The sequence below is a fragment of the Homarus americanus genome, unplaced genomic scaffold (assembly GCF_018991925.1).
Source record: "Homarus americanus isolate GMGI-L3 unplaced genomic scaffold, GMGI_Hamer_2.0 scaffold5635, whole genome shotgun sequence".
Classification (NCBI taxonomy): domain Eukaryota; kingdom Metazoa; phylum Arthropoda; class Malacostraca; order Decapoda; family Nephropidae; genus Homarus; species Homarus americanus.
In genome coordinates this window covers 407501-545000 of record NW_024735011.1, presented here as the reverse complement: position 1 = coordinate 545000, position 137500 = coordinate 407501, and the positions used below count along the sequence as shown (strand labels likewise).

Sequence of the window (137500 nt, the reverse complement as noted above, 5' to 3'; positions counted from 1 at the left end):
TGTGGCACCTGCGAGGGAGCCTTAAAGATGATGCCGCAGGAGCAATAGATGTTCTTAAAGTTGATGTGGCATCGCCGTAAAGATCTCGAAGACAGAGAGAGCGAGAGTATAAAGAAAATTATATCGTTTCTTTTCCTTTTTTTTTGTCGCAGTGAATTGTTAATTATTCTGTCATTTAGCCTTTAAAATAAATATCGTAAAAACAATAAATATTTTAATAAGTTTTGGGGGTAATTTAATGATATGACAATGAGAAAATATCAAAATGGCAACCCGGAAATATTACTGAGATGGCAAGGGGAGAAAATATGGCACCACTGTAAGATGAGGAAAGATGTTAATAATTATTTTATTTATTTAAGTTGCCATAGTTTAGTAGGACGATAACGATAACACAAGGCATTTAAAATTTTATATGGCAACTCTTCAAATGGCAGTAGGAGGAAATGGCAACTATTAAAAATGACACACCGGGAGAAATGGCAACCCTGTCATATATGGCAACTGGTGAAAATTAGCTAAAAGTTGATGTTAGTAATTTTTAAATTAGAATAAAATTTAAATAATTGAAATAAAATCGTAAAATAAATCGTAATTGTTTGGACTAAATTGGTATACCTATTAATAAAAAGCCAGGTGTAAGACAGACAGACAGACAGGCATACATGTTTTCTTCCACAGATTTTTAAAGATGTTTGTATTAAGTAGAAATATTATAAGTGTTTGTAAGTAACTTGTTCTACCTGCTCTCTCACACAGACCTACGTGGGCACGGGGCTGATATCAGTGAACCCTTACAGACGTCTTGCCCTGTACACACCTGAAGTAATTAACGCCTATAGATCTACCTGTGTCTTCCACCTGCCCCCACACATGTGAGTATTGCCCTTATGAGTGTGAATATTAAACTCTATCTGGTCTTTAATTCATGTGAGTATTGCCCTATTCTTGTTTGCACATATGTGAGTTTGGTGTCTATTGCCCTGGCCCTCCTACCCCTGGCACTCCTACCCCTGGCCCTCCTACCCCTGGCCCTCCTACCCGTGGCCCTCCTACCCCTGGCCCTCCTACCCCTGGCCCTCCTACCCCTGGCCCTCCCCTGCCCTCCCCTGGCCCTCCTGGCCCTCCCTACCCGTGGCCCTCCCCTGCCCCTGGCCCTCCCTACCCGTACCCTACCCGTGGCCCTCCTACCCGTGGCCCTCCCCGTGGCCCTCCACCCCTGGCCCTCCTACCCCTGGCCCCTCCTACCCCTCTCCCCACCCCTGGCCCTCCTACCCTGGCCCTCCCCCCTGGCCCTCCTACACCCCTGGCCCTCCTACCCCTGGCCCTCCTACCCTCCCCCCTGGCCCTCCTCCTACCTGGCCCTCAGGCCCTCCTGGCCCTCTACCCCTGCCCCTGGCCCTCCTACCCCTGGCCCCTGCCCCTGGCCCTCCCCTACCCCTGGCCTACCCCTGGCCCTCCTACCCTGGCCCTCTACCCCTGGCCCTCTACCCTGGCCCTCCTACCCCTGGCCTCCTACCCCTGGCCTCCCTACCCCTGGCCCCACCCCTGCCCTCCTGGCCCTCCCCTGGCCCCCCCTGGCCCTCCACCCCTGGCCCTCCTCCCCTGGCCCTCCCTACCCTGGCTGGCCCTCCTACCCCTGGCCCTCCTACCCTGGCCCTCCCTACCCCTGGCCCCCTACCCCTGGCCCTCCTACCCCTGGCCCTCCTACCCCTGGCCCTCCCCACCCTCTGGCCCTCCTACCCCTGGCCCCTCCTACCCCTGGCCCTCTACCCCCTCCTACCCTGGCCCTCCTACCCCTGGCCCTCCCTACCCCTGCCTCCTCCCACCCCTGGCCCTCCTACCCTGGCCCCTCCTACCCCTGGCCTCCTACCCCTGGCCCTCCTCCTACCCCTGGCCCTCCCTCCCCCCTACCCCCTCCTACTCTCCTGGCCCTCCCTGCCCCTGGCCTCCCTCCTGGCCTCCCTACCCCTGGCCCTCCTACCCCTGGCCCTCCCTACCCCTGGCCTGGCCCTCCCTGGCCCCCCCCCCTGGCCCTCCTACCCGTTAATATTCCTAAGGTAGTCATAATTATTAACTCTTAAGGTAGAGTTTCCGCCTTCCTGGTTCCCTTAAGAGGGTTGTATATATAGGGTCGCTATTTTCGCCCCCTCTCCCTCCCCCTCCCTCCTCCTTCCTTTACCGCTCCACCTCCCCTCCTCCCCCCTCCTCCCTTCTCCCCAGTCCGTCAGAGAGAAATATTTAATGTACGAACCTTCCAGAAACCATCTTTGTGCCGTAAACTAAATGATATAGTTAAGGTGTACGTTCTCTCACCACTGGCTAAGGGGACCAATATTTAACTTGCTAACCTTATCAAAAAACAGGAAGGTGGGTGGGTGGGTGGGTGAGGTGGGTGGGTAAGGTGGGCCTCTCAGAGTTTTCTACCTAATTAGTTTACCGAGGTGGGCGAGGTGGTGTGAATCAGTACAGGTAAACGTAATTGTGTGTCTCCCCTCTCCACTACTCACCTGCCTGACCACACCTCTGCATAATCTACCTTGATATTAATTTAACATTTTTAGATTTATTTAATATTTACTTTAAAGAATTTTTGTTACTTGATTAAACTCAGGTATTTTAGGACTACCAGGTGTTGCATCAGGTATTTCAGGACTGCCAGGTGTTGCATAGTCCTGGAAGTTTTTTTGGGAGGTTGTTGTTGTGTTGCCTGCCATCGGAAACACATTGTATATATATATTTTTTTCCTGTTTTGTTGAGTTGTCTGAGGACCAGAAGCTGTTTTCCTAGACGACGCATTAGTAACCTAACCTAACCTAACCTAACCTAACCTAACCTAACCTAACCTAACCTAACCTAACCAAACCAAACCTACATACTATCCTTCCCTTATTTAAACATTTCCATACTATTTCCTTAATTAATCCCAAGTTTTAAAATTATGGCCACCTAATTTCTCTCTCTCTCTCTCTCTCACCTGCACTAATTACCAATACCTGTGAAAAATACATACCATAAATTAACACAACAGGTAGATAATATAATTAGACTCTACAGGTGTATTTCTATGAATCAATTAACCTACAAAATACTACGAATTGTATAAAAAAAATAACCCATTCAAGATACAGTCACTCAAAAAAAAACTATCTATACAGAATTAAGTCGAAAAAATATGACACAATGGACGAAGGATTTTGACAACCCTACCGAGACAACAGGAGTCATAGTGTTCATTCTGAGATTCATCGATCACCACAAGTCCAGATAGTTGTTGATAGTTATTGGAGTGGTTGTTTTCTTGCGTTCATAGGTACAGGTGTTGTTGTTTTTGCGTATATTTACACTAATTGGAATGGACACATGTCAGTTGTGATAATAGGGCGTATATAACTGTCCTATGATGAATGTTTGTGGTCTAATGTGTAAATAATGCGTATATATATATGAAGCGTTTAAATGCGTATATTTCAGGTGTAGGGGAGACTGAACGTTGAGACATCTTGACGTATATATACCGTATGATGTATATGCGTACAAAATGCGTATATACATGAAACCAATAAAGCGTATGTATAATTTCAGGCAAGAGAGACACCAACAGTGACAAATTGGCGTATAAGTATATATACAAAAAATGCGTATAATCTGTATATTCTTATATTTTATTATTGTTTCAGTTACGCAGTGGCGGACGCAGCTCACAGAGGCGTATGGGAGCGTAACATGGATCAGGTAGTGGTGGTGACGGGAGAGAGTGGCGCAGGCAAGACTGAGGCGGCCAAGTTGGTGTTGCAGTATGTCGGCTACAGCTGTCATAATAACAGGCTACTGCAGTCTAACCCCATCCTCGAGGGTTGGTACTCTGGTGGGCTCTGGTAGGGGTAGTGGGGAATGGTAGGGGTAGTGGCGGGGTTGGGTAGTTGTTTAAAGAAGCCAGCCTGATGCGGTGGCCCACTTACACGTATTGAGCGAAGGGCTTCACATGGTCGTGCTATGTCTAATGTCTTATAAGTGTGTGTGTGTGTGTGTGTGTGTGTGTGTGTGTGTCGCTTGGTAAGTTTTCTGGGATCCAAAAAAAAATTCAACTCGAGGATTTTGGATCGAGGCATAAAGTTGAGATAAAAAAAAATGTTGTTTTATAAATTGAAGCATCTTGGATAACTCATTTGAGGAGGAAGCGTTATATGGGGGAGGGACAGACTCATTAGACTAAACCATTGTTAACTGAAGCGTGTTTTGTTTTTGAGGAGGAGCTGAAATGTTGTTCGTTACAAAGGTTTACTGCCTGACTCGCTGTGTTACCCGAGGCTACGTGAAAGACACTTGCGGTGTGTTAGGTAAGGTGGTCGACTGTGTGAAGCCTTACTGCTGAGTACTTACCTCTGATACTGGTGCCACCTGCTCTCTCTCTCTCTCTTCGCCAGTGAGAGAGATGCGTGACGCCACCGCTGCCGCTTACCTTGTGTAGGTCTAAGCAAACAACATCAGTGTTGGTTATGTGCAGCGTCTGGCGTAAGGGTCTCTTTTTTAACACTCCCTGTGGAAGTATCTTGAGGCGGACCTTCGCCGGAAGTAGTTTCCTTCCCCGTCTTCCGCCAGCACTGGCGTTTATGGTGCCATTAATAGTTCACTCTTTTTACTCCTCTTTTCTCTACTGTTACGGGTCAGTAACGTCACACGCACCTTCGCCCGGCTTCCGCCAGCCCCGGCGCTTGTTTTATGGTCTGGTCTGGTCTTAAGTTGGTCTCCCTCCCGGTCTTTTGTCTACCACCCGGACAAACATCCTGGACCACGACCTCCAGTCTCACACAGTCCTTCTGGAAGCTTCTCTCGCACTGGTGACGTGTCTCACTAACCTAAGACAAACAATAACTGGCAGTACTGTAATTCCTATGTTAAGTTTTTCCTCTTAATTTGTGATATAAAAACGTATCTAACTTAATTAACCTAAGACACAGAATTTATCTTAGGAACCTTGAAGACTCCAGGCTGGTGTACTCGGCCCCGCCAGCTGGGTCCTGGAGGTCAACAAACAAGCTTCTCTCCTTCCTGCGGGATTTTCCTCTTTGTCGAGTTTTTTTCTTTATTCTTCTAATGTTTATTTCTTATTTCCTCTCGTTCTTTATCACTTGCTCCAGATGTTTGGTGTTTTTTCTTGGTCGTTTTGATGTTTTGGCGGGTTGTGTGTTGATTGGCTGGATTTTGGGGTGGGTTGTGTGTTGATTGGCTGGATTTTGGGGCGGGTTATGTGTTGATTGGCTGGATTTTGGGCGGGTTATGTGTTGATTGGCTGGGTTTTGGGCGGGTTATGTGTTGATTGGCTGGATTTTGGGCGGGTTATGTGTTGATTGGCTGGATTTTGGGCAGGTTATGTGTTGATTGGCTGATTTTTTGACGAGTTGGGTTGATTCGCAGATAATTTCGGTAGCGTGCGTGTTCATTGGTTTATGCAGACATGAGGGGTAGTGACGTCACGGGTGGGTTATGACGACACAGGGGAGGGGTTATGACGACACAGGGAGGGGTTATGACGACACAGGGGAGTATGACTGTCACCACAAATACAGTATAGCCACGATATATTTAATAGGAAGTGGCTAGTGGGTTAGGTTAGGTATGTCGTCGATAAAAAAAAACAATTATCACTTCCTATTAACTATTACCTGTCTCATAGTGCCCTCTGTCTGTCTGTCTGTCTGTCTGTAACATCACTAAGACCGTATTACTGGTGTGGTGGGGGTGAGGGTGTGGTGTGGGTGTGGTAGGGGTGTGGTAGGGGTGTGGTGGGGGTGTGGTAGGGGTGGGGGTGTGGTGGGGGTGTGGTAGGGGGCACGTAATCTAATATAAAATGTTAGTTGTGTGAATCACTGGCCAAGATACGATCTGTTGTAGATGCCGCGATTTGATTGGATGGAATAACATGACGTCATTCCAGATGGTTGGTGTGATTGGATAAGAGAACGTGACGTTATTGAAGATTGTGGTGTGATTGGATAGATGAGCGTGACGTCAGTGAAGATTGTGGCGTGATTGGATAGATGAGTGTGACGTCATTGAAGATTGTGGTGTGATTGGATAAGTAAGCGTGACGTCATTGAAGATTGTGGTGTGATTGGATAAGAGAACGTGACGTTATTGAAGATTGTGGTGTGATTGGATAAGTAAGCGTGACGTCATTGAAGATTGTGGTGTGATTGGATAAGTGAGCGTGACGTCATTGAAGATTGTGGTGTGATTGGATAAGTGAGCTTGACGTCATTGAAAGATAGTGATGATTGGATAGACGAGCGTGACGTCAAGTAGTAGTTGCAGTAGCTAGTGTGTTGAGGAATGATTTTATATATTGTTTATTTAATGGACACAGAGAGCAACTAGTCAATCGTGCACCCCATACAGGTACAGAGGGGAGGTGCTGGGGAGGGGGCGGGGAGGGGTATTGTATGGCCTCCAGTGTCGCAGTATACATACACATACAGGATAGCGCTTGTGTATGTATGTATGTATGTATGTATGTATGTATCATTATCATTACACACACAGGTAGATAATCACTTAATTAATCACACATCTAATTATTTTACCTGTATGTAATAGGTAAACATGAAGGGTGGACAGTTAACTACCCAATTGCCTTGTTTCCTTCTTTCCTCAGCCTTTGGTAACGCCAGAACGAGAAGAAACGATAATTCTTCTAGATTTGTGAGTAATTTACTGTTTTGTTCTTTGTTTGTTTGTGTGTTTGTGTGTTTTGGTTTAGTGTTTGTGTTTGTTTTATGATTCTGTTTGTTTTCCTTTTTGAGTGTTTTTCAGTGTGTGTGTGTGTTTGTGTGTGTGTGTTTGTGTGTGTGTTTGTGTGTGTTTGTGTGTGTGTGTGTGTTTGTGTGTGTTTGTGTGTGTGTGTGTGTGTGTGTATGTGTGTGTGTTTTTATATGTACACCAAACCTAACCTAACCTAACCTAACCTAACCTAACCTAACCTAACCTAACCACACGTCTTTCCTACACAGGGCAAGTACCTGGAGATGGAGTTTGACCACACAGGCGAGCCAGTAGGAGGAAGTATAACCCATTGTGAGTATAACAATATATTCACAGGTTATAGTGCTTAGTATAACTGATATATCACTGTAGATTATAGCTTTGATATATCACCTCTTGATATATTACTGTAGTATATTGAGTCATAGGAAGTAATATAACCCTATCTGAGTATTATAAGATTATACCCCTGTGATATAACGCTTGGTATATACTGTATTAGGTAATATAATCCAGTATATCTCTTAATATATCACTATAGTATATCGTCCATCACTCACGAGTATAACCAATTTTAGTTTGGAATATTTTTTTTTTAGCCTTCAGAGTATATTCCTCCTATATCACCTCTTAATATACCTGTATAGTATAGTAACTCGTGGTATAATCTTCCATAGTTATTATACCATGTAAATATAATCAAGAGTTGGTATATAATTGGTTCATAATTATATCACTCTTAAATCATTATATATCTAATTGGTTTTATTGAGTTTATATTATAATTATATATCGAGTATAATATATGGTGCCCTTTTTTATTATGCCTCCCGAAGATCTGTTGGAAAAGGTGAGTATAGTAGCGATTATTGTTTGTCTGTTTGTCTCTGTGTCTGTCTGTCTCTGTGTCTGTCTGTCTCTGTGTCTGTCTGTCTCTGTGTCTGTCTGTCTCTGTGTCTGTCTGTCTGTCTGTCTGTCTGTCTGTCTCTGTGTCTGTCTGTCTCTGTGTCTGTCTGTCTGTCTGTCTGTCTGTTTATAATTAATTTAGCTCTGTATCCCACGAGTCATTTAATACATAGATATACATACCAGCTGGATGGATACGTAATCAACAACACGAGCTGGAAATATATTAGATAAGGGTTGTGTCTTTCACGAGTGGTGGTAGGGAAGGGGAGTAGGGAAGATGAAGTTAATGAGGGTATTATGTACGGCGGGAGGAGGTGAGGGAAGGAAGGAGGAGGTGAGGGAAGGAAGAAGTGAGGGAAGTGATGGAAGGAAGGAGGTGAGGGAAGGAGGAAGTGAGGGAAGGAGGCAGGGATTGAAGGAGTGAGTGATTTACAAAAGGCGGTAGGGAAGGTAAAGAAGGAAGGAAGGAAGGAAGGAAGGAAGGTCCGTGTTACTAAGGGAGAAAGGAAGGGCAGGGAAGAAGGTAGAGATTAAGTGAGGGAGAAGGAGGGAGGAAGGAGACAGTAAGGACATGAGAACATTAATTAACCTGAAGGATGTGTGTGTGTGTGTGTGTGTGTGTGTGTGTGTGTGTGTGTGTGTGTGTGTGTGTGTGTGACAGAATTAAGGAGAAAATTGGAAGAATAAAGACACAAAACAGGAATAATAAGATAGGTTAATAAAGAGAGAATAGGGAGTAATTTAAGAAGAGTGTTGAGAGGGTTTGGAGGGAGGGAGAGGGGTGGAGAGGGGGTGACAGGTGAGTGGATACCCAGGAGGATTAATAGAAGACGTTTGGGCTTTTAGAGAGGGAGGAGGAGAAAGAAGGTATGTAAGAGAAGGAAGAGAAAGAGGAGGGGAAGGAAGAGAAGAAGAAAGAGGAGGAAGAGGAAAAAAGAAGACTGTAATAGAATCGTTCTGGGGTCGTCACAGGTAGCCGGAGTTGAGTCGTTCTGGGGTCGTCACAGGTAGCCGGAGTAGAGTCGTTCTGGGGTCGTCACAGGTAGTCGGAGTTGAGTCGTTCTGTGGTGGTCGTAATGGTAGACGACCCGCACGACCTGTTTGTGTACAGTGAAGTGTTGGGAGTGTGTGGCTTAGCACTTTATTGTTACTCACTACACGTGTATACTGAGTGTGTGTGTGTGTGTGTGTGTGTGTGTGTGTGTGTGTGTGTGTGTGTGTGTGTGTGTGTGTGAGGATGTGAACAAGTATGTGTGTGTATTTTGTTCATCTTGAGAGAGAGAGAGAGAGAGAGAGAGAGAGAGAGAGAGAGAGGTATAGTCATATAGCTGTCAGACATGGTTATGAGTCTGTCTGTCTGTCTGTCTCCTTACCGTCACCATCAAGGAGATTAATTACCTCTTGGGTCACGTCTCACCTGAGAGTGTGAGAGAAAGAGAGAGAGAGAGGGAATGAAAAGTGAGAGAGAGAGAGAGAGAAAGAGAGCTATGGATTCATTGCTCCAGCTTCAATTTTCTTTCGTCTCTCTCTCTCTCTCTCTCTCTCTCTCTCTCTCTCTCTCTCTGTAATAGCCACACAATTACCAAATAAACTCCTCTAATTGCCCCACTTCCCGTTGCAAGCTGATATTGTTCTGACCATTGCAGTAGTTATTCCTGCAATGTTGCATTCTTGTCTCTAGCTACAATTATTCTTCCAATTGACTCTTGAGCTAATTGCAATTTCCCAACCGTCGTTGCAATACATATTCTCACTATCGACTCTTGACTCTGTTGCAATATTGCACTTTTTAACTGTTGCAATTGTTGTTTTCGCTGTTGCAATAATCATTCTTGTTATCGATTCCACCTCCTGTAGCAGACGTCCATGCTAACGACACTTCAGTTTCGTTGCAATGTTGCATTCTTCGCCGTTTCCAAAAGCCATTCCTTGCTACCATTCTTAGCTGGTTTGCAATTTTGAGACGATCATTTGCAACAATTATTCTCGCTTAACGACGATGACCCTGTTGCAGTGTGACCCAGACGAGGAGGGGCTATTGTATTACCCCTCTCCCCACCCCTTTTCACCACCCCACCTCACCCCTCCTCACCCTACCCCTCCTCACCCCACCCCTCCTCACCACCCCCTCACTACCCTCCTCCACCCTACCCCTCCTCCACCCTACCCCTCCTCCCACCCTACCTCCTCCACCCCACCCCTCCTCCCACCACCCTCCTGCCACCCCCTCCCACCCTCCCTCACCCCCTCACCCCCCCTCACCCCTACCCCTCCTCCACCCCCTCCACCCCCCTCCACCTCCCCTCACCCCACCTCACCCCTCCTCACCCTACCCCTCCTCACCCCACCCCTCCTCACCACCCCACCTCACCCCACCTAACCTCCCCTCACCCCAAAAATACACCTGGCGTTAATTAGGCCCCGGTAACGTGAACGTGCAGTAAGCGGATGTATGTATCCTCTTGGCTGAGTCTCTCGCTAATTTGGACGCCATTTTGTGATGTCATTTTGCGGGGAATTAATGAGTTGATGATGATGATTAATAATGATGGTGATGATGATTGATGATGATACCGATTGATAATGATGATGATGATGATGATGATGATGACGACTATAATGATGATAACGATACTATACTACAATTACTACTATGAATAACAACAACCATGATAATGTATAATGATTGATAATGATAATAATAATAACATAAGCTATAGAGAAGTCACCACAACCAAGAAATAACCTTAAATCGGGCACACCATATATCCCCGAGCGTCCTCTTCACGAAACACACTCCCACCCCCGAGTTTGTGAGGATCCCCGGAAATGAAAATGGCCGCCAGATGGACACTTTTAATCGAGTCGTGCCCATTATCGAATAGGTCCGAGCTGTAGGATTGACCACTGTCTCTGCCAAGTTTCAAGGAGATCCGCCCACCTCTTTGAGACTTATCACGCGGACATTGACAACCCACGGTCAACCCACGGTCAACCCACGGTCGACCTGGGCAAGACGACACGCGCGGTTCTGTATTATCTAACGACAGGTGTATAGCAGGTGTAAAACAGGTGTAAGCAAATAATTAATATGTGAATAACATAGCAGATAACAGGTGTATGACAGGTGTATAACGTGTAACAATAACAGGTATATAACAGGTGTATAACAGGTGTCACTCTCCCACAGTCACGGGTCACGAGTCAAGCGGCCGGAGAGAGAAACTTTCACATCTTCTATCAGCTGCTGGCTGGAGCTGACATCCAGACCCTCAGTAAGTGCTGACACCCACAGTAAGTGCTGACACCCACAGTAAGTGCTGACACCCACAGTTAGTGCTGACACCCACAGTAAGTGCTGACAGGATTGCCATTCTATTACAGAATAACTGAAGGTTAACAAGTTGTCTGCCAACGAGAGTGAGAGAGAGAGAGAGAGAGAGAGAGAGAGAGTTGTATGTTATTAAGAAAACACAATAACCACACTTACAAGCTCAACCAGTACAACCAACCACAATTACAACAACCATAACAAACTTAACACTAAGAAATTACCACAACACAAATAACAACAACAACAACAACCACCACCACCACCACCACCACTATAATAACCACCTCCACTACAACAACAACCACCACCACAACAACAACCACCACCACAACAACAACCACCACCACAACAACAACAACCACCACCACAACAACAACCACCACCACAACAACAACAACAACAACAACAACAAGGGCGCACATTACAGTTTTCACTTATTTTTGGGAGACTGTTAAGAGATATATATATAGGGCTTCATGTCTCTTTGATATCTCTCTCGTCACAAATATATCCAGTATCTCTCAGGCCACAAATACGTCTCATTGTCTCTCTGTCTGTCTGTAGGTGTTTATCTCTGTCTGTCTCTCTGTCTCTTTCAGTCTCTCTCTGTCATTCTGTCTCCCAGTATGTTTGTTTGTCTCTTTCTGTGTGTGTGTGTGTGTGTGTGTGTGTGTGTGTGTGTTTGTGTGTGTGTGTGTGTGTGGTTTATGCAATATCAGTTATAATAATGATGGCAGTAGTGGTGATGGTAGTGGTGGTAGCAGGGGGTGGTAGTGGTGGTAGCAGGGGGTGGTAGTGGTGAAGTGAGTTAAATTAGTAGTGGTGGTAGTTAATTAGTAGTGGCAGGGAGTGGTAGTGGTGTAGTAGCAGAGGGGTGTAGTAGTGATGTAGTGGTGGTAGCAGGGTAGTGGTGGTAGCAGGTAACATGAGGTGGGAACATGGGTGTGGCAGCAGGTAACATGAGGTGGGAACAGGGGGTGGCAGCAGGTAACATGAGGTGGGAACAGGGGGTGGCAGCAAGGTGTGGTGAGCCGACTAGTGCTGACCCATTTTTCCCAACATAGTCCGATTAAGTCTTGTGTCTTCCTTGTGTAAGACCTGTGTGTGTGTGTACCACCTTGGGGGGTTTTAGACACACACACGCACACATACATACATGCACGAACAAGTTATGATTTGGTAGACCTGAGAGAGAGAGAGAGAGAGAGAGAGAGAGAGAGAGAGAGAGAGAGAGAGAGAGATACTAACAGGTATATTATCTTGCCTTTGACAGAGTCGTTGCGGCTACAGAGGAACGTGGAAAACTATATTCTTCTTCAGGCGCCGCGACACTGCCCCACAGATGTCCTGGACGACCGCACTGAGTACAACATTACCAAGGTATGTCTCTCATACCCCGGGGCACGAATGTTTACACGTTTTCCATCCCATTAGACGTTTCTACCTTCAGTACGGTTCTTATCTCAAACGTTTTTATCTAACGCCAGAATTCAGTCTTAAATGTTTCCTGTGGGATTTTGCCCTTGAGGGTTTTGTCCAATATCATTTTGTCCGGTAGGTCTTTGTCTGGTGGGATTTTTCTCCAGATTAATGGTATTTACTGGGATTTGGTCTTAAGGAATTTGGTCCAGGATGATTTTGTCCAGGGAAAAATTTATCCCGTACAATTTTGTCCAGTAAGAATTTGTCAGGTATAATTTTGTCCAGTAGAATTTTGTCCAGCGAAATTTTGTCAAGTAAAATTTTGTCCTATAAGATTTTGTCCTGTAAGATTTTGTCCAGTAGAATTTTGTCCATTGGAATTTTGTCCATTGGAATTTTGTCCAGTGGAATTTGGACCAATGGAGATTAAAACGCGTGTGGGTGGACCTACAGGACTGATCTTGCTTATTTTAAGTCGCCCGCGTTGTGTCGCATTGCAGTGGCCATTGTAAAGGGTGGCCATTGTAAAGGGTGGCCAGTATAAGGGGTGGGCCATTGGAAGGGGTGGCCATTGTAAGGGGTGGCCAGTATAAGGGATGGTCAGTATAAGGGGTAGCCAGTGTAAGGAGTGGCCATAAAGAGGTATCCAGTATAAGGGATGGGCCATGATAAGATGTGACCATTGTAAGAGGTAACCAGTATGAGGAGTGGCCTACTTATCCTAGCCCCCAGCCCTCAACTTATCTAACTCCCCTTCCCACCGTCAGAGAACCCTGGACGCCCTTGGGATGACGCAGGAAGAACAACTGGAGGTTCTGAAGGTGGTGGCAGCCGTCCTGAAGCTGGGGAACCTGACCTTCACCTCCGTTAACAACATCGATGGCACGGAAGGCTGTAGTAATGAGAACGAGTATGGTAAGTGAGGGTGGGGTGAGGGAGTGGGTGAGGGTGGGTGAGAGGGTGGGGGTGTGAGGGAGAGAGAGAGAGAGAGAGAGAGAGAGAGGTAAGGAAATCACCTCTTGTGTCTATATGACTATTAACTGTGATGGTGAATGACACAATGACAGTAAGTGACAGTACCACACCCCCACAGAGCTGTAAGTGACAGGACGTGACAGTACCACAGTACCACACCCACACAGAGCTGTAAGTGACAGGACGTGACAGTAAGTGACAGTACCACACCCACACAGAGCTGTAAGTGACAGGACGTGACAGTAAGTGACAGTACCACACTCACACAGAGCTGTAAGTGACAGGACGTGACAGTAAGTGACAGTACCACACCCCCACAGAACAGTAACTAACAGTGACACTTCCCCCACAGAGTTGCACGAGGTGTGTGAGCTACTGTCGTGCGAGGTGTCCACGCTGACGGGGGCCCTACAGACGAGGACGGTGGAGGCCCGAGGGGAGACCGTGGTGGCGGAGCTGTCGGCGATAGATGCGACAAGGACCCGAGACGCCCTCTGTCGTGCCCTCTACAACAGGCTGTTTACCTGGGTCGTCAGCAGGGTGAACGAGGCAATCAAGGTGAGAGAGAGAGAGAGAGAGAGAGAGAGAATTTTTGTGATATTCAATTACAAAACTATACCATATTTTCAGCTCTTTATATAAAAACAAAACGGGGCATAAAAAATAGACACACAAACAAAAGTAGCATTAGAGAGGCAGCTCATAGCTTTTGTTGGTCTTTGGTCAACTCCCACGCTCGGAGTCTTAAACACCGTCCTCCGTTGAAGAGAGTCGTCCTGTTTCAACCCGAGTTTGAAAAAAAAAAAAAAATTAGTCCTGAATGACCCCGCAGTACAGTACTTGACGGGGTAGTGTGACGGTAAAATTAACTACAGAACCGTGGCAGAGCATAGTGAAGAATTATTGTTATTTATCATCATCACCACCACCATCATCACCATCACCATCATCATCATAACCACGTCATTATTCCGTAGGTAAAGACCATGGGCCGCAGGAAGGTCCTCGGTATACTAGACATCTTCGGCTTTGAGATTCTTGAGACCAACAGCTTCGAGCAACTGATTATAAACTTCTGTAATGAAAAACTCCACCAGGTGAGTTCTCTACAGGTGTTTAGCTCTCCCAACAGGTGTGTAAGGATCAGGTGTAGGTGATACAGGTGTGTTTGAAGGTCTTATCTCTCTCAACAGGTGTGTAAGGATCAGGTGTAGGTGATACAGGTGTGTTTGAAGGTCTTATCTCTCCCAACAGGTGTGTGAGGATCAGGTGTAGATGATGCAGGTGTAATTAATATGGAGTTTGTTTATAAATTATTTCAATTAATTTTAGCCAATTTTTGTTTACGTATTTCTCATTAATTTCTGGGTTATTTCAATTGATGATCTATTTTGACTATTTCTGGGCAATTTCCTAACCTATTTCTCACCCGTTGCTGACTTATTCCGAACCAATTTCCTTTCCTATTTCCGATCTGTTTTTAACCAATTTTTCCCACAATTCTGTTTTCTTCACAATTTTGGTCTATTTTTAGTAAATTTTATTCCAATTTCATCCTAATTGTCTCGTTTCTTCCTTATTCACAACCAATTTTAACCAGTTTATAAGTAAAGCATTTAATTTCTAACCAATTTCCAATTTTTTCCCAATTTCCAACCAGTTTCTCCCCATTTCCAACCAATTTTCCTTATTTCCAACCAATTTTCCTTATTTCCAACCAATTTCTCCCCATTTCCAACCAATTTCTCCCCATTTCCAACCAATTTTCCTTATTTCCAACCAATTTCTCCCCATTTCCAACCAATTTCTCCCCATTTCCAACCAATTTCTCCCCATTTCCAACCAATTTCTAACCCATTTCTCCGGCATGTCTCAGGTCTTGACGGAGGTGACGTTAAAACACACACAGGAAGATTACCTGAGGGAGGGAATTGATTGGTCACCTATAGACGTACCCACCAATAACGCCGTAGTCGACCTTATTGAACAGGTGAGGGGTTAATTGGACAGGTGAGGGGTTAATTGGATAGTTGAGTGGTTAATTGGATAGTTGAGTGGTTAATTGGACAGGTGAGGGGTTAATTGAACAGGTGAGTGGTTAGTTGGACAGGTGAGTGGTTAGTTGGACAGGTGAGGGGTAATTGACAGGTGTGTGGTAATTGACTGCATAATGTGGTTATTGCATATGAATAGTTATTGAGGTGATGTGTGGTTATTGAGGTGATGTGTGGTTATTGAAGTGCATAGATTATCATAGAATGTTATTGACTGTATAGGAGGTGGTTATTGAGCATATATAGATGGTTATTGACATTTATATTATATGACATATGGTTATTATTGAGGATATAGATGTAGCGAGGCGTTGAGTGACATAGAAATTTGATCTATTTAACTGTTTCTATACTTACTTACTGTGACATAGAAATTTGATATACCTGTTTCAATATTCCTGTGACATAGATAGACTGTTATGTGGTACCGAAACCTTATATAACAAACCATATTTTCCCACATGTGACGCAGAAAGAGAGACCATTTTAACGACCTATTCTACCTTTCTATGCCACAAAGACCTATTTTACATTTCTATGCCACAAAGACCCTTTTTACATTTCTATGCCACAAAGACCAACACCCAGGAACCGGCCGAAATTTAACTCTTCTTTAACCCTGGGTGTGTGGTACAGAGACAGACGGGGGTACTAGCTGTGATCGAGGAGGTCAGCAGTCGTGTAGGAGGTGGCACAGACGCCCTCCTGCAGCAGTTGTCGTTCTCCTGCGGGGGACATTCTCTGTTCGACATCAAGGGAGGTAGACACGCCCATTCCGACAATAACATCCCGACTGACTCTTTCAGGTAAGTCAGAAGGGCGGTGAGGGGGTTCTCTGTCTGTCTCTGTCTGTCTGTCTGTCTGTCTGTGTCTGTCTGTCTTGAGAATTATTTTGAAGTGTGGGTGGAGATAATTTCTAGTGTGATGTAGAAGTGAGATAAATAGAGAGAGAGAGAGAGAGAGATACAGCAGAAAGAAATGGAGAGAAAAAAGAGAGATAGAGATAAAGGCAGATAAAAATAGAGATAAGACAAAGAGAGAGAGAGACAGAGGTAAAGATAGAGATAATTAGACAGAGATAATAACAGATAGATATAGAGAGAAAGAGAGATTAGAGACCAAATATAGAGAGAAAAAGAGAGATAAGAGACCACAGAGAAAGAGAGAAAGACAGAGATAAATACAAAGAAAAAGATATAGACAGACAGACAGACAGACAGACTAACACACGTCACCCCCACAGGATCCGTCACTACGCTGGTTCCGTCACCTACACTGTCTACGGGTTCATTGAGAAGAACTGCGATGCTCTACACCGTGACCTGACCCGCTCCTTGTACCGCTGTAACCACCGTATCCTCAAGGAGCTGTTCCCTGAAGGTGAGTCCCGGGGCGTAGGATACTCATATAAGGCCATAGGATACTCATATAGGTGCATAGGATATTGATATAGGTGCATAGGACCCTCATATTTAGAGATTGGGGTATAGGATACTCACATAGGGAGTCTTGGTGGCCATAGGATACTCACCATCCATCCCATCACCACCACCCCTCCCATCACCCCTCCTATCTACCACCTCCCATCACCACCACCCCTCCCATCACCACCACCCTTCCCACCACCCCCCATCACCACCACCCCTCCCATCACCACCACCCCTTCCATCACCAGGTAACCCCAGAAGGACAACGTTGAAGCGGCCGGCCAGTGTGGGGACCCAGGTGTTAATCTCTGTGTCAGCGCTCATGAGGACTCTGCGTTCCAAGACCCCTCATCTCATAGCTTGTATCAAGCCTAATGAACTGAAGCAACCTAGGATCTTGGAGTCAGCCCTTGTCCTCCACCAGATCAAGTACCTAGGGTGAGTCTTGAGTTAATTGATTTATTGGTTGATTGTTAGTTTTTTAGTGTGATTGATTGCTAGATTGTTTCTCACTCACACCCCTTCCTCCCCCGTCACTTCCTCAGGTTGGTGGAACAGGCGCGGGTGAGGTGTGAGGGGTGGTCGTACAAAGGCACTCACGAGGGGTTCCTAAGCAGGTATGCCATGTTGTCTCTACACACCTGGCCTACGTGGAGAGGCGCGCCCCTAGAAGGATGCGCCCTCCTCCTTGCTGACCTCCCAATCACCCCTACACAGTACACCTTCGGCAGGACTAAAGTGTTTATTAAGAGTCAAAGAGCCGTGAGTATTCTTCCGCCATCTTTTGCTTTACACCTGTACTGTGTTGTTAAGTGGGGCTCATTTGCATATATATACCTGTAGGATGTTGTTATTGTTGTTGTTTTTGTTTATTATTATTATTATTATTATTATTATTATTATTATTATTATTATTATTATTATTATTATTATTATTATTATTATTCACCATCATATTCCTGTCACTTAATAGAGTTTAAATAATAATAAAATTAATCATCAGTGTTTTCTCTTTCAAGACTAAAATTTATCCATATATTTCACTACAGATAAATACAAGTCTATATTCAACTCATTTGCATATTACCTGAGACTTGCACACCTGTATAATCTTATCTAAAGTTGTTTATTGAAGCAGAAATATCCATTGATAACTTTTTACTTCTTATATGTATATAGGGCATTCAATCACCCTTAATTAGATAGGTAAAGTACAGGTAAATTTGGTAGTGTCAAGGAGGTATTTGTTGTTTATGAAGATTGTCTGTCTGTCTGTTTGTCTGTCTGTCTCTACTTTTTATTTCTGTGTCTGTTATTTCTTTCTTTCTTTCTTTCTTTCTCTCTCACTGTACCACATCTCTCACTGTACCACATCTCTCACTGTACCACATCTCTCCCTGTACCACATCTCTCACTGTACCACATCTCTCACTGTACCACATCTCTCACTGTACCACATCTCTCACTGTACCACATCTCTCACTGTACCACGCACCCAACAGATTCACGAGCTTGAGGAGTACCGTCGGGAGAGACTGGAGGACTTGGCGGTACTGGTGCAGAAGACGTACCGTGGGTGGCACCATCACACACGGTACAAACAAATGAAGGCCGCTCAGATCACCATAGCAACGTACTGGAGGAGTTGGAGGGTACGTATCGCAACTGCTATACTGCTATACATGTTTGAAGAGTAAGTACAAGGTCCTGCTATACCGCTATGTATGTTTTGGAGTTACTGCAAGGTCCTGCTATACCGCTATGCATAATTAGAGTTGTTGCAAGACCCTATTAGAGCTCTTTTCAGGCTTGCTATACCGCTATGCAATATTGTGTAACAGTTATGGTGTTTATTCTTATCTACAGGACTTGCTATACTGCTATGGAATATATGTAATGCAACTGCTCTATTGCTATACACTTTACGGTAATAGTTATAATGTCTCGTTATGTTCCCCCACACTTGCTATACGGCTATGCAATCTAATTTAGTAGTTGCAATGTCTTGTGATGTATAGCAGAAGAAGACAACTTAGAATACGAATCCAAAGGTTATATATATATACCGCTATACCGCTATGCAGTTACTATACTTTAAACTTGATAACATTTTCATGATCTAAGTGTATATGTCCATTGCTTCGTGCTATGTAACTATACAGTATAACAGATATATAGGAGTCTTGAAAGGTGATAGTTTATATATCATACTGCTATACAGTTCTATACATACAGTAATAATAATAAACTCATTATTATCCATGCTATACCGCTATACATTCTTATATGCAACAGAGATAAAATTATATACGATTCTCCATATTATACAGTTCACGAGATATATACTATACTATAATATCGACACACTATACGTTATATAACTCTGAATATATATAGAAGCTACACCCTGCTATATAGATTCTGTGGGTGTATATAAAAGCTATACCATGTTAAAGAAGGTATCATTTTATCAGCTATAGACACTCAGCCTCACATGACAGCTATGTGAGTCATGGGTATTTATGACACTCTAATCATGTGTGTGTGTGTGTGTGTGTGTGTGTTTGTCCTGTGCTTGTTTGTGTGTTTGCCCCGTGCTTGTGTGTGTTTTTGTTTGTTTGTTTGTTTGTTTGTTTGTTTGTTTATCCTGTGTGTGTGTTTCTTTATGCAGTGTGTTTGTGTGTTTGTTTATCTTCTGTTCGTTTTTATGTTAGGTAATATTCTTTGTTTGTTTGTTAGTACCTTCACTTCACCTCACCTTAGCACCGTGGCACAGAGTAAAGACAGGTAAGGAGACAGTAGCTGACCTTAGGAACAACTGCTTATGTTCCCATCTTGTATCATTCGTGTCTGTGATTGGTTCACGAACGTAACAACGTGTGTGTGTGTGTGTGTGTGTGTGTGTGTGTGTGTGTGTGTGTGTGTGTGTGTGTGTGTGTGTGTGTGTGTGTGTCAGTAAAGTGGTGTAAGGCTATGTTAATCACCTAAACATTAGACATCCTAATTATGTCAACCTGATGATTCAACAACCTAACGCTGATCACCACAGGTATAGAATTACTGTGTTTAATTATCAGGTGAAATAAGCCTGGGAGCTAACCTTCAGACGATAAGAACAGGGTAGGGGTAAGTACCGAGCCTTGAGGTGATCCAGATATGATAAGAAAGTCCAGTACATTACTCACAATATGAACTGGTTACACCACTCTAAATGTGACCCGGAAATTCCATCAACATATTAATACAGATTTATGTTACAGTGATCTTTATGGTGGTACAGAAATATAGCTAATGATCATAATACTTAGGCAATAATGTGTTTGAAGGTGATTATAAGGGTGAGGGTGTACACTAGACTATTTTCTGGACGTCTGGGGGTGAGAGTAGCAAGTGGGTGGAGTGGGCGGAGTGGGATGGAGTGGGCGGAGTGGGGTGGAGTGGTCTTAGTTGGTTTGGGTGTCCTTAAGTTGCATTTCTGGGTAGTCGTAATCGGGGGTTAGGTCAGGTTAGGTTAGGTCAGGTTAGGTTAGGTCAGATGACATAAACCAGGAGGGTGCTAATAGTCAGGTGGTCCCAAACTTGCATTATGATTAATATTTATCAATCAGGAGATATTCTGATGCAAACCTGATTACAGGATGAAGCAAGTGTGTGTGTGTGTGTGTAATAATAATAATAATAATAATAATTAACGGTTTATTGAAAGAGCTTGGCAGCCAGAAGGCTGAAAATATACAGTTACATATTTGGGGAATGGGTTACGAATTACAAATAATATACAAGTAACATAAGTGACACAAATAAGACATATAATAACTTAGATGGGGATCAGCTCAAACTACAGGACATTTCAACATAGTGACAGTGCAAGGAGCAGTGTTTACTGGGAGTGAATACACTGATTTATTACATGTTATTGATAATTTTTACAATGGTTGGGAGTGGGCTGTTCTTATAGCGATCAGTTCGTGCACGTATGGGCTGGATGCGGTTGTGGTGTCGAACAGCAATTCTCGGACAGGGGATCTCAGGTGGTAGTAGGAACCGGTGTCGGGGATGGTGTAGAAGCTTCTTACCAAATTTGCAGATGAGGTCGTGGTGATGGTCAGTGAGAGTCGAAAGGGTCAGTGTGTTGAGCGCTTGATATGTGGAGTAGGAAGGGGAGAGAATAATCTTGCATGCCCTCTTTTGCACTTTTTCTAGGTGTTTACGTTGTGTGTGTGGCATTTAGGAGGAAGACCAGGTAGGGAGGCATGGGGTGAGCTTGGGGAAGTATGAATGTTGTGTATACACTGCGTGTGTGTGTGTGTGTGTGTGTGTGTGTGTGTGTGTGTGTATCTCGTTGAGGTTAGCTTATCAAAGATATTTGGATAAGAACAATACAATGAGATGTCAGACTACCGCCACCACTACTTCCTTGAACACGGGAGGGGGGAGGCATGAGGTGAGGGGGGGGAGGGAGGGGGTAGGGGAGGTGACTGGAGGGGGGAAGATGGATCAGATAGAGTTGATTTTGGCCGGTACAGAGCTTAGAGACGCGGATAAGAACGGATAAGATTAATAAATTCTGATAACACGTTTCTTCAAGAGTTAATTTCAGGTGATATTTGATTTATGTTTAATACAAGCAATTCTTAACTACACTCTTGTCAGTAATTAGCTCCTATGAGTAATCAAATAAAATATCTCGTCATTTTTATATCTGCTGTGGGTAATAAAGTGAATGAGATATTTAGGTATTGAGTTTTAATTGCTCTTATTAGCTCTGTTCTTACGTGTTTGGTTAAATTTGGTTAAGTTAGGTTACGTAAGATTAGCATTAGTTGAGATAAGCCACTGGGGATGTCTAATCTTCACGTGAGACATAAACGCCTTCAATAAGCTTTATGGCTCATATTACACTTAAAGCGTGGACCCCGGAGCAATAAAAATACCGGCAAATATCTCACTTCAAACGCTTACGGAAATTATATCACTGAGACATAAATGGATTTCCTGAACTAATACATTAAATTTTATTGCTCACGTCAATTCTTATAAATGTATGGGGGTGGGGTGGGGTGGGGTGGGGGTTGGGCGGGGTAGGGTGGGGTGGGGGTTGGGCGGGGTAGTGTGAGGATGTGGTGGGGTGGGGACGGGGTGGGGCGGTGTAAAGGTGTGTATAATTCAATATTTCAAAAGTCATATAAAAAAAATCACAGTGTTTAGTTAGGTTAGGTGTTGATAGTAATTATACAGAATTTAATTATACCTTTGGTGATTTTTCTAAGTGATATGTTTGTGTTTGTTCTTGAGGTGTTTGTGTTTGTTCTTGAGGTGTTTGTGTTTGTTTTGCAATACCAAACGTCAATATTGCATGGTGATTACTGCATACATAGTGATTGTTGACTGCTGTACACACATGGTGACTGCTGTACACACATGGTGACTGCTGTACTGTACATGGTGACTGCTGTACTGTACATGGTGACTGCTGTACTGTACATGGTGACTGCTGTACAGGTGCTGCATGGTGTTCTCCCTGCTCTAATGCATGGTGCCTTACGTTGCCTCTTTTGTTTACTTCACGTGTACAGCTGAAACAGAACGACCCGGATACAGCCAAGTCTCAGAAGCTACTACTCAAAGGATGGAGTTTCTTTATGTTGGTATGTGGTAGTAGTGGTAGTACTGGTTGTTGGAGTAGTGGTAGTACTGGTTGTTGGAGTAGTGGTAGTACTGGTTGTTGGAGTAGTGGTAGTACTGGTTGTTGGAGTAGTGGTAGTACTGGTTGTTGTAGTAGTGGTTGTTGGAATAGTGACTTGTGGTTGTTGTGGTAGTAGAAACTGAGTATGAGGCAACAGTCACTGAATGCCGCATAGATCTGCGGCTCAACAGGACAGCTACTGTTGTATTACCATATTTAATATTAAGGAAATAAAATGGTGGTGAAGGTGTGGTTATTGGGGGAGGCTGGAGGCCACATAAAAAAAAATGTTGTGGTAGTTATTGTAGTAGTAGTAGTAGTAGTAGTGGTAGTAGTGGTATTGTGTGTTATAGTAGCGTATAGTCAACCATCAGTGTACCGTACAGTGTACCATTACAGTATACCATTACAGTATACCATTAAGCAGTACCATTACAGTGTACCAATACAGTGTATATACCATAACCGTATACCATTACAGTGTACCATTACAGTGTACCATTACAGTATACCATTACAGTATACCATTACAGTATACCATTACAGTGTACCATTACAGTGTACCAATACAGTGTATATATCATAACCGTATACCATTACAGGGTACCATTACCGTGAATCATTACAGTGTACCATTACAGTATACCATTACCGTGTACCATTACAGTGTACCATTTCCGTGTACCATTACCGTGAACCATTACAGTGTACCATTACAGTGTACCTTCACCCCTACAGGCGAGAGAGGAGTACAGGCAGCTAAAGCACCGTAGACGGGTTGAATGGGCAGCAGCTGTGATCAAATTGGCCTACACCAATTACCAGGTACTGTATCTTACACCTGTAGCCTGTATCTTACACCTGTAGCCTGTACCTACACCTGTCCTCCTTAGAATTTTGTACTACATATAGCATTACAGGATTATTATTATTATTATTATTATTATGATTATTATTCGTATTCTTATTCTTATTTGGAAACTTTACATCAACCATTACCCAAAAATAATAAGATATCTGAACAAACTCTTTATTACGTTTATTGAAGTAATATATAAGTGAAGGACCACCACTACTACTAACACCACCACCATTACTACCGTCAGCGCTGGAGGTTCCTGACCCTTGTGCTGACAGAACTTCCGTCAGACTCACCAGCTGACGGTTCCTGGCCCCCCACCCCTGCCTCCCTTAGTGACGTCAGCATCTTACTGCGGCGATTACATCATAAGTGGCGGGTAAGAGAGAGTATATGTGGGAGAAAAATATAAAAAAAATACTAATATTTTTTAAAGTGACAACGTGTGTGTGTGTGTGTGTGAGAGAATCGACCTACCCTAACTACCACACACTCTATCCACCAGTGTCACAGATATCGGCTACAGTTCGACCAGACAGCTCGTAACAGGATGAGAGAGAAGGTAACAGCCTCCATCATCTTCAAGGACAGGAAAGCATCGTACCCAAAAAGGTAAAAATAAAAAAAAATAAAAAAAACACAATTACCCCTGATAATTATATTTTAAGAGATAATTAATTACCTTTCAAACTAAAAAAAATGTAATTATAAGTTTTTATAAGGGATAATTAATTTACTTTCTCATAAAAATTACATAGTTTGTCTTTATGAGTCTCTTTGGTAAACGCTGTATAATTATCGATTTTTGAGACTAATTAATTCGGTCTATGAAGATATTTAATTACTTATTTGAGATCAATTAATTACTTTTTGGAGAATATTTAATTTCTTGTTTAAGATAAATTAATTACTTGAGAATATTTAATTTGGATTTTTTTTTGGGGGGGGTATCACCTGATAATTATTAGATACCTTAATTTATTTCACCTGAAGATTAACCACCCTAACGCTATATGGACGTTGAGGTTTGGTTAGGATTTGGTTAGGTTAGGTTAAGTGGTTTATCTGCAGGTGAAATAAAATTGGGGTGTCTAATCTTCAGGTATTCATTTCTTTTAATATCACCACTTAAAAAAATACTTAACACCTGTACACAAAACACACTTATAAACACCACTTATAAATATACTTCACTACTTGTACATGTAGCTGACATGTACGCAACCACTTGAGGGACGAGATTGTCTGTGTGTGTAATAATAATAATAATAAACGGTTTATTAATAGAGTTGCAGCCGGTGGCTGAAAATATACAGACTTACATTTGATTTAGACATAATGATATAATATGCATTGAATACATTTACAGGGCTGTACAGTACATAAATCAGGAGTTGTTTATTATTTTAACAATAGATGGGATGGTGCTGTTCTTATATCTATCAGTGCGGGCTCTTATGGGCTGAATTTTGTTGTAGTGGCGAACTGCGCGAGTTGGGTGGGGGGCTGCAGGAGGTGGCGATGACGAGGGTGGTGCAGTAGTCCACTGCCAAACCTTTTCAGTGCTTGGTGGTGGAGGTCACTGAGGGATGGCATTTCCAGGGTGGAGAGAGCGTTGGTGTAACCGGAGTATTCTGCGCCGAGCATGATTCTGCAGGCCCTTTTCTGTACCTTCTCTAGCTGACGGTGTTGTGTGTGTGTGTGTGTGTGTGTGTGTGTGTGTGTGTGTGTGTGTGTGTGTGTGTGTGTGTGTGTGTGTGTGTGTGTGTGTGTGTGTTGTGTGTGTGTGTGTGTGTGTGTGTGAAGTGCATCAGCTGTCTGGACTTTAGGGCAGAATAGCAGATGTGTGTCTCTCTCTGTCTCTTTTTTATCTTCTCTTATCTCTTTATCTCTCTCTTTTATTCTCTCTATCTCCCTCCAACTCTATCTTTTTCTCTCTATCTCTATCTATCTCCCTCCATCTCTCTCTCTCTCTCTCTCTCTCCTGGTCTTGGTAATCCCTGGGTAGATTAATAGGATTTAAATTTCGGTGAATATCTGCTTATGTGGATGACTAATGTAGGGATTATTGTATGTATAGATCTGTATGTATCCACACCCACCTACCCACACCCACCTACCCACACCCACCTACCCACACCCACCTACCCACACCCACCTACCCACACCCACATGCCCACACATACCCACCTACCCACACATACCCACCTCTCCAAGCTATAACCAACTGTTCTCTTTGTTCCAGTGTGTCTCATCCGTTCCTAGGAGACTATGTGAGGCTCCGTCAGAATGCCCAGTGGAAGAAGCTAGCAGCTGAGACCAATGACCAATATGTTGTGTTTGCTGATATTGTCAACAAGATCACACGTTCAGCTGGCAAGGTGAGGGTGGTGGAGGAAGGATTGTAGTGTGTGGGTGGAGTGTCAGTGGGTGGGGGAGAAGTGTGGTGGGGGGAGGTCAGATAATGGTGGGGGGGAGGGAGGGGTCGGGTGTGGTGGGGGGGGAGGGGCCGGGTGTAGATGGGGTGGGGGTGGTTAATCTAAACGTACTATAATCTAACTTTATCGTTGGTTAAATTTTGGTCTTGATAAGTATGATTATTTTGTCAGATTTGTAGTAATATGTAGATAACCTAACTTAACCTAACCTAGCTCAACCTAGCTTAACCTAACCTAACTTAACTTAACCTAACCTCATACTTTCGGTGTTTTTTTTTCTCATATATTTCACGTTTTTTTTCTTCTATATTTTGTTGTGATTTAATATTTTTATCCTGTACGTCTATAAATTTTATACATTTAATCTTCCATTATTATTCATAGATTCCATACAATTTCCTTTCTTTTCCTCACTGTTGTCTATTTATTCAACAGTTTGTGCCAATATTGCTGGCTGTGTCGACCAACTCCCTCCTGGTATTAGATCAGCGAACACTACAGATTAAATACCGTATACCGGCCTTGGAAGTACAGCGGATATCTCTCTCTCCATACCTGGGTGAGTTAATTGGTTCTGTCTATTTACCTGTGTGAATTAATTGGTTCTGTATATCTACCTGGGTGAGTTAATTGGTTCTGTATATCTACCTGGGTGAGTTAATTGGTTCTGTCTATTTACCTGTGTGAATTAATTGGTTCTGTACTTCTACCTGGGTGAGTTAATTGATTCTGTCTATTTACCTGTATGAGTTAATTGGTTCTGTACTTCTACCTGTGTGAGTTAATTGGTTCTGTATATCTACCTGTGTGAGTTAATTGATTCTGTCTATTTACCTGTATGAGTTAATTGGTTCTGTACTTCTACCTGTGTGAGTTAATTGGTTCTGTACTTCTACCTGTGTGAGTTAATTGGTTCTGTATATCTACCTGTGTGAGTTAATTGGTTCTGTACTTCTACCTGGATGAGTTAATTGGTTATATATCTCTACCTGTGTCAGTTGAGAGAGACAGACTGTTTCTTACCTACTACCACCACCTAACGCTACCCCACCACCACCTTCCCCCAGATGACATCGCCGTTCTGCACGTTAAACCTCCCTCACCCACGGCGGACCTATCTGGCTCTCAGAACTTGAACCCAGGGTGCTTGTTCGGGTCAGATGAGGTCAAACGGAAGGGCGACCTGGTGCTGCAGACGGGTCACGTGATAGAGGTGGTCACGAAATTATTCTTGGTGGTACAGAATGCTACCGGCAAGCCTCCAGATGTGAACATATCCACTGAGTAAGTAGACGTAGTGATAGAGGCGGTAACTGTGCTAAAACCTTATTCAATTTGCCTTGTTATATGGTATTTATGTATTGTTTCTGTCACTAGTGCACAGGGACATTATGAACACTCGATTATATTTCGTTAACAGCTGTAATGTATCCATATAATTCATATATTTGTCTCACATCTTGGACAGATTTGACGCCAACTTCGGTCAACACTCAGTCTTGTTTACCTTCAAGACGGCAGGGCTGGCGGAGGTGGCCCCGGGACAGATTCGTATTATGAGACGTCACAACCGCATGGAGGTAATCTTGTAGGGTCCCACCAGCCTGGAGGTCATCTTGTAGGGCCCTGTGGTCATTTCCTGGGGCCCTTCCAAGCACGTAGAAGTTCTCAACTGAGGAACTTGGTGTCTGGGAACTTTACAAGATGGGAGAGTGACCTCGAGGAATTGAGAAGTAAAGAGGTGGTCTTTAAGCGTCGTCAGGAACATGGAAGTCAACTTTTAGGGTTCTCACAAGCCCGGAGGTCGGCGTCTAGAACCTTCACAAACATGGGGTCCATCCACTGGGCCCTCAGGATGAAGGATATCATCTAAAGAGGCCTTGTGAACATGGAGAGCATTTTGTAGGCCCTCTTAGACACGCGGAAGTCAGTTTGAAGACCCTCCCAAGCCAAATATAGACGCCTTGTACGGTTCTCACAACAAATTCCCCCAAACTAACTTGAGTTGCCTTGCCCGCTACATGGAATGTGAAAATGAGTATCCGACCGCATATGTTGGTATTTAGACACAAGTAGGGGGGCTCGATACCTTGCTTAACGCGACTTTGCCTTGGTGTGTGACTATTGCAAGAGACAATGTGAGTTGCATGTGTCGGTGTGTAAACAGTGAGAGCCATACAGGACTCCAAGATGTGTTGACTCAGTTGCAAAGAGTGATAAATTTTTTACTTTGCACTAAAGGGAACTGAAACTTCTGATTGGATGAAGTGATGCTATTTGCTGGCTATACAGAAGGAGGACAGTAGTAGAGATAGTTTATGATTGGTGCAGTGACGATGAAGATATTAAAAAAGAAGCAATAAACGAAAAATGTGTAGTGGAAAGCAAAAGAGAAAGAAGAAGACTGACAATGTGATTGTGAACTGCCCTTAGTATATATATATAAATAAATAAATAAATAAATATGAATAAAAAAACGGGTTTTTATTCTTTGTACAGTCAACAGATAAGATGATGACTATGATAAAACTTATTTACAGTGTGGCTGAATTTAAAGTTGTGTCCTTGAGTTGACACAGATGACTGACTCCCTAAAATGGCGACCCTGTTCTCTTCCTTCAAGTTATGTAGACCACTAACTGTAGACCACCAGCTGTAGACCACCAGCTGTAGACCACCAACTGTAGACCACCAGCTGTAGACCACCAGCTGTAGACCACCAACTGTAGACCACCAACTGTAGACCACCAACTGTAGACCACCAGCTGTAGACCACCAACTGTAGACCACCAACTGTAGACCATCAACTGTAGACCACCAGCTGTAGACCACCAGCTGTAGACCACCAACTGTAGACCTGCCTGTAGACCACCAACTGCTTAGACCACCAACTGTAGACCACCAACTGTAGACCACCAGCTGTAGACCACCAGCTGTAGACCACCAGCTGTAGACCGCCAGCGCAGACCACCAACTGTACACCACCACCTGCTTAGACCACCAACTGTAGACCTGCCAACTGTAGACCTGCCAGCTGTAGACACCAGCTGTAGACCACCAGCTGTAGACCACCAGCTGCTTAGACCTGCTTCTTGAGCCACCAGCTGTAGACCACCAGCTGTAGACCACCAACTGTAGACCACCAGCTGTAGACCATCAACTGTAGACCACCAGCTGTAGACCACCAACTGTAGACCACCAGCTGGAGCCACCAGCTGTAGACCACCAACTGTAGACCACCAGCTGTAGACCGTCTTCATAGACCACCAAATGTAGACCACCAACTGTAGACCACCAGCGACACCAGCTGTGAACCTGCAACTGTAGACCACCAACTGTAGACCACCAGCTGTAGACCACCGGCTGGCAGACCTGCAACTGTAGACCACCAGCTGTAGACCACCAGCTGTGGAGCCATCAACTGTAGACCACCAGCTGTAGACCACCAGCTGGGCCATCCAACTGTAGACCACCGGCTGCTTGGAGCCTGGCTGTGGGCCATCAACCTTAGACCACCAGCTGTAGACCAGCTGCTTAGACCACCAGCTGTAGACCACCAACTGTAGACCACCAGCTGTAGACCACCAGCTGTAGACCACCAGCTGTAGACCACCAAGAGGGTAGACCAGTGGTTCCCAAACTAGGATGTAAAGGCTTAATAATATATGTTAATGGAACAATTTAGTGTTGGGATTTTGAGAGAATTTTCAAAGATATACTAATGTGAGTTGACAACCTCATCCACCAAACAACCTCATCCACCAAACAACCTGAGGTGAGTAAACAATAAAACTGGTTATTGAACTATTATGTTACCAGGTGAGTGGGTCATTATGGAGGTCAGCCAGGTGAGTGGGTCATTATGGAGGTCAGCCAGGTGAGTGGGTCATTATGGAGGTCAGCCAGGTGAGAGTGGGGTCGTATGGAGGTCAGCCAGGCAGTGGGGTCATTATGGAGGTCAGCCAGGTGAGTGGGGTCATTATGGAGGTCAGCCAGGTGGTGGGGTCATTATAGGTCAGCCAGGTGAGTGGGAGTCGTGGAGGTCAGCCAGGTGAGTGGGGTCGTGGAGGTCAGCCAGGCAGAGTGGGGTCATTATGGAGGTCAGCCAGGTAGTGGGGTCATTATGGAGGTCAGCCAGGTGAGTGGGGTCATTATAGTCAGTCAGCCAGGTAGTGGGGTCATTATGGAGACCAGGTGAGTGGGAGTCATTATGGAGGTCAGCCAGGTGAGTGGGGTCGTTATGGAGGTCAGCCAGGTGAGTGGGGGTCATTATGTAGGTCAGCCAGGTGAGTGGGGTCATTATGTAGGTCAGCCAGGTGAGTGGGGTCATTATGGAGGTCAGCCAGGTGAATATAGGGCGATGGCTTAACTTACGAACCATTGAGTCGGAATTTTAAAGGATTAAATTTTGGAGGATAATTGAACTTGTGAGCTTTACGGGGCTCCGGAGATAAGATTTAGTTGGTCACGAGGGTTTTGTCCTGATAACGGTACACTCACACACACACATACTGCCTCGTTGACCTACCGATCAATATGTCATGTGATAATACGATCCCCCCCTCCTCCCCCCCCTCACCCCCCATCTCTCCCTTCCCTCTTTCTCTCCCAATCATTTTCATTCTCTTGTAGCATCTTTCTCTGCCTTATATTCAGTTTCCCTCATTGTAATTCTCTCTTTCTGTTTCTCATTCTGTTCTGTCCCTGTCCCTTTCTCTTCCCGTTTCTCGCTGACTATTCCTCGTTTTTATTCGCTCTGGTGATCTTTATGATTAAAAAAAAATAATAAAAATCGTATCACTTACATCACGACAGCATATATTTACCTAGTGTCGAGACCCTGAGACACTTGCGCTGTGATTGGGCAACTCGTGCTTGCATCTAAGACCCGGATTGTGATTGGCTGCTGGGAGTTGTAGTTATCGTACCTCGGGTAACCAAGGATCAACAAAGATATGCCGACAACTTTATCTTAATGGTATGCACCAACTGTCGTTTACAAGCTGTTGAGAATTTGTATTTTAATATATAATCCCGTTGAAAGACCAATCTCATAGCTAATATAACCTAACTTAATTTGATCTAACTCTTAACTAACTTAACCTAACCTAATACTAGCTAACTTAGATTTAATAATTTATTGAAGTAAGGTTACACAAATTACAAAATAACACAACTCGTTCACCTCCTTATTGTGTCTGGTGGGTCTTGACTCAACCAGGTTTTTATAATAGTTGTTGGTTTGGGTGTTAATGTCGACGATATTGAACACTTCTAAACCTTACCTTCCCTCTACTTCCACCTAAATTTTAAGCACCCTGATGGTTCCTGGAGTGTCTAATCTTCATGGGATAATTTTTTAATTTATATTGTATTATTTTTAGTTGTTTTATGTTTATTTGGGTTAATTTTTAGTCTGGTTATGAAGACAGGCATACAAAATCATTTTAAGAGGCATAAGATACGATAAGCATCATCACATATTTTTTTCTGGTAACTAGTCGGCTCGGGAGACTACCGCAGGTAACGTGCTGCGAACAGTGACACTGAAGAGGTTCCCGGCGAGGTGGGACGTCCTCACAACAAACGACACTCAGGTAAAGTAGAGTAGAGTGCACCTTCCTGTCTGTCCACTGATAAACCTAACTAACTAACTCACTCACTCACTCACTCTAAAAAGGCAAGTGAGAGGGGTGAAGACGGTAAGGTTAAGACGAAGGGTAATGGGTGGATGGGAGTGAGTCGTAAGAGTGGTTAAAACAAGGTTCAGATTTTAAACGCCATGCCCAGTGACTGACCTGAAGACTCATGATTGGTCAATGTGACAGTGGGAGGAGCTTCATATTTTCTAACTCAATACATCAGGTCAAGTGCTGTTAATAGCCAATATCCTGACCTAATATGGAAGACAACCGGAAGTCAAGGCAAACTCGGGTCATTAGTAGAATAACACAAACCAACTGTCGCATCTAAACAGGTTTAGGTTCTCCGCATGGAACCTTTGTAACTTTCTATTATAATATAAGAATGGGATAATAATAATAATCTAAAGTGGACAAAGTAACTCGTATCAAAGTGTAATAATGATGACAGTGAATGAACGTATACCTTAGGATATGTTCTGTTCAATAAAACAAACCCCATATGTGTTTTCATTCAGTGTTCAAAGTTGTAAAGGTTTCATTTATATATAGACACACCAGCAGAACACGGCCTATACCTATATACACAAGCTTTGGGTAGGGTCACGATTTCCACGAGACCGAGTTCAGATGGGGTCGAGTTCAGATGGGGTCGAGTCCAGATGGGGTCGAGTTCAGATGGGGTCGAGTTCAGATGGGGTCGAGTTCAGATGGGGTCGAGTTCAGATGGGGTCGAGTCCAGATGGGGTCGAGTTCAGATGGGGTCGAGTTCAGATCCCTAAAAAGCATTCAGAGGAGGATGACGAAATAAATTAGGAACCTTGGAGTATTTGAGACGCAGAGTGAGAGGCGACAAGATCCAATTGTATAAATAGAAGATGAGATTAAACAAAGATGATATAAATAAGGTACTTAAAACTATCCAACCTGGAGGGAACACGTAGCAATATGGTTTTGAATAAAGAGTTGTGGATGAGTGGAATAAGTTACTAAACATCATCATTAACTTTGTCATGTATGAGTGATAATGGATGGGTTAGGTTAAGTAAAGAAGGAACTTGAGGGGGAGAGAGAGAGAGCGAGCAGATAAGGCCTCGATAACAAGAGATTATGATAGCTGACAAGGAGTGGGTTATGGTACACGGCGACAGCGGTTCTGGGAAATGTTCTTTATCAGTTCCTCCTCTCCTAGCTGCACCTCTCTCTCCTCTCCTAGCTGCTCCTCTCTCTCCTCTCCTAGCTCCTCCTCTCTCTCCTCTCCTAGCTGCTCCTCTCTCTCCTCTCCTAGCTGCTCCTCTCTCTCCTCTCCTAGCTGCTCCTCTCTCTCCTCTCCTAGCTGCTCCTCTCTCTCCTCTCCTAGCTGCTCCTCTCTCTCCTCTCCTAGCTCCTCCTCTCTCTCCTCTCCCTACCTGCTCCTCTCTCTCCTCTCTAGCTGCTCCTCTCTCTCCTCTCCCTAGCTGCTCTTCTCTCCTCCCCTAGCTGCTCCTCTCTCTCCTCTCCCTAGCTGCTCCTCTCTCTCCTCTCCCTAGCTGCTCCTCTCTCTCCTCTCCCTATAGCTCCTCCTCTCTCTCTCTCTCCCTAGCTGCTCCTCTCTCTCTCTCCTGCTCCTCATCTCTCTCTTCTCCCCTAGCTCCCTCTCTCTCACTCTCCTAGCTCCTCTCTCTCCTCTCCCTACCTGCTCCTCTCTCTCTCTCCCCGCTGCTCCTCTCTCTCCTCTCCCTAGCTGCTCCTCTCTCCTCTCTAAGCTCCTCCTCTCTCTCCTCTCCTAGCTCTCCTCTCTCTCCTCTCCTAGCTGCTTCCTCTCTCTCCTCTCCCTAGCTGCTCTCTCTCTCCCTCTCCCTAGCTCTCTCTCTCTCTCCCTAGCTGCTCCTCTCTCTCCTCTGCTTCTCTCTCTCCTCTCCCTAGCTGCTCCTCTCTCTCCTCTCCTGCTTTCTCCTCTCTCTCCTCTCCTAGCTGCTCCTCTCTCTCCTCTCCTAGATCGTGTCTCATCCCTCCCCACCTTCCTAGCTCCCCTTCCCCACCCCTTTCTCCTTTTCTCCCTCCTCCTTGTTCCCCTCCTCCCCTTCTTCTCTCTTGCCCTCCTCCTCCCCTTTTGCTCCCTCTTCCCTTGCCCCTCTTTCCTCTCCCATTGCCCCCTCCCCTTCCCCCCTCCTCCCCTTGTCCCCTTGTCCCCTCCTCCCCCTTGTCCCTCCTCCCCCCTTGCCCCTCTCCCCCCTTGTCCCCTCCCTCCCCTTGCCCCCTTCTCCCCCCTTGCCCCTCTCCTCCTACTCTGATCGGTCAAGTGGATTTATCTAGAACAGGAAGTGATGGATTTTGTCTAGCTAGCACACTCCTCTCCCATCTCCTAGCTGTCTTAATAGCTCCTAGTAGTTACCATGGCTATTGGTTCCTTTAATAGCCCCTAGCTGTTATCCTAGCAAGAAATTATGATTGGTAGACAGACTAACAGACAGACTAACAGACAGACAGACAGAGGCATCTTATTCTGTACACAAATACTGATAAACTTAATCATTATCTTGCTACAATTTTATCCGTGTTTGATTTTTTAGCCTCAATTGATTTCTCAAAAGTCGTGAAGCATGACCTGACATAACGTGACCTGAACTAAGCTGAACTGAGCTGAGCTGACCTGAACTGACTAAGTATGACCTGACCTGAATTGAACTGAAGTTATCCAACCTTAACTAATACTAACCTAACCTATATAACCAATACAAGGGCAAGCAAAAGAACAAATTTTCTCTCTCTCTCTCTCTCTCTCTCTCTCTCTCTCTCTCTCTCTCCTGCAATTCCCACGTTACACAAAAATATATCATCTTTGTGAAGCAACAGGTGACAGTGACTGAAGTATGATGGTGACTAATGGTGACTAAGCTACGTTAAGTTAGGTTAGGGTAAGTTAGGATTAGGTTAAATTTAAGGTTAGATTAGTTCATAGACAGTATAATAGTTACACCAGGGAGGAATCTCTAGTTAATAGGAGATAATTAACATGAAGAGGTAAACAGACTGGTATCTCCAAGTTGCATTACCTTTTTCTTTATCTCTCTTGTAAGTGTTTAAGTAATTTACCTTTAATATACTAACACGATATTGATGATAACTTGATTGGTTTTGTGGGCCAATATCTGTCTGTCTTTCTCTCTGTCTGTCTGTCTGTCTGTCTGTCTGTCTCTTTCACTTAAGGAGAATATAGTAAGAGAATTAATGACAGAAGGAGACAGACAGACAGAGAGCTGAGGAGGTAAGGTGAGGTAGTGGGCAGGTAAGAGGCATCCAGATAACACTGATAGCGCCACCAGGTACTCGACACGGGTTATATCGCGCAGGTAACAAGTCCAATTAGTAAAGGTGTACCAACATGCTGCCATTCTTTAGTCACTACTCATCGTCCCCCTACCCCTTTTATTTTCTTTATTCTCTCTTATCTCACTTCCTTCATTCGTGGGAAAGTATGGATAGGTGGATAACTGAGTGTATTCAAAGGGTTAAGTTATCGTACTCGAGGGGTTAAATCATTGTCGTCAAAAGGTTTAAATTATCGTACTCGGGTTAAATTATCGTACTCGGGTTAAATTATCGTACTCAATGGACTTAATTATCGTAGTTACGGGGTTTCAAGAGGCAGTGAGGAAATGCATGTACTGGAAGAGCTTGAGCGGAACTGTGACCAAAACAAAAGTTGAGGAGCCTAAATATGGAGGGAAGAGAGCGAGAGGCCGCAAGATGTGACTAGAAACAGTTCCATCTACTTCATCACTGCTAACCCAAACAAGTGTGCAAAATGGCCGTACACCTATTATTATTATTATTAGTAGTAGTAGTAGTAGTAGTAGTAGTAGTAGTAGTAGTAGTAGTATTTAGTATTACACTGTATGGTAGAGGTAAAAGAAAGATAGCGAAACCTTAATAGTTTATTAATTTACAATGTATGTATATTGCAGCCAAGGAAGTCTCAGCCACCTAGAGGAGTAACATGAAGGCAGAATACAGCATACTACTGTAATATTGTTTTACTGGTTACATAATTATTATTATATATACAAGATACATTTACAGTACACACACACACACACACGCACACACATATCCATATAAATTAGAGATACAGTTCATAACAATAAAGTAAATCAAATAATCTGGTTTTTTTATTAAATAAGGAAGACAAAAAATATTTCGTCAAATTATCAATGTTTTCTTAAGTCACACAGTTTTCCTTTAATGTGTATTGACAAATTAATGAAAGAATTGACCAACTTGCTACCAGTGACATCAACGAAATCAACAAGGTTAAGTACAGTGGTGCACACAGTTGTACTACAATGTGTACTGTACCTGTGCCATAGGTTGGTGCAGCTGTGTACTAAATGATCAGGGTTGTACACGTATGCATTAAGTATACAAGAGGCGAGTGGAATGGTTAAGTAATTTTATTTTTCATCAAGTATTTCAGATAGACAGTGTTTCAGACGACGAGGAGGAGGAGGAGGAGGAGGAGGTGGTGGTGGAGGTTTCAGACGACGAGGAGGAGGAGGAGGGGGTTTCAGACGAGGAGGAGGAGGAGGAGGAGGAGGAGGTGGTGGTGGTGGTGGAGGTTTCAGACGACGAGGAGGCAGACGAGGAGGAGGCTTCATAAATCAATCAATCAATCAGCGGGTCAGTCGTCAAGTGAGTCAGTCGTCAAGTGAGTCAGTCGTCGTCAAGTGAGTCAGTCGTCGTCAAGTGAGTCAGTCGTCGTCAAGTGAGTCAGTCGTCGTCAAGTGAGTCAGTCGTCAAGTGAGTCAGTCGTCAAATGAGTCAGTCAGCCGGTCAGTCACTTAGCCAAAACAAGCCATCCCTTTAATCTTCATGAAATATATCCCTCCAGCCAGAAGAACAGCGGCAGCGATAGATCCAATCACAATACCGGCAATTGCTCCGTCAGACAGACCAGCTGAGGGAGAAAAGACACTCTTATTGGCTAGTTCAGGGAATAGGAGGGTTATGGGGCCTCTTATTGGCTAGTTCAGGGAATAGGAGGGTTATGGGACCTCTTATTGGCTAGTTCAGGGAATAGGAGGGTTATGGGGCCTCTTATTGGCTAGTTCAGGGAATAGGAGGGTTATGGGGCCTCTTATTGGCTAGTTCAGGGAATAGGAGGTTATGGGGCCTCTTATTGCTAGTTCAGGGAATAGGAGGGTTATGGGGCCTCTTATTGGCTAGTTCAGGGGAATAGGAGGGTTATGGGGGTAGTTCAGGGAATGGGAGGGTTATGAGCCTCTTATTGGCTAGTTCAGGGAATAGGAGGGTTATGGGGCCTCTTATTGGCTAGTTCAGGGAATAGGAGGGTTATGGGCCTCTTATTGGCTAGTTCAGGGAATAGGAGGGTTATGGGGCCTCTTGTTGGCTAGTTCAGGGGAATAGGAGGGTTATGGGGCCTCTTATTGGCTAGTTCAGGGGATCAGGGGAGGAGGAGGGTTATGGGGCCTCTTATTGGCTAGTTCAGGGAATAGGAGGGTTATGGGGCCTCTTATTGGCTAGTTCAGGGAATAGGAGGGTTATGGGGCCTCTTATTGGCTAGTTCAGGGAATAGGAGGGTTATGGGGCCTCTTATTGGCTAGTTCAGGGGAGGATAGGAGGGTTATGGGGCCTCTTATTGGCTAGTTCAGGGAATAGGAGGGTTATGGGGCCTCTTATTGGCTAGCTCAGGGGAGGATAGGAGGGTGATGGGGCCTCTCATTGGTTAGTTTAGGGGAGGATAGGGGAGAGATGTGGTATCTTATTGGCTAGTTCAAAGAGGTTACAAGCTAATAGAAGAAATGGATTAGGTTAGGTTAGGTTGGTACATACGTGGTAGGGTTGTAGTGGTGGTGATTTCTGGGGGAGAGAAACAGCCATTAGTTATCCATTAACTACCCATATATGCTCATTAACTACCCATATATGCTCATTAACTACCCATACATGCTCATTAACTACCCATTAGGGAACACAATTAAGAGTAACACTAGAAGACCCATTCTTACCAGTAGTGCTAATGTCTTCACTAGAGGCACTGCTTTCATATGTAGTGGTAGAGCTTCCTTCATTAGTGGTAATGCTTCCTTCAGTAGTGGTAGAGCTTTCTTCAGTAGTGCTAATGCTTTCTTCAGTAGTGCTAATGCTTTCTTCAGTAGTGGTAGTGCTTCCTTCAGTAGTGGTAGTGCTTCCTTCAGTAGTGGAAGTGCTTCCTTCAGTAGTGTCAATACTTGGTGCGTCCTTATCTTCAACTTCATTGTACAGCCATTCCTCTTGTATCACACCTTCGGCATCATTTACACTGGCTAGGGGTGAAATCTGCCAACAGGTAGATGGTGCAATTGATAAAACAACACTATCTCTCTTTCTCTCTCTTTCTCTCACTCTCTCTCTCTATATCTTTCTCTTTATATAGTATGATTATATCTTTGACTCTCTCGGTTTAGAAAGTATAGTAGAAAATATTAAATGTGAACAAAATAACAAGTAGAAAGTTTAATATTATTATTATTAACTTACCCAGGCGGCGGAAGAAATGCCTGCTACACACAGACAGACAATCACCAAGTACTTCATGTTGACGCCCTTGGGTTAGGCTAGGTTGTTAAGTTAGCTGTTACTCTGGTGGTCACCCCCTGAAGGTATATGACAGAAATGTTAGTTCGGTTATATATTGTATATATCTCTCTCTCTCTCTCTCTCTCTCTCTCTCTCTCTCTCTCTCTCTCTCTCATTTGGTTACAGTATTCGATGAGCTGAAAGTGCATTACAGAGAGAGAGAGCTGAGTTAAGACATCATACACAAAGGGTTAATTCATTGTACTAAAAAAGTCATCGCACTCAAGGGGTTAAGTCATTGTACTCAAGGGGTTAAGTCATCGTACTCAAGGGTTAAGTCATCGTACTCAATGGGTTAATTCCATTGTACTCAAGGGGTTAAGTCATCGTACTCAAGGGTTACGTCATCGTACTCAAGGGGTTAAGTCATTGGGGTTAAGTCATCGTACTCAAGGGTTAAGTCTCATCGCACTCAAGGGGTTAAGTCATCGTATGGGGTTAAGTCATCGTACTCAAGGGTTAAGTCATCGTACTCAATGGGTTAATTCCATTGTACTCAAGGGGTTAAGTCATCGTACTCAAGGGTTACGTCATCGTACTCAAGGGGTTAAGTCATCACTTATTTAATTTACAACCCTCATAATTATGAACACTGTCGGGCCATTGGTAGTAATCTAAGGTACCATATGAACACTGTCGGGCCATTGGTACTAATCTAAGGTACCATATGAACACTGTCGGGCCATTGGTACTAATCTAAGGTACCATATGAACACTGTCGGGCCATTGGTACTAATCTAAGGTACCATATGAACACTGTCGGGCCATTGGTACTAATCTAAGGTACCATATGAACACTGTCGGGCCATTGGTACTAATCTAAGGTACCATATGAACACTGTCGGGCCATTGGTACTAATCTAAGGTACCATATGAACACTGTCGGGCCATTGGTACTAATCTAAGGTACCATATGAACACTGTCGGGCCATTGGTACTAATCTAAGGTACCATATGAACACTGTCGGGCCATTGGAACTAATCTAAGGTACCATATGAACACTGTCGGGCCATTGGTACTAATCTAAGGTACCATATGAACACTGTCGGGCCATTGGTACTAATCTAAGGTACCATATGAACACTGTCGGGCCATTGGATTTGCACCATATACAATTGGCTCAACTTTCAGACCAAATCGTGTGTCAGGTGTGTGTGTGTGTATGTGTGTGTTAGGTGTGTGTGTGTGTGTGTGTGTGTGTGTGTTAGGTGTGTGTGTGTGTGTGTGTACTGAAAGTGTAGTACACTCACTTTGACAGGCAGGGTCGTGTGCTGAGTACGACGGGTGGTAACTGACTGAAGTGTGGCTGGGATGGTAGTCAAAGTACCCTCACACACTGATGCCCTTATCACCATTAACGTCACTAGTGATATTGATAACGAAAACCTTGCGACACACACACACACAACGTTACTACCTGCATGATGTATTTTATAATGTACTTATTACTACCATGCTATTGTACTATTCCAGATGATACTAAATGTTTCATAATACTTCCTTGAGATAAATGTATAGTATATATCAGGTGCCTCAAAGAGAGCTCAGGTTCTCAACTGGGTCAACCATGTTAATATTGTTATTATTATCCACTCTGTATCTGTGTTTTTCTGGCTAAATAAACTGTTACATTTCAATATGTCATCTGTAGAGAGAGAGAGAGTGAGAGAGTAATATCTAACAAAATATTGATTGAAAAAAAAATGGATGTATTATTATTATCATCATTATTATCATTATTATTACTGGTATAAGTGACGAAGGTGTTGAGGCCTTTGCAACTTATCGTAAATGACACACAAACACTGGATAGTTGTTGATAGATGAAAAAACAATAGCACTTTAATGTCCCCAGATGAGCCGCCATCTTTGTTGTCGTAAGAATCTCTCTCTCTTTCTCTCTCTCTCTCTCTCTCTGTATATATCTCTCTCCCTCCCTCCCTCTGTCTTTCTCTCTTTCTCTCTCGTCCTCTATCTCTCTCTCTCTCTCTCTCTCTCTCTCTCTCTCTCTCTCTCTCTCTCTCTCTCTCTCTCTCTGTACGTGTGTCTCTGTCTGTCTGTCTGTCTGTCTGTATATTTGCTTCCTCTCTTGATGTTACTTTCTCTTGACTATGTAATTTCCACATAAAGACGAGTACTTTCCGTGAGGTAAGTGTCCAGCAACATCAGACATACTACACTGCATAGATAACGTTGCCCTTATCTTCACAAGGAACTGATAATGAGGCTCACTTAGCTGACGCCAGAACAAGAGAGAGAGAGAGAGAGAGAGAGAGAGTTTAATAAAAGAGTTACCCATTAATATTATAAAATTTTCTCCTTGTCAACATAAAATGTGTAATATCGCAAAGAAAGTTTTAGGGTAAACAATAATATATTAATTTGTATAGAATCCTGTATAGTATATATTAGAAATATTTATATACTGTACACATTTGCAAAAAGTTATACAAACTACAGTATATTATAATAAGATATATTTAACAAAGGATTAGTACAATGTGTATTTACAATAAATTAGAGTATTTTAATATAATTATCTCTAATTTAAACTAACATATTAATTATTGTTTTTCAAGTAAATAAATTAACAATAAAAACAATGTTGATTTACAGTTAGTTAATTTGATTTACAATTAATTAATCTCAATTTACAATCTTATCAACACTTAAATTTAATTCACCTATTTGAATAAGTTAGAATTACACAATTAATTCTGATTTACAATTAAGTTTGATTTACACTTCAACCAATTAAATTTACAAGAACTATTATAGTACAGTAAATTAATGGATGAAGTAAACCTCAATTCATTTACAATAATTTACAACACTACCTTCTACTATCTACTCCCTTTATCTATTATCTACTCCTCATTATCTACTTTCTACTCCCTTTATCTATTGCCTACTCCTCTTTATCTACTAATATATCGTCTACTTTCGACTTTTTCATCTGCTTTCTCTCGCTTCATCTAATTTTCTTTTGGTCGCTGTGGAATAATTTTGTCCAGATAGGTGATTTTGTTCGGGGGATGATTTTGTCCAGGTAGGTGATTTTGTCCTGGTGGAATAATTTTTGCTTAGGTGGGATTGTATCACCTAAAATACAGGTAATCTAACCCACCTTCACCTAAAATACAGGTAATCTAACCCACCTACTCCTGAAACACAGATGCATCAAGACACCTTCACCTAGTTTCGTCTCCTCGCCCAACACAGCTTTTCACCTAATTTAAACCATACCAAGGCCCCGCCACCTACCATAGTGATCACAAACACGCTGCCTATCGCGATGCCAACCACCTGACCTGTTGTGAGTACTCCGTAAGACGAAGGTGTGGTGGTAGTGGTGGGTGTTGGTGGGGTGGTGGTGGGTGGTGGTGGTGGAGTGGTAGTGGTGGTTGGATATGTAGATGTGGTCGTTATAGTACTTGATTTAGTGGATATATTGTTCGATGTGGTTGTAGTATCACTTGTTGTGGTCAAAGGTTCACTTATTTGTGGTCAAGGGTTCATCTGTTGTGGTCAAAGGTTCACTTGTTGTGGTCAAGGTTTGGTCAAAGGTTCACTTGTTGTGGTCAAAGGTTCATCTGTTGTGGTCAAAGATTCACTTGATGTGGTCATAGATTCATTTGTTGTGGTCATAGATTCATTTGTTGTGGTCAAAGGTTCACTTGATGTGGTCAAAGGTTCATTTGTTGTGGTCAAAGGTTCATTTGTTGTGGTCAAGGGTACATCTGTTGTGGTCAAAGGTTCATTTGTTGTGGCCAAAGGTTCATCTGTTGTGGTCAAAGATTCATCTGTTGTGGCCAAAGGTTCATCTGTTGTGGTCAAAGATTCACTTGTTGTGGTCAAAGGTTCATCTGTTGTGGTCAAAGGTTCATTTGTTGTGGCCAAAGGTTCATCTGTTGTGGTCAAAGGTTCATCTGTTGTGGTCAAAGGTTCATTTGTTGTGGTCAAAGGTTCACTTGTTGTGGTCAAAGGTTCATCTGTTGTGGTCAAAGGTTCATTTGTTGTGGTCAAAGGTTCATCTGTTGTGGTCAAAGGTTCATTTGTTGTGGTCAAAGATTCACTTGATGCGGTCATAGATTCATTTGTTGTGGTCGAAGATTCACTTGTTGTGTTCAAAAGTTCACTCGCTGCTTCACTGGAGGACGTCATCTCCTCGCCATCTAGAGCCGTAATCGAGCTCGGATCTGTTTCAGTTGTAAAGAGAGCCGTCTTCTGGGTGACATTCGAAATATCCTCAGTTACTACGGCCTTGTCTTGCTTAAGTTTCGAAGCTACGGAATATGTTTCACTTCGCACGGGCCCGTCTGAGAACGTGTGTGAACCGTACTTCTTCTCCTCCGTCTCCTTCTCCTCTTTCTCTCTCTCGTCCACCGTCTTCACCACGATGCCCCTGGGTAACTTGGCGCCCCGGAAGAGCCCAGGGATCTCTAGGGGATTGGTGACGGGGTCCTGGGCACCAGAAACTTGGCTGGTGATGACAGTTACTTGTTGAGCCGACGCGAGGCTTCCATCACCCTCAGTTTCCTGTAAGACCATAGTCAGTGTTGGTAATGCAGTGTTACAGTGAATTCTTCTTACAGTGCTACAGTGAATCATACTTACAGTGTTACAGTGAATAATTGTTGCAGTGTTACATGCGGGGAATTATTCTTTCAGTGTTACAGTGAATCATTGTTACAGTGTTACAATAAGCGAGTCGTCAGAACTATATATTAACAGTACTGCTAGTCACAATACAAACTAATTATCCTAATCTGTAGTTTTGTTAACAATAATATTGAGTATTTACCAACTTCTTTATTTGAGTAAATAAGGCCATTGTTTGTAAAGAATAACTATTACTGTGCCTGTAACTGATAACTCTAGAGAGAAGACGACGGTGGCGCCCTCATTACCGATACTCGGGTATTTAGGTAACTGATAAACGATAACATAACTTTAAATGCTCTCTTATTATGACCATTATCGTATCAGTAAATAAGATAGAAATCAACACAATGAACGACCAATATCTTGAGTGACACTTGACTTATGAGGGCCACAAGGAGCAACATTAGGCCGCAGGGACTTGGCGGTAAATTTCTACACAGCCGTGTGTGTGTCCTCCTTGACTTGCTGCCCCATGGTCTCAGTAAGATCCAACAATTGATGTATTTTATTTGGGCTGCCAGTATACAGGTGGTACATATACAGCAATATCTCAATCACTAACTGGCATAGCGAGTCCTAGAAGGCGTCCTGCAATATCAGCTCAAATTTGTGACTTAAGCATAAATAACCACAAAACAGTTTCTTTCTCTGATTTATTCGAGTTGCCAGGCCTCTTCTACAGCCGGGGGGGTAAGAGATGCAGTGCCCAGGGACCAAGATTTTTAATAAGACTTTGCTGATTAGCTACAAATAAGGTCATATCTTACACAGTGCTTTACAGGCTGCTGTAGAACAATGTGCAATTAATTTAAAATCTGCTTAGATGATGAAAATATATATTCACAATGAACGTTACTCCTTTAGAATTTAGGTTAATAATTAGGTATATTTTGCATCGTGTTTTGCGATTCGAACCCGATTATTTTGTTCCTTGGCTACAGTGATGAGTTCTTGCGTTATTACAGTGGTGGTGCTACAAGGATACAGTGGTGGTATTACAGTGGTGGTGTTACAGTGATACAGTGGTGGTATTACAGTGTTACAGTGGTTGTGTTACTGCCATGCATAGGTGGTGTTACAGTGGTGGTGTTACCCAGCGATACAATGGTTTGGTGGTATTATAGTGTTACAGTGGTGGTGTTACCGTCATGCAGTGGTGGTGTTACCGTCATGCAGTGGTGGTTTTACCGTCATACAGATGTGGTGTTACAATGATACAGCGGTACAAGTGAAGTATACCCACTTGCTGGTGTCCTTGTAGACGTAGAGTGTCTCTTTTGTCGTAATGGATACCAAGGCGGGTGTCCCTCGATGTTTGTCTGGCGGCGTCCCACAAGTCGGGCGTCTCACTGTGACACACCATTATTATTATTATTATTATTATTATTATTAATTATTATTATTATTATTATTATTATTATTATTATTATTATTATTATTATTATTATTATTATTATTATTATTATTATTATTATTATTATTATTATTATTATTATTATTATTATTATTATTATTATTATTATTATTATTATTATTATTATTATTATTATTATTATTATTATTATTATTATTATTGGCGAACGAGTACTTAATACTTTTTTTTAATAACTTCAGGTAACCTTTCTACCACCTGGGACAACCTTTTCCTTAGATCTGAGACAGTGATAAGCTTGGTGGGTCGCCTTGTGAGTCTTGGTTATAATTCTGCCATATGATAAAGATGGTTGAGTGTAGTGGTTGTGGTCAGTGTCCAATCATTCGAGGATGTTGTGTAAGATGGTGACTACCCTGTGCGTGTGTTTGGTTGCATCTAAGAATTTTACTGTGAGAATGAAGAAGGAATGGTCTGTTCCTTGTGTAAGCGTATATGGGACAGTAACGTGGAGTGTTTAGGGCAAGTTTGGTGCTTAAGTTGTAAGTACTGTTGAAGATATGTTAAGATGTGGCTGGGACGCGAGCAATGACGTCATATAAGTGTAAATATATTGGTGTGGGGTCAAGGAAAATAGGTTTGAGTATTTGGTCATTACTAATTTAAGAGCTTTTATGATTAATTAGAGGGAATAACAATACATTATTTTATATAATTGATGTATTGATTTTCAGTCTACCTTTACTCTTTTTTAAAATCTTTATAAATCACTAAAATTCAAAGGAGGTAGAGGACGTGGTAAATGAGATTCACACTCCACTAAGACTCAGGAAATCTTTGGATCAAGGTAAATCTCCTAGGGACTGGGAATCAGCCAATGTCACCCTAGTATACAAGTAGAGTAGATCAAGTACAACAGGAAACTACAGGCCTGTCAGTCTAACATCCCGTACATACAAACTCTGAGAAACTTCTGTGGGACGCCATCACCTGACCAAACCCAGTCTTCTCAACGCATCACAACACGGTTTCATGCACGGGGAGAAAATCCTGCCTAACAAACTTACTCACGTTCCTTGAAACAATAACAGACAACGTGGACTAAAGACTCATTAGTGCCTCTTAAGATCCAGGCACATGACACCAAAGGCATTATCATCAAAAAGACCAAAGACACCCTGGAAAAGGTACAACACAGAGCTACTCAAATGATTCCGGAACTGTGTCATCTTCAATTATCCAAGTAGACTGAGAGCCTGAGGACTAACAACCCTTCAGATAAGATAGGGCTGATAACGTGAACCAGAGCACCACCTTAACTACAAGCTCCCCAAGTTATCAGGCAAGACGAAGAAGGGAAATACTTTATCACGCAGAGGCTGGTACAGGTGGTGTAAACAAGATTATCTGATAAGAGTTTAATCAGTTTAAACCTTCACAATTTATTATGACGTCATCCATCACTGGTCTCTTACTTAACCTAACTCAACTTTATTTCAACACGTGGTACATATTATCCACCAGGGGAAGTTGTCCTAAAGCCGTATGTATATATATATCGTGTCCTTCAATAAACTTTAGGTTATCTGTATAAACTCTCTCTCTCTGTATGTCTGTGTGAAATATCCTGAGGAATATTTCACACAAAAGGGGATGACGTAAGTGGATTGCGTGTGATGAGTGTGGTGTTGAGTGCGTTGTATTAAATAGAGTGAATGTGCTGTTGAATGCGTTGAGTGTCTTTGAGTGCGTTTTTAGGCGTTGAGTGCGTCGATTATGTTGTGAAGTACTGTAACCTTAAAGTAAACTGAAAAAAAACTCAGCTTGAATAAATTTTGTAAAGTTTATTTATTTATTTATTTATTTATTTATTTATTTCTCTAGGTAGAGTCTCGGAATAAATTTGACGCCATTTGTTAAGACAAAATATATCTAATGGTGTGTAATTCTCACCTCTGTGTAGTAATGGACGGGCCTGGTGCTGCTAAACTCACCCCACCACTCGCCCATATCACTACGACCGCCCACACCCTCATAGTGGGCGGTCTAGTTAGAGAGTTGGGTTAAAATGGGTAATATTGGGCTTATCTTGTGGGCGGGTGATAAGGGTGGGTATTACTAATGACGACTGGGCGTGTAAATGGGCGACTCACACACACACACACACGCCGAGGACAGCACCAGCAGGAGAGGAGGAGGAGTGTTCGTCACTCACCCGGCAGCCAGCACACTGTCAGCACCCCACGCAATATTATAATATCGGTTGTAGTCTTATCGCTGTTACTCAATAACACCCACGGCCAGTCAGTCTCTCGCCTCTACCGCCTATAACTCAAATGGATCAAGAGTTGTTATCTCTCTCGTCTGTATCGTATAAGACGTCTATCTATCAGCCTTATCCTTAAAGTCATACCATCAAGTGTGTCTGAGCTGAGTGTGGTGATGGCAGCCTGTATGATGCCATTGACTGTCAATATGTGTTATTGTTGTGGGTGTTTTACCTGAACATACCTGATTACTCACCATTGCGTAGTGTGTGTGTGTGTGTGTAAAAGTTTCAGGGTAAATCGTTGCTGTTGTGTATAGAATATTGGGACATGTTGACGTAATAAGACTTGGGGTAAACCCATGTAGTCACCTGTACCACTCGTTACCTTATCATAAATCATTATTAATCCCCCCCATAAAGCTGGAGCTACAGACACCCTCACATATACATGTTACCGTATTCTGAGGCGGAATCCTACCGTCTCCTGGGACGGAATCCTACCGTATTCTGAGGCGGAATCCTTCCCTATTCTGAGGCGGAATCCTACCTTATTCTGAGGCGGAATCCTACCCTATTCTGAGGCGGAATCCTACCGTCTCCTGGGACGGAATCCTACCGTCTCCTGGGACGGAATCCTACCGTATTCTGAGTCGGAATCCTACCGTCTCCTGGGACGGAATCCTACCCTATTCTGAGGCGGAATCCTACCCTATTCTAAGGCGGAATCCTACCCTATTCTGAGGCGGAATCCTACCCTATTCTGAAGCGGAATCTCTACCCTATTCTGAGGCGGAATCTTACCGTCTCCTGGGGCAGAATCCTACCCTATTCGACTTTTGGGAAATATTAACATATTTTCCAAAGTAGATTATCTATGACTTTGCTTGGGAGATTGGTATACCCGCATCCCCTGAGCAACGCTCTTGTGCATTATGCAGAAGACCCGACAGCCGCACCCTTATCCACTACCTCCGAAGATATCCCCACACACAACGCTTCCGTGACGCCTGCTGGACCACCACTCCACGACCCCTGACGGAGACACGATGATCCTCCCCATACTGGCCAGATACTATGTAAATAACATTGATTATGTGTTAAAGGAATATCCTTCCTTCCTTAGGCTTTAGTAAGCCCCTTTATAATATTTATACTGTATATACTTGTCACACTTGCCAGATGCTTCTGGTGTCATTGTACAGGGGTACCTAGTGACAGCACTAGGATCCTGCTCCCTCTATCAAGGAATAAACAATTGAAATTGAAAAAAAAATGGTTTAGATTATCATAGAAAACGGGAAATTTGTATCACAGAAAATGTGAAATATTTCTGCTTTCTGGGAAAGTTGGTTAACTACTTATCAAAGAAAACGGGAAACTTGTATCATAGAAAATGGGAAATATCTACTTTCCGAGAAAGTTGGTTATCTACTTTCCCGAAAAGTAGATTATCTACTTTTCGGGAAAGTAGATTATCGACTTTTCGTGGAAGAAGATTATCGACTTTTGGGAAATATTAACATATTTTTCAAAGTAGATTATCATAGAAAACGGGAAATTTGTATCACAGAAAATGTGAAATATTTCTACTTTCTGGGAAAGTTGGTTATCTACTTATCAAAGAAAACGGGAAATTTGTATCAAAGAAAATGGGAAATATCTACTTTCCGGGAAAGTTGGTTATCTACTTTCCCGAAAAGTAGATTATCTACTTTTCGGGAAAGTAGATTATCGACTTTTCGTGGAAGAAGATTATCGACTTTTGGGAAATATTAACATATTTTTCAAAGTAGATTATCATAGAAAACGGGAAATTTGTATCACAGAAAATGTGAAATTTTTCTACTTTCTGGGAAAGTTGGTTATCTACTTATCAAAGAAAACGGGAAATTTGTATCAAAGAAAATGGGAAATATCTACTTTCCGGGAAAGTTGGTTATCTACTTTCCCGAAAAGTAGATTATCTACTTTTCGGGAAAGTAGATTATCGACTTTTCGTGGAAGTAGATTATCGACTTTTTGGGAAAAACCGGACCTATCTGGCCAAATAGGTCCATTTTTCTATGATAAGTAGATAACCAACTTTCCCAGAAAGTAGAAAAATTTCACATTTTCTGTGATACAAATTTCCCGTTTTCTATGATAATCTACTTTGAAAAATATGTTAATATTTCCCAAAAGTCGATAATCTTCTTCCACGAAAGTAGTAACTTTCCCGATATTTCCCATTTTCTGTAATTTAAGGCTGACCTGAAATTTCAAAAGTCAAACAAGATTCTGCTCCAGGAGACGGTAAGATTCCGCCTCAGAATAGGGTAGGATTACGTCCCAGGAGACGGAACCCTACCCTTCCCTGTGATGTGGAGCCTGCCTGCCCACCCCTTCCCGAGACATTTTCTAGAACATGATTGTTATTCATATAAATGTGAAAATAAACTGAATACGGAAATTTGGAAAAAATGCAAACATTAGAAGTATTTTCTTTATTTAAGATTCTAGAAAAAAAACAACCCTCAGTATTGCAATAATCACATACAAGAACATTGTATCACAACATATTGTGGAGCCATTTAACGTAATATAATGCCTGGCCCGCCACATACGTGAGAAGGGAATTATCCAGTAACCTTATCAAACATTTCAGGATTCGTCTGGGTACTCCGGTTTCTTCCTATACTAACAGTAACAAATAATGGCTAGAAAACATTAAGTGGCAAGATTATAAATTATAAAGCATATTAAACCGTAGCCGTTTGTCCTGTACGTGTACGGGGAAAACGTCATTAGCTATCCTCATCGTCCCATACATATGTTGTCTATAATAACATCAATATATATATATATATATATATATATATATATATATATATATATATATATATATATATATATATATATATATATATATATATATATATATATATATAATGATTATAATCATAGAAAATCAACTGTATTATTAATGATAATAAATTACGGTATTTCTCGGTATACATAATCTATCATTTAGTTTGACAAGAGAAAATATTTACAATGTGATGAATGATGACAGTCTCAGATAATACAAAATGATGTGCAATGAGTACAACTGTTGTATACTGTATATTATAATACTGCTAATGACAATGATTATTCCTAACAGTAACTGACACCTATATCTCTAGAACTTAATAACTTATGCTTTATTTAAACATTTACTGTATATAAAACATTCCACCTGGGAATTCCCTCCCCTAAATTTAGCATACATATTTCAAACATTTTTGACACAAATTTTTACGTAAATCTTCATATCACCATTACTTAACAATTCCAAGAAAAGAAACATTACAATATGTAAACATATACTGTACATGTAATAGACATTAATTGTATTAGTCCAATAAGCCGCATTTCGTTGGGATACAGATGCATTCAACAAAAGCGACAACACAGGAAATAACAAATCATTAAATAGATTATCTTTCGTGAGTGAACTCTGTTTACAACTGTTATATTCCTATCGGGTTTTGTGTTCCTTGATGGGGCACAAAATTCACCCTCAGACACCAATCAAAATGACACTGCTCTGCCTGCACAATAAAAATAAACCTTGAACTTGTTTTTTTTTCGTGACTGCATACAAATATATCTGTCAATGTCGCTATTAGCAGAGGATGAATACAGTATGTGTTTACCATCCAGGAAGACAAGCTTTGTAGCCTGTTCCACAGAGCCCAATCACTTTATACATCCACATTTTCCCATCTATATAACACTCCACTATACAGTTGTATTAACACACACACTCCTCCATCCAATCCTTACTCTCGTGTATGGTATTTAATACAACCACACACACTTCCTTGGTATTAAGACACTAACACACCACCACACACTCCTCCACGGTATTAACACACCACCACACACTCCTCCATGGTATTAACACACCACCACACACACACACTCCCTCACTACTGGCACTCTCTCATTCTCTTTACATTGTGTATTCATTGAATTACACACACTCACTCACTCTCTGTACACTCCCAGTATGACTGACTAACACTACACTACTACATGTTGAGAGAATAACAATGAATAATAGTGTAAACGCCCGTCTATCTTTGGCCTTTCACGTCTTTCGTTAACTGGAATACGAGGACAATGTATTACAACATAAACTTTGTCCTCACTTGTTCTACTAAACACATAATAACAATTGCTTGTGTTGGATCAGTACAGTACATCTCTTCACAAGATCCTTCAGTATAATGTTAATCTAATAGTAATACACTTGCTATGGACTAGGCTAATACTTTATAATAAAAACAGCGAAGATCACAGGAATACAGACAATAATGATGAAAACAAATCATGAATGTCTCTGCCTGGTTTAAAAAGTAATTTCTAGATAATGTGAATGGTTGTAGATCACACGGGCTTCAGTCTCAACAGCTGAAAAATGAATCTTATGTAACCTTTAGGACTGGGGTCCATCTTAATGGGTAGGTCAGGTGAAATTGGGTTCTATTAGAACTTGACTCCATTTGACAAGTCACCGACTCAAATAGTCAATTAAGTAGAAGTAATAATTAAAAAAATATCAATGATTACACATACCGAGTTCCCTGAGGAGATGAACACACACAGCTACCATCTATAAATTCTTTCTTCGGACATTTAGGACTGACAAATAACAGACAATAAAACATTAGAACTTGGCCTGGAAGTAGTCCTCCCTACATTCACACTGTGTACGGTGACAGGTCGTTGAACAAATTAATTAACTCCTCTTCGAGCGCAACGCAATAATTATTATTAGGTCCACACTGTTCAGTTAAGTCTGCCATTGGTAGAAATAGAAGAAAATGGTTGCCGGTCAGCTGAGCAGGAAGCCGGGAGGTGTGTTTAAACAGGCGCCGACTGCCAATGATTTGTGAGGTATTAATATCCTGAAGTGGTCATTGTAATTTTTGAGTGCCTGAATATTGAACATATTACAGGGTATTATTAAGTACTCCTAGAATCTAGACAGCTGATATATTAAGGTGAGCATAAACACCAAGTAAAGAAATAAAGGAATTTGCAATTATTTTAGATAATTAGGCTGTTTAGAAAATGGCCTGGACGCCTGGTAGACCCCCCCCCCTCACACCACCACTGACACCTCCCTCACACACTCACACCTTCCTCACACCTCACTCACACCACCACCCACACCTCCCTCACACCATCCTCAAACCACCACCAACACCTCCCTCACACACTCACACCTTCCCCACACCTCACCACACCACCACCCACACCTCCCCACACTACCCCCACATATCAACACCTCCCCCACACCACCACCATCTCCCCACACCTCAACACCCCCACACACTCACACCTTCCTCACACCACCACCCACACCCCTCACACTACCCTCATATCAACACCTTCCCACACCACCACCAACACCTCCCTCATATCAACACCAACATCTCTACACCAACACTTCCCTCATTAATGTAAATTATATTCACCCAGGTTGTTTGGGTGGCAAATTATAAGAGAAAAGCTTAGTCACTCTTAAGGACTGATAAATAAACACACAGACCTTCAGCGCCAACTGTCAAAACATATCCCCCCCCGCTTCTTCCCCGTCTGCCCAGCCAGGGTTTTAGGCTTTAAGTTTTTCATATAATATCACAGACTAAAGTTAGGAGAATATGATTGGCATTAATGGAATCCTTGCAAGACAGCGAATAATTTGAATATAAACGTCATATATTTTGCACAAAAGATACAATTTTTGCTCTCTCTAATAAAATTCTTAAATTAGATCTAAAATTTGTATGTCAAATGCAAATTTTAGCTTGTTTATATTCAAATTAATCTCTATCTTATAAGAATTCCAGCAATGTAAATTATATTCTGGCCGGGTAATTTCTATGAATTTTATGAGCTAAAAACAAAAATCTCAAGTAAATAAACAAATTATACTTCACCCAGACACTATCTGTCAATCAAAATACACCCTCCTCACCTCCTCCCTCCCTCACCTCCTCCCTCCTCCTCCTCCCTCACCTCACCTCCTCCTCCTCCCTCACTTTCACCTTCCCATGCTCGCTGGTTCACTGGCTCCCTCCCTACCCCTGCCTTCCCAGACAAAAGTTTCGTGTTTTCTTTAGGCTTTAAATGTTTATATTATACAATATCTAAGACTAAAGTTAGGAGAATATAATTTGCATTGCTGAAATCCTTGCAAGACAGTGAATAATTTGAATATAAACGTCATATATTTTGCTCAAGAGATAAAAATTTAAATACATAAGTGTACAGTACTGTAGTACATTTTATAATATAAAGTTTTTCAAATGTATTTTTGGGTAGATTTACATCCATTTACATGCACACACCATACTAAAAGAAGCGTAAAAGAAATAAATGACTTTAGCGCAAAGCTGGAGTGTACCTGTAATAAATTGATTACGGCACTAAAATTGTTATGTCTAGTGCAAATTATAGCTTGTTTATATTCAAATTAATCACTATCTTACAAGAATCCCAGCAATGTAAATTGTATTCGCACCCAGGTCATTTCACTGGCTCCGTTGTTTCCCTTTCCCCGTGTGATTTTATCAACATTTATCTTATCCACGTTTTCATTGTGGATCTACATGATATATATATACAGTGCCTCGCTTAACGAACACCTCGGTTAACGTAATTTCGATTAACGAACTGCCTTCCATAAGGATCTTCAATTCGTTTAACGAAAAAAATTTCGCTTAACGAACTTCTTACGAACCGACCTCAACATGTTTTCGCTTGCACTGACCGGGCAACCAGCTTTAGTAGCAGTCCGCCAATACATTAATCGGTTCTAGGGCTTAAATTCCTTACTATTTTTGTAAATATCAAGAAGTTTATACTATTCAATAATTTTAAAAGTTTAATATTCAATTTTTTAGTCATTTTAACAATTATTGAACGAAATTGAAGGTAAAGTGACTAGTTTAATGCGCGGCATCCAGCCTCTTAACACAGCAAACAGGCGTCAGTCTCTCTCTGTTTTCACTGGAGGTAACATCTTGCTTGAGACTCTCTTCAACTAAATGCTTTTTGTCTGTGTTTCCAAGCAAATTATTGGTCATTTTGAAATATATTTTATATATTGACAATATATAATGCAGTGCAGCATTGATTTAAAGAAAATAATCTTGAATTAAACCAGAGAGCTAAAATTTTATGGGTAAAATGGCGCCATGGGGTGACTTCTCTTCCACCCCAATGCCTTCTTTTCTTCCTTCTCCTCCACCCCATTCTAAATCCCATCATCATCATCATCATCCAGGAGCCTTCTACATACACACCTCAAAGTAAGTGAACTTTTCTACCATTTTTGTTGAATTTAGGAAATTTTCGGTGAGCTGGAACCAATTACCCAAAAACCCATTGAAACAATGGTTTCGGTTAACGAACGTTTCGGTTAACGAACGACCTTCTGGAACGGATTGAGTTCGTTAACCGAGGGGCCACTGTATATATATATATATATATATATATATATATATATATATATATATATATATATATATATATATATATATATATATATATATTATATATATATATATATATATATATATATATATATATATATATATATTCCATTAGTTTTTTTTCAAATGTTTACATTGGTCCGTCTGTGAGGGGCAGTGAAAATTCTCCTAGCCCAACATTTGAGGGATAATGGGACTGTCAGTGGGCTAAAATTCAGTGAAGTGTGACCCTTGACCTCAGCAACTTCTGAGTGGTGAGCTCAAATTGGGAGCCGGTTCATATTTTTCTATGCTGATGACAGGAGTGTCTAGCGTTGAAAGGTGTGTCGAGGGATAAATCCAAATGAATTATTGTGCCATTAATAGTGGTGTCCAGCGATGTATGATATGTTGAGGGATATATCCAAATGAAATGTTCTCTCTTATGCAATTAATATCATTTTTAGTGCTGTAAGGGAGGTGCTGTTGAGTAATACAAATGTCATATCATTACCAGTGTGTCTCTTTAACCCCAACAACACCAGTCCAGGTCACGGTAAATACTTCATTAATTTTGTTTGTGCTGATGCGGTATTCTGAGGGGCCATTCCACTGCCTTACCATTTATTTAATAAACTCCAATGGGAATTCCAATTGGTTACACACACATTTTATATATATATTATATATATATATATATATATATATATATATATATATATATATATATATATATATATATATATATATATATAATCAATCACACTAATTTTGAGCTTCTACACTCACTGCATGACTACAATGCTGAATAGACAACTCCCATTCACTCCACCGAGATGCAGACATGAAAAATTATATACAAGGTACAATCCCTGTTATTTGGCACCTTATTCTTAGGATTTCCCAATAGCTACTACATTGCACAATGCTACAGGCTGACCTCGCAAATGTGTGTCTCATTAATTCATTTTGCTGCAAATCCTGCATTTTCACAAGTGTCCCCAATTACCATGATATTTGGCTGTCTATGCTCAGTTGATTGTTTTTTTTTAAACTCATGATGGATTTGCAGAAAAAATGGTCTTCTTTATTAACAGTTATTCCACTCAATACAAAAAATGTGGCTTAGAAATAAAGAATTTATAATATAAAATTATAAAATATACACATGAAGAGCATGGGCATACATATGTGTGAGGTGAACATGTGTGGAGGCGATGGGCTGTAACTACGTTGCTGACCTGCCAGCCCAGCCGCCTAATTCATTGTTACATGTAATGAAACTATAAAAGTTGTGGAAAAATCATTACAATACTCTAATGTAGCTTAGATATAAAATAATATAATATAAAACTATAAAATAAGAAAATGAAGTAAAAGAGAGAGAGAGTGAGTGTGTGTGTGTGTGTGTGTAATAATAATAATAATAATAATTAACGGTTTATTGAAAAAATTCTGCAGCCCGAAGGCTGAAAATATACATTGGACATAAATGACTTATTACATACATTGGTGGTTTAACAAAAGCCTTCATTAGAGAAAGGTAAAGGAACATACAGATTAATGTAGGTGTTGAACAGCAAACTCGTAGTGTAGTAACTCCCTCCTAGATGGTGTTAAGAGGAACTCACGTGGTGTAGTAGTTCCCTCAGTGTGTGTGTGTGTGTGTGTGTGTGTGTGTGTGTGCCACACTCCCTCCCCCGATGTGACATCATGGCATACACACACAGCAGCATTCACTTATCAGATCAACTGCCTGGCTGAATTTGGTCTGTGTCGACCCGTGGATGGTTTGAGTGTGATAGAACTATTTTTTTGTACATAAAATGTGTGCTATTGTATTTTATGATATGTTATGTATCACTTTTATTGTTCATCATAACATTTATTTTTATTTTTGATGTATGCAATTTAAAATTTGTTCAAATTAAGCTAACCTTATATTTATTTAATTGTTTATATAAAGTGGGATAAGTGTTAAAGAACTGTCCAATAAATATGGCAGCTCATCCTCATTCTTTGTGGTATTCAAACTTACAACTGTAGCTGATTTTGGAGGAATTATTATTATTTTTTTTTCATCTTGGTGCCGGTTGGTTGAATCTGCTGATTGCCTGGACTTCGGATAACCGGGATTCTACTGAACAGTATTTGGTTCTATAAAAACATGATATTTAGCCCACACCTTCACCTAGGTTCTGGCTGTACATAAGTATGGAAGTTATATATGGAACTTATAAAACTTGAGAACCAGCAAGAAGTACAGTGTCAGTTTCCTGGTAACCATTCAGAAGTTATGTTTGGTCCTAAAGTATACTGAAGGTTGCCCTATAAATATTACAATACAGAGACGTTTTTCTTGCTGGATCTATCATCTGTTCTTCACAACAATGACTAAAATAATCTATTAGTCTATTAACATCCAAAGAAAAAATTTCTTGCTCTATCCTAAGCTGGATACTTTTAGCAACACAGAAGACAGCTTGTTATAATAAATATTTAGGGGTTATGAAAACTTGACTTGGCTACTGTATAAATACTAACCACTAACCAAGTACAGAAAAGATACTATACTGGCCACTTATTCAATATATGATAATTAAAACTTTCCTCAATTGGGTAGAGAATATTATAACCAATTTTACTCATCCATTTAAAAAGCTGAACATTTTACCCCATCAAAAAAGTACAGCATGAAGCCAACACTATACTGTACTCGACAAAATTTTTTATATTTTAACCCAGATGAAAATTTACACCTCCCTCCAGCAGTTAGCCATAAACCAATATATAGTGTCAGATCCAATACAATACCAAGACATCATTTACACATCAACATCTCAAGTATAACCATATGTACATCTTTTGCCATAGTCTCACTAATCTAATCAAGTAAATGCCTCATTGTCTGTGCCTCCATAGCTGGGATGGATGTCGGGCTGTATTATGTGAGTGTCTACAGCGGAAATGTTGATGGGATGCTGCAGGTCAGGCACCTCTTCGTTCAGGGACATGGAGCCGTGGAAGCTCTCCGCAATACGACTCCACTGACGTTTCTGTATGCGGCACCTGTTGGACTTCGGCCCTGTAACATAAAATGACAAATACAGGAATATACACAACAATAAAACTGAAGTCGGAACACTGGCTACCTGCACCCAAAAACTACGAGACTGACGCACACTGTATTAACCGCTAGAAAATAATTATAGTAATATTTATCAAGATATTAACAGTTGTTATAAAAAGCTTTCATGAAAACAAATGCAAATGTAATTTCCTTTCATAAAAATATTGAACACATTATGTAATTGGTAATAACACAATCTTCAACAAGTTGTCATATTTACATATAATGTACCGGTATGTACAGTCTCATTCACGAATTTTCGAACACTGCTTTTAACAGCAGGCAACTCAAGGCCGTTTGTTTACTATAGTACGTAGTAAAAATTATTAATAAATGTAAAAGTGATCGGTGCTTAATTTAATGGTTGGGATTTGTTGTTTCGTATTATATTATACTAGGTACTATAGTAAACAAACGGCCTTGAGTTGCCAGCTGTGTCCAGCAGTGTTTGAAGAATCTTGAATGAGACTGTACATATATTTATACCTTTATATAAATCTAATACAGTTCAACATGATGTACAGTCATGGAAAAACGTCCTGTCAGTCCTCCATCGCATCCATGAACCCCAAGTTGTGAACCTGTGAATCCAAGACATCACACAGTGCACCATCTATGGAACCAACGACGTGCGAAGTCTCAGATTCATAGGTTCGTGAGTCTCAGGGTTCATGGATGGGACGGAGGACTGACAAGACTGTACTATACTTTACAAATTTTACAATTTTATTCCACATTCATTAACAACTTAAATTATGGTTTACCAATAATCCCAGATATTGAAAGAAAATTTTGTAACAGACAAAAACAAATAATTCTAGATTTAAACTCTGATATTTTCACTCTATTGAAATACAAGATTTCCTTTCAATGAAATTTAAATTGTTTTATAAATATTAGAACATTATTGACCAGTATGTACCATGTGTGATTACAACCATTACCAATATAATTTTTTAATCTAAGTAAAAATGTCCATTTTCAACAACCCAACCATACTTAAAACATTATTATTGTACAGTACAGTATTAAAAAAGTTTGTTAAATTACATTTTTCATCTTTATAAGAGGACACCAATGAATTGTGATGTAGAACCCATTTAATATACATATACAGTACTGTATTTAATTTAAATATAACAATACTACAACATAATTCCGGGGTTTTATGAAGTAGAAGGGAGTCTTTAGTGGGGTGTTGTGGCGGACACACAGGTACAGTGCAGTACTGCATTAGGGAAGTCAATTTCTCTGGGCTCTCCTGATATGAACATTAAATATACTGTATTGTGATTCAAATAATTTAAGAATGCTTTCCCAGCAAGAACAGTCTGAACTGTGGTGACAAAATACTAAAGACACACACAGGTACTGGAGTATGTGCAGGAGTAACCAGGTTAAGCCAGGAACAAAACCTTTGTTTTTATACATGTACTTCTTCTAATCATGACAGTCATGGTTGGCTTATTGAACAAAAATAAATTATTGTTTTAGCCGGCATCACACCCAAGATTCAAAAACTGAATTACTGTTAAAGTTAGACTAAGAGAGAATGGCAGAATATTGTTAGTCACAACTTGTCCAGTGAGATAAATGTGGTAAATAGATCATCCATAAAATGTAACAGAAAAAGAAAGATGGTTCCAGTATTCAAAACAACCAAATGTTACCCAAATTGTTTTACATATTGAAAGATGGCTGCATGCAATTTTGATAATAAAATTGGAGAAAACCACTAAACCAAACATAAAATAACTCTCCTTTACAAAACTTGTACAGTGCAGTCTTGTGTTTTACCGCGTGCCACACATGTTGTTCTATTCTACAAGTGTAAAACTTTTGACAGTTTGTTAACGTTCGTGCATCACCTGCGTCTCTCACCACAGTCTTAAAAGGAGATATTTGTCCACACTGCTCTATACAGTACAGTATTAGATTTCCTTGTGGAAAAAAAAAAAGTAAAGCCAAACACAACCAAAACCTTTCAGCAAAAATTTCTTAAACCAACAATGACACAAACAGCTACTCAACACCTTATACTTTAGGGACCAAAAGATTTAATCTTTCTTATTCTCCTCCATCTATCCATATACAGGGTAATGTATACGGTAAATAGACTTCTCTCTTTGAACGAGAAGTATATACCCAAGACCAAACCCAGTGTCTCTAGGAATACAAGGAGACCACAACACATGAACCATGCGGAGGTCGACAATGTTAAGAAGAAAACCCAGAAATTCAAGACGTGGGTTAGGTCAAACGATCAGCAGGACAGGAGGATGTATGCAAGAGCCAGGAACCAAGCAAAGTCAGAGTGTAGAAGGGCTGAAAAGGAGTTCCAGAGGCTGGTTGCAAGCGAGGTCAAGTCAAACCCAAAGGCGTTTTACTGCTATACAAAGACGAAATTAAAAACACGAGTAGGAGTATCAGACCTGAGGCTTGAAGATGGTAGTTACTCAGATTCTGACCAGGACAAAGCCGAGGCATTGAACAGCTTCTTTTCCTCGGTGCTCACAAGAGAGGATGCAAACAAGCTTCCTGTGTTTGAGGACAGGAGGTACGAGACAGCACTGACCCACATTGTGTTCACAGAAGAGGGTATAACTGTCAAAGCTAAAGGTTCATAAGAGTCCTGGACCTAACATGGTGCATCCCAGAGCATGCTGGGCCCCTGATGATCCTGTTCAGTAAATGCCTGGATGAGCAAAAGGTCCCCAGTGATTGGAAAATGGCTTATGTGAGTCTTATCTTCAAGAAGGGTGATCGTCACTCCACGAATAACTATAGACTGGTAAGCCTGACCATTATAGTATGTAAAGTACTTGAGAGCATTATCAGAGATGCCATGATGGAACATCTACTCCGAAACAACCTTGTAAATGATTGCCAACACGGTTTTATGCCAGGGCGCTCCTGCTAACACAATTACTCAAGGTACTGGATATTTGGACCCAAATTCTGGAACAAGGTGGTAATATCGACAAAATACACCTAGATTTTGCCAAGGCTTTCGACAGTGTACCCTATGAAAGGCTGAAAATTAAACTGGAAGGGTACGGGATTCGGGGAAATGTCCTAGCGTGGATCGGATTAATGGCAAGAAATCATCATGTGTACCCGTCACAAGCGGGGTACCACAGGGCAGTGTATGGAGCTTGCTGCTGTTTGTTTCCTTCATAAATGACATGCCTGAAGCTGTACATTCCTCCATACAAATGTTTGTGGATGATGCCAAGTTATTTCGGAAAATTAAGAACCATGCAGACTGTGAAGAGCTGCAGAAGGATCTCTGTGAGCTTCAAGAATGGTCGAAAAAATGGCTGCTATGATTCAATGTCACTAGGTTTAAGAGGATGCACCTGGGACATACCAACGGTAAGGAGGCATATCATATGTCCCAATGGGACGAAGAAACTGCATTAATTGAGATTTAATGTGAAAAGGACCTAGGTGTGTACGTTGACAATTGCTGAAGTTATTGAGTCATTGCGAGAAGAAGGTAAATCAGGCAAATAAATTATTAGGTTTTAAAAGAAGGTCATTCAGATATCTAGACAGTCCGTCCCTCATAATGATCTTCAAGAGTGAAGTGCTTCCCCGTCTGGAGTACTGTCACCCAGTCTGGTCCCTGAGATATACTAGGGACTGTCAGTTGATTAAAAATGTCCAAAGGAGGGCCACCAGAGTGGTGCCTGCACTTCGGCACCTCAGCTACCCTAGCTTATACTACAGACGGACATGGGGTGATCTAATTGAGGTGTACAAGCATCTCAAGGGGCACTACTCAGTCGAGTGCCCCTTCCTGGAGCTGGTGGACGCTCGCCCCACAAGGGATCACAGCTCAAGGTTAAAGAAGCCGCAAGTCCAGAAAACTGTGAGGGGTAACTTTTTCAGAGTGAGAGTTGTGAACTCTTGGAACAATCTGCCAGAGTGTTGTGACGGCACCGAATGTGAGCTCTTTCAAGACCAGACTGGATAAGCACTGGAGCAGGTTCAGATACATTTAGGAGCCAGTGCATGCCCAGTAACAGTGCGTAACAGAAACTTAACCAATCGCCCAAGCGGCTAAAGAGCCGATCAGTGGTGAAGAGTATAGAAGTAAAAAAGTAAAATTACCGGAAATTAAAAAAAATAAATAAAAATCTCCATTTCCATCTACACAGATGACTCCATCTTAACAGATATCCCATTACCTCCAGTAATATAGATCTTTTCTCTATTTAAATCTGTATAAGTCTCTCCTTCTATTCCCTTTACTCTATACAATGTAGAGATCCCTCCCCCTTCATTATCACCAACACCACAATGCCTCATTCCAAAATAGAGCTTAAGACACCTTAAGAGAAACACAGGTGGTCTGGAGAGTGAAGTGAGTGTAACAGCTACTGGTACTTACTATCTGTGTAACAAAAAAATATGAAGTTTGTAAAGAATGCTACATGCCTCACTGGCTGATTATACAAAATGGAAAGAGGAATGATTGAAAAGACAATGAGCATTACAGACACCAGAGGGGGACTGATGAGAAACAAATAAATACCTCTGACCAATGAGTGCTGGAGATGGGAGTGTGAATTGCAGCACTTGGGGCCTCCAGCACTTGCTGCTTTTATAGATATCAGTAGCCCATTTAGATTTATTGCTTGTCCATGTAAAATACCAGTATAGTTGATCATAAAGAGATAACAGCAGTCCATATTGAGACATCGGTACAGTACTTTATACAATATACATGTAGAGGTATCAATAGTCCGTATAGATATTGGTAGTTTGCATTGACATTGGTCCATACAGAGATATTGGTAGTTCATACATCCATCAGTCTATCAATCAATTAATCAATCTATTTTCTAATCTATCAACCTTTCTCTAACCCCAACATACTGAGGTATAACCACTGCAACTGTTTTACCACATAAGGAAGGCAGAAGACCTCTTCAACAAAGAATGGTTCCCAACAACCTTGCTCTTGCAGTTCCACATTTTCAAATACATATATATGTATAAGTGTATGCTGATAACCACAAGGAAAAAGAAAGCACGAAGTTCCCAAGCGCTTTGGGAACTTCGTGTTTTCTTTTTTCTTGTGGTTATCAGCATATACCTGGATCACGTGCACCTACAGTGATTTACTTGCATATATGTATAAATATATATAGTAATACTGATATCTGTATCTCAAATATTTAAGATGTCTCCAGTACATGTGAATGAAAAATGAATGGATCTCAACTTTCTTTGGCACTTTTACCAGACATCAGTAGAAGAAAATATAAATGATGCCATTTTACAATGAAATTGCTAAAGTATTTTACACTAAACAATAAATGCTAACTAAGAGTCGAATTAAAATAAAGGGAAAGAAGAATAAGAACAGATCATATTAAGAAATGACAGACTGAGTGAGGAAGGGAAACAAACCAAAAGAATAGCAATGTATGTTTACAGAGTGGAGATAAAACACCACTGTAAGAATACCATTATTATTATTCTGGTCATCTCGATGATATGAATCATCTATTAAGAGCCAAAGACAAGAATATGAACAGGCAACCTTTAAACTTTAAGATCTTTGAAGCAACAGAAAGTCAAGTGATGTCTGAGACTCCTAATGGATGATGATAAATTTTCTCTTGCATCCAGGAAAAGCTGCCCGAGAGTACAGTATGTGCTGTGGTCCCTGAGGATGGTGTGCGGTGGTGACCCAGGCAAAACAATGGTTATGCTCCACTTTTCTTACACCAGTTCTGAGAAGGGATAACTAAATTAAGCCGCCGTTGGGCACGGAGCTTAAAACCCTGCCGGCACTTTCTTGACCCAGCGGCGTTCCTGCTCCTGCTCCTCCAGTTCCTGCGCTGCTTTCTTCTGTCGTCGCGCACGATTGGCTGCTGAGCCTGGGGTGGGGGGGGGGGACGGGACACACTCAAAATAAATAATTTAAAGTTTTCTATACAGCCATGAGTCGAAATATCTTATACTGACTGCTTCAGGTTGTTGAGTTCAGAAACTGTTAAAACTTCATTGGAGGAACCAACATCATTTACAGCAAGTGTCCATTTATATTACAAAACTTTACTAACACAAATATAAATATAAACTGAAGTCAATGCGCTCATCTGCAAAAATGGTTTTCAGAAAAAAAAAAAGGTGTTTTGATGCCCTTTCTTAAACTAAAAAGCATGATACTAAATCACATTCAACACATCATCACCATTATAACAAGTTCCCCTCACTAGGTCAAAATGGTGGAGTTTTCCTTCCCCACAGTTTGACCAGAACTGGGACCATATACAAACCAGTATAGCAACAAGCAGAGGCACTAGTCACTACACTACCTCAAGTTTGACACCAGTAAATATAACTACATAATCATCTAACATCTTTAAAATGAGTGTGATATATAAACTGATCCTCTTTAACATATCAAAAACATCATCAGTATCTTTAATTATTACATAAAATTATGCCAAACAAATCTATCCAAATGATTCAACTTTTACATTGATATTTTACCATTTCTTATCAACTCAGAATAAGTCTCACCAGCCAATATATCCACCACTTATACCATGGTCCACCACCAATACCATGGTCCACCACATCACTTCAGTATGTTATGTTAATATCTCTCAACCTAACAATAAGGAGGTACAGACACCCTGAACCTCATTACAACTCCTTAGATCATCTTCACACCAGGCTAATTAGTCATACAATATCGAACACAAGTTTTGTTTCTTCACCAACAAAAGGTTTTCTTTGGTTATGTGATACACTGCATACACTCTTGACCTCTCGCCATCATTAATCCTTAATTTGTTTTTCTTACATGCTCTTGTTATCAACAACTTCTTCAGCTTCCCTAACAGTCTTCATTCCACTTCTACAATCAGTAATTTTTCACTACAGACATCACTTGGAGTAACAAAAAATTTGCATACGTTAGTTCTATATGAAAAGTTTGTTGTAGCAGCATCTGAGGTCTTGACAGCACATGAGTCCAGGTACAGATTTCTATGATTATGTTTCTCCTGTGTCGGTAGACAGTCACAGTGGCACATCTTGTAAGACTTCCCTACTTCTGCATGAAACTTTCTTCCTGTTCTGTTCAAACTGGCCACTTTTCTCATCCTTCTCCACTCATCCCCATAAATAAATCAGTGACTACATTCATTTAACTAAAACAATTACCTCACCACTTAACTGAAGGAAAATTAACCTGACACCTAAAATATAAAAGTACTACAGGCAATAATTATAAATGAACCAAACACCGGACAACAAAGACCACCGAGTCACTGCTAAAAAAACACCTGACAAACTGTACTTAAAACTGAACCAAACATTATTGTGTGTATGGAATAAACTAAGAATAATTACCCCCAAAACCTGAGATTTACAGATTTTAAAGTCATTACTGTAATCACAAATCAAAACAAATTTCCTAGTCTTATTAATTCCTTTACTGCTACTAACTCTTGGTGGTTATCAGTTTTTAACACATACAATATTGAACAACCCATGACAAGTGTGGCCATACTTATTGGTAAGCCATTACTGTAGTTCAATATTGTACAGTGTATCAGCTAAATTACTCTTAATTATTAAAAAGTAAAAGTTCATCACACATCAGCTGAACAATTATTAATGGTCAAACTTTTCTTTCTATTGAGATGAGTTTACTGCCAGAATCACTTCACATTTTCGACAAAGGATTCTGCTGCTGTGAGGCCGACAGATTTTGCAATTAATTCTCAAAACTAATTTGCCCTTGGACACATTTGCACAAATTTGTCCACTTGTGTGATTTACTTTATTGATGATGTTTCCCTTATTATTTCCTTTGTTATTATACAGTATGTAATTCTTAAAGCACACTGAACTACTCAAACGTTGTTCCTAAAATACTGAACCTGTAATGTGCTGTTATTGACCCATTATGAACACCTCTGACACCTAACTAATGGCACGATGGAAACAATAAACTAAGGTTATGTGACACTGGCCTTTGAGGAAGTAACCCACAAGAATAATCACTACATGATATTTAAGACAAGACTGCTGATTCTTGCAGTCAATAATGATGTCATGTTTTACCTACAACAAACCCGCTGACTGTTGGGCAAATTTCTAGAAGAGTATATTAGTGGAAGTATTTTGAGACAGAGTTCTGAATATCTGTATACGCCACAGGTGGGAGGTGCATCTACAATATATATTTATGAGGGGGGCAAAAAAAAAAAAATATATATAAATAAAATTCACTACCATTGGTGTACTGATGCTTGGGTGTGAAGTTATCTAAAAATTCCTTTGACAAAATCTATGTAAATGTAAGCCATTCCACAGAGAGAGAGAAAGAATGATTACAACATTACAACATTACATTACTTTTAGAAGTCAATTAATGGTTTGAAGTGAAGCTCATCACAGTACCACCCCCCCTAAATATTATCTACAAACTGTGACAACATTGAATCAAGTTAATATATCTCAGGAAAGAGATTGATTATAATTATTAAAACTCATAATTACTGAGTTATACAGAAAAAACGAGATCTTTAAAAATATTTGATTCAGGACTCAGTGGAGACATATGGAAGGTTCACAACAGCAGCCATACACGGCCCAGGAAAACATCCCATACCCTACATGTATATAAGTTCATCATTACCTCTAGTAAGAATACTTTCTTCCTTCAAGAATTAAAAGAATGATGTGGGAAACTTGAGACATTTTAAAACAGTAAATCTACAAAATTCTATCCTGCTTACAGTAAAAGGATTCAATGTTAATGGACAAAATGATGGTGTCACCAATAAACATTATAACACAGAAAATTCATTAAATTAACAATAAATTATTAAGTTCAGAGTAATAGATATCACTGCTGAAGGTCCTTAGGTGAGCTGTCAACAATTTTTCCTTTTCTGGGGAGTTGCTGTTGAACCTCTTGGTACTGAGAACTACCATATACACAAGATCAAAGTGCATAAACTCTGCTCAATAAGTGTAATCACGGCATTACACTGCACTAAAAGATGGCTTTTTACGATAATGTACTCCCTTAATTATTTTTAAAGCAGGATAATACAGGATAAAATACAATTCTCATTATAATAAAGTCTTCTACATTTCTATATATACACTATTGTGATATGGGATGACATCCAAGAGGAAATGAAGCAGCTGTGATGAGTTTTTGAAACAGATCAAGTGAGATGAGTCTTTAGTTTTATATACGAATGCTATTACTCTCTCCTCCCGAGTCCCTTTACACAGTAAGGTTTGTGTTTTTAGTTTAAAGGAAAGAAAGCAATGTATTCCCACTATAAAGAACTTAACAGCAGCTCAGTATTAGAGTATCCACTATGGTGTACTTACCAAAGAAGCTGAGTATGACAGGCAGGAATATCAAACCATGTGCCGCACCAAACAGTACGATGCCCAGGTACATGCGGAAATAGAAAACTTTGAAGATTTTTGAATGGGCGAATGCTAGTACAATGATGCCACCAAACTTGGTGAACGTGATGCCCGACAGAACCTGAGAAGAAGATGGCAACATTATTTATCTATCTATTCATCATCTTGGATCATCTCCCACTTTTGTTTGGTATGGGTCATCTTCACCATCATCATTTTACAGCCATTTTCAGCACGTGATTACTATGATTACCTGATGACATGGTGTCCTGGTTACCATCAGGAATATTTGAAGCAAGTTTTACAGCTAGATTCACTTCCTACTGCCAACACACAGGTGGGAATCGGGCATTACATGTAGGACTTTCAAGGGTCCTCTTAACTACCATAAAGGATGTGTTCCATTCTGCTGTTCCTCTACACAACAAGGCCTCAAGATACGCATTTGGTTCTGGCACTGTTAATTTACCCACCCGAGTAGCGTCCACTAGTAACGTGTCCATCCCTATAAACCACTTGATGCTGCGTTCTGTCGTCATTCCTTCCCAAACACTACATCCTTCCCGTGTTCATTGAGTCACTTATAAATTACTCCTATCAGCAAATCTCATCTTTATCATCTAAACCATCTTATAAATAAAATTAAATATAAAAAAGTCAATACTGATTTTTATGTTCTTGTCTATTGCACGTCCTAAAATACAGCAATCATTTAGAGTTCTCGAATAAATAAAAATGACCACATTTAAACATCTAATACAGGCTACTCCACTACTTACTGAGCTGCCCATAGTGATGAGTGCATCTTTTGCCCGTTGTAGTCTGGTTTCTTCCATAGAGAGGGAGAACGCATGAGTAATGTGACTGCAAAACTCCACTGAAATACCCACAGCCTGTAAAGAAAAAAAAAATTTACTCTTAGTTTTTTCTCCAACACTCTCATTAGTGCATTCCTTATCACTGTAGGTAATCCAACAGCTTTTTAAATATACAAAATACAGTGTAGATATATTCACTTACACACATATGTAACTCATTGAATAAAAGTATAGAATAAAAGGTCAGTGGCCACCAAATACGCTTCTCATCCACGCTCACCATAACGAGGTTGACCAGCGAGACTGCGTTGAGGGAGATGTCCCACCAGTACATGAGCCCACCGAGGTTGACGAGGATCATCATGATGGTGATGATGACCATGCAGGACGAGGCCACGTCCAGGCCAGAGAGGACGATGCTCACCAGAAGCACAGTGACCAGGGAGATGCCCAGAGATTTCAACACGTCTTCCCACATTGTAAGGTACTGCTCGTAAAACACATAGAAGACACTGTTGGGGAAGATACATCAGAGGACACATTAGATGATATTAATGCATTTGCTCGTAAAAATAGTTAAGAAGGATTAGAGTGAAGGATATTTTAAGAGAATGTATGGACTCTCTTCTTTTACCTGTCAAGTTACTCCCTGCCATTATCAACATCAAGGCCGACTCTATAAACAAACTCAAACTTTCTCTTCAAAAGTAAATAAATTGATACAAGTGATAAAAATAAGATAGAGAAGAGAGCAAAGAAAGTAATGGTTCAATATTACCTGTATGGGAACACTTCATACTGAGGCTGCTCTAAGCCTTTGTTTATGGTCATCGTGATGTTCTGGGAGATGTCTCTGGCCCACTCGAGAGCTGCGTAATAGTCATGCGATGACTTCAAGATGGTGTGATATGTCATGAAGTAACTGGCGCCAACACTCGTCTGAGATAAAGCAAGAGGAACGGTGGAAACTATTACTGTAGGCATCAAATACTCAACACATAAATAATCTGTAAATAGCGATGCAACAAGTCGGGGCAGCAGTGAGAAAAGCAACAGAGATTTGAGAATTATAAAGTGTACCTCTGACTACAAAGATAGGAAATGCTCCTTCAATTGTACAAAGCTTACATACACCCCAGTCTGGATAACTGTATACATAATTCCTAGAAAAGGTGCAACTCAGAACGACCAAGATAATGTAGAACTATGTCATCTCGATTATCCAAGTAGACTGAGGGCCTTAGAACTAATAACCCTTCAGACAAGGCACAATAGGACTGATCATACTGAAACATTCAAAATCCTAAAAGGGAAGGAAAATGTGAACCTGGGCCATTTCTGTCAAGCCCCACTAACATGAGAAGACATACTACAAGCTCGCCAAGTTATTATGCAGAACAAATATAAGAAAATACTTCACACAGAGGCTGGTAAACCTACAGAATGGTCTACCGGCCTAAGCTGTGGTACTGAGCACAGTATTGGGTTCAAAATAGTCCTTGACAAAACTATCAAGAATAATGGATGGATCCTACACAGGCAACTGACCTCCCCTGGTGGGTGGTAATTAGGTAAATAAGGTGTAACTATTAATACTGTATATAACTTGTGCAAGATGACATTCTTGATGGGTTATGGCAAACAATTAAAAATAAAATTGTGTTTTAAAGAAGTCCTCAACTCCTCGCTTTGGATAAATAATGTATAATTTAAACCTTACACATCTTGCAACTTTTCTCTCATCTGGAAATAAAATAAACATCTATTCAATTTAAACTTAGGTACAGTATTAAATTAATTGTAAATAAATGAAATAATAATTAAACTGAAAAAAAAAAAAAATATATATCACCAAAAATCATTATAAATTCACCTCATTATCAGGGTTGGTGATGATGTTAACTGCTTGTCCATATGCCGCGTGACCTGCCTTAGGACAGTCCTCGGAGGGTACATCTTCCAGGAAAAAGGGCAAATACTCCATGAAAGAGGTAGGATCAGGTCGTAGTCCATCCTGCAGGAAAAAAATTTGACCGTTTCTTAAATCACGATGGGAATACCTGTATATCACAGCACACTTTCACTCTCTCAAAGTCGTTCTCTTCAATCCTCAACAACACATATTATCATTTCCTGAAGTTACACCAAATTATCTCATTCTTATAATAACATTTAGGGAATTACAAATATCTGGGCCATCTATTCACTTTACATATTAACACTTTCACATGAAACAAAAAACCTCCTTTAATTTTCTCTTTACATAGTTTAAGAACACCTCGGAGAAGAAGACACAGAAGACCAACAACACAGTGTCAGAGTTCATACTCAAGATGCCTCAACAACAACCTCTTCAACTCTGTTACAGGTATAAATTATGTCTATTCAATCTGTACGTCTACTTAATCTGTGCATATAATGGCAAGTTTTCCTTCTATTTTCTATTCTAATTATTCGTATTAGATTTCATAATATCTATGTGATGGATATTATGTCACGAATGAGCACTCTTATTAACGTGCCCTGAGGTGTTGTGCTGGTTATCATGGAGATGGTTTGGTTTGGTTTGATTAGGTTAAGTTACGTTAGGTTAGGTTTGGTTTGCTCAGTTTCATAAGTTCATGGCAAAATAGAACATCTAAGTTTGAAAGCTGAGTTTATGGGAAAATATCCCCCACCTAAAATCTATCCAATGTCATAACGATAATCTAAGACTCACATTCGATGAACACAAAAGTCATTGAGACTCAACGAGAGACTTACATCTATCACACTTATGTTACAATGTGCACAATCGTCATATGAACTCGCTGGACAGAAGGAGCCGTCTTCTCTGACACGGCAACAGGGGTTACCAGCTTCACCGTCTATGTTAAACAGAGACCAATCCATGTAATCGTCGAGCCATGATGATGCTGGCTGAGCAACAAAGGTTCTGTTGGAGAGAAGGAAATCGAGGGCGATGTGCTAAAGATCATAAGTCAAGGATATGCTGTATCAATGGAGACTCAGTGGCACAGGTCAGGCATAAAGTTCTCTCATTGAGTCAAGTGTGTGAGTGATTGAGTCAGTTAATGAATAAGTATGTGAATAAATAAATGAACAAGGAATTAAATTTGTAGTAAATGACTATAGTACGTTTTTTCTCAGCTGAGAAAAAGATTCCCCGCCCCCTACTCAAGAATTTCAGCTGATTGATGGTTTCAAAGGTCCTGAAGGATTGATGCATTTCTAAATGAGTCTGCAACAAGGGGTTGCCTTCAAGATTATATTAATTTTAGATAATGTTCCGGGACACCCACCACATCTGGACGACCTGCACCCTGATGTTAAGGTAGTCTACCTCCCACCTAACACTACCTCTATCATCAACCTGTATTGATACAAGAGTTATACCCCAGACAAGGAAACGTTTCTGGTTATAAATGACACCCAAGCCATGAAACATCCACTTTCAATGTAGATATAAAAAAAAAAAAATACAGCAGTATAAAAATGCCAAGTTTAGTGGGTCGAGAATTCAATAAAATCATGTATGAGGCATCATGAAAATCACTAAGAGATATGTTTAGTTTTATACATTGATGTACTGCATACCTTTATTTATAGGTATCAATAAGTAAAGATTCATGGAAGGACATGGAGGTATGCTGTGGAACTTCATTAAGGGAATATCATGTGAGAAAAATAAAATTTCAGACTGAAAAATATCTTTCGACCATATCTACACAAGTCCAGCCTTGACCATCACCACACAGTCTCAGTGACCTTGGCTTGACTATCATAAAAATAAATAACAAAGTTTAAGTTTCTGAATTACCAAAGAAACTAAACTGAAAGTGAAGTAAAGTACAAAATACAAAAAGAATGATCATCCCATGTAAATTAAGTAGTCATAGTCCTATAGTGTGCTTCTCATCTATAGTATGCAGACACAGTGTACGTCAATAATATGAGAAAAGAGACAGGCACTGTGCACTCATCACCATACCTGTTGGAAAGGAGAGAAGCAATATACACTTGAGTTGACAAACTGTCCGAGTTACAGTCAACGGTGCCACAAATCTTGTTTTGTTCGGAGAAATTGTTGAAGTGGAAATTTCCTTTAAGTACAAAGTAAACAGGTGGTCCCACACTCAGGAATTCACTCAGGTACTGAAAAACAAACATCTCTGTCATATTCCACTGCCATAAATTGATCTAATCTTACATTCAGGAGATTAGTCAGTTGTCAGCTGCCCTAAAGTGACAGAGAGACATACATAGACACTTACATTTATTAGTCAGCTCAATGACTTTTGTGTGTTAAACTACTTTTGTAAATAAACATCTATTGAATATATTGATAAACAAGTTAAGTGATGGGGGACCTGGAGACAGGTCATCCTATAAGGGAAACACCGACTTGACATTGAAGTTAAACAGCTGCAAAGAATTCACTGTATAAAACTCACATGAACTCTAAAGTTAATGAGCCTCTGTGTATGAACACCTGCATCCATAAGTAGACAAAATATGTACTTGGATTTTTCACCGTTAGAGCACATTTGGAAGCTTGCTTAACATATCTACCTTTAACACCCAAGTTCCCATTGCTTTTTCTTCATTGTTGTCTTGCATCTCTGACTCTTTCATAACATAAACACTGTACTTTGGTCAACATTACCCAGAACTAAAACTGTACAGCACAACACTGACTCACTCACACCCTTTCTCACCTCATCTGTACAATGTTTAAAAATTGCATGATAAGTGTGTTATATATTCTCAAACTATTTTTTTCCCAATTGATGATTCTAAAATAATTATATTTACTCTCAGTCAAACTTAATGGACAACATATTGAGTAGTCGATTTGTTGCCCGACTTTCTATACGTATATAAAGAAAAATTATAATAATAATAATAAAAATATCTAAAGTTAGAAATAATTTATCAATTTATTACTGGAAAAGCTGCTGTTGTTCAATAGAGAATAAGTCATGCAAAATATGTCACAACTCACAACAAAATATTTCTGAAGGTAGGAGTCATCAGGCATTGAAAGTTCTTGATCGAGACCAATGACAATCTTGGGTAAAACGGCAATACTGGAGCAGAACCACCCGAAGAACACGATCATCACGGCGGGCCGGACGACGCGCGAGAGAAGCGCTGGGGTGTAAACATACTTGAACACCTTCTGTAATGATCCTTCTTGAGATGTTCCCTCTTTGTCCGAGCCTCTGACACAACACAGGATATCAAACCTGTTTTCCTGTTGAAGTTTTACACAGAGTTATGAGAGCGAAACCTTAACCCTAATAAGTGTGGAAAAAGTAAAAAATTTTCCTTATGAAACTTTATAATCAAATTCTGTCTCTGCATATTCTCATCAATATGCTATTCAGAGTACTGTACTACTGTATTTCTTCCTTCAGCTGATTAAATTTATACAAGGTGTACCCATGCACCATTTAAAATGCAACCCAAACAACAATCATAAATTAATCTATAAATATGAAATCAGAAGACATATCCTCCCCCAGGTTTGTGTAATGGACTCACCCAATCTTCTCTGTGTTACTCATTTATAAAAAAAAAATTATAAGTGCAATTTCAGTTGAGCTATAGAAACCAGGGTGAGAGGATGGTGTATTTACAGGCTGAACGTGTGATCACTGTCAAACATTACTTTATATTTAAATTGCTTGCAGTTGTATGTGAAACATTCACTAATGCTTATCGTGAGACAAGTGCCAAATAAAATAACAATACACGAGCTGGTAATAAAATTTTGAGACACAGGCGGAGTTTGTGAAGGGAAATATACCCGGCGCCAAACAGTTTTGACAGATGGTGCACTGTTCAACACTGCAGCCTCACCACAGAATTCTTTGCAATTGTCCCAGCAAAGAGGATTATCCCTAACAAATGTTCATCGAGCGACAAAATTGTTGAAATTACAGCCATACCTATTTCAAACAATGCATCAGCTGCAAATTATTGTTTGGGCAACATTTTAAATGGCACAACCTGTACTTCTGGTTCAATATAATCAGCCTAATTACAACACACAGATTGAAGGAAGACTAAATATTTGCTTATTTCTGGCAGCCCAAAGTAAAAACAGGATATGGCTTCAAACTGAAATAATAATAACAACAAAAACAATAAGAAAAACAATAATAATAATAAGAAAAACATAATAATAATAATTTTCTATATCATGTGCATGTCAACTCTTCCTTGTTTGGTTTTTCTCAATCTGTCAACCTTGTTGTCGCTATAATGCTGCTTGGCTAGAATTAAGCAGCAGAAACACACAAAAGACTTTCTCTTCATTCACAGTCATCATTCATTCATTCATTCCTCATATCATTCTCCATCTATTATCAGATCACCTGAAGATTAACCCCTCAGCTTAATTCACCTTAAAATTAAGCACTCTATTGCTATTCTAAACATAATTTGACCTAACCTAATCGAATTTAACCTAATCTAATGTACCTAACCTACCCTACCCTAATGTAACATAACTAAACCTAACCTAACATACCTTAACCTAATCTAACGTAACTAAGCCTTACCTAATATACCCTAATGAAATCTAACCTAACCCGCCCCACCCCAGGTAGTATTAGGGGTGTTTAATCAGGAGGTGAAGTAAGCTGGGGCGTCTAATCTTTAATTAATCTTCCTCCCATACATGGCTTTGGGTGGACCAAGGAGCCTCACACAAATTGGGGGGGGGGGTAGAGAATGACCGTCGCCCAACAAATCAATTTTGCGTTTATTTCTCTCAGTCAGCACCACAACACTTTGACCTTTGGAGTAGTAAAAATTTAAATCCTCGACTCCAAAATTACTCGCATATGCTTCGGGCACTTCAAATACCCCTCTGAGAATGACGAGGCATTTCCTGGCATTGCATTTATATACGGACATTACAGTTAAAAGTGAGTCGTGCTTGTAAGTGTATACAGTATTATGCTAAGACGGTTTCAAACTCATTGTGGTTCAGTATTATAGGGCATCACACTTGTATGGGCATCACATTCATAAGGGTAACACACTTAAAAGGCAAGATACTACATTTGAAGGTATCACACTTATAAGAGCATCACACTTAAATGGGTATCACACTTACTTCCTGTCTCTTAGCGTCGAGAGCCACAAGCGAGACAAAACACGTCACTTGTAGAAGGAAGTCGATAGTGAGAGCCAACCCAGCATAGAGAGCGAAGGCATGTACAGCTGGCATGCCCGACAACGCTCCTGTACGGCAGAAAATAATCCATACAATATAATACACCAAACTGTACAGCAATGATCTGGCTGTCAAGAGAACACATCTAGTACTCTGTGTTAATATAGAAATTTGGTGTATGTTTGTACTGAAAGTTCAGGACCTCTGCAATTTATGAGAGATTCAATCACAAAACTAAATATATAAAATCATTTGTAAACTGTGTATTCATTTTTAAGTCTCCAGTTCGGAGTAAAAAATTCACATAAAAATCTTTGAGAATCCAATTTTAGGTTACACGTGAGAAGGGTGTTATCCAGTGTGACCCTAACATCACAGGTTTCTCAGTCCTTCCCTGTACTGTACTAACACTGGATAGATTAACCTGCTGAATGGCTAATAAGCTGATAAGTGGCAACAATGATAAGGAAAAAAATATGCTACTGAAATCCGAGTTTGTAACTAATTTGGTAAAAGAATATAACAAATAATATAATTTATAATTTTTTCTTTTAAGATAATTTCTTATCCTTTGGTTGTAGTAACTATGTTTTCAATATACAGAACAATTATTACAATAATTATGAGACATTCATTGCCTCTACATGATGGTACCACAACCTAGGAGTGTGTCAGGGTTCTGGTATGAGATGTGGCAATGCAACACCACAATCAAGGCTCAATGAATGGGTGTGAAACAGTGAAATTACCCCACTTGTGATAAGATACAAGCAGTAAAGGTGATAACCATAAACAAATCCTGTAATATGTGTTATATAGCATGGTTGTGTACAATGTGTAGCCACGACCGGGTGAATAGGATTGAACTATGGAGAACTGTCAAAGAGGGTAATCCATGGTTTCAGCACCATGAATACAGTGCCTAGTTGCCACATCTCATAAATGGGCCCCAACACACACCTAGGCCGTGGTACGTTCATGTGGGGGCAACTGTACCATTAAAGATGACAACAAAGTCTCAAAATATAATTAAAACATTTAACTGGTACCTCCGAACTATTAACATACCTAAAAAGAAACAAGCAGCCTCCGAGCACGAGGCAAGTAGGATGGTAGGCGCCACCTGCCCAACGACGCGACCAATGTGATCTGAACGCGTCTCTGTTGGTCGACGAGATTCTCGCTGGTATGTCTGAACTAAGATGAACATGTTGTCAACACCAACAGCTAAAACTAAAAAGGGAATAACCTGAAATGTAAAATAAAAAGGAAAATTTAAGATCAGCCAAGAAACTCGTACCCCCAAAATTAAACTACTGTACTGAATCAAAGTTTGAATAACCAGATCAACATTTACAGTAAAGTTTGGTATAAGTGACAATAACCTCAGGGTCTGTTTACCAGCTTGGACTCAGCTCTAACTTTATGCCACAGTAACTCTCCCTTATATGTACACCCCGTCTCCTACAGCTACTCACATCAACATCATTATATAGATCAAAACTATCAGTACACCAGAGTGCCAGTAGGGGTGATGGTCTATAGATCTTTTATTTCTGGTGGAACAATATGAATGTGTTAAACATTTGCTTTAATTCCAGCTTAAAGAGATCCTTTCTGGGATATTTCATAAAAATCAAATTACAGTATTGATGTAGGAACAGTCGTGATAACAATACAAAATGGCTGTCATAATGGATGCTGGAATGATATCAATGTACTGAGTAGGTAAACCTTATGGGCATGTTAACCCTCTCAAGTTTCCCAACACTGGATTTAATGTAGAGTAAAGAGGAAGAAGTGAGGAAGTTGGATGTAGGATAATGAGTGACTTGCCATCACCACATGCTCTTATCTGGCCTGTGTGTGACCAACAAAGGAAATGATCTTGAACACTTTTTGCTGTTACAAAAGAACTGTCAATTTCTATTCCCTCTCATTTGTCTCTCTTCATTTTACTCCTTTTTAAACTAAATGGGATGAAAATAGATACACAAATTCTCCCAAGATACTTTTGGTGGTGGGGTGAAACAGGCACAGTACACCAGATCTTATAAAAATACTTATATTAATTCCTATACTGTACAAACTCAACGCAAGGGGAAACAAACATCCCTAAACAGATTAATGAACATATTCCTGTAACTGATTAAAACATATATACTCATACAATCCTTAACTCACATACAGTCCTTAAGCTCCTTACCTGCACATTCCTGAAAAATTATGCCATATATTCCACTTCAACTATTGCTATAGTATACTGTATCTTTAATTCCTTTGCACTCTTGTGTGGGATGGATCAAGGGACACTGGTAACTCCAAAATGGGGCAGGGAAAGAAATTTTAGGGGAAGTGGTGCAATACAAAGATTAGAAAATGGCAGGAAAAAGCTATGACAATAATTAGAAATATCCACAGTGTCTTAGTTATCTCTTCAACTTACACACAGACTACAAAGAAAATCCTCAGCTACTGTGTTACTTCTTAATGACTCACGACATTTCACTGTGCATGACAAGCCGAGTCATCATGTTTATTTACCAAATCATGTACGAGTTCAACCTTACCTCAATGATAATAAGAGTGGCAGGGACGCCGATGTAACCATAGAAACCAACGGACGACGAGACAGAGATAAGCACGATGAGCACACCACCGAGGCCGAGAGTGATCTTGGAGTCCACCAGAAGACGACTACAGCGAGTGAAGTCCCCGAGGGCTGGTGAGGGAAGAATACAACGGTGGTTAATAACGTTGCCTTCCAGCCATGCAAGGCAGCATAAAAAGATGGTCCCCCGTAACTGAGCCCAAGACCCTCAATTTAAATACTCTCATAGTGATATGCCACTCATCCACTCTTACCTAATTACGATCGGGGGATGACTGCACTGTACAACATAACTAAAATCCTGGTCCTAAGGCTAAACAAAAATGGCCAGCTATAATTATCAACAAACTCATTATAGTACAAATACTACAGGCATCAATGGTCATCTGGAAGTGTTCTCTGCATCAATTACATACAGTTACTGGTGTTAAATAGTGTCGTAAGTTCTGCAGGCTGGTGGTAACCTTTTATAAACATGAGTGTCTTTATATGACTCAGTGGTAATAAGTCTTGGAGATACAGACACAATACCCACATTTAAATGGGGGAAAGGATTTGCACAATAAGTAAATTTAGCATAATAATTCCTCAGTCATGAATAACTTTGAAAAAAATTATCATAACTCATTTTATTCTTATATTTATATTTTTTATTAATTTAATATGAATTAACCTAGTACAGTATGTATGCAGAAGAAAGTACTATACTAAAATTAAAATACCCCCTGTATATAATAAGAAGAAATAAGTGTGTTTAAAGTTTTGCAAAGCTCAATATAGAAAATGTAATATTTTTCATAGCTGAATCAATTTATATGGTAATTTATTTGATACACTGAAATATATACTGTAGTTAGATATACAGACAGGTCAGTACACATGAGACATAAGTAAATAAAAACAAACAGAAGAAGACACAGAGAGATGGAAAAAATATATATACGTATATAAAGTAGACAAACAAGACAATAAAAACATAAAACATTAAATTTCTCGAGTAATGCCAAAAAATCGTCAACATTTACAGTCACAGAACACCTCCACCTATGGTAACTTAAGGCTTTAATAGTTACCCAGAGCGATATAAGCGAACATGATGCAGTACGAGATGAGGATAGTTATGATGTCGCCCTCGCTTTCGCGCTTCAGTTCATCCTGGATTGCTCGCTCAGCAGTATAAGCGATGTCCATCATGGGGTGAGAGAAATTCTTCATAAACTGGAGGAATCTGGCGAGAGATTTTATGGGTGTCAAATCCTAATGGGGATGTCCGACTCATACATACAGGTTACGTGGAAAAGATGAACAAGTACGCACCTGACTGTCAAAACAAACATTCAAGATGGACACAATCTCTACAGACTGATCATTTATGTCTTCTTTATAAAGGTGTTTAAAGGAAATATCTTCTCCCAAGTTCAGAATCACTTTCCACATGCAGGCTCAAAACTCTTCATATACTTTACAGACAACACCTGGACAGTAATTTCCACAGTACAGTATATACAATTTCAATATACCAATCAAATAATGTATTGAAAGAAATTACTAAATAAACGTCAAGACATTATTCATCCCGGTTATCAATTTGTCGATATACTGTATAGCCCAGACGAATTATCTTATATTCCACTTTGTGAAAAATTATTGCTCGAGTGTCAGTCTTTGTAAATATATCTTACACTTTGCAGGTCACGTCGGTACAAGTAACACAGCCCCGTACAAGTAACACAGCCTCGTACAAGTAACACAGCCCCGTACAAGTAACACAGCCCTGTACAAGTAACACAGCCCCGTACAAGTAACACAGACCCGTACAAGTAACAAAAGACTCATACAAGCACCAAACCCTCACCCATGCATTAAAATCCTGACATAGTTCAACAAGTTCTTCAGTTATAACTCTCAAAGGTGTATGTAATGTCTCTGTTCATACCCTACAACTATTCATCTGCATCAATATGTCACTTCTATCTGATCATGGTGAATAAAGCTATCATCATTATCATCATCATCATCATCATCATCATCATTATCATCATCATCATCATCATCATTTTCTGGCCATTTTCTTCACTGACTCAACTGCAAAAGCGTCCATATTACATATCACCAGAACATATTCCTTCAACATTACATAACACTCACGCTTCCTCCCAGGCCATAGCTTCCGCAATCTTGTCCTTGTCATAGAAGTTATTGACCACCAGGGTAATAACAAGAGCTGTGGCATTCTTGTATGGAGGATTGGCCCCAAGGTCCTGTGATCCATTCAAGAATCCTCCCAAGGCAATGAAGGGGAAGACAGGACCACCATATTCACCAAGACAAGGAATTCCTAATTGTTCTTCAATAGGTGATACAGGGTTCCTGAAAAATAAAAACAAGGAATATTTTATATTCTCAAGACAATAGCAACAATGATGAAAAACCCACACAATTGAATTCACTCAAATGACCACTAGATACTTTAAAGCAAACTTAAAACATAAATATAAGTTGGGCATCTTATTATTACATTACATAATATGTACAAAACACAGGGTACCACCTCTGGTTGGATGGGTATAGGACAGGGATCTTCAAAGAGAATAAGGATCATTGATGGAAAACTGGGAGTACTGTACAGTAGCATATAGCCTTATCCCTTAGTCGGCAGGTAAGGATTCCCTACTCTGCCCCCATATGCACAGAAATGGAGTGCAAGGAACATGAACCATACACTGATGTTTGCCACCATTCCAACAGCTAACTTCCACTTATGATGGCCAACATCCCTACAGCTAACTTCCACTCATGATGGTACTTGTAATGATAAAACTAACAGCACCTGACAGTGATTTTAGGTATATTAAGATAACAACCAGGCTGAACAATGATAATGGAGGGATATTGAAAACAGTACCCTACCTACCACATCACTTCCACATCAGCAGTGCTTCCATGACTATACACGGGAAAACAAGCCACTAAGACACACTTTTATCTTGTTTACCAAACCAAAGGAATAAAGTTTTATTATACAGTAACAACAATTAAGCGCACCTGAAGCAAGAAGATACTGTAGATGATCTGACCTGCCTCAAGCAAAAACACAGATGGTTTGGGCTACCTGAAGCAAAAATACAGATGGTTTGACCTATGTGAAGCAAAAATACAGACGGTTTGACCTATGTGAAGCAAGAATACAGATGGTTTGACCTACCTGAAGCAAGAATCCAGATGGTTGAGATAATTGACCTCGTGTCCGAATGCATCTTCCGAGGAGATATTCAGATTGCCCGGGTCGTTCTGGAAGTAGTTTAACACACTCTGGATGGTGCAGTTGTTGTTGGTAGGTGAGAGCGGCTTGAAGCAGATGTCCTGCAGGGAAACTTCCTCCTTGTTAACCCTACCCAATATCTGCAAGGGGAAATGTTTCCTAGTAAACGCACACACATACACGTAATTGCTCTACCAGTGTCAGTTAGCATAAGCAGTAGTGAGCAGTTCCTTAGGATATATTGATAGTTAGTACATTAGTCAACGTTTCCTAGGGAGAGTATTATTAAAGTAAAGGATATATTGATGCACTGATAGATAGACACTGCATATATATTGAATAAAGTTGCATGCAAGTTGACAATGATTAAGCATGTAAGTAGACAATGCAGATACATATTTCAACCTGCATATAGGTAATGCAGGTACAGTATATATTTCTGCCTGTATATAGGCAATGTAGGTATACAGTGATATCCTCGTTAGCTTGAACGATTGGTGCAGAGCACTTCCGGGAATGAAAGATTTCCAGGTAACAAGACGACTCTCTCAAAACCGGAAAAATCCCTCATCCCCGGAATTTTTTGGATATCGGGAAAATTTTCTCGTTATTTCCCGGAAAATGTACCCCTCAGAAAATCGTTCCCAAAGCCGGAATTGACGGGTTTGAGGGATTCCGGCTAACGGAGATATTACTTGTACCCAGACTTAAGTGGTCAAGAGATGCTTCTAGGGGTGATTTATGACAACCTGAGACAGAATATGGCAACCAGATGCTATTAGGATGTCCAGAAGTAAAATAAGGCAATTAAATGTAGTTCAAGTAAATGGCAACCAGAGAAAGAATTTGACTACCACACATAATATGAACAACCAGACTTAATATGGCAACCGGGGAAAATACATGGTAATCAGAGGTAGACTTTCGGAACCAGATACAAACTATGACAACCAGATGGAAAATATGACAATTCAACTAAATATGAAAACCATAGATAAATTATGGCAACCAGACTATATATATCTGGCAAATAGAGACAAAATATGACAACCAGATACAAATTATGACAACTAGAAAGAAAATATGGCAACCAGTGACTAAACATGGCAATCAGCAACCAAATATGGCAATCACATAACACATGAAAAATCAGGGAAAAAATATGGAGATAATAAAAAATGGCAACCAGATGGGGGGGGGGCATATGGCGACCAACCTAAATATGGCAACTTACATTTCCGGTGATATGGTTCTGTAGTTTGAGCACCTCTTGTAGGAATGTCATGTTGAATACTGGACCCCACATCTCTTGGCCATCGGGAGTTTGGTGAGAGACCTGAAGCGATCATGAAACTAGTAAGTCTTAAATGCTCCAAAACTAACATACTGTGGTCATGAAACTAGTAAGTCTTAAATGCTTCATATTAACAAATAAATGGTCCTATTAACTGTATAATTAAAAATAACTAAATAAAATCAGTCTTCAATGATCAAAGCAAAAAAACAATGACACAAAGTAACTAAACAAAAGCAAACAAATGAAATGCTTAACTAACAAAGAAAGCAGTCCACAATGCTTAGAATTACTCTGATAAATCAGCTACAAAAAGCAGATGCAACACAAGATACGATTTCAATGTTAAAAACGTACTCAATTCAGAACAGTTATGGGGTCTGTTTCCGTCACAGTAGCTTGACACATCGTCGAGTACTATCGTGTACTGTACTATAATGGTCTTGGACTTGATTTTCTAATATTCACTGCCGGCCAAAATTTAACGAACTACCTTTCAAAACTGTCAAAAAAGAAACAAGCTAAGTATACCTAATCTAACCCCTTTCAACTAACTTAATCTGAGAATATATTTTAGTTCGGTTAGGTTAGGTTTTTTGTTTTGTTTTGCATGTCTAGAGTGAAGTACATCATGCTGCAGCTGCCATGATGGAAACAGACCAATTACTGATCTTCATAAACACCGTCAAGATTAATTTTCTTGCTATAAAATCCTTAAAATTGAACGATAGAAGATAACTGCCTAAATTTAACCACAATCTCCCTCGGTTAAATATTTCGTAAAAGTCAAACTAAACTGAAAGCATCGAGTCAATTTCACTCTTACATATTTCCTACTAAAGTAACCCTCATAAGACACTACAGTGATAACTATCAAGGGTTCCAGGACATTTCATCAATGGTTCAGTAAAGACTTATCCTAATCTAAGATAACTTAATCTAACCTAACCTAAATTAACCAAACCTAATTGTGGCTTTTTCACCTCTAAAATAAAGTCCTTACCAGGTACAGTACGTATTATCTAAATTTATTAATTATAACACAGTATACTGTACAATAGACCACAGATGAAATATGTGCCTACCCCTTATCAAGATATTCCTGCCGTCAAACTCACCGAGCCTATGCCAACGGGACGGATGATGAGCATCTCCGTGCGGTAAAATGGTTCGAAGTTCTTGTCGAAGAATTCCTTCTCGATGCGCGACCTGGAATTTGGAGCCGCCCACAGCTCAACCGGATCTGTGGTCACTTTCAGGAAGATGATGCCAACGGAGAGGCCGACTGATACCAGAAGTCCCACTATTAGCACAGTCCAGGGGTGTTCGGCACAAACTGGAGGAGGAAGGAACCAAGATTATTACATTATCCTCTTTACTTCATATCTCCTTTTATTTGAGATGAACCAAGGGATTGAGAAACCTTACTGAGAGACATAATAGGGGAGTGGTGGTGTATAACAGTGAGAGGGATAATAGGGGAGTGGTGGTGTATAACAGTGAGAGGGATAATAGGGGAGTGGTGGTGTATAACAGTGAGAGGGATAATAGGGGAGTGGTGGTGTATAACAGTGAGAGGGATAAGAGGGGAGTGGTGGTGTATAACAGTGAGAGGGATAATAGGGGAGTGGTGGTGTATAACAGTGAGAGGGATAATAGGGGAGTGGTGGTGTATAACAGTGAGAGGGATAATAGGGGAGTGGTGGTGTATAACAGTGAGAGGGATAAGAGGGGAGAGTAGGAGTGTATGATAGGCAACAAGGTCAAGATAAAATTATAACAAACCACATGATTTAACCCCTTGAGTATGATGACTTAACCCCTTGAGTATGATGACTTAACCCCTTGAGTATGATGACTTAACCCCTTTAGTATGACGACTTAACCCCTTGAGCATGATGGTGCAACCCCTTGAGTACAATGAATTAACTCCTTAAGAATGATGAATTAACACCTTCAGTACAGCAACTTAACTTTCTTTTGAGTACATATGCCTCAAGAGAAAGGCTCATCGTACTCAAGGAAAAACAAAACAAAAACATGCAGGTTAATACAGCAACACACATGGACTCTTACCTGTACCCCAAGCTGTGAAGAATTTTTGCAAAGCGTCGTCTATCCAGGACCCGGCTCTCTCTAAACAGCTCGGCTCCTCGGCCCACGATGGTCCAGTAGGGGTATCGATTGAAACTGAGAGATCAATAACGTGTTCAGTCAGGACAGTTCGATATAAGTCATAGGAAATAAATCTTAAATATGAGAGTTAGGCCACAAGGATTCAGGATTCTCCCATGGCCAAGGATTTGGGTTTCCCTTATGGCCATAATGATAGCACGAGGCCATGGCCACCTCAGTTTAAGTCAGCCTAATTTGCATGACAGAGGAACCTTACCCTCACTTTATATTCTTACATATTCAGGAGGATTTAGTGGGGTAATAATATGGTTGAAATATACAGTAAGTTTAGAGTTTTTACTGATGTTGATATATACAGCATACACAATACATGCAGCTCTACTCCTTGAATATGTATGATCTGCTGTCTCTTTTTCCCTGAATATGTATGATCTGCTGTCTCTTTTTCCCTGAATATGTATGATCTGCTGTCTCTTTTTCCCTGAATATGTATGATCTGCTGTCTCTTTTTCCCTGAATATGTATGATCTGCTGTCTCTTTTTCCCTGAATATGTATGATCTGCTGTCTCTTTTTCCCTGAATATGTATGATCTGCTGTCTCTTTTTCCCGACACCAATAAGTACCTATCTAGTGTTTGTCCTATATACTAGCGCCTTACCAACACAAACTAGTGATGGAAACCTTTCTCTATTAAGAAAACTCACATATAAAGAATAATCCAATGGGAGAATTTCAGTAAAGGACATGAAACAGCAAAGAAGAATTTAAACAAAGAAACATTAAATAAGAGGAATTTAAACAAAGAAACATTAAAAATAAGAAGAATTTAAACAAAGAAACATTAAAAATAAGAAGAATTTAAACAAAGAAACATTAAAAATAAGAAGAATTTAAACAAAGAAACATTAAAAATAAGAAGAATTTAAACAAAGAAACATTAAAAATAAGAAGAATTTAAACAAAGAAACATTAAAAATAAGAAGAATTTAAACAAAGAAACATTAAAAATAAGAAGAATTTAAACAAAGAAACATTAAAAATAAGAAGAAATTAAACAAAGAAACATTAAAAATAAGAAGAATTTAAACAAAGAAACATTAAAAATAAGAAGAATTTAAACAAAGAAACATTAAAAATAAGAAGAATTTAAACAAAGAAACATTAAAAATAAGAAGAATTTAAACAAAGAAACATTAAAAATAAGAGGAATTTAAACAAAGAAACATTAAAAATATGACAACAGCAGAGAACCAGGAGAGGACATTTCCCACTTACTATCAATACTCTGAGAGCGACACGAATGACACACGTAAATAGTGAGAAACGTTGACGTGATGAGCAAGAACACCAGCGCCATGACCACCTCTAGCCCGTCAACCCCATATATAGTGAAGGGCTGTGGTAGTGGGGGGAGAGGGGACGGCTGGGGGCACGAGGCTTCACAGTCCAAACAGCTGCAGGCTCGGGAGTCATTCTGTGCAACGCGAGTGAAAGGAAATGATGATGACAAAAACAACATTACAAAACAACAACATTACTGTAAGTAGGTAATTACACTTGTCAGCTTAAGGCTCAATAGCTAAATACAAGAAGTTCATCAAATAAACACGACAACACATAAAACAGACGAATGAATAACTAATAAAATAATATTCAGAATATGAAGAAAATTTTTATTAAACTCCAACATATAAAACTTCCCAACTTTTTCTACTTGCTTTCATTAATCTTCTGATGAGAACAGGTTTGGGGAATCCATTCTCATTAACTTCATCTCTTGCCCTTGAACATCCATTTACAGACACAATAATGATTTTGGGGCATTCCTGTTGAATCATTGTCACTTAAAGGTTCAACCACATTGCCTCCTGTGCTTGCGGGCAGTGTGCCACTGAGAGCTAGCCTTGGACGTTAAACATGATGGAAAGATTCAGAATGAACAAGCACAAAATCAAGATTGGAACATGGAATGAGAGGACATTATATGAGGGTGGTAAGTACTGTATATGCAACAGTTTGTAGGAAATGAAAAGATTACAGTGGGACATTCTGGGATTAAATGAAGTAAGATGGACACCTTGGACAGGTTTAAATAATATTAGTGGTCAAATGCTTGAGAGAGGCGGTGGTATTCTTGTAAACCAGAAGTTGAGCAATAGTGGTGTAAAGGGATATTGGGCAGTGTCAGATATAGTTTTGTTAGTCAAGTTCGATGCTAAACCCATGGGCTTGGTAATAATACAGATATATAATACAGGTATATACAGTACATCAAGAAATGATAGCGAGGATGAAGTCTTAGAAAAATTTGATGAAGATTTCAAGAAAGCTAAAGACACCATAAAGTTGGGAAAGGGAAAGGAGGAGGAGGACCACATGGGTTGGGTAATAGAAATGAGAGAGGAGAAATATTAATCAACTTTTATAATGAAAAGGTAGTAGGTAGTAGGCAGCTACCAAACAGGGAGGTACTACTGCCTGGGAAGATATTGGAAGCATAATGTGTTGTCTAATGGTAGACCCTGCTGCCATATGGCATCACAAAAATTGTGACCAAGTCCCAGGTTGGTGAACTGACTTTCTGCCTCATTTACACACAATTGCAGGGTCTCAATTGTTTCTCTTACTTGAACAACACAACATACATAATGTATATTGTTTCTCACTCGATTTATTTCATTTTGTATTTATTTATGGTTAATATTATTATTATTATTATTATTATTATTATTATTATTATTATTATTTTATTCTTATTATTAATACAGTAATTTGCTATTAATTTTATTAATTGCTGTAATGATAATAATAATATAAATTATTATTATCATTATTATTATTATTATATTTTTGCCCCCATGCCCTGATATGGGTCAGTGACCTGTGCCCGGGTGGGCTAATCCCCGTAAAAGATAATACAGTAATTGCAAATACGTACAGTACTGTATATGGTTTGACAACACCCTAGGCATCTCTATACATGGATCTTACCCCAGCACAATATAGATAGCATTTCCAAGAATCAAATAGCTTAAATTTTAATTCAGAACAGATTCAGAAATTCCATAGCCCAAACCAAGACCTATCAAGAGGTTGACTGTGGATCAGATCACATCCCAGTAATGAGTTTCGTGAAGCAAAACTTAAAAAAATAAAACAAAAACAATGGATAAATAATTTGGTATTTAGGGAAGCCCAAAACAGGGGCAGGGATATACTGTATATGAAAATGAAAAAAAATAATTGATTTTCAGTATTTCTAGAGGGTGACTTTGATGAACAAGGACCAGGACAACACCTTAATAATTACTGTACAGTACTAAGAAGTACTGTTAGAGGCTGGGGAAAAGTTATAAGCCATAGGAGAAACGAGGCTAAAGGCGAGTGGATAACAAATAAAATTTTAAAGAAAATACGGTAGATAAGACAGAGAACGATGATAAAAGGAAGTGAGGGTTACAAAAAAAAAAAAGAGAAGAAATTTAAAAAAATGTAGACAGATCAGGCAAGACTTTTAGAAAGGAAATGCAAGGAGACAGTAGATGGTGACAGAAGGCATAACTGTAGGGAAATGTACAGAAAGATTAAACAAATGAAAACAAAAAAGGAAGTAAATAGGGTGAGACTATTAAAAGACATTAAAATCCTGTTTGAAGCAGAAGTAAAAGAGAGATGGGCAGAGTACGTAGAAGAACTATACATGTACAATGCTAAGGATAGTGTGGAGGTAAGGAATGAAAAAGAAATAAAGATCGAACTACCAATTATGGAATCTGAAGGTGATGCAGCTGTGAGCAAAATTAAAAATGATAAAGAGAGCCTGTGGGGCTAATCAGCTTCCAGCAGAATTTATAAAACAAATGGACAGGAATGGGTTCAAATGATCGATTAAAATATATAAATCTACAGTATATACCTCAAAGCAGACCTTCCCATTAATTTAAAAATATCAGTACTGTATTTGTAATTATTACCTAAAAGCCTGGAGCCTTAAAGTGCACAATTATCTTAATAAGTTATGTCTGCAAATACAAGTGCTGGACACCCAGGTCAATGAGCACATTATTGAGGTGTGGCTGTCCCTGTCATAAGTCAAGAATGGGTTTCTCAGGCAAGGGTTTACATACCTCCCAAGGCCAGGTCAACAAGTGATGTGCCAGTCTTGCAGCTAGAGGTACCCAATTCCCACATAACAGTGATCCTTTATAAGATTAAACATATATTTTTCCCTTTCGCTAATGCAATGGCGGGCCATAGGAATAATTTGAGCCCCAAATTTGGCCTGCGAGCCATACCTTGCCCACCCGACTCAACACAACAAAACAACCTTTAAGTGGTAAAAAGTAGAATGTATGATACTCACAGATATGGCAGCACTACAAGGAGTGATAGTCTCATTAAATGGTTTAAATGTTGTGTTTGTACTTTCTTTGTAGATATAATCAATCTGAAATGGTGCAAAGGAATTGGCCACCGATCCCATGAAGTTAAACCAGCGTTCTCCTGTGCAGTAGTATGTCCCCCACTTTCCGCACATTATAGACATTGCTTTCTCATTGGCCGATGGCATGGCAACATCCTTACAGGAAGTGTACACTCCATCTACAAATTCTTCAGTGACATGTACTGCCAGTGTGGTGATGACTGGCTTTTCTGCAAAAAAATAAAATTAAAATAAATAAATATTTTCATCATATACTGTATTGATAATTGAACAGCTGATGCTGGGATAAGGTGCATCCATAAGACTAATCATACAGCAGTAAAGGTGCATCCATCAGACTAATCCCTAATCATACACCAGTAATAATAATGCAAAATAATATCATGTCAATTTTATTCAGGGAAAAATTTCATCCTGAGTTTCAATTTATCATTTACAATAAATGTAAAATTTCATCAAGTTCCATTTATACTTCAAAAAAGGCAAACCTGAGCTAATACATATAAGAGTTAACCCTTTAGGAACTTAATGCAACAAAAGTCAAACAGCAGGTTTTTGTCCCTTGGGACTTTATTCGGCTTTAATCCACGGCCGCATAAAATCTTTTAGACCTGGGAATCTTATTCTACTATAGTCCTGGAATTTTGAAAGGGGCACTCATGTTGCTGTCACGTGTTGGTGGCTGCTGGTAACCATAGAAACATCAACACCCCTAGACACCATATGGATGTTGGGTGCAGTTTTAATATCAGCTACAAAAACTTCATTGTCATGTCAACTTGGCAAATGCAAATTAAATAAAATAAATAAATAAAAATGAAATGAAGTTAGCTCTTCATTATTTGATGAATAAATCAAACTTTTTGGGAACCACTGTGATATCTTATTGAGTCCCTAAAGGGTTAAAGTTCTGTCTGTGATGCTGTAGTTGTTTCTTAGTAATACTGTACTGTACTGAACTGTACCCTACTGTACTGTACTTCTGTTCACATACACAGTAAGCTTATCATAAACTCATTATACACATGTGGAAGCATTATAAATAAAAATTTCATCACACAATACAGTAGGCACAAATATTTTTCTCAATACTGTACCAACAGATATTTACAGAAGAAGTACACAGTTATATTTAAACTTGTTTGTTCATCACGACCATTGCACTAAACTATACCTCTACAGCTGGTATCACATAAATACTGTTTTCCCAACCAATCATCTTTTTCTTAAGTCATTTTCTCTCTCATGTCATTAGTTATTGTCATAAATATAATCTAATGTCTCATCTGCCGTGCACTCCATGTACAGTTGCCCACACTACCACCTGGTACAGTTAGCATTGACAGTCCTCTCTCTCCATGATGTGTGAACCCAGAGAGTACTGAAGCATGATTCCAAGGAGCTCATGAGTGAGAGGGAGTCTGGGGGATGACGATGCCTGTGTGTGAGGGGGTGACAGGGTACAGGGTACACTCACTTCAACTTCATTAACCATCAATAAGTGCTTTAGAATAATCCTTTGATACTCTCTGGGTTCACAAATCATGGAGAGAGAGGACTGGTAATGCTAACTGTACCAGGTGAAAGTGTACCTATGCCAGCTCTCACCTGCCTTGCACTCCACATGTCTATGTCATCTTAGTGCGCTCTCATTTATTGGAATCTCCAAAGACTTTTCCACACTAACCATTCTTCTTCCATCATCATACCTTAATCTTATCAATTCTCTTAACTCCCAAAATTCATTATAAACTGTCTATTTCTTGACCTATCACTACTCTGACACTCTTAAGTCTCACCTTCACACAGTACCGTACTAGAGAAGTGAATATTCCTCCATGCCATCATCCATCCAAACCTCTTGTTCATCTTACATCATATACAGTACAGTACAGGAGCTACATCAGTGGCACAACCCTAGTAAATCTGCCCCAAAACTGTACAGAGTATTAACACAAAGTTCACTTACTTGTGTCAGTAGCATTTTTTATTACTTTGGCAAACATAAAGTCATTCTGGTGAGGGCTACATGTCATGTGACAGAATAGCTGACGGAAATTCCTCACGCAGGATGGACATCGCTGGAGAAGGCCCAGCCCCGTAGCCATCTGCTGGTTCAATGTAGTGACCTGATCTGGGTCACAGCAAGTGCTAATATTGGCAGCTGGATCAGATGGAGCTGTAAGACATCAATACTGTACTCTACTGTCACAACACCAACAACATAGTACAGTACTGTTTAAACACAAATACAGTACATAGTGTATATAGTATATATATTCATCAATATGGGAGTTTGAAATTAACAAAAAGAAAATTCTTTTTGAGTACTTAACAGACTCTTAAACACACATGATAACGGAAGAATTAAATTATGACACACCACACCAGTGTCACAAAGGTAACCCCAGATGTGGTGCGCACCAGGTCACCAGCCTAAACACTATGGTAGATGGTATCAAGGAAAAATTACGAAAGTGATAATGAAATACTGGATTCTAAAATTGTTTGGAGATTTAAACGTGTGAGCTGTACTTACTGATGGCAGCGACGAACTCTGGGCACAGGGAGGCAAGTTTGCCCTGGGTAATGGGGTCCATGGGCTTGGGGGGCCCTGTGTACGGGCAGTTGGCCATATGACCACCGCTAGCGTCTGGGTTCTGGCCACACTGTCCATACCACACGCACGTACCACCTTCATCTTGACCAGAGACCTGCCAAAATAAAACCATTATCTTTCATATATAAGACACACAAACAGTACCGTAGATACACACATTATATTCAATTCATTACAACATAAGACGGACTCTGTTCTGTAGTACCGTGTTGTGAGGAACTTTCTCAAATATTCCCTTTTGTTGTACAGTATTGATGCCTAAACAAACATTCTTTAAACCTAACTTTGATGGTGTTTGTTTGTGTCAGTTGATGTTTGTTTGTGTCAGTTGATGTTTGTTTGTGTCAGTTGATGTTTGTTTGTGTCAGTTGATGTTTGTTTGTGTCAGTTGATGTTTGTTTGTGTCAGTTGATGTTTGTTTGTGTCAGTTGATGTTTGTTTGTGTCAGTTGATGTTTGTTTGTGTCAGTTGATGTTTGTTTGTTTGTGTTGTCTGGTGTCTGATTCGCACCTCCCATTGGTTAAAGAGCCTACCAATCAGATGCTGTCGTTGGTGTTGATTTACATACCCTACCCCCCCCCACATATATATCAGGATAAAAATAAAAGAAAAAATGCAATACTTTATAAATAATGACACACACACTTCCGCCGAATTCAACTGCGCGTCAAACCTTCCTTTGTTGCATATAACTATCTTCCCCCAAGGCCAAATATAATGCTAGATATACGCCTATGGACCGTTCGGTAGCCAGGCTGTGATTGGCTAGCGAGCATGATGTCATGATACTTAATACAGGATATAGAGACATGATTTGTTAGGGCCCCTCACTCCCACAACTGCTATGTTAGGTTAGGTTAGGTCAAGGGTGCTATGTTAGGTCACACGTTAATGATCTCTTGTCCTCAACTCATGCACCGGCATTCTTAGGGACCTGCCACACTTTACCATAAACAGATAAATTATACAAGGAATTTTACCCCCACACACTCATCATTCTATCACTTTATGTAGCTTGCTGACAAAACCCGTGAACCTTCAGGCTTTTACGCCCTTAATGCATGAGTCATAAAGGCACGCATGAACTCCGCATGCTTCCCAGATGGGCGCTGTAAACGCTTCACCTTGCACAGGATGTAAGGGGGTGCCCAATAAACTAGCCCCCCTCGGAGGTAATCTAATCTAAAAATCATCTTTACTCGTCTGGGGGCGGGGGAGAGGAGAGAGGCCACAACACAGCCACTCCTGAGAGGTGCAGACGTGGCCTTGTGTGGGAACTGGTAACTGTGGTAATGAAAAACACACACACACACACACACACACGTGCACGCAGCATGCCACAAACAGTCACATTGTCTTCAAATAACGTCAACAGAGGTGTGTGTGTGTGGTAACAAATACTGTCCTGACCTTCAACAACCTATATAACCCCCCCCCCTCCACCACGCCCACACTGTCCCCAGAACGCCCACACCTCTCCCCCACACACTATCCCCTCCTCTCCTCCATTGATCATCATAATTCACCAAGGAACCTAAGGGAGATTTTGACAGGCAGACAGACAATTATAGGAAGCCGGGTATATAAAGATAGATTTTCAAAGGGTCGTACTATAAGTTAAAATTTCCCCACATTACATAACACCAAAACACAAATCCTATAAGAACAGCCCAGTCCCAACCATTGTAAAAATTATCAATAACTTGTAATAAACCAGTGTGTTCACTCCCCGTCAATCTTACTTTTGCACTGTCACTATGTTGAAATGCCCTGTAGTATGACCTTCTCCCCACCTAGTTATTATATGTCATATTTGTATCACTTATGTTACTTGTATATTATTTGTCAATCAAGAGATCCATTCCCAAATTATGTAACTGTATATTTTCAGCCTTCCAACAGCCATGCTCTTTCAATAAAGCGTTAATTATTATTATTATCTCACACACACACTAATTAGCCCCCAAAACACTATTGTCTGGTAAATATGGCTCTTACATAAGAAATAAAATAAATATTGCTTTTAACAGCATCATTGACCGCCACAGACAAAACATAAACTCATTGCCACACTAAAATGGCATCGCATGTGTATTCAATTGTTTCTCAAGTGTGTGTGTGTGTGAAGCGTTTCGAGCAGCGGTAACCTTTCACAATAGTCAAATACAATGTCTATCCCGCGGGTTAAATATCTGTGTCTGTCTGTCTATCTATCTACAACTATCTATCTATCTATCCAACCATCTATCTATCTATCACAGGCATCAGTCACTCGCCACAGTATGAAAGCCATTACTCAAACGCGGCCACCCATGACTATAAGTACTGGGTGTGGACATGGGCGTGAGGTGTGGTGTGTGAGGTGAGGTGTGGGGGTGTGGGTGTGGGCGTGGGGTGTGGGCGTGAGGTGTGGTGTGAGGTGTGGGCATGAGGGGTGAGGTGTGGGGCGTAAGTGTTGGCTTGGATGTACGATATGGCCGGGGCTATGGTGTGAGTGAGTGACTGAGTGAGTGACCATGCTTGACTCACCGGAAATGAAGTCATCGGTGAGTGTTCCTGTGACCCTCGGACACAATGACAACACAACCTTAACGATGACGCAGGAAGACTGCCGCTCCAACATAGTGATAAGTGGTGACGTAATGGTGACGTAATATCAGCCGCTCTTAGCCAATCACAATCCACCCACACCACGTCCCTCCCTAGCCAGAGAGAGAGAGAGAGAGAGAGAGAGACTGGTCTTTATGTGGTGAGTAATTCTCTCTCTCTCTCTCTTGGTATTGTGGGCAGTAAACCATCGCTTCCATCACGAGGACAAGGCTTCGATGTCTCTATTTAGACCCTTACAGTAGAGTAACGGGGCCCTACCGACTCCATTTTGATAGACAGCCCATGTATGTGTGTGTGTGTGTGTGTGTGTGTGTGTGTGTGTCCCAGGTCTTGGTGAAGCCCTATTCATTTGTTAACCTCTTTTTCAACTTTCCTTCTAAATATATATATCGTTTATCTTGTACGTACACACACACAACACACACCCCAACCACCCTCCCCACACCCCAACCCTCCCCACCACACACACCCCAACCACCCCCCACCCACCTCCCCCCCACACACACAACCCCCACCCTCCCCCACACACACCCCCAACCACCCTCCCCGGTGTCACTCTTCTCACCTCACAAGGCCATTCAGTATAATCAGGAAATGTCTATAATCCCCCCACCCTAACCTTGGAAGAGGAGGGGTTGGGGGAGGGGAGGAGGGAGGAAGGAGGAGGGAAGAGGAAGAAGGAGGGGAGGAGGAGGAGGAAGGAGGAAGGGGGGAAGGAGGAAGGAAGAGGAAGAAGGGGAGGAGGAGGGGAAGGAGGAAGAAGGGGAGGAGGAAGGAGAGGAGGAGGAGGAGGAGGAAGAGGAGGAGGGGAAGGAGGAAGAAGGGGGAGGGGGGAGGAGGAGGGGAAGGAGGAAGAAGGGGGGAGGAGGAGGAGGTCAATTCCCACGGCACTAGGACCAAACATTACTCTTCCTCCCTCGCTACCTGGCTCGGGAACAGTAATTAGGAGGAGTACACCTTGAGTACACCTATCCTATCGTATCGCCTATCCATTACCACTCGTACATTCATCTAAACCTGCAATTAACCCAACCTAACCTAACCTCACCAGATGTTGACCCCAATGCAATCCTAAATCGAATTCAAAACCAGATTACTACGTGTTCGTTCCTAGTGAGATAGTTTAAGCACTTACCTACCTGTTACCCTCCCCCCACCTTGCCACACCTGCTCCCCCTTTCTCTCCTCCCCACCCCACACACTCCCTCCCCACCCTCCCCACCCACACTCCCTCTCTCCCTCCCCACCCCCCTACCTCTCCCTCCCCACCCTACACCTTTCTCCCCCTCCCCAGCCTACACCTCTCCCTCCCCACCCTACACTTTCTCCCTCCCCAGCCCTACACCTGTCTCCCCCTCCCCACCCCACACCCCACACTTCTGCCCCCTCCCCAGCCTACACCTCTCTCCTCCCCAGCCCACACCCTACACTTGTCTCCCCTCCCCAGCCTACACCTCTCTCTCCTCCCCAGCCTACACTTGTCTCCCCACTCTTACCTGACAACAACAAAACGTCACTTCCGCAAGCCAAGGAAAGTCAGGTAAGGAAGGTTTATTTACCCAGCCATCTTCCCTTCCCCCTGACACACCCATCCACCCACTGACCCAAACCCAACCACCCACCCTGCACCCACTGACACACCCATGCACTGACACACCCACCCTGACCCTGACACCCATGCACCCCCTGACACACCCATCACACCCATCCACCTACCCATGCACCCACTGACACACCCATGCACCCCCTGACACACCCATCCACCCTACCTGACCCAAACCCAACCACTCCCTCCTGAAAAACCCCATAGAGAGAGAGAGAGAGAGAGAGAGAGAGAGACCTACCCAAACAATGTCCTTTTATCTGATTGAATAGACTCTCTCTCTCTCTCTCTCTCTCTCTCTCTCTCTCTCTCTCTCCCCCGTCTTCATCATCCCCAAAGTCGCTCCTGTTCGGCTTCTTCGTGACGTCACTACTCTAAGAAGGTAACCGTGACCCCCTAATTACTTCCAGGTCATGGAAGGTCAGGTGACGTCATGGCCTTGAGAGGAAAGAGGTCAATGATGGATAGTGGCGATATAAATAGTCACTCAATTCTGTTTATGTCTTTTGAATCTGTTTGTCTGTATGTCTGTTTGTCTGCGTCTATGTTTGAGTCTGTATGTGTTCAATCTATCTATCTGTTTATCTATCTAAGAGCGTACCCAGGTGGACAGAGAGCCAATAGTACCCATGACAAGTGGGTCACCTCTAATCTCACCTGTCTGCCCATGACATTCACCTGAACAATATCTAACCTTAATAATATGTGTAAGAACTTTTTATTATCGTCAATATTATCATGTAGAAATAAAATACTTAATATCTCCAGTGTTATTGTGTTATTTTTGTTATTGTTAGTTATTGTTAGTTTTTAGTGTTATTATTATTTGCTATTATTATTATTTATTATTATTATTATTTATTATTATTATTATTATTATTATTATTATTATTTGTTATTATTTGTTATTGTTAGTTATTATTATTGTTAGTTGTTATTGTTAGTTGTTATTATTAATATTATTATTATTATGGCGACAGCATGAACGCATCTTTTAATGGAAGTCACACCACAGTTACCAGACCCAACCAAGAAGGTCACCCCTGCCCTTTGTCCTACCCGCAAAACCAGTGTGGCAACATTTTTTTTTATCCCTGCCTTTAAAACAATACTCATCTTACACTCATCTTTTTATATTAATATATATGTTTCTGTTCTTTCTCAACCGGATCTTAGAGGTCAGAAATGTGCGTGGTGACGTTATCTTAGAACAATAGCTGTGAATCAGATATAATTTGTCAGCAGTTGGGAAGTTCGACCTTGTCTTTGAGATCACTTCATTCCCGACGACGCCAGAAAAACTCGAGTGTCTTCCGTCATCGCTTCAGGGCTCAGGGGACCACATTAGCGGTGGTCCAGTAGGTAGGTGGAGGGCCACTCAGCAGGGGTTGGTGACGTTACCGGGAAAGTTTTATATTAAGAGGGAGGGAGGGGGCTACCATCCACCATTAATATATAGTAAAAACATTTTAACCAATTTCTAAAAAAAAATTAATGTTTAAAGCCAGATAAAGGATGTACTTAAGTCTCTAGAGTACGAATTTGAGGAGATAGGACAGGAAGGGAGATGAAACCCACTCAGGGAGCATAGTGTACAGTACAACTACGTCACCCACCCCAGTAGTACCACTTCCTGTAGTACTAGGTTACGTAGTCTTGGGGCGACGCTTCCTGACCTTGTAACCTCCCCATAAGATGTCTTCCTGCAAATGCAAAAGCGTCAGAGCGCTTCCTGAACCCGACCCTATACCCGTAATATCTAAGTTGGCATGTATTACTGTATATAGACAATACATGTATACCGTTCAGCATGTATACACACAATACAACCATACAGCTAATCATTTGTATAGACAACCCAGGTATACTGTGTACATAGACCACGGTGGTATACGTAAACAGTTTCCAACGTACAGTACTTAGTGAACAGGGTACACAATACAACAAACCAAACAGGCAAAAAAAACCACTAAAAACAATTAAATACACTCCCCTAAGATACGCAGCAGGGCAGATTAAGTTGTAAGTAGGTCACAGTTGATGACGTCCACATAAACTCTCACATACAATACGTCATAAAACAGCAATAAAAAATAATCCTACGTCTAAACTCTACATAAACAACGTATGGATATTTTTTTTTTACAATATTTAGAGCGACGTAGAGCGAGTGTAGGTTTGAGGATGTGGGGTGGCATTTCACGAGTTGGCAACACTGTCCCTCCATTGCATAATCGCCTCAGGATAACCCCTCCCTTCCTCCCTCCACTGTTTGAAGTCTGCCATGTACATATATACCTACTTTACCTTAATCAATTTATATCTATCTATCTATCTATATATCTATCTATCTAAAAATGCTAAAACAAGCACTCAATCTATTGGATACACCCGTTCCCTGGTACAAGTGTGAACAGGCGCCCATTTCATAACCCCACAACTGCTAACGTAACATCATCAAATATTAATTAAATAACTTTACTTCAATACCTAAGTGAAAAAATAAATAAATAAAAATATATAATCATTCGGGACATAATACAAAATTAGACTGATATTTAAGTTAAAAATAAAAACAAGAGTTCGTTTGACAAATTTTCCTAGTCTGCGATTAACACATACATACATACATACATACATACATACATACATACATACATACAAGGTTTACAGTCTACTTTCCATAATTTCAAGGAAGGTAAACCCGAGTTAAACCACAAACACACACACACACAGGTTTATGTGTATACTAAACCCATCACCACAAGAAGTTTACTTTAGGAAATTTCACTTTAATTTAACCCCCCAAATTTTTCAAACCACAACTACTATCACAACCACCACACGCCACTACCACCATCATCACTACCACACACTACCACCATCATCACTACCACCACCTCTAGTATCTGAAGGTGATCCTGTAGACATTGGACTCTCTCTCACAGGTATTTCCTCCTAGTGTTCCTGTAGGAGAGAGAGAAAGAGAGAGAGAGAGAGAGCTGGAAAGCACACGTCACCTGCTACCACCACTTGAGGAGACAGGCCTAACGACCATGTACCGATCGTTAAGAGAACAACAAGCTCTAACTGCTCAATTCCCTCGTTAAGTGACTCCACCCCCCTCGTTATTATAGGTTATGTACGACTTATGATGTCACTTGTGTATTTTTATATTATGGTGAACGTACAGTACTTGTTAATAAACCGTAGTAGTAGTAGTGGGAGTAGGAAGAGGAATAGTAGTAGTAGTAGTAGTGGGAGTAGGAAGAGGAACAATAGTAGAAGTAATATTGGTAGTAGTAGTTGTGGAAGTAGGAAGTGTAATAGTAGGAATAGTATGTGATAGTAGTAGTAGAATAATTTTAATATTATAACACACACACGCGTACGTACATAAAAGCAACGAGCGAGAGACAGACAGACAGACCTAACAACTGGGCTGCCACCTGATGGATGAACAACAGCTGGGAGGAGCAAGAGACGGTGGTGGTGAGATGCCCCCCCCCTCTCCCTCTGTCTGTCTGTCTATAACTAAAACAAACCAATGAGACAGAGCGCAGTGTGTGTGTGTGTTAAACCTGTGAACTCTCTCTCTCTCTCTCTCTCTCTCTCTCTCTCTCTCTCTCTCTCTCCACACCTTAACGCCTTGGTTGGCTTCAGCAGTAGTCAGCCAAGGTCAATGAAGCAGGTATTAGTCGGTCAGCAGACGTCAGCCACCACTGTGAACCGGTTAAACAGGCCCCAAGTCTAAGGGTTCTAACGGGCCCCAACACTGATCACCACTAGGACTAGTTTTATTGTTAAAGGGCCTAATAGAACTGGGGTCTACTAGCACTGGGGTCTACTAGCACTGGGGCCTACTAGCACTGGGGCCTACTAGCACTAGGGCCCCCAAGTAATCTGTATTCAGGGTCAGGGTTCAGTTTCAAGCCGAGGGAAGACCTGGTTAATCATGGCGTAAACATGAATAAACAACAACGACTAAAACAATAACAAACAAACAAAATCACTTCACTATTAATGTCAGGTAACATTCAAATCTGTACCTAAACCTACAGCCAATCACACGCAAGCAGGAGATGAATAGCCAATCACACACAAGCAGATGAATAGCCAATCACACAAGCAGGAGATGAATAGCCAATCACACACAAGCAAGAGATGAATAGCCAATCACACACAAGGAGGATATGACGTCATTATCACACCACTCCTTATACCGAGTGAAAAAAAAAAACAGATTTTCCTGGATTTTCAGTATTATTATTATCCTCTTATCTATTAATAAAGCTTAAATGAGTCGGTCAGATATGTTCTCTCATTACCAGTTACGGAGAAGAAGAAGAAGGAGAAGGAGGAGAAGAAGAAGAAAGAATATATTACTTATTAACTTTTGAAAATCCATCTGTGTGTCGTAACTTATATCAGGTAAATAAGTTATCATAATTGGCATTTCCTTCCATGCTCACCGATACAGACTCACGCTCACCTACGCTCCCTCCCCCTACATCCCCCTCTTCCCTCCCACGCTCCCTTATACTCTCTCTCTCTCTCTCTGTATTTATTACTATTATTATTATTATTATATGAACAAAAATGAAGTAAAGGTAACGACCGAATGAATGACTAAAGAAGAAGGGAGAATAACGAGGGATGTATACAGTAAGAGAGGTAATTGATCTCTCAGTCATCAGTCGTCTGGTTGAGGTGAAAATCTGAGGTACAGTTAAGTAACGGTGCAGCAGCTGACCGCCCACACACACACACACGAGAGAGAGAATGTGTGTGTGTGTGTGTGTGTGTGTGTCCCCAAACATGGTCGGCACTGCAGTTGATCACAGCCCCCCCCCCACCAACTGTAATGTTACGCACCCATTCGCAGCTGGGATGAACGTGGGGCACCGCCGGGATTCGAACTAGTCGCTATTAAGACAGGAGACGACTGTTGCAGCCACTCTACCTGTACACCTGTACCTCTGTACCTACACATCTGTTTTTACACACCTGTACCTACACACTTGTACATCCACATCTGTATCTGCACATCTGTATTACACACCTGTACCTGCACACCGGGACTTAGAAACCTTCCATATCAGGATAGGTTAAAGAAACTAAACTTGCATTCCCTAGAAAGACGAAGAGTGCGGGGAGATATGATAGAAGTATTTAAGTGGGTGAAAGGAATCAATAAAGGGGATATAGATAAAGTTCTTATAATATCCGAGCAGGATAGGACTCGGAGCAGCGGATTCAAGTTGGATAAGTTTAGGTTTAGGAGGGAGATAGGAAGGAACTGGTTCACAAATAGGGTGGTGGACGAGTGGAACAGGCTTAGCAACTTTGTAGTAAGTGCTGGAATGCTGGAAAGTTTCAAAAGGAGGCTAGATAGATTCATGGATGATAGAGAGTGGTATTAACTCTCAACAGGAGCTGCCATGCACAGGCCAACCGGCCTATTGCAGACTCCTTATTTTCTTATGTTCTTATGTACTCACCTGTACATGCACTTGTATCTCCACACCTGCACCTACACACCTGTTCCTCCACACCTGGACCTACTCACCTGTACATGCACACCTGTATCTCCACACCTGCACCTACACACCTGTTCCTCCACACCTGAGACACTACAGACCATTACATACCCCTCACAGCTTACCTTAACCCCTCGCCCTGACTACAGCACACCACGTCACCTTCCGACCTTCCTAACAACAACATAAACAAAAACAACAACAAAACTCAATTCCGCTTCCTGTCTTAACCTTCAGGTGTGATAAGTCGCCAGGAACAACAACTACAACTTAAAACATAACAACAAAAACAGCAACATAAACAAAACAACAACAAAAACAGCAACATAAACAAAACAACAACAAAAACAGCAACATAAACAAAACAACAACAAAAAAAACAAAACAACAACAAAAACAGCAACATAAACAAAACAACAACAACAAAAACAGCAACATAAACAAAACAACAACAAAAACAGCAACATAAACAAAACAACAACAAAACAGCAACATAAACAAAACAACAACAAAAACAGCAACAAAAACAGCAACATAAACAAAAAAACAACAACAAAACTCAATTCCGCTTCCTGTCTTAACCTTGAGGTGTGGTGAGTCGCCAGGAACCTGCTTTTCACCCCTTCTTTATCTTTGACCTTTTGATCTTGGAATGACCTTTAGAACTTGAGGCCCCACGTCACTGAGCTGGGTTATGGGGTGAGGTGTTGTATCGCTATTGAACCAAGTTTCTTCACCCGGATCTGGACAACCAACCCCCCCCCCCCGCCTTAAGGTACACACGAACCATTACCTTCACTGTGTCTTATGGAGAGAGAGAGAGAGAGAGATTACTGAAAATTCAAATCGATGACCTTTGAGAATCCATCTTTGTGTCGTAAGTTTAAAATTATATCGGGAATCCAGAAGAGATTTACCTGGACCAATGATCCTGTTCCTGTCACCTCCACACCTGCACCTACACACCTGTCACCTCCACACCTGAGACACCGTTGACCTTCACCCATTAGAGGGCAGCGGTGCACTCAGGTATTTTATGCTGGCTAATGCAAGACGAGTGTGTGCGGGTGAGAGGAGGAAAACCTGACCGCTAAATGACTATTCCGCCACTGCTACCTACCGCATACCGCAACACCACATAACTCAGTGTGTCTTGTGTAAATTATAGACAGAGAGGGAGGGAGGGGGGGTGTACCTTATGAGACACCACACTTTGTAATAATAATGACAATAAATATTAAGAACTACCACCATCAACCAATCACCACCATAAAAACAAGTTCGCTTCAAAGTGGACAGGTTGACATACAATAGTTCCCCCCAGAGCCAAGGTCACCCAACGCCTCCTGGCAGTAACTACGCCATATGGAGGCAGGACGCGTGCGGATCTGTTCAGGTTAGGTTGCACCCCCACCCCGACAGTCTCGTCACTCTGTCACTCTTAGGCCATTATGAGTTGCACAAGCTTCCCTGTTAGTACCTGGCCTTGTACAGGATGTCGAGGGGTGCACAATAAACTAGACTGCCAGGACATGTTAAGAAAGCCAGTGTGTATTTTTATTTTTTTACGGGAATTAGCCCACCCAGGTACAGATCACTGACCCACATCGGGGCCTGGGGGGCGAAAATGTAATAATAATAATAATAATAATAATAATAATAATAATAATAATAATAATAATAATAATAATAATAAAGAACCACAAAGAAATACAAAATGAAAAAAAAAATCAAAAGTGAGAAACAATATATGTATGTTGTGTTGTCAATAGTAAGAGAAACAAATGAGACCCTGCAATTGTGTGTAAATGAAGCCCTCGCAAGCACCTCAGGTTAGGTTAGTTAATCTTTAGGTGAAATAAGCTGGAATTAGGTTAGGTTAGGGTGGTTAATCTTCAGGTGATCCCACATTTTGTCTATTAATATACACAATACAAACACGAGAACATACACCACCCCCCCCCCTCGACCATGACCTGGACAGCACAGGGCCTAACGAACAGGACGAGGCTCATGACTCACTTGGTACACAACAGGAGTAGAACAGGATGGACCCTATGAGTTACGGCCAGTATGTCGTAACTAACTCCGGGTTGTGTATAGGAGAGGTTAATAACATGGTTGTTGTTTGTGTGTGTGGATTTATAAACTAACTCCGGGTTGTGTGTAAGAGGTAATATGAAGGTTTTTTTTACAGTTTATTTACTAACTAACTAACTACGGGTTGTTTTTAAAAGAAGTTATTCGTGTTTTATCGCGCCCCACCACCACTGACTGTACATTATTGGAACATACAGTACATGACGTAAATACAACACTGCTTTCTTGAGTCGATAACCCGATCATCGTAACCCGGCTATCATAAATCCGTGAACAATACGATGCTAGGTTAGGTTAGGTAGGGTTAGGTTAAGTTAGGTAGGGTTAGGTTAAGTTAGATTAGGTTAGGTAGGGTTAAGTTAGGTTAGGTAGGGTTAGGTTAGGTAGGATTAGGTTAGGTAGGGTTAAGTTAGGTAGGGTTAAGTTAGATTAGGCAAGGTAAAGTTGGGTTAGGGTAGACTGGGTTAGGTTAGGTAAGTTTGGGCTGGGTTAGATTAGGTCTGATTAATCCGATGAATAACTATATAGAATAATCGATAAAAGTAATCCACGTCGCTATGGCAACTGGAAAAATCTGTTATCAATAATCCTTCACCAAAATACGGCAAAGACAATAATCCATCCAAAAATAATCTGAAATAATCAACTAATGGTGTTAAGAATAATCAGGACTAAATTCAGGAATTATCCGCCAGAAATCAGGTATGACGTAAAGGTAAAAAAACCTTCTAAATACATGAATTACTACGGATATCAATTGAACGAGAGAGAGAGAGAGAGAGAGAGAGAGAGAGACTTTAAAACAACAAACGAATCAAACAAACGTACACACATACAAAGACCAGTGCCAACAATACTCCCCCATAACACACACACACACCCACCCACACACACACACTTACCCTACTTTTACCATTAACAGATAAAATTAACCTCGGCCATTGACTCCTTTCACCAGGTACAGATGGTAGAAGATACAGTGTTTTAAGATAACCAATCTCCCGTCACCATTGAACTCCTAAGATTGGTCGCTTATATGAACGATTGCAGGTTAGATTAGGGAATATTTACGGTACGTTTCTCAAGTTTACACTTCCATTTCCTGAACATTCACCCCCCCAACAAGTCTCATGTCAGTTTAAAGAACCCGGGCCAGGACGTGTTTCCCGCGCTTTTTGGTTTGTTGACATTCGTCGCGCGTGCTGACGGAGGCAGACAACGGTGACACATCCTCGAGCAACGTTGCCAAATCCTCTCCTTCACTTGCTCTTTAACTCATAAACCACTGTATTCCTCTCTAAATCCACCAATTACATAATAACATAATATAATTTACATATAACCATAGCATATTAACTAAAATTGACATTGAAAACCCGACAGTGTTAAATATAGGTCAGTGTAATCGAATCCAACGCATTCATAACAAGGCAGTGACCGATAAATTCGTATCAAACATCATTAACAAGAAAAACTCCTATCTCCTCTTGACTCTATCAATTAATAATAGAATAAATAATATAAAATAATTAAATAAACCAAATATTCGAGAGAGGGGTAACGTACGAGGAAAGAAAGAAGTAGGTTAAGGGTTTGTCAAGGAGGAGGCGTTAGAGGGCGTGGGTGGAGGGCGTGGGTGGAGGGGGAGGGGCGAGCGCTGGTCGGGTTCAGTGTCTCTCTCACAACCGTACAGCCGGAAAGAAAGTTCATCTTCACCTAATTTCTTCGTATTTCAACCGAATCTGAAACGCCGGATAGGTTACATAAATAGTGAGGAATAGTAATGTTTACGGTAGTGACCCAGCTGACAGGTAATTAAAGGCGAGGTAAACACTGCACCTTTAAATCACTATCCCCGTTACGCCATTAAGCTTGTCTTCACCAGGTATAGAAAATTGTGAATAACGAAATAAAAAACTTACAATACTAATATCTATAATAATAATAATAATAATAATGTGATGGTAATAATAACACTAATAACCCTTTCGATGTCACCTCCAGCATTACTGAAAGATAAAATACACACCTGGTCACCACACACACACACACACCTGGTCACCACATACACACCTGGTCACCACACACACCACAGTATGATATGCTTTACGACAGACAGACAGCACTACAGACTGGGGCAGAGAAAACTGTCCTATATACAAGCCACAGCTCCGGTACACCGTGGTGACTTAACTCTGATGCTTCCGTGTGTGTCTGGCTATCATATACAGTATACTGTCTGTAGATATTTGTATTTATCTATATATTTATCTGATCGTTCTCTGTTCTGTATCCAGTATGTATGTATGTATGTATGTATGTATGAGTTCTTCGCCATCCAAACGGGAGTAAAACAAGGGTGAGTACTGGCACCAACTCTCTTTTCCGCTTTCTTGGCTGCCTTCCTTACTCGTGCCAGTGCCAATTTAGCCGGCGGGGTGGACATCAGGTACCGGATGAAGGATCTTTTCAACATAACACGACTCCAGGCAGGAACAAGGGTGTCGGCGAACACCTACGCAGATGCGTATGCACACTTCGGCCTTGAGGTGAATGTACATAAGACTCAGATTCTCTTTCAGCCTGCCCTTGATTCAGCCACACCTCCATCACCCATCCAGCTTAACGGTACTACCCTCTCTAATGTTACCCACTTTCAGTATCTCGGATCCCACCTGTCCACCACCGCGGACATCGATGAAGAGATTCATCATCGGATCAGATGTGCATCTCAAGCCTTGGGCAGACTCCTTAACCGTGTCTTCAGCTGTAGGGAGCTGAAATTATCTACAAAGTTGCACCTGTAGAGCAGTGGTCCTCCCCACCCTGCTATATGGCAGCGAGACATGGGTCACATACAGGAGGCACCTCAAGACACTTCAAACTTTCACCAACGTAGTCTACGTTCCATCCTCCGAGTTCGCTGGGAAGACAAGCGAACAAATGCCAGTATTCTTGCTGACACCAACTGTAGGAGCATCGAGGCTACCATTATCTATGAACAACTACGTTGTCCTGGCCATGTTATCCGCAGGACGACAGTAGACTGCCAAAGCAGCTACTTTACAGTCACCTAACGAATAGTAAACGTAACGCCGGCGGGCAACTGAAAAGGTATAAGGATAGTCTTAAGACAAACCTGAAAAAGTGCCAAATCGACCCCCTCACCTGGGAGACGATTACTCCACACCGTAACGCTTGGAGGAGCACCACACGAGAAGGTGTCAATACTTTAGAGTTAGCCGACTGCAAACCGAGGCAGAGAAGCGCCAACGCCGGAAAAACGCAAACGCCGTCCCTCCCGCACTAGATGTAGCCCTCCACCTGTGTAACATCTGTAGACGACGCTGCTGGTCCCGTATCGGCCTCTCCAGTCACCTTAGAGCTGGATAATCGTCATACTCGATTCCGAGTGACAGCTAACTGTAAATGGCACCACCAGTATAATCTCAGCTAAATTCGATGCCAGAGTTAAATCAAACTGGGTTTTATTATATTCAGCTTGAGTGAAAAGAAACGCTAAAACGCTTTACAATGAACTAAGCTTTATAGTAAGGTATAGAATGACACGTAGGAGCCTTTGAGAATCTACTTAACGCGTCTCCTGTTTTCTCTCTCTCTCAGGTAAGACCAACACAGGCCCTGGCGCCATAACGTGTTCCCGGGTTACATCTATACACCTTGTGACTCAGCACGTTCGGGGTCGTGTACACCAGAGGCAAGGCCGTGTGAAAGGCCCCTACTGTGTTACGTCACAGTAGGTAAACGTGGGTAGTGACGTCATAATAGGTACACGTGGGTAGTGACGTCGTAATAGGTACACGTGGGTATTGACGTCATAATAGCTACACGTGGGTATTGATACAGTTTATTTAGCCAGAAGAGCATACTGTAGATAGTCGGAAAAAATAATATTATCATGGCTGAGTCAGTGAGAACCTGAGCTCTCTTGTAGGCACCTGATATATACTGTACATTTATCTCAAGGAAGTATTATGTAACATTTAGTCATGGTATATATACAATGACGCTATAACAATGAAAAGGGAGAGAGGAGGAGGATGAGAAGAGGAAGGGGAGAAGATAAGAGGGGGACGAAGGGGAGGAGGATGAAGAAAAAGAGAAGAGAAGGAGGAGAAGGATGAAGAGAAAGAGAAGGGGGGAGGAGGAGAAGGAGATAAGGCAACATGTCAACACCACATTGAGCAAACACCACGACACAGACGCCAACATATATGACTCTCCACTTCTCAATCCCTGGGCCTAATTTGCTGCACCACACACACACACAACAAGGTATTCCACTGTAGAAACCCGTCTATTAATTGATGAGAGAGAGAGAGAGAGAGAGAGAGAGAGAGAGAGAGAGGCCACCAGGTACGTTATTTTCACCTTAGTATAATCATCATTTTCTTCACTATTCCGGCAGGTGAAGGTTAATTTAATGCCTTGTGTCACTCTGCCCTTCGTTGGGAGTGAGGAAGTCTCTCTCTCTCTACCCCACAACACACAACCCCCCCCACACAGGTGATCGTGACCTCTGCCCCCCTCCAGCCACAGAGTAAAGAGGTCACCATGAACACGGCCAACCACTTAAAATTGCTTCCTAGTTTGTGCTTCTTTCATATTCCCTCTTTTCTTCTTTCTTTCACACCTTCCCTCCTTCTTTCACACCTTCCCTCCTCCTTTCACACCTCTCCTCCTCCTCTCTCTACTAAAACAAAAACAAATCACTAACCTCACAGTATAGTCTCTGTGTAATGTTGACGCCATGTTGGATTGGTTGTCTTTGTGTTCAAGGTGAAACTCCTCAGGTTAATTGGTTTAAATAGAAAGGGATTTAGTGGGGTGGGTGGGTGGGTGGGGAGTGATGTGGTAGGGTGTGTGTGTGTATTCAACTTACGAAACTAATATAATCTAACCCAAGTTTACCTGGCCCACCTTACCTTAACCTACCTTAACCTAACCTTACCTTAATCTAACTTACCTTAACCTAACCTATTATGAGTTAAATACCTTACAGTTTGAAGAGTTATATATGCGGGTCTATACAAGACAGCTATAGACAACAGTACATGACGATACATAACGGTACACGACAACAGTAAATAACGGTACACAACAGCAGTATATAACGGTACACATAAGTAAATAACGGTACAGCCACGTCAAAAGAGTGCTGGCCGGAGAACTTTTTATCGCACAAGAGTAAATTGCTCCAGAATAACAGCGTGGCAACAGACAACAGATAAGAAGCAGTCATAAAAACAAGAGATTGTAGTTTGCTAAAGTGTTTATAATTTTACCGCCACAAACCACAACGCAAAGTCATAACACATTGTAGTTTTTAATTTTCACGCCACAGATCCCAGGAAATTCTATTCAACTCTCGCGAAATATAACATTAAAAATAAACAAACACTTAGCGTACAAACAATCGATAAGTTAAATAAGTAATGCCACTAATTACTGTTAAAAGTGTAATTTAAATCGAGTTAAAATATTGAGGTTTGGGAATTTTCACCTCAAAAGTGGTTTCCAAATTCTCTCGCCAAAAATCTTCGAGGACACTAGTGACCAAAACGTGTCAATTAAACAAACGGAAAACACTACCGCCCAAATTAAGACAAATAAATAACACTGTAAATTGTTAAAGGAAAAGTTGTTGTGGTTTAAAGAAATGCGCGTCATAGTATTAGGTAAGGCTTTGGCTGGCTAACCAATAGTAGGACAGAGCCAAACCCCTCCTTCCCCACCATCATCGCTCACTCAACTAAATGACGACATCTTTCTTCCTGAATCACTCCGTAGCCAACAGTTAAAAATACGCAATAGATATTTTTTTTATTCCTTCAACTGCGAAAGCTTAGCCAAGTAACGTCACAGCTTCTTTGTCTACACTATCTGCAAAATTGGCAGTCGGACCACCTCACGCATGGACTAAATAGAACTAAATTACTGTACTTGTTAAAACGGAGAAACTTTGTAAACATCTGTCGCCTAGAACACGCATATAAGGTGTTGATTTCTCCTCTCTGAAGTACAAACAGCATGAAGTTACAACATAAACAGACCCGTATTTATATTATGAACCAAAGGAAGACGTAAGACATTATCGACCAAATCCAATATTTTTTTTAGTTATTGGGAAAACACTCACAGAGACAAGACGATAAATACCTCACGAAAATGATAATAATTCCCGTCACTTTCTAACGGTAATGTATATGGCCCTGGCACTCTCTCTCTCTCTCTCTCTCTCTCTCTCTCCTATGCTTGTATATAACCTATTATTGAACTACCTTCTGTGATTATGGAAACGACAGTGCCTCTAATAATTCAAGTTGTCTCTCGGTACAATTGAAGCGGCCATCTGTGCGTCGGTAAGGTATTAAATCAATTACACACACACACACACACACACACACACACACACACACACACACACACACACACACACACACACCATTACGCAAGGGAACACATCCACTCTGAGGGCATGACAAGCCTGTTGGTGTAAACATGACAACACGTGGTGGATGACAGCAGTAAAAGTGAAACTATTGTTGATATTATCCTGCTGGTGTGTGTGTGTGTGTGTGTGTTAGAGTAAGAGAGGGGGGGGGTAATTCTCTCTCTCTATCTCTCTCTGGCAACGTCGTGCCCTTCGCCTTAATAGAATGTCTCTCTCTCTCTCTCTCACTTTAATTTTGTGAATCGAGTTTGAAGATGAAAATAATGGAATACCTTGAGAGGAGGGAAGGAGGAAGGAAAGGAGGGAAGGAGGAAGGAGGAGGGAGGGAGGGAGGAGGAGGGAGGAGGGAGGGAGGGAGGGAGGGAGGGAGGGAGGGAGGGAAGGAAGGAATGAAGGAGGGAGGGGGCACCTGACGCACCATCTCAAGATCCATATAATAAATCCTTATCACCAAAGATAAATAAACAAGGTATCTTAATCACACGAGACTGGCTAATCTCTCCTTGGACCGACGACCCTAATCACACACACACACACACACACACACGAGGAGGATATTGTAGTTTTCCAAGTGAGTTTGTCTAAGCCTCGAACATACATACATACATACACACACATCTACACATAAATGTACGTATATAAAAACAACAACAAACTCTTTCACTGTATGTATGTATGTGTGTGTGTGTGTGTAGCCGGTCAGAGCTAAGGGACCTCTCTTGAGTGTGCGTGTCTGAATGTGTTAGTCTGTTCGTCCTACCATCAGATGACTCACGTCCACTCCCAACACCTGATAACCCACACCCCTAACACGTCGACCAATTAGGGTACACCCATCACCCTCATCGCCGTGGAAACAAACAAGACCTCATAACTCCACATAATACAAAGGAAAAAATAATTAATACTTCATACACTAAGTTTAAAAAATATACATTAAAATTTGGTCAAGTTGTGGCGTAGATGAGATGAGTAGACAGACAGACGGATGGACAGACAGACGGACAGAAACGGACGGACGGACAGACAGACAGACGCTGAGCTCACATCCTGGAAGGGTTACTCATTACATTAAGCCACACACCTGTGACCATCCACCCAACCACCCCACTACCCACACCCCACCCCACTACCCACATCCACCCCACACGACCACGTACTGACAACACCCCCCTCCCCCATTCAACGTATAAATCATCAATAACTCGTAGATCAAACCGTTTTATTCACTCCTTGTTGTACCGCCCAACTGTACTGAGAGTCTTGGTTAATTAAACGACCTTCATCCATCCGTCACCTTGTTTCCGATTGGTGATTTTGCTTATTTTTCAATTTATGGCTGCGATATTTTTACAATCAACCGTTAATCATCATCATTAGTAGTAGTAGTAGTAGTAGTAGTTGTAGTTGCAGTAGAAAAAACTATTATTAACAAAAGTATAACCACTACTATTACCATCGTCATTAACATCACCATTACGAGAAAGACCACAGAGAGAGAGAGAGATAGAGAGAGAGAGACAGATAGAGATAGAGAGAGACAGAGAGAGAGAGATAAGTAATCCCCCATAGTTTAAGTTACACTATCTCTGGCCTCTTGTTCACCTCTCCCACCACACTCCTCCCTTATCTTAATGTCTCTCTCTCGAGTTATCTTTAGGAATAACAACAAGCAAACCACTTCATGTTATCTTCATCTTTAATCTGGGTCACCCACAATTACGAGACACCGCAAATAAATCGTCTATCTTGGTTGGCCTAATTTTAATACCTCAGATTAAACAGTCGATTAGGCCTGATTTTCAAGATTTAGGGTCACTTGGGGCATGACCCTAGGGCTTATTTCACCCCAACCCCCGGTCCTAACTTAACTTAATCCCACTAAACCTAATTTAATTTAATCTAATCCAACTTAACCCCTGGCCCTAACTTAACTTAATCCCACTAAACCTAACCTAACCACACAGGTAGAGTTAGGGAGTTTAATGATCAGGTGAAATAAGCCGAGGGGGAGGGGGGCTAATTTTCAGGTGAACCAATAAATAATCAATTACATCTCCTTGACCACGGAAGTATTGCAGGTGTATAGGAACTCGTAAGGAACCTACACGACTCCTCCAAAACACGTATAGTACTGGTAATCTTCCCTGGGTTTGGTATTACACACCTGTTCAACTTTGACCTCTTGACCTTTAATACTTAAAGCAATACACGAGAGAACGATTCATCTGCCCCCCCCCCTCCCTCCTCCCAACCACCACTACCACCATCACCCCGGATCATATCACCTGTGGTTCTAATTAACACGTCACACCTTGAGTCAAAGACGTTCTCACATCTCAACTTACGAAGCTTTTAAAATCCACCTTAAGTCTCGTAGCTTGGATGTCTCACACACCTCCAATTACCAAAGTGACCCACGCACCTTCAGGTACAAAGAGTTAACAGTTTCCCCCTGATCATTCTCCCTCACCTACCATATGAAAGCGATCGTTCACATCCATAACAAAAAAACAATCGATGACGAAATGGAAATATTATCACTTTAACGAGAGAGAGAGAGAGAGAGAGAGAGAGAGAGTCAACGCCCCCCACACCGCTACACAATACAGTGAAAGGAGAAGCCACATTCCCAAACAAACAATTATACAGATAAACCCTTTTAAACGGTAAACAGTTCTTCCTGTTAACGGTAAACAGAGAACTCACCTCCTCGCCCCTCCATAACTTGAGCTAAACAGTTAACTATTTCCCGCGTACCTCAAGTTAACGGTACTGAGTTACCTTATACGAACTTTGTTATAGGTTAAGTGAGCAAGCTAAGACACGTTCTCACACCACCAACTTAAGGTAGAACGCAATTACCGTACGAGCGTTTCAGAATCAAGTACCCTAAGTGATATTAATCAGTTACGGTACATTTTCTCGTAGGTCCAGTTAAGATATCAAACGAACTTGACGAAGGTGTTTAATATATATAGAAACCAACACAAAATACACCATTAAGAGTACATACATACATACATACATACATACATACATACATACATACATACATACATACATACACACACACGTACATACATACATACATGACGGGGATCAACTTTAGATTAGCCCCCTAATTTTTTTTCACCTTTTGATTAACCACCCAAACCTAACCCCCCTCAAGGTAGCGCTAGGGTGCTTAATCATCAGGTGATTATATAGGCCTAACACACCCCTGAGTATATAGACCTAACACACCCCTGAGTATATAGGCCTAACACACCCCTGACTATATAGGCCTAACACACCCGACTATATAGGCCTAACACACCCCTGAGTATATAGGCCTAACACACCCCTGAGTATATAGGCCTAACACACCCCTGAGTATATAGGCCTAACACACCCGACTATATAGGCCTAAAACACCCTTTACCCTCCAATGATCTGTGGTTTATACTGTAATAATAATAAACCCAATATCTACGTTAAACCCCACTGTAGAGTACAACCCAGAGTACTTTAATGAGGACTGATAAGGGAAGTATATATGTGACAGAGTTAGGATTGTTTGAGTACCTGAACAGTGGCTACATCTCAAATAATATGTAATCAACCAAACTGCTGGGATATTTAATGATTATCAATAAAATCACTGCAATATCCAATCACAACCAATGAAAAGGCTGCAATATCCAATCACAACCAATGAAAAGGCTGCAATATCCAATCACAACCAATGAAAAGGCTGCAATATCCAATCACAACCAATGAAAAGGCTGCAATATCCAATCACAACCAATGAAAAGGCTACAATATCCAATCAAAACCAACCAAACAGCTGCAATACCCAATCAAAACCAACCAAACAGCTGCACCACTGATGTAGGCTAGTATATAATAGTTTTTCCTCTACCTCCCGCCCTCAGGACAAACCTTGGCTGGGCGAACCTAACGGACAGACGGGATAGAACACAGTTACCACAGCACAGCAAAAACAAAAAAATTATATATATCAATCACGTATCTTAACTGTTCTATTGTACGTAAGTAATAATGTAACCTTTTGTACCACTGTTTGACTATCTATCTATCTAGCTGAATCAATATTACAAACACCAAGAACATCATTCCTCCCAAGTCATTACCCAGTTTACCCTGACGACTCTACCAAGGCAGTCGTGTTTGTTGTGTTGTTAGGGCAAGACATTTTGAGTGAATGTGAGACGGGGGGGAGGGGGGTGACCTATGAAAGGGTGAATGTGGGTGTGTGAGAGAGGTTGGATATGTGTGAGTAGTATGTGGATGGATGGATGGGAGGGAAAGGTAAATGTGGATGATTGGATGAGAGGGAAGGAGAAAGTGAGAGAGAGAAGGGAGGAAGTGAGAGAGAGAGAGAAGGGAGGGATGGAAGACAAAGTTACTAACAGGAAAGAGAGACAAGATCGAGAGAGGAACATGGATGTATGTGTGTGTGTGTCCAGAAAACCATCATGACCACTGAGAAGTAGTCTGACCACATTCTGGCATGGATCAAATTTCCTACCACACCTGTCACCACCTAACCCGCACTCAACACACACAACACACTTAACCCACACCCAACACACTTAACCCACACCCAACACACTTAACCCACACCCAACACACTTTACCCACACCCAACACACTTAACCCACACCCAACACACACACACATAAAAGTTAAGAGAGAGTTACATTTCCCTCGCCATAATTACCATGATATCTTCCTTCAACATGTATGATATAGGTAAACAGAACATGGATAAAGATAAGTAACCTCTTTATTTCACCTTAAAATTAACCATCCTAACATAAGTAAGGCAGGGGGGGGGGTTAATCTTCAGGTGATCAGCATAAATTAACATTGTCAGAGTATACCTTAAAGGCTTCCCTATGTTAAACCAAGTGTCATGTACAGTTTCAGTCTCTCACTAGTTATATCATGCACTGGACTAAATCATGTTAAGATTTATTGCATTAAAGACACCCAAAAATCCCCACAGTTAAATCACTCTTACACCGTACCAATTAAATAATGCCCCACTGGAAATGACAAATTACTGAATCATAAAATCCCACCTGACAAAATAACAGTGGACAATTTCCCATAAATACTGTGCTAAATTGGACAAAACCCCACCCAATAATTATTCTCTGGACAAAACCCCATTCGAGAATTACCTACTGTCTCCTATTTTAAATATCCCCTGTACCTCACCTGCCATACAACAGCAAACCCACCAATGTACTGATAGGTTATAACCCTTTAAATGTGTAGCGAGGTACAGCCCACATTATAACGCTAACATCAGAATTGATAAAACAATGTACCTGGGCTGTATAAAATATCTGACAGATTGCCCCAGCCCTGATCTTTTGTGAGGGAAACGGCATTAACAAACTTAAAAAAAAGCTAAACAAAGCCTTGAGAATTATCATAGTCTGTCCCAAGAGCACATGATAGCCCTGAGGCTTTTGCGTGGTAATCCTCAAAAATACTGCTTCTAGGAAACTGCTAGAATATATGAGTTATGAAACTGATGAGTCTAAATGGATCCAAGTGACTATTATACAGTACATGTGAGGATGTTTGGACAAGACCATCAGTACAAAGTCGAGACACAGCAATGCTTCCTGACACCTTGGCAGACGGTTCCCTTCAACTTAACAACGCCCACACACAGGTACGACGCCCCCACACAGGTACACCGCCCACACACAGGTACAACGCCCCCACACAGGTACACCGCCCACACACAGGTACGTGCCTTAAAGACTGACCACATATAATCCTTATCTCCAACACACTGCCAAAGTGAGAGCTCTTGAACACATACATAACCTACAGACTGACAAAAACATCACACAGACCATCTACACTGTGTGAGGGCTGGAAGTGCTGCCATTGTCACTCAGTATAACGGTAATGTAATAGAGAGAGGAGCTACAATTAGTAACTGGACATCCACTCTACAAACTGTTGCCATACTTGCCAAACTGAACTACTTGTTGAAGACACTGCCACTAACAGTCTCATCATCACCGACTCCTTATCCTCACTACTTGCTCTTGATACCCTAAACTCAGATGGTCACCCGCTTGTCTCTGAAGCCAGACACAAGCATATGTGTCTTGTTGACGGGGGTTCAGGATCAAGCTGCTGTGGATCCTCTCTAACATAGGCATTAGTGAACATGATAGAGTTGAGGCCTTAGCTAAACTTTCATCCAACAAAAAACACTTTTGACTACAATCTGGGAATGTCAAACAGAACCTTAATTATTTTTATGAATTTAAGGCAAGTACAGTATAGAAATGCAAACAGGCACTAGTCAATCTATTGTCTACCATGATGAGATGCATCAAGTAAAACATGTACTGTATGTGGAGCAAGTAACAAGATAAATAGATGCTGTAACTGCTAGACCAAGGTTAGGATATAAGTACCTCTGGCTGTTTGTAAATTGTGCGGCCAGACATATGGCCACACACTCCAACACTACCTCTTGGACTGTGAAAAATTAGAACCTTTTAGGGACAGATTCAACCACACTGTGTATGCAATGACACAGCTCTTTAATATCTGATGGCAAGACAGCTGATATACTACAGCTGTATTAACACTTCATATCTAGTACCTCAGGAAATTTCTATCTACAGACCTAAACAATGTACTATAAATACTCTGCAACACTCAATGCCACTGGGGTCTAATAAACACCCTTTGTGGCCTCTACTCTGGAACCCTTTTTGCTGCACTACCACTCACAAGATGAGTATGGGGTGTACAATAAACTAGCTACTATCCACAACAAAATTCAATTCTCTCTGCACAAAATCCAAACACCTTAATGATGAAACTAAAATGTGTTGGGTCAGGCTCTCATATATCAACAACGGTACAGCTGCCATTCTTCCAGAGAACTCGCCAAGTCATTCAAGGATGGTGACCGACCTGCTGCTGTGTGCTGGACTGAACTTGTGTCAGTGTGTGAACGAGGTGTCGGCCAGGGGACCTTGACTGGTATGTGCTCTGTACCCACCATAAAAAAACACTGATAAGTAATCTGTAGTTAATGCTGTATCTTTTCACATTATCAGAGCGGATAATGGATGGCTACTTGCTATCGATGTCTGCTTCCTGCAATTAATGGTAAAAGTGCGACATTTATACACGACTATTTATACACGACTGAGCACTGCTGAAGTAACAACCTGCGCCACCAGATTCCTTGCTAAAATTACATGGATCGAGATTTGTCAAGTTATTTCTAAGCTAAATTGTAAAGCACATTCAAGACTATGCCCGGTGATGTGTATAGTTACTTCACTAGTCTGTGTTTCTTGTAATAACCAGCTGCTAACACTTCCTCTTACTATCATCAGCTGTAACACACGCAGAGAAAGAGTGCCGTGACCTGTGTACACTTTAACAAACACAGTATTGATGCACTGTACCTCTCACTCTGAAGGAACCATAAGGAATTTAACACAGTACTGTATAGGCAATAGCATTCTACAAGATCACTCCCTACTAATGCCACCACACCAAGTTTCACAGCCACTGTTTTATATTTCACAGCCATTTTTTTTATTTCACAGCCACGGTTTTATATTTCACAGCCACTGCTTTATATTTCACAGCCACTGTTTTATATTTCAAAGTGCTGTCTGGTTTCAATTTCTGACCATGATAGTTTTATTTCACCAACTGTGAATACATCAGGTGGCATGACAAGTATACAGTAATCTGTGCAGCATCAGGTTGTATAGAGAACATCTGATGTGCCTACAGTATAACACAACAGCATTTCAGGCAGGGCTATAGTGTACAGTACAACACAACACTGTATTACTAATGTACTGTACTGTATAAAAGTAAATGTTTCTCCAGTTCTGAGTGTTGTGAGTGATGTGTGCAACTTGGTAATAAGTGAATTTTCAAATCTATGAGGAATCACTTGAAAAAGTCACAACCCTCACTGCACCACTTACTGTTGTGTACACCAGTTGATCCACGTTTCCAAATATTATTTTTCTAGCATGTCTTTTAGCTAATATTTTTATGTGTAAATAGTACACATAAAATGCAGGAGGTGCTACTGTGTTCCATTGACCGTCCAGTGCAGGCAACAATGGACCAAGGCATCACAGAATCAATAGTTGTCAAGATTTTATGAAATTCTCTTCATATCATAAAGAAAAAAAAATATTTTCATACAAATATTCCAAGCCACAGCTTAGGTAACAATGTCCAGTAACAGAAGAACAAAAGGCAATAAAAGTTACTGACAGCTATACAGCATACAGTAGTATTGTACTTTCTCAATCAGCCTGATTTCAAACTGATGTCAACATTTGTTCTGTATGATGCACTGTGAGCTGAATGAAGGAAGTCATTTAAAAACGGCACATGGCAGAGTGAAATAGATATACGAACTAGGTAAAGTATACAGGACCTGTTAATGGATGCCTCTAACTGAAAATTTCCTCCACTCTATATAAATTACACTCCTGTAATGGTGACTTGTACCTCCCAAATAATCCCACAACTCATTATGGCACAATGCACTGTGTCAAAATCCCACATTACAATACACTATTCACACTTACTCAAAAGAAGGAATCAATCCCTACAAAAAAGCACAAATTGTTTATAAGCCGTATATACTGTACTTCAGAAAATCCAAACAATATATCAAGAACAGATTGGATGTTGTTATGGTACATCCAGCACTAAATGACTGGATGTTGTTATGGTACATCCAGCACTAAATGACTGGATGTTGTTACGGTACATCCAGCACTAAATGACTTGATGTTGTTATGGTACATCCAGCACTAAATGACTGGATGTTGTTACGGTACATCCAACACTAAATGACTGGATGTTGTTATGGTACATCCAGCACTAAATGACTGGATGTTGTTACGGTACATCCAGCACTAAATGACTGGATGTTGTTACGGTACATCCAGCACTAAATGACTGGATGTTGTTATGGTACATCCAGCACTAAATGACTGGATGTTGTTATGGTACATCCAGCACTAAATGACTGGATGTTGTTATGGTACATCCAGCACTAAATGACTGGATGTTGTTATGGTACATCCAGCACTAAATGACTGGATGTTGTTACGGTACATCCAGCACTAAATGACTGGATGTTGTTATGGAACATCCAGCACTAAATGACTGGATGTTGTTATGCAGTAAAGAAACGCAAACCCAACAATGAGGAGGACCTTCATCTCTACGGTCAAAACAACAAACAACCGTAATCAGGACAGGTTAGACAAAGACTCTTAGAGATTCTGTCAATATCGTTACACATTTTAAATCTTGACCGCAATCAGTAGTTACGCAAAGACTCGAGAGATTCTGTTAATACTGTTACACAATTTAAGTCATAATGCAATCAATGGTTAGATAAAGACTCCGTTGATAGGAAGCATACTAATTATGAGCATGTTGTCCTGGCTAACACCTCGATGGCAAGCCAGCATACACTAGAGGTAAGAGAAGATATGTTAGAAAATTATCCCTATAGCTAAGTAAAAGTCTTAAGATCTTGATATAAACATAATTATGACTTGATGAAAGGTGGTGTAAGTCATAAAGCAACAAGTGTGCATAATATTATATACTGTACTGTAGTAACTCATAGGGCATATTGATGGATCACCTGAAGATTAACCACCTCTGCTTATTTCACCTGAAGATTAACCATCCCTGCTTATTTCACCTGAAGATTAACCATCCCTGCTTATTTCACCTAAAGGTTAACCATCCCTGCTTATTTCACCTGTAGATTAACCACCCTAACCTAATCTTCAGCTGAAATAAGATGGGGGTGTTTAAAATGCAGATGATTCACAATGTATACACCTAATAACATAATATAATTTAAAGATACATTTCAATCAATACTTTTTTCTCCATTTTGTTTTCTAAATCTCAAGAATCAACACATTTTGGTACAATATTTGCAAAAAAAAATAAAAATAAAATAAAAATAAAATGTTGGTTGGCTTTTAATTTTTTCTCTAGAATTTACACTGATACCAAGTACTGTATGTCTGTTTTAATACACCCAATGTAAACATACCGAAGGAACATATAAAAAATGACTTTGAATTTAGTTAAGAATGTTAATTATTGTAGTCTATAGCAGGCATTAATCACTTACTGTATTGCCAAACTTGAGGAAATAACACTTGTTCATCTATGCTTATAATAAAAAATATATATAGTTCAGTGATGGATTCTTACAGTTTTAAGTTAATATGCTCACACAGATAAACTCACAATGAATATAAAATTATGGACTGTAACATTAAATAAAGTTCAGTGTTTTTTTTTTTAATCACTAAAGACACAGAGGCCACAGTAACTAATCATTTATTAAGTAATTATCTTTCCTGCTCTACATGTACTGAATAATGAGTAAAGTCGCTATTTTTAACCATTATTCACTAAAAATAATTACTAATATAAAAATTTACAAAACAATACTTCATTACAGGAATAATGAACCAACACAAGCTTCCCATGGTACAGCAGTGATGACAGCTTGGCCAGTGTGAGAAGTCTTGGTACACGTTACATAAGACGTGATACTTACATAAGTCAACAGTACTGCTTACATATTACACTGTTAACATACCTCATTATTTACATTATAAATAGGATGATTAACAGGTGTTTCAAGGTGGTTGATGATGGCATAGGTGATAAATGAAATAGTAAATTGAAAGAAAAAGAATATCACTGAATAAAAGAGTTAACAATGAAAGGACTTATGACATTACACAGTAAGTTATAAGAAGTACTGTATACCACCATACAGCCAGAAGTTTGGGAGGCCTTACAGCAGGTAACAACATCTCACCTGCCACACCACAGCAGGTAACAACATCTCACCTGCCACACCACAGCAGGTAACAACATCTCACCTGCCACACCACAGCAGGTAACAACATCTCACCTGCCACACCACAGCAGGTAACAACATCTCACCTGCCACACCACGGACAACAGCAGCACCGCCGTTACTCTCCTTACTGTTCCCGTCATCTTCATACAACCGATGCACCTCAGTCTAGCCTGGCCTCACACCCAGGCCAAACCACCACACTCAGTCTGAATTCCCACAACCGTCTCTTTAAGATGTGTGAATATATTAAGTCAGCCTGCACAGACTTTATAAAGAGGTCTCACACAAGTACTCAAAAGTCTGTTGTTGTTCTGTAAATAGTTCGCACAATATCCAACGCAGCAAGTGGTCATATACCCACAATAGAAACGCCAGCAGCTACAGACACAACCTCCCTCTACGGCGTCTGAAGCCACACTGCGTCTGCTCGGTTAAAGGGTCCAGCCCACGAGTCCCACAACAATGTCGCTATTGCCACATCTACCCCCTGCGCTGGTGCCAAGTCTCGCCACAGTAACCATGGAACTAGTCAGGTGATTCAGTAAACAAATCAACGTTTTTAGGTCATTATTCTTTGTTTAATGCCCTGTACTGAATATAAACCTAACTTCACATCATCAGTAACATAACTAATGGTGTGATATAATGTGTGCTTGCCAAATATGGAGTAAATAGTTTGTTGATATACCTGTTGGTGTGCATGTCATTGCAACGTAGTAATATGCACTTCCGCCTTGAGAAAAACTTGACCAAGGCCAACATAAAGCATTGATATGTGGAAGAATGTCAATTATATGTTACTTCCTCATATTTTAACACTAAATAGGAATAAGTTATTACATTTTAAAACACTACAATTACACATAAAATATATTTTTTAACTTAATGATATACAGTATTGGAATTCAGTTCACATTGGTCAAAATTGTCTCCGTTTGATTTCCTGTTTCGCTTGATACATAACACAAGCAAACTATTTCTAAATTACATGAGGATGAGACATTATAATGAAGTCGAAAAACTGCCCTCTAGACGTAGGTAGTAGGCAGCTACCAAACAGGGAGGTACTACTGCCTGGGAAGATATTGGCAGCATAATGTGTTGTCTAATGGTAGACCCTGCTGCCATATGTGACCAAGTCCCAGGTTGGTGATCTGACTTTCTGCCTCATTTACACAACTGCAGGGTCTCAATTGTTTCTCTTACCATTGACAACACAACATACATATATGGTTTCTCACTTTTTATTTTTTTTGTATTTATAGTTCTTTATTATTATTATTATTATTATTATTACAGTTACTGTATTATTATCATCATTATTTTATTTTTGTTTGTTTTATCATAAATTTTATTAATTATGACGATTATTTATTATTATCATTATTATTATTATTATTATTATTATTATTATGATTATTATTATTATTATTATTATTACATTTTCGCCCCCCAGGCCCCGATGTGGGTCAGTGACCTGTGTCCGGGTGGGCTAATCCCCGTAAAAAAAAATATATATATGTATTTACACACACAAACGAATCTGACCCCAAGAGGGGATAAAGGCCCTCTTGATAAATTCTCAATACAACTTGAAAGCCATTTTGAATCTTCTGTGTTGTAATGTAAATAAACCAGCAACGTTCCTTCTCACATCTCCATTCTTAAGAGGAAAATTTAACTTACGATACTTTGAAAATTTGGAAAAGACGTAATGAAAAACAAACACAATAATGGTTTATAAACTAGATCACCATTACATAAAAGTGTTACTGAACTAGAACATTTAAGTACGTACAATACAAGACAGGAGTAAAATGTATTAAACTATTACTACTGCTACTACTAACAATAATAATAATTAACGGTTTATCAAGATAACATGGCAGCCGAAGTCTGAAAATATACAATGAACAGTGCGTAATGGCTAATCTGTATAGTAATTCATTGTATAGCTGTATAAATGTATTTTATGTAATAATTTACTAGTATGGTTATATGACATTGGTATCTTTTGCTAGCCTAGTTATTTTGTTAATAGCATACACTTAACTCCTTAACACTATACACAGATTAATATACCACTACACATACTTATATAACACTAAACTACACTAGGATATTTCCCATTTTATTTATTTTATTTTGATAGAATTGTGTTCTGGTGAGATTTTTGTCCAATCAAATTTCACCTTTATTATGAGTGGCCAATGAGACATCTTTATTATTATTATTATTATTATTATTATTATTATTATTATTATTATTATTATTATTATTATTATTTATTTATTGATGAAAAGAGGACTTAAGGTTGATGTATATTGTCAGCAGTAATTCCAGTCACTGTGGTTCTGGGGACGACATTCGGGTGGACATTTAGTTAGAGAAAGTCGACGACGCTCAATATACTTGAAGGGTCCCCATCCACAGTACTGGAAGTCCTCACGCTTCACGGGGAAAGGCCTAGCTCCCGTGTGTCCCTCCCGGAGACAATTGTAGCTGTCATGTTGCAAGACGTCGTTCTGTGGGGTATCATTGCTATATAGAACTCAGTGAGGCTTTCAACTGGTACTAAAAACAGTCATGCAATCATAACTAAGTGCTGGTAACTATACAACTACTATACAACTTAATAAAATTTACTTCACTAAAATCAGTCACAATTCACTAGCACCAATCACGTGCCGCCTCTCTCACCAACAGGCTCTAAATATATGTAATCGATTATATGATTGGCCAATTGTCTTCATTATGGCGAGATGTTTACCATAGAAATAATTACATATGAATTAATTATTTACTTTAAAGATCGTAAGTTACATTATGATAACCGAGTTACTTAAGTCACCTAATATCTTAATGACATTGGATTAGTTATCTTAGCAATAACCTAAGTACCTTACTGAACACACTCTTTACCTTACCGAACACACTCTTACCTTACTGAACACACTCTTTACCTTACCGAACACACTCTTACCTTACCGAACACACTCTTTACCTTACCGAACACACTCTTACCTTACTGAACACACTCTTTACCTTACTGAACACACTCTTACCTTACTGAACACACTCTTTACCTTACCGAACACACTCTTACCTTACTGAACACACTCTTTACCTTACTGAACACACTCTTACCTTACCGAACACACTCTTTACCTTACCGAACACACTCTTACCTTACTGAACACACTCTTTACCTTAATAACGGGCCAGACTCTAGTAGCCAGCATATATTGGTCGTATTTCAGTGAATAGTTTGCGGGGTGATGAAAAATGTCTCCTCTAACTCTCCTCAGTGTGTTGGGCCATATATTGAAGCCGCCCCATAATCCTGGTGGTGGTAGAGACGTGGTGGTGGTGGTGATGGTGGTGGTGGTGGTGGTGGTGGTAGTAGTGGTAGTGAATGTGGTGGTGGTGGTAGTGGTAGTGGTGGTGGTGGTGGTGGTAGTGGTGGTGGTGTGGTGATGGTGGTAGTGGTAGTGGTGGTGGTGGTGGTGGTGGTGGTGGTGGTGGTGGTGGTAGTGGTAGTGGTGATGGTAGTGATTGTGGTGGTGGTGGCGATTGTGTTGGTGGTGGTGGTGAGGATAAGGAGAATTTAGTAATAATATTATTAATAGTAATGCTGTGATTAACTACTACTACTACTACTACTACTACTACTATACTACTACTACTGCTACTACTACTACTACTATACTTGATTCTACTACAACTACCAACATCCTGTCAAATACTACTATTACTACTATTACAATTGCTACTACAATAACTACCAACATCCTGTCAAATACTACTACTACTACTACTACTACTACTACTACTACTATTACCAGCACCAACCAGCTAAGATAATGGCCTTGTGGCTTGGATGGTCTCGTATGACGTGGAAAGCTTTGCCAGACTTCAGCCATTCCTGTACCACCACGGTCTCCCGCTCCAGGATCCAACTGGTGGGTGGGATATGGCAACTTTGGGTATGGCAATTTTGTTTATGGCAAATTTGGTTGTGGTAATTTTATGTATGACAACGTTGAATATGGCAACTTTAAGTATGATAACATTGAATATGGAAACTTTGAGCATAATAACGTCAGTCATGGGAACTATGAATATGGCAACGTCTCACTGTTTCCAATGTAAAAAAAATATATAAAAGACTAGCAATATAACTTAACTGTCTGTCTATCTGTCTGTCTGTCTGTCTGTCTGTTTACCTGTCTCTCCACATACCTGTCAGTGTCTCTACTCATAAAGGCTTCAACGGTTGGGTCACCCATTACAGCAAACCTCCACAGTCGTGCTGTCTCCTGTCTCTCCACATACCTGTCAGTGTCTCTACTCATAAAGGCTTCAACGGTTGGGTCACCCTCAGCAAACCTCCACAGTCGTCCCACCACCACCTGCTGTATCAAGTTACCTGTGGGTGGTAGTAGTAAGCTGATTAGTGGTGCTGTATCAAGTTACCTGTGGGTGGTAGTAGTAAGCTGATTAGTGGTGAAAATTATACTGTATTGTTGATATAACTGTTAATTTCATCTCCTGTGCAGGGATAAGAGGGTGCCAAATCCTAATGAGCAGATCAGTGTGTGTGTGTGTGTGTGTGTGTGTGTGTGTGTGTGTGTGTGTGTGTGTGTGTGTGTGTAAAACTGGTCATTGCAAATAGGATAACATTTTACCTTCATTTGGTAGTGTTATTTTACAAATCTAAGGCGTATACATCAATTAAGTATGTTGTCTAGCTAATACAATGTGCATGCGGATGATAAGTGTTTTTCTTTGATTAAAATGGATATACTGGAAGAGTAACGCATCAATTGTGAAATAGGAGAAGGAACCTAGCACAGCCTAACCAGATATTAACTTATCCTAATCTAACCTAACCTAACTTATCATAATCCATCCTAACCTAACTAAACCTAGTCTACCTACCTAACCAAACATATCCTAATCTCACTGACCCAAACCAATAAACTCGGGTTCATAATAATCCTGTAAATCCATTTTTTCTTATCAATATTTTGCTAATAAACTGTTACGTAAAATTCACTTGGCCAAAATTGCCTGAAGTTCCATCATGTGAACTTTTTGTTATTAAAATTTATATAGCTAAGGTTAATAATATTCTATACTTAGTTAATAACAACAACAACAACAACAATAATAATAATAATAATAATAATAATAATAATAATAATAATAATAATAATAATAATAATAATAATAATAATAATAATAATAATAATAACCCAATCTCAAGAATTTTATCTTTCCAATCAATAGTTCAGACAATTCTAAAGACACTTTTCTTCTATGACGTTGTCCTCGCAAACTACTTATATATGGCGGGTGGTTAGAGGTTAGTGGGGAGGGGTCATTTGCGAACCTCATTTGCGAGGGAAACGTCACAGAATAAGTGTCTTAGAATAGTCTAAACTATTGATTACAGATATAGAATTCTTAAGATTCCCATGTTGTCAGAAATTAAAATTTACCGCCATTTATTTAAAGTGATTCTTGGTTGGCCTTCTTAATACTACGGTAACCCCTTTAAATTCATTCAACGTCATTTAATTCTCGCATTTAATCTCATTCAAAATTATTTAAGTCCTTCGTTTAAACTCATTCATGAAGGGTTTACTTACGCCCGTTTTCTGTTGCAATAAAAGAAAATGAAAATTATATATGGGACGACTCCTTTATTTTTATTATAGTTGTAAGATATAGCAATTATTTTACTTTAGTATACTTTATTCTATGTTATTCTCTTCGCCACTGATCGGCCTGTTAGGGGAGGATCCAGGGGGAGTTCTGGGGGTCCGGACCCCACCTTTTCATTAGAAAATTCCAATACTTTTTCGTTAATGCAGTATTGTACTCGGGCGTTTTTGTATAGTAAAAACTAATTACTATTCACCTCAGAATATCTCCTGATAATAAGTGCACATGGCTTAAAAATGGCCTGAAAATACCCATGATATTGGTAAGATTAAAAAATAAATTATCGTGGGCTTACAGAGTCCCAAACCCCAGCTGAGAGGACTGGCTGTGCTCGCTTTGTTCCCTCACCCACAACATCTTGAGATATTCCTGGATGCGCCCCTGCCTGTTAGTAGCTTGGGAGGTCGGTCACGTCTCTATTAGCCACTGTTGGCACTGTGGACATGTACTGGCTCTCAGTGGCGAAGAGGATAAAATAGAGCCAGGAAAGTTATAATTAAAAAAAACAAAAACAATTCCCCTCAAGAAAACTAATGAAACCAATCAATTGTGAATTTCAGACTTATACCTCAATATTTACACGAAGTATTCAGATTACAGTGAAAGAGCTAAGAACATTATAATCGTTGGTAGTTTCAGTGTGATTTTTGTAGTGGTTGAGGCCGCACTGGTGAATAATAAAACTAACTCTATTGACTACAGCAGTAATAGTGTAGCGCGCCTGAACACTGTGAGGGAGAAGACCATCGTTTAATACTCTCAGTATTGACAACCCCTCCCCCCCCACACACACGCACTCACACACACTCACCAAGGTCCGGCAGCTCCGTAACCGGACACAGATCAACGTGAGAGTGGGCACAGTAGATGCTACAGAGGTACTTGGTGGCGTTGTGGTCTTGGGAGGAGACGTTGTGGTAGATTCTCATGAGCCACCCAGGGTACAGGGTTGCGATGGCCAGAGCTCGACCATACAGCGGCCTGAAGTACTTCTTGGAGTGTTCTGAGTCTGCAGAGGTTAGGTTAGGTTAGGTTAGGTTGAAGTGTTATTTTGGTTAGTTTATGTTGGATTGTGGTAGTTTGGTTAGGTTAAGTTAGATTAGGTATTTGGTTATGGTTAAGTTAGGTTTGTGGGTTCGTATAATTGACTCTCTCTCCACCTACCATAATCGGTCACGGGGTCGACGCTGTAGTAGGAAAAGGATACTACTCTCTGCCCTCCTCCTCGTTGGGTAGAGTAATCAGAGCAGGTCGACTCGCCCTTGAAGGTATAGTTTTTTATGAACCAGGAAGGGTAGAGCCAGGGTGTGGTAGCAGCTGCCTCTCTCGCTGAGTTTAAAGCATTCTTGTCTAGCCCGAACCTGTGAATAGATGGTGGGTGGATGGGTAGGGTAGGTGGGTGGGTAGGAGGGTAGGTGGGTAGGTAGGTGGGTGGGTGGATGGATGGATGGATGGATGGATGGATGGATGGATGGATGGATGGATGGATGGATGGGTGGATGGATGGATGGATGGATAGATGGGTGGGTGGATGGATGGATGGATGGATGGATGAATGAATGATAATGAAACAAAAGCCTGTTTATACAATTACAGCAGACAGGTAAAATTTACTGGGCTGACATGTGAGGGGAACACTATCAAATTAGTTTTTTTCCCTTTTTTTTACCTAATTATTTCCATCGCCTCGCTAACGATGCACACAATAGCACCCGAACAACAACAGACTCAGCTAAAACACCTGTCAGATTTTTTTGTTTCATCTAACAATGGAGAATTAAAGGTGTTCTTGTTATACAGGTGTGTGTGTGTGTGTGTGTGTGTGTGTGTGTGTGTGTGTGTGTGTGTGTGTGTGTGTGTGTGTGTATGTGTGTGTGTGTGTGTGTGTGTGTGTGTGTGTGTGTGTGTGTGTGTGTGTGTGTGTGTGTGTGTGTGTGTGTGTGATGAATTTCGACATCCATAGTACTTGACCTGACTTGACCTCGCTTCACCTGCCCTGACCTTACCTGTGTTCTGAGGTATATTTAACTAATTAATCCATACACACATACTATACAACGTCTCTTCCCAGTACCTACCTGACGCAGGGACAGTTAGGGACGGTATACCCTTGAGTAGGCAGCAGTAGGGGGTCCTTATTGTGGTTGTCAAGGGGGTGGTTGTTGTGGTTGTCGGGATGCTGGTTGTTGTTATCGATCTTTTTCCCTCTGCGTACCTGTTGAAAGGTAAGGTGTTTTAATTAGTTGGTTGGTGGTGGTGGTGGTAGAGGTGATAGTTGTGGTAGTGCTGGTTGGTTTTGGGTGGTTGGTTGGTTAGTTGATGGTGGTTGTGATAGTGCTGGTAATTGTGGTTATAATTGTGGTAACTGAGAACTCACACCTTCTCAGAACGGTGTTAGAGAGATGACTCAGCAAATGATTAACATCACTAACTCAACGAATAATTCTGCACTGTGGTGGGAGGGAGGAAGAGGGAAAATGGAGGGGGGAAGGGAAGGAGGAGAGGGTGAGGAAGGGGAAGGAGAGGAGGGGGAAGGGAAGGAAGGAAGGAAGGAAGGAGGGGTGGGGGGGAGGGAAGAGTTATGAGTAAGAGGAAGATTTTACCTAACTACTATTAACTAAAAATATATGTGTAGTAATTTTAATTTGTCTTTTATACATTATAATAAGAGAGAGAGAGAGAGAGAGAGAGGGAGAGAGAGAGACTACTAGGGTCACAGATACACTACCAGGGCCACAGACACACCACCAGGGCCACAGACACACTACCAGGCCACAGACACACCACCAGGGCCACAGACACACTATCAGGGCCACAGACACACCACCAGGGCCACAGACACACTATCAGGGCCACAGACACACCACCAGGGCCACAGACACACTATCAGGGCCACAGACACACTACCAGGGCCACAGACACACTATCAGGGCCACAGACACACTACTACATTTTTGACCACCGAAGGGTTAAGACGTACCTGGCGCTCCTCTCGGAACAGCCAGGTCAACTGTTAAGTTGTCCCATACCAACCCCCTCCCCTCAACCCTCCTCCTCACCGGAATATCAACAAGTTCTCGCCAGAAGTTACAATTTCATTTAGGAAAGGAACGGAACCAGTGTTAAACAGAGGTGAACAGTGGTGAACAGTGCTTAAGTCAGTGAGAACAACTCAACAGTAACAGTCGTACCCAAGTTAACCTTCACACAGTGAGGTCCCAGGTACCCAGTGATAACGGCCCGTGAGACCCAACAACAACCAGCGATGTGTTAATCCGTCTACGATAGGAAGGCCTGGGACCACACCTCACTCACCTCATCTGTGAGGAATTACTACACCACGTGATGCCCCTCATAACACCATCTGTGAGGGAGTTACTACACCACGTGAGGTCCCTCATAACACCATCTGTGAGGTAATTACTACACCACATGACCCTCATAACACCATATGTGAGGGAATTACTACACCACGTGATGCCCCTCATAACACCATCTGTGAGGGAACTACTACACCACGTGAGGTCCCTCATAACACCATCTGTGAGGGAACTACTACACCACGTGAGGTCCCTCATAACACCATCTGTGAGGTAATTACTACACCACGTCAGGCCCCTCATAACACCATCTGTGAGGTAATTACTACACCACGCCAGGTCCCTCATAACACCATCTGTGAGGTAATTACTACACCACGTGAGGTCCCTCATAACACCATCTGCGAGGGAACTACTACACCACGTGAGTTCCTCCTAACACCATCTGGGAGGGAGTTACTACACTACGTGTTTGCTGTTCAACACCTACATTAATCTGTATGTTCGTTTACCTTTCTCTAATGAAGGCTTTTGTTAAACCACCAATGTATGTAATAAGTCATTTATGTCCAATGTATATTTTCAGCCTTCGGGCTGCAGAACTTTTCAATAAACCGTTAATTATTATTATTATTATTATTACAGACACACTACCAGGGCCATAGACTAACTACCAGGGTTAACGTTAGGTACGGTTAAGTTAAGTTAGGTTAGGTTAAGCTAGGTTAGGTTAAGTTAGGTTAGGTTAGGTAACTCACCTTCTTCTGGCTTGTCTTTAACGCCTCCTGGAGATCCTCGTGGTGGAGATGGAAGGCGGCGTCTGATGGTGACGAAGAAGACAAAGGGTCGAACCACGACACCAGCAGTAAGGTGACGACCAACATGATCACCACTGTCACCACCCTCATCATCATGCGTACGACTACTCCTCCACGACGGCAATGGTACATCTTTTGGTGAACCTGCTGAGCTGCCTCCAACACCCGTAGAAGGAGTTGACTGACGTTACCACCCTCCACTAATCCCTTCCCCCCTCCCCGAGATGACCACGAGAGCACAAGTGTCATTATATGTTCACTCAGCAAGACCCCCGCCCCCTCACTGACACACCACACACGCCATTCCCCAATTATGAAACTGTATATTTTCAGCCTTCTGGCTCAAGGATCAATACAAGGCTCTCCTGTCTATAAGAGGTGATATAAGTCTGTCCTGTAATGTAGTTTTCTTTGATTTAATATTTATTATTTTATGGATTACTCTGACAAAAATAAGATCTTTATCTTAAAGAATAATTAATATATGGTTTTTATATTTTTAAATTTCTAGATGAACAATGTGAACAACATCTGTATACTAGTACATGAACGTGACATACTGTACAGTACATAGACGTACCGTACAGGTATACAAACCGTATTTTCGTAATGGCCATCCATGAGAGACACGAGGGAAGGTGGCGATTTATACACACTAAGTATACAAACAATGTACAAAAACACACAATGTACACAGAGAGAGCAAACATAAACAATAACAAAGGTGAGACACGAGATCTGCTGGAGACATACACACTCACACACACTGTCGACACACTAATCTCTCTTTCTCTCTTTGGATGATAGATAGAAGGCTTAAGTTACAATGATTTTGTCATCATTAGTGGGAGACCATTTCAAGGATTCAATACCATCAGGCTTAAGAGTTGGTAAAAAACTCCTGACAGTAAGACGGTAAACAGTAAGTAGACTAAAGGACCTGAAAGGTTTCATGACGAGTGTAACCAACACAGACCTGACGTGTAAAGACATCCTGTAGACCAGTAATGTGAGTTGATTCTTTGATTGATTGATTGTTTGATTGATTGATTAGTGTATGTATAATGGCATTTAGAATTTCCAAATTCCTTTTAAACTTAAAAAAAAATAATAAAAATAATAATAATAATAATAATAAAAATGACAAATAATATAATAACAACTACCACAAAGACCACAACAATCATCCTTACCCCCCCTCTCCCTCCCACACACCCCCTACTCCAACCTCCCCCTCCCTCCCACACCCCCTCTCACATCCCCCACCTCCGACCCCCCTCCCTCCCACACACACCTCCCTCAACCCCCCCCCCTCTACAAATTGAATAAAATAACATCTCTGGAGCCACGAAATTGGAGATGGGGTTGTGGAGAAGGGAAGGAGGAAGGGAAAAGAGCGTTAAGCTGGTTATCTTGTGTGTTCAGCCTACCACTACCACACTTCCCTCTACCACCACCACCAGCCTACCACTACCACACTTCCCTCTACCACCACCACCAGCCTACCACTACCACACTTCCCTCTACCACCACCACCAGCCTACACTACCACACACTCCCTCTACCACCACCACCAGCCTACCCACACCTCCCTCTACCCACCACCACCAACCTACCACTACCACACCTCCCTCTACCACCACCACCAACCTACCACTACCACCTCCCTCTACCACCACCAGCCTACCACTACCACACACCTCCCTCTACCACCACCACCAGCCTACCACTACCACCTCCTTCTACCCACCACCACCAGCCTACCACCACCACACTTCCCTCTACCACCACCCCTACCACACTTCCCTCTACCACCACCACCAGTCTACCACTACCACACTTCCCTCTACCACCACCCCTACCACACCTCCCTCTACCACCGCCCTTACCACACCTCTCTCTACCACCACCCCTACCACACCTCCCTCTACCACCACCCCTACCACACCTCCCTCTACCACCCCCCCTCTCCCCTTCCACCACCACAGGGGCATAACCTGGTACCCCACTCCTATGCCACCAGTCGCGGCATAGACTAATACACCACTTGCTATGCCACCTACATAATGCTTTGACTTACTATGATGACAGTATAATGACAGTATAATGACAGTATAATGGCATTATAATGACAATATAATGAGAGTATAATGAGAGTATAAAGACAGTATATCGAGAGCATACTGATAGAATGATAACAGTATAATGACAGACGAAAGAGATGTAGAAAGCTGACATCATTAGAGCTCTTACATCACACCGGCAGTTATCAGTGAATCTCTTCTTTATCGTCTCTCTATCTCTGTCTCTCCTTTTCTCTCTCACTGTTATCTTTATCTGTCTTATCTTCTGGTGTCTGTCTGTCTGCCTGTCTGTCTGTCTTTTATCTTATACCATCTCTCTCTCTCAGGGGCGATTCTACGGGGGGCCAGGGGGGGCCATGGTCCCCCAGATTTTGGGCTGGCCCCTGGGTTGGCCCCCCCCCCCACTTTTTATTCTCAAAATTGTAATTCCAAAAACATTCCCAAAACCAGGAAGTGAGTCAAGTGACTCAGGCAATGGGCGAGCCGCACGTCAGATGCAGGCATGGGTGAGGTGAGATCACTGAGGTGAGGTGAGGTGAGGCCCGGAGGGTGCAGATATGCACGCGCTGAGGGAATTGATTTAGATTGTTTCGTCGACGAGTTTGTCAGCCGACATAATAATCGTAGGATTAAGCTGCACTGAATATACTGCTACCGTCACAGTACCGTGTGAACATAAGAACATAAGAATGGAGGAAACTGCAGCGGGCCTATTGGCCCATACTGGGCAGTTCCGTTTACACCCAACCCCTATTGCTCATATGAGCATCCAACCTATGTTTGAAGCAATTCAGCGAATTCGAGTTAATGATGATATTTGGTAACTTGTTCCATTCATCAACTACTCTGTTTCCAAACCAGTGTTTACCTATTTCACGCCTAAATCTAAATTTGTCTAATTTAAAACCATTGTTACGAGTTCGCTCCTGGTTGGATAATTTGAGTACCTTTGTAATGTCCCCTTTGTTTAGCCCTGTCTTCCACTTATACACCTCTATCAGGTCGCCCCTCGCTCTACGTCTCTCGAGGGAGTGCAAATTAAGATGCTTTAACCTGTCTCTATACTCAAGGTTCCTAATGCCCAGGATTAGTCTTGTCATTCTCCTCTGAATTCTTTCCAAGGATTCTATATCCATTCTGTAATACGGTGACCAGAACTGAACTGCGTAATCCAGGTGTGGTCTCACAGAGCAAGATACAGTTTTAGGATGACCTCGCTAGTCTTGTAACTAACACTCCTTTGTATGAACCCAAGTACTTTATTAGCCTTGTTACGAGCAAAACACATTGTTTACTTGGCTTAAGGTTCCTACTTATCATTACTCCTAAATCTCTCTCGCAGTCGGATTTCTCTATGGCACCGTTGTTCATCTGGTATCTGGTTTCCCTGTTTACATCTCCTATACTGAGTACTTTACATTTGTCGACATTGAATTTCATCTGCCATTTTTCAGACCATTGGAAAAATTTGTTTAGATCTTCCTGTAGTTTTGCCGAGTCCTCGTCAGATTTGATAACACGTCCTATTTTAGTGTCATCAGCAAATTTACTTATGTTGCTGTCTATGCCGATATCTATGTCGTTTATGTATATAATAAACAATAATGGTCCAAGTACTGAGCCTTGGGGAACTCCACTTGTGACGTTGCTCCAATGGGACTTAGTGCCGTTAATGCTCACTCGCTGTTTCTGTCCTGTAACCACGCCCTAATCCATTTAAGGATGTCACCTTTTGATGCGCCAGGCTTCTACCTTTCTAATTGGTCTTTCGTGGGGAGGACTCTGTCGAGCTTTGCTAAAGTCGAGATTATACCACATCATAATTGTGCCCCGTCCACTGATTCGAAAACTGATGAAAGAATGTTAATGGGTGGTTAGGCAGAACGTCCGCTTGTGAAGCCATGCTGGAATCATTGATAATCTGGCTGCTTCTCCAGGTGATTTCGAATAGAGTTTGAAGGCGGGTGCTTCCATTTGCTACTATTGATGTTGAACTGATTGGGCGGTATAATGTAACAGTTGCATGCGGCGCCCATGCCTGAAAACGTAAACGTTGTGTCCATAATCTCCATTATGTGTGAAGCGTGAGATCATTCATTTTTTCGCTGATGTATGTACAGTACATACATTGTAAAGACACTGCTATATTTTTCAATGTTTGTTATGTGGTACACCCGCCCTTTATGGGAGCAATAATACAGTTTTAGAGATATGTTCAGGTGTGTCAATACTCCAATGAATCATGATTAGTGGAATAAGAGCGTTGCCATTATACCGCCATATGCTGATTATTTTAGACTGGCGTCATGAGAGACGTCACTTCACATTAGTCAATCAAATTGGTGTAATAATGCCAAAAACTGCATCTTGCAAGTTGTACACAGGTTTGGTTTTGCCCCTCCAACATTTACCTTGGCCCCAAAGTGGCCCCCCCCCCCCACTTTCCGAAGGCTAGAAACGCCACTGCTCTCTCTCTCTCTCTCTCTCTCTCTCTCTCTCTCTCTCTGTCTTGTTTCCTCACCTCCTTCTCTACACCATTTCCTTAATCATCACATTCTGCTTATTCTATATTTATTCCTCTGTATTCATTCTCCTCTTCCCCTTCTCTTCCCTTCACTGCTCTCTTCTTACCATTTATTGCCCGCTCTTAATGTTCCTCCTTTCCTCTTCGTTTTCCTCTCCTCTCCTCTCCTTCCCATGTTAAATACACCCATAGGAAGAGAGAGAGAGAGAGAGAGAGAGAGAGAGAGAGAGAGAGAGAGAGAGAGAGAGAGAGAGAGAGAGAGAGAGAGAGAGAGAAAGAAAGAAAGAAAGAAAGAAAGAAAGAAAGAAAGAAAGAAAGAGAAAAAGAGAGAGAGAAGAGAGAGTCATATATACATCAGTGTCCCCTCTCAATAGCTCTCACGTTTTCTCTTACATCAATAACTCTTCACGTAGTCTTATACTAGTAAACAATAGATGGAAATAAATAGAAACACTAAAAATATATAATAAATAAGGAAAGAAAAAAAAGAGACTAAGGCTCTATCTTGTCTCTGTTATCGCTGGTTATCACGTTTCATATACATTAGTTCTTCCTGCTTAAGTTATCCACGTTTTCTCTTTTTAAGGAATTTGGTAAGACATGTAAACAAGACAAGATGTAACACCTGTAAGACATAGGGAGGATAAAATACACACACACACACACACACTGTCAGTCTACATATGTCTGTCTCTCTCTCTCTCTCTCTCTCTCTCTCTCTCTCTCTCTCTCTCTCTCTCTCGTTGTGGCCATGAGTCTCCCACGGTGGTACAGGTTTCTACTGGCTATTCCGTTCCGTCCCGTTTCTTTACCCTCTTCCACCACCACCTTTCCCTTTCTCCTCTTTCGTCATCTCTTCTCGTGTTCCCCTTCTCCTCATTCATCTTCTGTTCCTTATTCTCTTCAGTCTTTCTTCTCCTTCCATTCCTTCCTTTCGCTCCATCCATTTCATGCCTCCTCTCTCTCTTCCTTCTTTCCTTTTTCTCCCATTTTCCCATTTTCTCTGCCCTCCCCTTCTTCTTTCTCCTTTTTCATCTTCCTTTCTTCCTTTCCCATCCTCCCTTCCTCCCCTCCTCTTCCTCCCTCTCTTCCTCTCTTCCTTCCTCTCCCTTCCTACGTTCCTCCTCTCCCTCCTTTCATTTTCTACCCAACTGTACTCAATGTAACATGTACAATAGACTTTCAGAGATGTACTTATAACTGTACACTCTGAGCCTGGCCAAACAGGTGTAGCCAAGTAACCTGTTAAGTGTGTAAGTAACTCAGTGGGTCGAGCTAAGTTAACCTACGCTTCAACTTATAATAATTTGTACTTAAAAACGGGTATTTAGGACAGATATCTATAGCTTATTAAGTGGATAAGTCAGTGTATGTTATTGATATGTCTACTTATGGCGGCTACCGGGATATCTGTATTTATAAACTTAATAAGTATAGTGTTTTAAAAGGGTTAGGCGTGAGTGAAGACGAACCGCAATACTCCTTACTTTTTGTTTTGGTGTCTGTGTGTGTGTTGCAAGAGACGCGGTTAAGCCCTCTGGGGAAGGAAAGTGATAGGGGAGGAGCAAGCAATCAGGTCCCGTGAGAGTGGTGTTGAATCCTGCTTGGCCAGAGGGAGGGAGAAGGTGAGGGTAGGAGGGTCGGAAGGCGTGACTGAACACAAGGCCCCCCGATGCTCCTTTGTTTTACCCCCACTAAGGGTCGACACGCTCTGATCCCTCGACCTTATCATCCTTGTTCCGCTTTCACTTTTCTGAATCCTTCTTGAGAATAGAGAGATTATTACCCAGACGTTCCGTGTTGTCGGCAAATCCAGGATATGACAGTTTAGATCCCGTTTATATAAGAGAGAATTTTCATCCCGTTTATATACAAGAAAATTTCCATCCCGTTTATATAACAGAGAATTAACTATAATTTTAAACATGAAATTAATAAATATTTACAACTTTAATAAATCGATAAGGTGTTCAATGATGATTATCCTCGCAGGTGAAAATTTATACCTTTTGAAAATTAGAGATAATTATAACCAGGTGTAACGGGAGACGGTTTTAGTGAGAGAGAGAGAGAGAGTATTTCCTTGGGTCAAGTCCTTCAATATTTTACTTTCAACTTTTTCGCGGATTTGTAAATTTTTCTTATAATTTTGTCTTTACCGTTGTAGATAGATAGATAGATAGATAGATAGATAGATAGATGGATAGATAGATAGATAGATAGCTTCCTGGTTCTTCCCTTCAGTTCTTAATTCTCTTTATTGTGCAATTATTACCTCTCTCTCTCTCTCTCTCTCTCTCTTCTTCTTAATCTCTACGACTTTTTATTTTTTCTCCTCCTTTCTTCCTCCTTCCTCCCCCTCCTCCTCCTCCTCCCTTCCCTTCCCTCTCCTCCTCCTCTCCTCTTAATTCCTCCCCTTACTCAACATTCACAAACTACAGTACATAAATTAGGTGTTAATTGCACCATTTAACACCTTGATGACTCGACTTACAGCTTAATTACACCACGAGTTTTAGCTGTCACCAGGTGCCTCCGTCCTCCCCTGGCACATCGGAACTCTCGTTGACTGCATTGCGGCGTTGGTCGTGTCTGTTTTTTTCTGTCTGTCTGTTTTTTCGTTTGTCTGTCTGTCTGTATGTCTGTCTGTTCGTCTGTCTGTCTGTTTGTTTGTTTGTTCGTCTGTCTGTCTGTCTGTTCGTCTGTCTGTCTGTTTGTTTGTTTGTTCGTCTGTCTGTCTATTTCTCTCTCTTTATATGGGTGTATGTATGTATGTATGTATGTATGTATGTATGTATGTATGCATGTATGTATGTGTTTAAGTGTATACTGTATATGTGTGTATGTGGGTCTACGTGTGTATGCATGTAT

General features: G+C 40.9%; 4 protein-coding genes across 6 annotated transcripts in view; 1 reads left to right on the top strand and 3 right to left on the bottom strand.

The window, feature by feature from the left end:
* Positions 1–28332, top strand: part of LOC121870722 (unconventional myosin-Ia-like) — a 47293-nt gene extending 18961 nt beyond the window's left edge. Inside the window, exons 3-25 of the mRNA XM_042372664.1 lie at positions 760–875; positions 3682–3857; positions 6657–6703; positions 7012–7075; positions 7600–7613; positions 10863–10947; positions 12280–12386; positions 13196–13343; positions 13756–13961; positions 14381–14500; positions 15280–15393; positions 16094–16263; positions 16701–16837; positions 17133–17322; positions 17430–17646; positions 18387–18536; positions 23309–23395; positions 23677–23808; positions 23935–24041; positions 25675–25810; positions 26303–26426; positions 26935–27151; positions 27336–28332. Coding sequence (XP_042228598.1) covers positions 760–875; positions 3682–3857; positions 6657–6703; positions 7012–7075; positions 7600–7613; positions 10863–10947; positions 12280–12386; positions 13196–13343; positions 13756–13961; positions 14381–14500; positions 15280–15393; positions 16094–16263; positions 16701–16837; positions 17133–17322; positions 17430–17646; positions 18387–18536; positions 23309–23395; positions 23677–23808; positions 23935–24041; positions 25675–25810; positions 26303–26426; positions 26935–27151; positions 27336–27459 — 2988 coding nt within the window. The 3' untranslated portion in view covers positions 27460–28332. The remainder of the gene's footprint in view (positions 1–759; positions 876–3681; positions 3858–6656; positions 6704–7011; positions 7076–7599; positions 7614–10862; positions 10948–12279; positions 12387–13195; positions 13344–13755; positions 13962–14380; positions 14501–15279; positions 15394–16093; positions 16264–16700; positions 16838–17132; positions 17323–17429; positions 17647–18386; positions 18537–23308; positions 23396–23676; positions 23809–23934; positions 24042–25674; positions 25811–26302; positions 26427–26934; positions 27152–27335) is intronic.
* A 12332-nt stretch (positions 28333–40664) lies between these two features.
* On the bottom strand, positions 40665–46496 carry LOC121870720 (uncharacterized protein PB18E9.04c-like). 2 transcript variants are annotated; one of them, XM_042372662.1, is made up of 4 exons: positions 46119–46496; positions 44037–44142; positions 41701–42667; positions 40666–41668 (listed from the first exon to the last, which is right to left on the bottom strand). In XM_042372662.1, the coding sequence occupies exons 1-4, from the start codon at positions 46199–46201 to the stop codon at positions 41622–41624; spliced, it is 1203 nt and encodes a 400-aa protein (XP_042228596.1). In that variant the 5' UTR covers positions 46202–46496; the 3' UTR covers positions 40666–41621. The 2 variants fall into 2 exon arrangements, with proteins under 2 accessions (XP_042228597.1, XP_042228596.1); XM_042372663.1 differs by lacking the exon at positions 44037–44142 and having other exon boundaries at positions 40665–41668.
* A 9460-nt stretch (positions 46497–55956) lies between these two features.
* LOC121870719 (NPC intracellular cholesterol transporter 1-like) lies at positions 55957–120582 on the bottom strand. Of its 2 annotated transcripts, XR_006089760.1 has the most exons (24): positions 120237–120582; positions 90794–90968; positions 90224–90433; positions 88174–88463; positions 85086–85284; positions 83749–83862; positions 82791–83008; positions 81613–81714; positions 80322–80518; positions 79265–79486; positions 78190–78344; positions 77076–77227; positions 75574–75754; positions 74446–74573; positions 72322–72573; positions 71308–71471; positions 70080–70251; positions 69190–69330; positions 68095–68255; positions 67597–67828; positions 67278–67391; positions 66457–66619; positions 62813–62966; positions 56904–57027 (listed from the first exon to the last, which is right to left on the bottom strand). XR_006089760.1 is itself a non-coding variant. In XM_042372661.1 (23 exons), exons 1-23 carry the CDS (start codon positions 120297–120299, stop codon positions 56831–56833), a joined length of 4002 nt encoding a protein of 1333 aa, XP_042228595.1. In that variant the 5' UTR covers positions 120300–120582; the 3' UTR covers positions 55957–56830. The 2 variants fall into 2 exon arrangements, 1 of the variants encoding a protein (XP_042228595.1); XM_042372661.1 differs by lacking the exon at positions 62813–62966 and having other exon boundaries at positions 55957–57027.
* Positions 120583–121877: 1295 nt separating this feature from the next.
* Positions 121878–130270, bottom strand: LOC121870734. Its single transcript, XM_042372677.1, has 8 exons — positions 129962–130270; positions 127962–128098; positions 127048–127244; positions 126695–126892; positions 124489–124582; positions 124006–124112; positions 123363–123496; positions 121878–122678 (listed from the first exon to the last, which is right to left on the bottom strand). Exons 1-8 carry the CDS (start codon positions 130268–130270, stop codon positions 122481–122483), a joined length of 1374 nt encoding a protein of 457 aa, XP_042228611.1. The 3' UTR covers positions 121878–122480.
* Positions 130271–137500: the final 7230 nt, after the last annotated feature.

What these genes read in the sequence shown, in the direction of transcription:
- LOC121870720 (XM_042372662.1), bottom strand. Translation starts at nt 46,201, where the DNA reads ATGAGGGTGTGGGCGGTCGTAGTGATATGGGCGAGTGGTGGGGTGAGT. An exon ending in CCGTCCATTACTACACAGAG is followed by an intron (nt 44,143 to 46,118) that starts GTGAGAATTACA and finishes GGTGTGTCACAG; the next exon opens with TGAGACGCCCGACTTGTGGG. An exon ending in GTCTACAAGGACACCAGCAA is followed by an intron (nt 42,668 to 44,036) that starts GTGGGTATACTT and finishes ATGGTCTTACAG; the next exon opens with GAAACTGAGGGTGATGGAAG.
- LOC121870719 (XM_042372661.1), bottom strand. Translation starts at nt 120,299, where the DNA reads ATGAAGATGACGGGAACAGTAAGGAGAGTAACGGCGGTGCTGCTGTTG. An exon ending in ACCTTCAGAAATATTTTGTT is followed by an intron (nt 71,472 to 72,321) that starts GTGAGTTGTGAC and finishes TTTGTTTTTCAG; the next exon opens with TACCTGAGTGAATTCCTGAG. An exon ending in TCATCACTATGGGCAGCTCA is followed by an intron (nt 66,620 to 67,277) that starts GTAAGTAGTGGA and finishes TCTTCTTCTCAG; the next exon opens with GTTCTGTCGGGCATCACGTT.
- LOC121870734 (XM_042372677.1), bottom strand. Translation starts at nt 130,270, where the DNA reads ATGACACTTGTGCTCTCGTGGTCATCTCGGGGAGGGGGGAAGGGATTA. An exon ending in TACGGAGCTGCCGGACCTTG is followed by an intron (nt 124,583 to 126,694) that starts GTGAGTGTGTGT and finishes TACCACCCACAG; the next exon opens with GTAACTTGATACAGCAGGTG. An exon ending in CAAGGCCATTATCTTAGCTG is followed by an intron (nt 123,497 to 124,005) that starts GTTGGTGCTGGT and finishes TACCACCACCAG; the next exon opens with GATTATGGGGCGGCTTCAAT.